Raw genomic sequence first — 144,179 nt, 5'->3', positions numbered from 1 at the left:
CCCAGCACTGTTGGGTACCTGCCAGCAGGCCCCCACCCATGTCCAACTCATGTCCCCACCACCCCCACCCCCTAGCACTGTGGGGCACCTGCCAGCAGGCCCCCACCCATGTCTCCCACCGCCCCCACCCCCCAGCAGTGCAGGGACACCCTCCACCAGGCCCCCACCCATGTCCAACTCATGTCCCCACCACCCCCACCCCCCAGCAGTGCAGGGGCAGCCTCCACCAGGCCCCCACCCATGTCCAACTCATGTCCCCATCACCCCCACCCCCCAGCAGTGCAGGGGCACCCTCCACCAGGCCCCCACCCATGTCCAACTCATGTCCCCACCACCCCGACCCCCCAGCAGTGCAGGGGCAGCCTCCACCAGGCCCCCACCCATGTCCAACTCATGTCCCCACCACCCCCACCCCCAAGCAGTGCAGGGGCACCCTCCACCAGGCCCCTACCCATGTCCAACTCATGTCCCCACCACCCCCACCCCCCAGCAGTGCAGGGGCAGCCTCCACCAGGCCCCCACCCATGTCCAACTCATGTCCCCACCACCCCCACCCCTCAGCACTGTGGGGCACCTGCCAACAGGCCCCCACCCATGTCCAACTCATGTCCCCACCACCCCCACCCCCAGCAGTGCAGGGGCAGCCTCCACCAGGCCTCCATCCATGTCTCCCACCACCCCCACCCCCCAGCAGTGCAGGGGCACCCTCCACCAGGCCCCCACCCATGTCTCCCACCACCCCCACCCCCCAGCAGTGCAGGTGCAGCCTCCACCAGGCCCCCACCCATGTCCAACTCATGTCCCCACCACCCGACCCCCCAGCAGTGCAGGGGCAGCCTCCACCAGGCCCCCACCCATGTCCAACTCATGTCCCCACCACCCCCACCCCCCAGCAGTGCAGGGGCACCCTCCACCAGGCCCCTACCCATGTCCAACTCATGTCCCCACCACTCCCAACCCCCAGCACTGTGGGGCACCTGCCAGCAGGCCCCCACCCATGTCCATCTCATGTCCCCACCACCCCCACCCCCCAGCAGGGCAGGGGCACCCTCCACCAGGCCCCCACCCATGTCTCCCACCACCCCCACCCCCCAGCACTGTTGGGTACCTGCCAGCAGGCCCCCACCCATGTCCAACTCATGTCCCCACCACCCCCACCCCCTAGCACTGTGGGGCACCTGCCAGCAGGCCCCCACCCATGTCTCCCACCACCCCCACCCCCCAGCAGTGCAGGGACACCCTCCACCAGGCCCCCACCCATGTCCAACTCATGTCCCCACCACCCCCACCCCCCAGCAGTGCAGGGGCAGCCTCCACCAGGCCCCCACCCATGTCCAACTCATGTCCCCATCACCCCACCCCCCAGCAGTGCAGGGGCACCCTCCACCAGGCCCCCACCCATGTCCAACTCATGTCCCCACCACCCCGACCCCCCAGCAGTGCAGGGGCAGCCTCCACCAGGCCCCCACCCATGTCCAACTCATGTCCCCACCACCCCCACCCCCCAGCAGTGCAGGGGCACCCTCCACCAGGCCCCTACCCATGTCCAACTCATGTCCCCACCACCCCCACCCCCCAGCAGTGCAGGGGCAGCCTCCACCAGGCCCCCACCCATGTCCAACTCATGTCCCCACCACCCCCACCCCTCAGCACTGTGGGGCACCTGCCAACAGGCCCCCACCCATGTCCAACTCATGTCCCCACCACCCCCACCCCCAGCAGTGCAGGGGCAGCCTCCACCAGGCCTCCACCCATGTCTCCCACCACCCCCACCCCCAGCAGTGCAGGGGCACCCTCCACCAGGCCCCCACCCATGTCTCCCACCACCCCCACCCCCCAGCAGTGCAGGTGCAGCCTCCACCAGGCCCCCACCCATGTCCAACTCATGTCACCACCACCCCCACGCCCCAGCAGTGCAGGGGCAGCCTCCACCAGGCCCCCACCCATGTCTCCCACCACCCCCACCCCCCAGCACTGTGGGGCACCTGCCAGCAGGCCCCCACACATGTCCAACTCATGTTCCCCACCACCCCCACCCCCCAGCACTGTGGGGCACCTGCCAGCAGGCCCCCACCCATGTCTCCCACTACCCCCACCCCCCAGCAGTGCAGGGGCACCCTCCACCAGGCACCTACCCATGTCCAACTCATGTCCCCACCACCCCCACCCCCCAGCAGTGCAGGGGCACCCTCCACCAGGCCCCCATCCATGTCCAACTCATGTCCCCACCACCCCCACCCCCCATCAGTGCAGGGGCAGCCTCCACCAGGCCCCCACCCATGTCTCCCACCACCCCCACCCCCCAGCACTGTGGGGCACCTGCCAGCAGGCCCCCACCTATGTCCAACTCATGTCCCCACCACCCCCACCCCCCAGCACTGTGGGGCACCTGCCAGCAGGCCCCCTCCCATGTCCAAATCATGTCCCCACCACCCCCACCCCCCAGCAGTGCAGGGGCAGCCTCCACCAGGCCCCCACCCATGTCCAACTCATGTCCCCATCACCCCCACCCCCCAGCACTGTGGGGCACCCTCCACCAGGCCCCCACCCATGTCTCCCATCACCCCCACCCCCCAGCAGTGCAGGGGCACCCTCCACCAGGCCCCCACCCATGTCCAACTCATGTCCCCACCACCCCCACGCCCCAGCAGTGCAGGGGCACCCTCCACCAGGCCCCCACCCATGTCCAACTCATGTCCCCACCACCCCCACCACCCAGCAGTGCAGGGGCAGCCTCCACCAGGCCCCCACCCATGTCTCCCACCACCCCCACCCCCCAGCACTGTTGGCCACCTGCCAGCAGGCCCCCACCCATGTCCAACTCATGTCCCCACCACCCCCACCCCCCAGCACTGTGGGGCACCTGCCAGCAGGCCCCCACCCATGTCCAACTCATGTCCCCACCACCCCCACCCCCCAGCAGTGCAGGGGCAGCCTCCACCAGGGCCCCACCCATGTCCAACTCATGTCCCCATCACCCCCACCCCTCAGCACTGTGGGGCACCCTCCACCAGGCCCCCACCCATGTCTCCCACCACCCCCACCCCCCAGCAGTGCAGGGGCAGCCTCCACCAGGCCCCCACCCATGTCCAACTCATGTCCCCACCACCCCCACCCCCCAGCACTGTGGGGCACCTGCCAGCAGGCCCCGACCTATGTCCAACACATGTCGTCACCCCCCCACCCCCCAGCAGTGCAGGGGCAGCCTCCACCAGGCCCCCACCCATGTCTCCCCCCACCCCCACCCCCCAGCAGTGCAGGGGCACCCTCCACCAGGCCCCCACCCATGTCTCCCACCACCCCCACCCCCCAGCAGTGCAGGGGCAGCCCCCACCAGGCCCCCACCCATGTCCAACTCATGTCCCCACCACCCCCACCCCCCAGCAGTGCAAGGGCAGCCTCCACCAGGCCCCCACCCATGTCTCCCACCACCCCCACCCCCCAGCACTGTGGGGCACCTGCCAGCAGGCCGCCACCCATGTCCAACTCATGTTCCCCACCACCCCCACCCCCCAGCACTGTGGGGCACCTGCCAGCAGGCCCCCACCCATGTCTCCCACCACCCCCACCCCCAGCAGTGCAGGGGCACCCTCACCAGGCCCCCACCCATGTCCAACTCATGTCCCCACCACCCCCACCCCCCAGCAGTGCAGGGTCACCCTCCACCAGGCCCCCACCCATGTCCAACTCATGTCCCCACCACCCCCACCCCCCAGCAGTGCAGGGGCAGCCTCCACCAGGCCCCTACCCATCTCTCCCACCACCCCCATGCCCCAGCACTGTGGGGCACCTGCCAGCAGGCCCCCACCCATGTCCAACTCATGTCTCCCACCACCCCCACCCCCCAGCAGTGCAGGGGCAACCTCCGCCAGGCCCCCACCCATGTCCAACTCATGTCCCCACCCCCCCACCCCCCAGCAGTGCAGGAGCAGCCTCCACCAGGCCCCCACCCATGTCTCCAACCACCCCCATGCCCCAGCACTGTGGGGCACCTGCCAGCAGGCCCCCACCCTTGTCCAACTCATGTCCCCACCACCCCCACGCCCCAGCAGTGCAGGGGCAGCCTCAACCAGGCCCCCACCCATGTACAACTCATGTCCCCATCACCCCCACCCCCCCAACACTGTGGGGCACCCTCCACCAGGCCCCCACCCATATCTCCCACCACCCCCACCCCCCAGCAGTGCAGGGGCACCCTCCACCAGGCCCCCACCCATGTCCAACTCATGTCCCCACCACCCCCACCCCCCAGCACTGTCTGGCACCTGCCAGCAGGCCCCTACCCATGTCTCCCACCACCCCCACCCCCCAGCAGTGCAGGTGCACCCTCCACCAGGCCCCGACCCATGACCAACTCATGTCCCCACCACCCCCACCCCCCAGCAGTGCAGGGGAACCCTCCACCAGGCCCCCACCCATGTCCAACTCATGTCCCCATCACCCCCACCCCCAGCAGTGCAGGGGCAGCCTCCACCAGGCCCCCACCCATGTCCAACTCATGTCCCCACCACCCCCACCCCCCAGCACTGTGGGGCACCTGCCAGCAGGCCCCCACCCATGTCCAACTCATGTCCCCACCACCCCCACCCCCCAGCACTGTGGGGCACATGCCAGCAGGCCCCCACCCATGTCCAACTCATGTCCCCACCACCCCACCCCCCAACAGTGCAGGGGCAGCCTCCACCAGGCCCACACCCATGTCCAACTCATGTCCCCACCACCCCCACCCCCCAGCAGTGCAGGGGCACCCTCCACCAGGCCCCCACCCATGTCCAACTCATGTCCCCACTACCCCCACCCCGCAGCACTGTGGGGCACCTGCCAGCAGGCCCCAACTCATGTTCCCCAGCCAACATGTCATCACAATCTAGATCCCTGGTCCCTATGGTCAGCCTCCAAATGCGAAACACCCACCCGAGTATTGCATCCACCCACTCAGAAATGGCAATTACATGACAGAACACCAATTGCAAGTTTTGAAAGAAACACATGTCCCTCACATACACCCAATGGGTGTCAGTGAATCTCAAAACCCATATCATGATATGCATGAAACCAATGAGATGATACTACACATTGAAGTTCGATAAAAAAATATGTATTAAAGGAAACATAAATAGATTCAAAAATAAAGAAACAGAAATGGGAATGTACAATAAAGAAAAGAAGCATGTCCGTGAAAAAATGCAAAACCAAAAATCATAATCCAAAGTAATGGTGTCCAAAGTCACTGTCCACAAAAGAAAATCCAATGGGAAATAATAATTGAAAGCCATTGCTCCATGGGTAAATTGTGAAAGAAAAATAAAATCCAACAGTGAACTATGTACAGACGAACAAGCCAGGGTCCATTATCCCAACAAAAGAAATGAAACCTATCTAACAACACTAACAAATAAAATAAACTATATACAAAAATGTGGCCAATGTCCAAAAGGTCCAAAATAAATAAAAAAACAAAGGAAACCTAACACTAACTACATAACTATGTACAAGGGCAGCGGGCTAGTCTGACGGCTCACTTTTGGATGTGCCGGGCCAGGGCATCATCGAACTCCTGCTCAATGTCCCGGAGGAGGTCCTCCTCCATGGCCCCGTGGGTCCGCAGGGCCGTTGACGTGTCCACCTCCAACCCCCTGCGAAATGCCTCGAGGCACTCGGCCCGCCTCAGTGCCCTCAGCATGGAGTTCTCCACCCTGACCATCGTGAGCCGTGCCTCTTCCGCCCGCTGCCGCTCCGCATCTATGGCGTGGCCCAACCGCTGCCACACGGAAGACACTCTCTGTCCTGGGTCCTCCTGCCCTCTGGACGATGCCTGCCCCTCCGATGTTGAAGGGCCCGAGCCTTCATGGCTCCCACCACGTTGCTGCTGCTGCTGTGCCTCTGCCCGTGCACTGCCTCCTGCTGCCTGCACATCCTCCGCCTGCTGGGGTGCAGTCGTTGATGTGGACACCCCTGCTGGACGTCCGACTCCGAACTGTGGCAGGGATGCCTCCTCCACCAGCCTGGCCGCACCGTCAGAGGCAGCTCCACAGGGCACCCAGGTGACTGATGGGTGGGAAGATGGCACGGAGGACGACTGGCGCGTAGGAGGTTCAGTTGAGGAGGGGATCTGAGCAAGCCCCATCAAACGGAGGAATCCGGCCTGGGTGACCTGTCCCAGTAGGCTGACGTGGTCAACGAGCCATTCGAGATGACGTGCAGTCTCCTCATGAAAAGACTGCAGGTCACCTCGCATGGCCCATTGACGCAACGCCACACCAGTCAGGACAGGCTCAACACGGACCCAGATAGCCACATCTGCAGGCAGAGGAAGGCCAGTTGTCCTTTGCTCATCCCCTGCCTGAAAACAGGTTTGGACGTAGGCATCCCTGCTAGTGCAAGATGATGCAGGGACAGGATCAGGGACAGGATTGCACACAGGCACCTCCGCGGCGGCCTGTGCTGCCTCCTGTCCCTGGTCCTGCACTGCACCACTAGTACCAGTGGGATCGCCAGTTCCAGAACCCCGTCTCTGTTGCTTGCACGGCCTCCTCCTCCACCAAACCCCCCACCAACCTGGATGACTCCGTGCCATCTTCCCCCGTTGGGCCCTGTGGGGTCCCAGCTGCCCCTTCTGCTGCTGAGGAGTCCAACTCCAACCTCCGCCTCTTGGACCTCCCCCTGGCAGCTGCGGCCTGGGACGCGGCACCGGACTCCTCATTCCCCGACGAGATCGCAACCTGGGAGGGGAGCCGGGCCTTGCGTCTCCGGCTGGCGGTGGGATCCCTGCCGCTGTGCTCCACAGCACCTTCTCCGCCCTCTTCATCAGTTGACGCTGCAGACAGGGAGAAATAAAACACAGGAATCAGGGCACTGTACAATGGACACATACACACATGACAGTTGTACATGAGTGGCATTGGCAAACCTCAGACATGCCATCACAATCCCCAACACACATGTCATTTCAACTCGCACACATGAGCCATACCACAGCCATATAGCAACTGCCAGCACCATCCATACACATACAACAGCATGAGCAGGCAAAGCTGAGCCAGACATCACATGCAACACAGAAAGTGCACCACACATGTACACACACCACCACACTTGCATGCATGTGTACACCTCTGCCAAGTGTCGCAGTGTTCAGATGGGCATCCATGTCACATCTGCCAATCAGGTTTCCACATCCCGCTGTCACATGCATCCATGTTGCATCACTGTTGCACCCTTGTCAAATACACACAAATGCACATGTACACAGTGCTGATACATGCAGCTGAGAACAACATACATGCGTGACATCACGGACATGTCTACTTACATACACATTTATCCAAACATGTGTGCCCACACAACTGCATTTGGCATGCAAGCCTACACACACAAGCACCATCCATGTCTCACACATTACAGCCCCCGCATGTGTTAGCCCCACGGCCCTGTACACCCCCACCTATACTCAACCCCATACAAACAGATGTGCAACCTGCACACTACTGAAACATCACCATACGCACAGCTCACAATCAGGATGCATGTACACTTACCGCTCGACTCCAGACGGGTCTGCCTCTCAAGGACCTGGACGTGAAGCGCTGAGGATATGCGTTCCAGGACCCTCATTTGATCTTCCGACAAGTGGCCCCGGCGCCCCTTGGCATCCGCTGCCTTCAAGAGGCGCCGGGCCTTGCTCAGGGTCCTGGACCTGAAGTCCTCCCAGCGCTTTTTGACATGTTGGAAGTCGCGGACTGCCACCCCCTCCCCGTTGATGGCAGTCACAATGTCAGTCCAGATCCGAGTCCGTCCTTCCTTGTCGGCGCGGGAACTTCCGAAGAGGGCATCATATTGCCCCAAGACTTGCTCCACCAGGACACCAACTTCCCTGGCACTGAAGCTGGTGCCCCTCTGCCTCTCCGGTCTGGGGTTGTCAGTGGTGTCAGATGTTGCAGTGCTCGACATGACAACCCGAGAGGCAGGAGTGGGTGGGCAAGTGGGTCCTGGGGCTGGGCTGTGGAGCGATGGAATCCCAGTCGGGAGTCTTCGGTTCCAGCAGGGGTGGTCACAGCAACAGCACCCCTGGCTGATGTGCAGGCAGCAAATGGCAGGGCACATGGGCAGCAGGCAGTCAGGCAGCAGCAGATGGCAGTTGGGAGCGTGCACGGGGCTCTGGGGGGCAGTAGTTCGGCCTTCTGGGCAGGAGCGTGGTCTTCCGTGTGCTTACGGGTGGCCAGCTTGATACGGAGTGATTTGGCACATGAAAATTTGGCACATCAGCGTGTAATTCGAGGAAAGGCCCTTAGTGCGTAAGCACGTCTGCACGCATACGCAATTTCATTGGACAGAAGGCCCCTCAAGCGCAAGCGCCCCTGTGACGTGACGCGCACCGGCATGCATGGCCATTTCAGCGCGCGTGAAAAACTGCACGTCCGCGTGTAATACGGGGAAAGGGCCCATGCGCGTAAGTGACATGACGCGCGCGTGCGTTTCCCTCAGCACGGGTTAAAGGTGAGCGGGCCCAGCAGTTCGCTGTACGTGCCTTTCGTGGAGACCGACGTGTGTTGCTGCTTCCTGTTGTTTCGCGCGCCATCACAACTTCACAGCTATCAAGGACGTATCTCTTCTTTTGGTGGGGGTATTGGCTACGCTTGTTTTTCTGCATCGCGCTAGTCAGACGGTGAGTCGCACACGCTCTTTTTCCCACTGCGGGTGCCCCTGTGTATCGCACCCATTTTCAATGTCAAAGTAGCCTGCGTGTCCCACGCGTACGCGTTATTCGTGTTACTGGGTGCCACCGGATACTGCGGGAGGTTGAATCCACGCACGTAGGCTGCAGGGTTGCGTGCACGGTTTTACTGCAGTTTTGGGGTGCCTGAGCATTGCGTGACCCATCGCTACATCACCGGGGTCACATACAGCCTTGCAGGTGCAGGGGGGCTGTTAACATCTTGCTTCCCACCCCCTTCACCCCAATTGCCTAGGTCAATTGTGGTGTACACCTCCCATTGGCACCACTCCATCTGTGCCATGTTTGGGAGGCCACCAAAGGTGAGGGGCACCTCAGCTGGGCGTCCTCCTCGTGGCGGGCGTGGTCGGGGACGTGGCTGTGGTGACCAGGGAGTAGGGGGACTCCAGGGTGTCCAGGGCGGCCACAGAGGGGGAAGAGGCAGGGGTGCGCCACTTGAGCACAATGTTGTACCATGTGTTGGTGCAGTCATGCCACCACCCCCTGTGGTTCCGGGGGATGCAGCTTCTGCATCTGGCACTGGCGCCCGTGTGACCCTGCAGTCCGTTCCATCAACTGCCACGGGCTGAAGGGTAGTGGTAGCTGCAGGTGCAGCTGAGGACACCGCCACCCAGGCTCGGGGTCTGCCAGCGCAGGCTGTGTTGGCACTTGAAGAGCCCTTGGTAGATCTCCAACAGACCAGGGGGGAAACCATAGGGGCAGGCCGGGCTGCTCAGACCAAGACACATGTCCCTGGGGCAGTCATGTCATCTGCTGCCCCAAACAGCCGGGTTTTGGCAAGTGCAGGGGCAGATGCACCCAACAGCACCCCGGTTGTGAGTCAGCCAACCAGGAACGTTGCGGTCAATGACCCTGCCACAGCTGGTGTTGCTGCGCAGGGTCCATTAGTGGGCACCCAGCTGCCACTGACACAAGTCAGGCCTTTGGTCATCCCTCCGCCTGCCACTCCCTTGGCTCAATCCACTGAACCCACTGGCCATACTGGTCAGGGCGGCATTAGCCAGCCAGGGTCTGCGCCACAGTCCAAGAGGAGGAAGGTTGCACCTGCAGCACAGGCTGGGACCCCACACACAGCCACGACCTCCTGCACGTTGAGGAAGAAGCCTTTCTGTAAGCAGGAACTGGACTTCCTCGTGGACTACGTGCGGTGCCACAGCCGTGACATGCTAGTGGGTGCCAATAGTCAGACTACGGCTGCCCAACGTGACACCCACTGGAAGCATGTTGCGGAACATGTCAGTTCATTCAGCCATGAGGTGCACACGGCGCAAGAGTGCAAAAAGCGTTGGAATGACATCAAACGCAGCACTAAGGCTAAGCGTGCCTCTAATTACAACTTGACTCTGGTGACTGGCGGTGGGCCTGCACCAGAGGAGGAAGAGCTCACTCCGCATGAGGCACTCGTTGCAGAGTTCATACCACCTGAATTGGTCGAAGGAGTGGGAGAGATGCTGGACTTTGATGCCCAGTCCAGTGAGTGTTGATGCGTGTTTGTTGAGGACGTGTGTGCTTCACTTGTGGGATGTGTTGTGCATGATTGCCGCTACATGTGACGTGTACATGGTTCTGATGTGTAAGTAATGCAATGCTTCCGTCATGCATGTCTCCTCTGCCTGCATGCGGGGACTCCATGTAGGCATGCTCCCTTGCCCCTCCTCCACCACTCTGCACCCCAGTTCCACCTTTGCACTGGTGTTCTTCAATCTTGCCAATGTGTACTTTCTTGTTCATGCGTCCTGTGTAGATGCTAACTTCCAGCGTAGAATCTGCCAAACATATGCCGTGTGGTACAGCCTTAGTACTTGATGCAGGGTATCTCACTTGTACTGTGCATAGGTCAGATCTCCCGCAGGGACATGAGTCCCCATTCATGCTCCATGTGCATTGCATGCATGCCCCTATGTGTCCTTGACTGGATGATCACTGTAATACAAGTCCTTGGTTACATACATTGCCTGCCATCTCATCAGCCTTCCCATGTCAACTGTGGCTCATTCCTGCGTTGCACACATGTTTAGGGTCTGACAATCTGTGTGGCTCACAGGCCTCAGCCTGTTCAATGGCCAATGACTCTGTCCAACTGTTGTTGTGTCTTCTTCACACATGGGCGGAATCCAGAGTTTTCATCATGTGTCCTGCTTACTGTCCCTGCATCATTTGCAGTGTTGTCACTTGAATCACATTCAGCTGTTGATGCAAGTCAACACTGCCTGTCAATACACAGGTGTATGGTCAGCCTTTTGATACCATGCTAGGCATCCCTGCTTTGGTACTGGGTGGAGGGGTGCTTGGCTTCTAGATATGGTACACATTGAATGCACAATGCACAATTCACGTGATGTCTGAATTTGACATTGCACTGCCTTCACATTTCCTGGCACATACCATGGAGTCCTTGTACATGTAGGTAGTGAGTGGCGCACACATTTTCTGCACTGCATAGACCCACTTCCATGGAAACTGCCACCTTTCAACAGGTCTGATCACAGAAGCAATTCAAAGTTGACCCAGCATGCAGGTTATATGTTGTGTGTCACATGTCTGCCTGATGCGTTTGCTGTTGGTGTGTGTGTGTGTTGTGTGCTTCTGACATGTGTAGTGACCTTTTTTCTCTCTATTTTTCAGGTGATGATGCAATGGAGGTGGAGGATGGTGTTGTCATGCCAGACACAGGGTTGTTACCACTACATCAACCCGGTACTAGTGGGGGTCGTGGGGTGGTAGGCCACGAAAACCCCCAAGTGCTGCAGTCCATCTTGTCTCTGGCTGCCTATGAGTCCAGCCTTGATGACGACTCTGACGTCCATGTTGAGTTGGATGAGCATCAAGTCCATGTGTCAGGGGTGAGTGATTCTGATGTGGACACTACTCTGTCTGCAACACCTGCACTGAGGGATCAGACAGTCTTGGTTCCTCCGCCCGTGGTGGATCGGGATGCAGGGTCACCCTCCACACCAGTCACTGATGCGCCTGGGACATCATGTCGACGGGGGCATGTAGTCGTGCAGCCGTGGGCGGTGCCAACACAGCGAGGACCCCCGGTCCTTGGGTCCCACAGGGGTCAAGCCCGGCAACGCGGTCACCGCGCGCAACCGCAGTATACTGAGTGGGAGCAAGACATGACTGCCAATTCAGAACGGCAGGGGGCAGCAATGGAGAACATCGCTGAGAGCATGGAGTGTGTGGCCCGATCTGTTCTCCCCCTGCTAGGCAGGTGCTTCTCCAGCAGCAGGCGGCACGGTCCACGGCCCGCTCGCTCAGGCTGGGCATGGCGGCCTCAGACAGGGCACGCCAGGCTGAAATGTTGTCTCTGCGTCAAGCAATTGCTGATCACGCAGAGACGCACCTGGATGCCCTGAGGGAGGAGTATGCTTCCCTCAGATCTACTCTGGGTGTCCTTATGATGTCCCAGAGGCAGCAGGCAGAGGAGAGGTTTGCACAGCTTGAGCGTACCATCTCGGCTGAGCTACAGGCTTGCTGGTAGGTGCAGAGGTTGTCCAGCCAGGCCTTGCAGGAGGAACTCTGTGTTACACGTGCTACCTTGCAAGAGGAAGCACGTGTATCACGTGAGGTTCTGCATGCAGACCTACATCACATCGCCACACAGAACCAGGCTCACCCGTCCGGCAGACTTGCTGCCGACGAGGGGCAAGCTGCGGCTAGGCGTGTCCAGGCTACTGTGCCACGTCCTCCTTTACAGGATGAGCCAGACTCGGACGACCATCTATCTCCCACATAGGTCGGGCTGTGCAGGCGTTGAGCCCATGGAGGGGTTTTTTTTGGCTCAGCATCATCGCATGTGGATGTTGAGCAGCACCCTGTACCTCCCCCCTCCTGGGTGCCTCCCCTCCCCCCCGGGTCATATGTGGCTATTTTTGATGTTTCTTTTAGTTTAGTTAGTTAAGTTTCTGTTTGATAGTTAGTTTAATTAGGTAATGTAGGTTTTCCATAGTTAGTGTAATTAGTTAATAGTTACTATAGTTTAAAATTCCCCGTCTATTGTGCTTTCATGTGACGGTGCAGTGCTTTGTGGCTTTTGAAGGCATCCACTGTCTGTTCCAGCTGGGCCCTTCAGGCTTGTCTTGTGTATGTGTTTGCTGCTTGGGGTCCTTGACTCACATATGCCACTCCTGCCTCCCTTGTCCATGGGCTCGCAAGGATGGTTCGATGTCACAAACTTTTACACAAGGGCCTTGCACTGTCATATCTGGTGCTGTGTGACTTGTGTTTACACTCCTAGTGGGGATGATTTTGGTGTTATTGTCCACTGTTCAGCTTTTGCTAGATGGGGTGTTTCATGATTAATGTGTACATTCATTGCTATGCATTATGTAGTGTGTTTCTTATCTTTACTGTACACGTGCTTGTTGCAATTCATACTGTAGATAGTGTTACACACTTTGGATGTGAAAGACGGACTGATGGTGTGATTTATGCTGTGACTCTCTGACATGGTCAAGTAATGAGATGCCTGATGAGACACACACAGATGACTTTGAAGCATTAATCATGTGTTCCATGCCCTTTCTGCAGGGGGATGAGCCTCCAGAGCACCTTAGCCAGCAGACATGGCCCATTGGATGACGGAATTCTGGACACGTTTGTTGGTGCCCACATGCACATGTGTGCACAAGCAGAGGCACAGGGATTGCAGACCTACATCCTAGAACTGCTGACGTGTTCCAAGGAACTCCAGGCAAGTTGAGCAGCACAGGGGGGCCACAACACAGCAAAGCTTGCACCAGGCGAGTTGCACATGCAGGCAGAGTCACAGCATTGAGGGTGAGCTTGGACGAATATTGGTGTTGAAGCACACAATGCAGCTCAGATGTGTTGGTGGACTGATGGCTGTTGATTGTAAGGTTGTCTGGGACACCTGCAGGGGCAGTGGCACATGCCCTCTGGTACACCAAGGTCCATTGAGGCACTTGTATCAACCATGTAGCCTTCCGAGACATGGAAAGGGGCAGCTCACAGGGACATACAGCAAGGGACATACTCGGGTGCAGTGCATTTCATTTCCATGTACTTTATGATGAATGCACTGCCAACTTTGTTTCGGTCATGGTGGTATGCAAATTGCTCTGAAGTCATGGCTTGCTATATGGGTCTGTCTGCTTACCCAGGGAACATTGCATGTTGTGTGAATTGTGACACATTGGTGTTCCATTTGCCACGCACCCACCGGCGGCTGACTTACTGCATTGACTGTGTATGACCCGTCACAGGGGTAATGTTATATATGGGTACGAAGCATCTTCACCAGATTGTCTGTTTGTAGAGTAGTTTGTTGCTATGAGCATGTTTGGTGGTGTGTTTTTGTGTAATTGGCACATACAGGTTGTTGACTGTGGCTCTCTTTGCAGCATTGCAGTGCTCCTGTAACCGGACCTGAGAGTGCGCAGGCAGGAGGCCAGCACTCAAAACCAGAGCTAAGTGTCTTGTTGTTTTTCTTTCAAACTGCTCTGCATAGGCTTGCTGGGGGGTGCACTAATGCATGGATGTATGTGTGATTCAATTTGGTATGTTTTTTTCCCCCTAATCACGCGGAATCCTATTCAATTTTGAACCCTGTACCCTCTACCCGGTGTTCCTGCTTCCCGTACCTATCCAAGCAAGGTTCCCTAACCCTCTTTCCCCGCTGGGGTTGTGGATGCCTGTATAAGCCCCGAACTTGCAGGGGCCAAAATCCTAGAGGGGGTGGTTGGTTCGTACCACTCCTAAGCCTGGACTACAGAAGGCAATGACAATGATGTCCAAGTTTGTTTGGATTGTGTATGTGTTCATGCAGGTAGTACATTTTCGTGCATTCCCTACTTTCATGTGTCATTCCTCCTCCCCTCTCCTGCCACTCATTCCAGTTATCCAGTGTGCCAACACCTGCCCCGACTGCATATCCCTGAACCTCCTTCCCCACCAGGGTCTCAGGGGCCTGTGTGAGTTTGACCTTGCAGGCACCCGGGACACGGTGGGGGTGGTTGTTTCGTGACACTCCCGCGCCTGTACACGGGACCTGTGACAGTACACATCCGTTCATGGTGCATCATCCTATGTTATGTACCACACATGGTTTACATCCTGTTGTGACATTGTTGTACTGTGCTACCTTGGTTGTTGCATCATTCTGGTAGTACTTGGCCTTTGTGAGGTACTGCTACGTCAAGTCATCTACTGGAGGGTGTTCGGGTTCGTTTTTATGCCTTGGATTTTGTGATTTTGAAAATGAGTGTGGATTCTGAGGGTGCAGGCACCTTTTTACACACAAGGTGGGAGATGATGACGAAGGGTAAAGGTGATCCTGTGGCAGGTGGAATTGAGGGTTGAAGGCTCCATGACCCAGGTGCAGTTGTTCAGTGGGTCATGGTCATTTGTGAGGGAGGGGGGGTTGTTGTTGATAGTTGCCTTGCCCTGCAGTGTGATGGGAACTCTGACATTGTAATGGTGGTATCCTATGTACATGTTGTGTTGTGCTGATCAATGCCTGTTCATGTGTTGTGTTTACCTTTCAGGAGAAAGGGGATAGTTGTGGTTTGACATTCTGGGGTGTACACATGGTGAATGTTCACATGTGATGTGTAGAGAACACTGATGGTCACTTGAGTGCACATCCATATGTTGAGTGCATGTCCTTGCAGACCCACACACTTGCACTCTGATGCACTACATGTACTCCCACCCTTGCATATCCACGTGTACACTCTTTGCCTTCTGGTGGCCACTGTGTCCCTGCAGCACATGTTCTGTGACCAATTATGGATCCTGTACATGCCTAATTTGCTTTTTTATGTGGTCTGTCGCTTAGATGTGATGCTCAGGGTGTGCATCACACACAATGGCTGGTCACTGTGATGTGCGCTGAGCAGTGTGTTGCAGGAGTAGGACACAGCACACAGAAGCTGCAGTGTTGATTTTGCAATGCACAATGTGCATGCAGACAGGCATTCATTCTTATGTTACGTCTACAACTCTTGTAATGCATTTGGAAATAACTTATTTTGGGTGGGAGGTTGTTGGTCAGTCATTTCATCTGATTCCAGGTCAGGCATCATTGTCTGATGCCACTGTACATTTTGGACATGGCAATGTGTACCTTATTGTTACTGTGTTGGTGTATGGGTATTGCTTGCCATGTCATGTTGTGGTTTGGGAGGGTTTGAGTGACATAACAGTGATGGCCATGGCCTGTTTTGCAGGTGTGTGTGATGCACACCTTGCATGTCAGGGTCATCCGCTTCTCAGAGCAAGTAGCTGGGGTAGATCTCCCTCTGCGGCAGGGCCCTCCCTCTGGAACAGCCTTCCTGCATCACTTGAACTTGAGGGGAACCATCTCCGGTTCGGGAAGCACCTCAGGACCTTCCTCTTTGCTTCTGCTTTCTCTCTGCCTCTCCCTTGCGGAATTCTTCACTGGAAATGCACTGGATCTGCAACTGGGCCACTCTCACCGACCTCGGTCCCTGGCCCAGCCACTCTCCACTTGCACTGCCTCCCTGGCAACCCCTGCACTGCAGTACTGTCTCTCTATCCCTACAGCCCCCCTTTCCCAGCACTTGTCTGCACATACCTTTGCAGTGTCCACCAGCTGACCTATATATTTGTTTTTTGGTCTACTTCCCCTGTACTGCACTCCCCCCCTCCCCTTCCCCTTGCACTTTTCCCTTCCCCCTACCCCTGCACTTGCACAATCTAAATGACACCTGGCCTAGTAGTACCGTTGTCTGTCTTCCCTTGTTCCCCCCTCCCTGCCTCATCGCACCTTGAAATACTTGTGCATAGGCCATATCATGTCATATGTCATATGTGTGCCTTTTGGTCACACAGGATAGATTGTGTTTAAGTAGCTAGGGATGCAGACAATGTGGTACTTCCATGGCAACTATCTCAGGGTGGTAGGGTTGTGACAGTTGACTGTCTCTTTGTCATCATCGATTGTCACCTGGTATGTGCCAGGCCTGTGTGCACTCTGCAGGGGTGGGAGTTTAGGTGAAAAATGTGGCCACAAGCTGGGTCTGGGCTTCCTCACCACGTGCCCTGTCCCCTACCATGGGCAACGCCTGTGCCTGTGGTTGGGGATGTGGGGGCACCACCATGTCCAACGGGACGCCCTGCCGTGTTGCAACATTGTGCAGGACACATGCTGCCACAATGATCCTGCACACTACTGGTGGTGCATAGAGTAGTTGCCCGCCAGAGCGGTCATGGGAGCGGAAACGTGACTTGAGCACTCCGAATGTGCGCTCCACTATGGCCCTGGTTGCAATATGGGCGGCGTTGTATCTTACCTGGGGTGGTGTGGTGGGGTTCCGGATTGGCGTCATCATGTGGTTGCTCAGAGGGTAGGCACTGTCCAGTGGGGAGGTGATAATAGTTGAAATTATTAGGGTTTGGGTATTTGTCTGTGTGTGACTTGCATGCATGTGCAAGGGCATTTGTACTCACCTAGGAGCCATGTGTCGCCATGCTGCCCAGCTTCCAGGGCCCGGCTCAGGGCGGACATTCTGTATATGAAACTGTCATGGGTGGAGCCAGGGTAGTTTGCATAGACAGAGGTGATGATTCCCTTTGCATCGCATACCACCTGTACATTGATGGAATGCCAGTGCTTGCGGTTTCGGTAGATGTGCTCAGTGGCCCTAGGTGGACGTAGGGCCACATGGGTGCAATCTATGGCACCGATCACTTTGGGGAAGTGTGCCACCCTGAAAAAATCCTGGACAACAGCCTGCCTTTCTGCAGGTGTTCTGGGCATGTATATGTGCCTGCGGACTGAGGGGCGCGCTGTCATGATTGCCAGTACCTGGTGTAGGCAGCGTGACTGCGTGGCCTGTGAGACCCCCCCCACTATGGCAGTAGTCCGCTGAAATGACCCAGTGGCCAAAAAATGCAGGACATTGAGCACCTTCTCCAAGGGGCTCAATGCTTGGGAGCAAAGGGTGGGGGATGTAAGGTCATCTTCCCACTCCCTGACCAGGTCTAGGATGATGTGGGGTGGAAACCTATACCTGCCATAGACCTGGTCGTCAGGCATCCCAAAAAGGCTTGTCCGTGGTGCGAAAATGTGTGCCCTGGCTATTCTCCTCCTCCTGCGGTGTCCCACGATCAGTGCTGCGACAAATGGGGCATTCATCGTAGCTGTATATACGTGTTTGTTGTTTGCGCGCACTTTTGTACTGTGCGCGGGGACGCTTCCGCCTGCCTTCGTATGGCGGACGCGCTGACGCCTGTGTGCGTCTTTTGCCGTGCGCGGGTTTCCCGTATTCGGATCCATGAATACGGGTTGTTCGCGTGCGTGTGGGCGTTCCGTGTAGTTCCCTGCAGTACTTCCCCAGTTACGCCTTCTTTTTCACGCGTTGTTCCCCGTTCGTGTTACGCCCACTGTTCCGCCCACTTTGGTTGTGTGCGCCGCACTATTTGCGCTTTTGCTGTGCGCGTAGCGCACGCCGTGTATGCCTGCATGCGCCATGGCTGGATTGGGCGCACAGACAGCGCGAAGCACGCGCAGCATCTTCCTTGAATCGCACGCGTGCGCATGCGCTGCATTTCTCACGCTCGCGCTCCCTTGCGCCTGCTTGCGCATGGATTTTCGGCACACGTTTGTTCCATGAATCGGCCCCCAAATGTATGTGTGCATGTATATAATTAGTGTAGATAGTTGAACAAAGATCGTTTTTTAAGGTTTGTAATGTTTAATTTATATCAGGATGAAGCAAAATGTTGCTTATAATAGCAAAGTGGTTTTGGACTGACATTGTCAGTAGAGACAGTATTAGAATGGTTTGATGACATATTTTGAAAACATGTATTATTATTAATTGAGGGTTTTAAATGAGCAGGGGCTCAGTACCACTCGCATCTAAATATTGCCCCAGAGCCAGGACTCATTGAACTGACTTCCTTTATTAAGGTTTTTTATTCGATATATGAGTAATAATGGTGTTTCTTTGTCAGGGGATGTCACTTTTAGGCTGGGGTAACAACACCAGTTGAAGGAATTTGAGATTGGATGGTTTTTAAAGAGGAAATTAATTTGAATGTTGTCATATGTTATGTTGAGGTGGTGCCCTTGGGGCACCTTTGATTTGGGATGTATGTGATTGTGGGGTGTATGAACCCCTGTTTTTTTTAATTGGAGGGTGTCTATGTTTTTGAATATTTTTGTTTTGGTTGAAATGTATGTATGGTTAACCATATTTTGAGCACATTTTTCACACTTGCATTTGTCCCCTTTCATTGCACATATATAGGTATGATTGGCCCCATTAGATATTTTTTTTTAAATTACACTGGCCACTCCCCTTTTTAAGGTTTTATTAGCTATTTTGGATCTTAGGGGTATGCCAGACACTTTTCAGGCTCTGGTAACACAAATTATATAAGCACACATTAGTGCCCAACCCCCCCTCTGATTTGTATCCCATTTAAACATTGTAGGTATCTTTATTAGTAATAGAGGAGCATTTTCTAAAGGTACCCTATAAGTGTGTACAGAGCAGTCATACAGAAACTGGAGAAAGGAACGTTAATCAATAAAAGGAGACCCTTTTTAAAAGTTTTGGTATATTGTTGAAAAGTAATTTGACAAAGGGAAGGTGCCCTGCCCAATGGTTTTCTAACACACAATGAATGAGCACAGGGAAGTTCCTCATACAAGGGTGTTAAATAGCACAGAAAGGACTGCAGCAACTGGAAGAGCTCTTGGGTGTGCCAGAACATTATTAAAAAAGAGAGCAGATGCATACAACTAATTTCTATAGAATTGTATCAATAAAAGACAAGAAAGTAAGATGAAGAGGGTAATTAGAATGAGATTGAAGAAGGAAAGAGAGATAGATGGTGGTGCGAAAGAAACAGGCATGGGAGGCAAGGAGATAGAAATGGAGGAAGAGAGTAAGGGTGAGATAGAGACTGCAATGAAGGCACATGAGAGTACTGCAGGTAAAAAGTCAATGAGAATACTGGTTAGAAAGGTAACTCACAGGGCAAGGCTGCAGTGTCGAGTGACACAGGTGTTTGGCGATGAAGGGGTCGGAACGTGTATTGGAATCAAAAAGTGCGAGCATGCAGCACAGCCTTCGACCAGCAGCAACCACAAGGTACGAAAGGTGTGGGTGGGGGGAAGCAGCCATTTCTGCGTTCTACTAAACTGCCCTTCCTCGTGTGTACTTTCCTTTCCAATATGTTTTTTTACCTTGCACTGTGTCCCATGCATCCGCTAGACTCCCCTGTCTCCAAGTTAGCCCTACTCTGTTTTTTCACTCCTAATACTGTTTTCTTGCACTTCTCTTGCACCCACTGCCTTTTCCTTGTAGTTGAACACTTGTGGACCCCTGCTACTACTTTACCTTTCAGTTTGTATTGGGCTACAGTTCTGTTCTCATGATTAGCTTTTCCTAGGGTGCGCTGAGCCGGCTCCAACTGTTGCTATTCATTGCATGTACTTTTCTGTTGTTGTCTATACTCTGTTCTAGTTTTGTTACCCTACTGTTACCCTACTATTCTTAGCCTGTTCCCTGTATTTGTATATCCCTTTGTATCCCTGCGTTCCCCTTTGTTCTCTCTCCCCCCTCCCATCATACCCATCCCTTGCACCTCAGTTGCTCAGCCTTGCAAAGTGCCTCTTCTACACTCTCCCCCACCAACTATGGTCCTCTCTTATTCCACATCTTCTCTAATTGCTTCTCTATCTCCTATCCTTCTCCTCTTACTAAGTCTGACAGGAAGAAGCTTAAGAAGGGCACACTGGTCTCCAACCCGGGCCTTCCCATCGCTGACACCTATGTCAGTGCTTACGCCAGCGAGACTCTCACTGACATACTCTTTGTCGTTCTTTCACCCTTCATATGGTTGCTCTGATGTCTCCTTACTCTTCCTCACCCATTAATGGTGGCACACACTGGGAGGTCATCTTAGCCTCCTTCCGTTCCTCCAGAGTCATCATTAATGTCTATCCTAATGGTACCATCCTGGTACCAGGGCCTCAGCCCAAACTTTTACATTTCAATAGGTGCCTCCATTGCCTCATGAACTTCCTTCCTTCTGCCACCCTTGCTACCTCTGCGCTGGCCCCTTGGCCACCTTCTTCCCTCACCCTGGCGTCCTTGCCATTGTCCTTCCTGACTCACTTGCCACCCCCTCCCTCTGCTACTCTTGTATCCTTGCCACTTCCTCCCTCTGCTTCTCTTGCTCCCTCGCCAAACACATCCATGCCTTCCTTGCCACCCCCTCCCTCCTCTACTCTGGCTACCTTTCCACCTCTACCTCCGCTACACTGGATCCATTGCATCTTCCTCCATGGTTCCCTTTCCACCCCAACCCTCCACTACTCTGGCTCCCTTGCCAGCCTAGACTCTCCTGGCTTCCTTGCCTCCCTTGTCCTCTGCCCCTCGGTACCCCTTGCCTGATGCCTATCTCCTGGCTACCCCACCTCCTTAGCCTTCACCTCTCCAGCCCCTCTGCTACCCACTTCTTCCTTGGATCCTCTGCCTCCTCCTCCCTTCACCTCCCAGGCTCCTCTGCCACTTCCAATGGGGAACCCTGTTCCCTGTACCCCTCCCCCAAAGTAGTTCAAAAGTGGCAATTTATCCACCACCTTACTCTTAACTGTCACTCTGCTGTCAAACACTCCTCCGGCATCTGCCACCTCCTTGAACCACTGTATCTCAATGTTCTTGCCCTTACTGAGACATGGTTTAAGGCCAGCTCCATCACATGTTTTGACACACTTCTCCCTGAGGGCTACAAGATCCTCTCCGAGCCCAGGCCCAACAGGCCTGGAGGCGTAGTGACCATTATCTTTTCTGAGTGAATTCCTGTCTCCATCATTCCCACTCAAGACTTCTCCTCCTTTGAATGCCTGGTCTTCAGACTCTCTGTTTCTCCGGGCTCCTCTCTGATGCTGGCCACCTTCCACCAGCCACCTGGCCATGCCACCCTCTTCCTCGTTGAATGGGCTGACCTCACTTCCCTCCTCTCCTCTACCTCCAACCTTCTTCTCCTTGGGGATCTCAACATCCACCTGGACTCTGCTGACTCATCAGGACTTTTCTGCAACCTTTGCAACTCTCTCACTCCTTCCATTCTACCCTCTGGTCCAACCTACTCTGCTGGTCACACCTTCTATGCTCTCATTACCTCTGACATCCCTCTCTCTAACCCTCTCACTACTCCTCCCTCCTGGACTGATCACTTTCTTCTCTCTTCTCACTTGAAGCTTTCTGTTCCCCTGGCTATGGCCCACCCAGGACTGGCAACCTCCTTCATGGTCATCCAACCCATGAAGCAAGCGTCAGTGGCAGCCTTTGCCTCTACCTACTATCCTCCACCTACTCCTGCGGCTGACTCCCATCCTGACACAGGCCTTTTGAACTTTCACGTTTCCATCTGTCACACTTTTGACTTCCTTGCCCCTGTCATGAGGATGCACCTGAAGTCTGACAAAAAGTGGAATTCTTGGTATGACTCCGACCTGGCTGCCCTGAAATGCAAGTGCAGAGCAGCTGAACGGTAATTGGGAGCTTCAGGTTCACCCTCTGACAAACTGGCCTGCTGCCTACTTCAAAGGAAATATAGATTCTCTATCCTCTCTAAAAAAGAGTCTACATTTAAACCTGCATCTACGCGGTATCTGACCACACAGCCAAACTTTTGAAAATATGCAAGGAACTGGCCAATCCTACTGCAGTATCCTCCTCTACCACACCCACCCAGGCCCTCTGTTTGGCCCTAGTCTCTCATTTCACCACAAAAACTCAGGACATCCTGTCCTCACTTTCATATGCTCTCCTCCCTCCCTCTACCTCTCTCAGGCCCTCCTTGGCCACCCCTTCTCCCCTACTCCTCGTCTCCCTCTCTGCTGTCCTATCTGATAAGGTATCCAGACAAGTCCGGGGTTATGAAAGTCTCATCCAAACAGGTGTCTCCCTGCCCCTCCAGAACCATTAAGGACATCATTGACTCTCTAGTTCCAGCCTTGGCTGATCTCTGCTGCCAGTCCTTCGCCAATGGAGTTTTCCCCCTCTCCTCTCAAGCACTCCTTTGTGCACCTCCTGCTCAAAAGCCTTCTGCCTACCCCTCCATCCCAGCCATCTATTGCCCAATTTCTATTACTCCTTTTCTGGGAAAGCTCAGTCAGAAATTGTGTCTCTCCCAACTAACCCTCCAAATTGAATCTGTTGGTTGTCTCCATGACCATCCGTCTGGCTTTAGAGCAGCCAGAAGCATGGAAACTGCTCTCCTGAACACCCGTGACAACCTGCTCTCTAACCTGGACTCTAGCTCTCCCTCTGTCCTCATCCTTCTTGAACTTTCTTCTGCCTTTGACACAGTGAACCACAACATCCTGATCACCCATCTCCAAGTTACCCTGGCCATCATGGACCAGGCTCTGGCGTGTATATCCTCTTTCTTCTTGGACCGACTTTCCCAGGTTGAACTTGGGTCCTTCCTCTCCTCCATCACACTCTCTACATGTGGTGTTTCCCAGGGATATATTGTCATGCCTGCGCCATGGGCGCATACATTGGCGATCAATATGGACTAATTGTTATTCATTTATCTACAGAAAACTCCTGGATCAACCGCTATTCACTATTTGGACTTTATTTCCCATTTGCAATACTTTGGTGCTTTTTTATTTTTCCCAGAAAACTACACTTACCATAATGCACTTGGCTATAACCATCTATTCCTGGCTATTCCTATTTTTCTTCATCAGAACTACAATCCCCAGAAGCCCTAGGGATTTGCTCTGCTTCCACCAGCTCAGGAACAGAGAGGGAGGTGGCCGATTGTCTGCAGGTGTGCTGAGCCAGGTGCAACCAATTAGCCTGCCTCTGTGCTGGTCTGGGCAGTTTAAAGGCTGCTGCCTGCGAGAGCTCAGTCTCTTGCATTGAGTGTCCTTCCGGCACCCTTTTTGCTTCGAGCTACAATCTTTGTATGCTGTTTCCTGCTTTCACCTGCTTTTTGTTCCAGTGCCCTGGAGGGCTCCTGCCTTGCAGTCTGCTACACCCTGCTGCCTATAGCCCTAGCCTTTTGGGCTCCCTGCCTCAGCCCTGCTCCTCTCGGCGTCCTGCCTTGCAGCCTGCTACACCCTGCTGCCTACAGCCCTAGCCTTTTGGGCTCTCTGCCTCAGCCCTGCTCTTCCAGGCTCCTGCCTTGCAGCTGATCACGCTCTGCTGCCTTCCAGCCTCCGCCCTTTCCCTGCCGGGCTCTCCACATTGCAGCCGATCACGCTCTGCTGCCTTCCAGCCTCCGCCCTTGCCCTGCCGGGCTCTCCACATTGCAGCCGATCACGCTCTGCTGCCTTCCAGCCTCCGCCCTTGCCCTGCCGGGCTCTCTACATTGCAACTGATCACGCTCTGCTGCTTTCCAGCCTCAGCCCTTGTCCTCTGGGCTCCCTGCTCTGCAGCCTGCCTCACTCCGGCTGCCTACAGCCCTTGTCCTCTGGGCTCCCTGCTTTGCAGCCTGCCTCACTCCGGCTGCCTACAGCCCTTGTCCTCTGGGCTCCCTGCTCTGCAGCCTGCCTCACTCCGGCTGCCTACAGCCCTTGTCCTCTGGGCTTCATACTTTGCAGCTTATCACGCTCCGCTGCCTACTACCTACCTTTTTCCGCTGGGTTCTCGGCCTAGCAGCCCTCTACAGTCCTCTGCAACCTTCTACGGTCAGCGGCCCTGCCCCTCAGGGCTCACTCCTTGCTGCCCGGCCCTTCTGGGTTTCTTGCCGTGCAGCTTGCTTTACTCTGCTGCCCAAAGCCCTTTCCCTCTGGGCTCTCTACCTTACAGCCCTGCTCCTGTGGGCTTGCTCATTGCTTTCCTGCTCCTCTGAGCTCTCAACCTTGTTCCTTACTGTCCTCTGTTATCCAATCCTGTTACACGACTTTCCCTTCATTTCCTTCTGCTAGTTTGCTATCAACCTCCTTTTCCTGGATTTGTCTGTATCTTCTCTTGTACTGTTTGTAGACCCTTTTGTACAGAGCTTGTCTGTTGGTTCCCATCAGTCAACCTCTGCCCCTTCCCTTGTCTCGTTTCTACATTACAGACACCCATAGCTGCTGTTCCAAGCCATGAGCAAACAGCGTGGGCCTCTGTTATAGCAAACTGTGCAGAAGGCTAGAGTATTTCCTAAGGTTCGTGGAATACTCTTTTCCTATATCTGCATACACCCCAAGAGGGAATTCATTCTGTACCTTTTTCCTTGCTACACTTGCCTACTCTTCGTTCTCTTTCCTTTCTGTTGTGTGTGTACTCATCTGTCCACTTTATTTTGGCACAACCACCCAAACCCTTTCTGGGTGTCCTGTGCCACTCTTAATAGAGTGCCATCCTTGACAGAATGCAAGAGCCAAAAATGTCTTGTTCCATAGGCAGGAAAGGCACACACAGACCAAGGATGCTTTCCTTTCGGGTTAAGAAACCTTTGCAAAAATCTATACTTTCCCTAAAGACAGCAAACAAGAACCTTAGTCTAAGGAACAGTCTTGCCTTAGTAAACAAAGATTTACAAGCACGGTACTACACTCACTGGCTTGCTGATCTTTCTTCCATGTATAACTATTATGACATTTGCGACTATGATCCGCAGTCCTTATCGGTTGAAGAGCTACAGCAAGATAATGAATTCTTACAGATCTTGTTAGCCCAAACAGTGAAAGACACTCCTGAGCCTGATAATTTTTCTAACACTGTTACAGCCAAGGATATTGCACTCATTGTGGGGGTCTCTAAACCAGAGTACGCTGTTGCTAGAGTGATATGTTCAAGATCTGCTTGGCAAGCTCCCCAGTCTACTGGTAACCCTCATTTGACAGGACACGGTATTATGTATCCTGAGGTTAGTTCACCTAGTCCTGGGTACAAAAGACCAATACTGACCATCGGTGGTCTTAATACTTGCCCAGTGTCTACCAACCACAATAACCTTAAGGTCAGTCTTCCCATTGCTACAACCGAATTTTCGGCCACACCAGATTCTGAAGCTTTAGATCAGGCTAATGATACATACCTGCTACAAGAAAAACTCCTACGCCTTAAAAGAAAGACCGAAGATCTCTATGATGACTTTGTTTATTTACATAGTAAAAATTATATGAAGGGACACAATATTCCAGACCTTTTGACACAATGTCCTACACCCGAAATACTGTCTTTAGAGATCGACATGGTAAGGCCTGGAATTGCCACGCAGAAAAGGATACAGATTTATACCAAGCAGATGGAAAACCTAAATTTAGCATATGCATCCCTTCTAAAGTCTGACACAGCTCTTTCACTTTCCAACCACAGTAACTCAGGTTCTGGTACTCTAGACCATGATTCCAATCCTGAACAATACCCGGTACCTGCCTGGAATCCAGCCTTTCCATCAGTCTATACCCCAGACCCACCAAGTAATTTGAGCACACCAGACTTTGAAGATCAGCCTTCAGGACGCCTACCCAATCATGACCCCACATCTGTCTTATTACCTGTTACTGCATCTGCTAGCCCAATCTCTGCTGCTCCTCCTGCTAATACTTCTAAATCTGCTACTGTTGCAGCATCTCACATCACTCTTTTCGCAGCAGAAGCACCCCCTTCCCCTCTGCCTGCAAGGACAGAACCTGTTGCTAAGTCAGATAACAACTTTTCTTTTGGGACTACAGCTCCGGTTGTTCTTGCTGGCGCCTCTGCAGCACTAAGACTACCAGACTCTACTCTATCAGTCTCAGGTGCGTCACTGTCCGCTGGTTCTTCTATGGCACCCACTCTCCCAGTTGCTACAGCATCGGAACTATCCACAGCTATTCATGATCTCTTTGCTGCGGTGGCTTCTGAAACTCCTACAACTCATGGAGAACCTGCCACTGTGACTCTTAGGGGCCAATTCATAGAATTCGGCGCACAAGTGGCGCACGCGGCTGGCGCACAGTGTGCGCGTGCGGTAGTCTGCGCCAGCCGCGTGCGCCGAAACACATTCAGGCGCACAGCGTATTCATGGATTCCAACATCCACAACCAGCCGTGGCGCAGAGTGGCGCAGCGACCCTGCAGCAGTGTCAGTTACGCCCCCAAGAACGCCCCTTGCGCAGGGAAAAGCCATCAAAATCCCCAATCCAGCGCAAAGGGCAGCAGCAAACGCAGAGCGGGGAGCGTGTATTTCAGGGGTGTGCGAGAAAATCTACACGCGATTGGCCTGGGTACGTGTATTACAGGGGTGCGCGAGAAAATCTACACGCGATTGGGCTGGGTACGTGGATTTCAGGGGTGCGCGAGAAATTCTACACGCGATTGGCCTGGGTACGTGTATTACAGGGGTGCGCGAGAAATCCTACACGCGATTGGGCTGGGTACGTGGATTTCAGGGGTGCGCGAGAAATTCTACACGCGATTGGCCTGGGTACGTGGATTTCAGGGGTGCGCGAGAAATACTACACGCGATTGGCCTGGGTACGTGGATTTCAGGGGTGCGCGAGAAATTCTACATGCGATTGGCCTGGGTACGTGGATTTCAGGGGTGCGCGAGAAATTCTACACGCGATTGGGCTGGTGTTACGTGGTACATTTCTGATTCTGCACTTTCTTTTGGTTCGAGATACATCACATCTGAAGCAGGAACACTGGCCTAATGATTTGACATAAGGACTGGCCTAAACATCTAACAGCCATGAAAGCAGATGTCGCAGAGAACCACCAGAGCACAACCAGCCCAGCTAGCTGTGGAATGCCGCAGGCCTCAGAGACGGGCATGAACAGCCCTCCCTTCGAGAATGTACACAGTTCGGATGCTGCTGGCTCAAGTCCCAAGGTTGATAAGAGCCTGACTTGCAAAGACAATCTGAAGTTACGAAATGTACTTGATTGCCTTTTCTTCGGCGAAATGAACTATTGTTATGAATACGTACGGCTAATGGGAGGAGATTAATATGTAGCTTTGCATTGTACATAAGTATGAGCCAGGCCTGGGAGGGGGCAGAGTCGATGCAGCCCTCCAGAGCCTGGTGTGTGTGTTAACATTACAGCACTTTTACAACCCCACTTCTGGCTTTGTGGGTTATTTGTGTCCGAGTGCCAAGTGCGTGGAATGCCTGAGACGGTGCGAGGGAGCTGGATTTGCACTAGTATCGGGGAGAGCAGGACGAACGATTGTAACATATGGTGCCGAAACCCGGGAGCTCTTCTGTTCATCAAGTGCACAGAGATAACAGCAATACAACGGGTAAGTGAAAACATTTTCGCGGACCCTGTTGCATGTTGCGGTAGTGGAATTTGGGGAATTTGGAGTTTTCAGGGACTCTAGGAATAATACAAAGATAGGGCAGAGCATTCTTAGGCACCTGTAATACAGTCAGAGCACCGGGGCGTGGAGAGTGGGTGTAGGGTCGATGCTGTAGAGGGCACAGAGTGGGAGGTCTGTCTGAAGGTTGAGTAAAAGAGGAATAAAAAGAGGAATAAAAGAGGAATAAAAGAGATTAAAGAATACAGATTACAGAATACAGTTTCAGTGGCAACATGGCAGATGCCGGTCCACTGACAAGGCAAGAGGCGGGTGAAGATCTGTCATATAAGTCGGGGGCAAGGGCTGTGCTGGAAAGGCTGAAGAGCATGTTGCACAATTGGGATGTGATCCCCCAGTCGGTACAAAGGAAGAAGGAGTTTGGGGCTGCCCACGAACATCAGTTACAAAGGGTGGTGAAGGGAATGGACAAGGGAGGAAGTGCTGAATCACAAGAAAAGGTACAGAGTGATCAGAGACGCTCAGATTTTGAAGTAATGCTTACACAAAAGTTCATGATCGGCACAAGATGGCAGCTGCTAGTAGAGATAAGGAGGGCGGTTGAAGGGAATGTGGAGGAAAGGTTAAGATCCGCCAAGGGGTGGGCAGACATTCTGAATGCAGCTGATGACGCATGGCTGAAAATGAAAAAAACAGTGTTAGTAAAGGAGGGGGAGGAGAGAGGACACAAAGAGGGGCAGGAATGTGAGGTGCCAGCACCAGTGCCTTTGGGGGTTGGGGTGGATGACGCACAACGCTGTGGGGATGGCTCTATGTATTTCCGAGAAAGGGAAGGAAGTGGGGGAAGATACCGGAGGGAGGACATTTTGGAAGAGAGAGATGCAATCACTTATTTGGCAAACGGGGTCCTGACAAAATGGGGGAAGGCATGTCCAGACAAAGGGGCAATAAATAAACTGAATTTCAGAAGGACAGGTGACTGTGCAGTGTGCACCTTAGACAAGGAATTGAACAAGATGATAGTGAAAGGTGTAGTGTCAAGCGAATACATGCCAGAGAATGTCAAATCACAACAAGAGGCTTTCAGGGCATGTGCACCAGAGAAGCACATTGACAGGCCCACATATGAAGTTGGTGGTCAGTGTCAGCGTCACTTAATAGTGTTTGGGGGGGAAAGAGCAAAGCATGGTGAAGCACAATCAGTGGTGCTGCATCTGGGAAGAAAGATGGTAACTGCATCTGAGCGAGAGTGGCCCGTGGCACCTGACAATGATCCACAGCCAGAGCTAATGGCATCCATAGAAGATAAGGAGTGTCATTTGATGGAGGGGCCACAGCTTGAAGTGGTGGAGATTATCTTACAGAAGAGCAAGAAGCAGGATCAAAGGAAATGTGAGCGCCTCCTGGGTATTTGGAAAGCAGAGGATGAACTAATGATTAAGCTTCTCAGTGCAGAGAAAGGGCAAGACAATGCATTTCAGTGCCCGACAGAGAGGGCCTGGGGGCCCACAGCAAAAGATGAGTGGCAGGAGCACATGGACATTTGTGTGGCTCAATGGAAGAACAAACAGAAAGAGGTGCCCAAGAAGGAGCAGTTCAAACAGATGGATGAGAAAGACACACAGTGGCAAGACTGGCTGTCATTTGTTCTCCATGGACTGCTGAGAGAGTTTTCAGCGACCAGGTATTCACCATGGAAGATGCTACTTGGGAAAAATATGACAAGCACTGACAAGTGGCTGCTGACACTGACTGCGGGTGCACCTAGGGAATGGGAGGTACTAGAGGGTTACTATCTATTGGAAAGTAAGGGAGAGTTTGACTTGGACAGTGCAAACAAACATGACAGGCACATGTATGTGGTGTTGCTGAATGTGAGAGTGACAGGGATGCTCAGAGCTAGAAAGGGCGGGACATGTAGTTATGTTTGTTTTAGATGCACTGTAGATTATGGCTGAGGTTAATAGGTGGCAGTGTTTATGCAATACAGTACAGTGAAGGGCTTTAGATGAGTAAAGACATAAATAAGCTGTCTTAGTTTGGTAATGTTTTTTGTTATTTTTCTGCTTCTTTATTGAGTAAGAATAGTTTTATTACAATGTGCTTATGTAGAAGTTGTGCAAGGGTTTTCGTTAGTGATTGATAGATAAAATAAGAAGAGATGAAAAAAAAGTGGGCACATGTTACGTGGTACATTTCTGATTCTGCACTTTCTTTTGGTTCGAGATACATCACATCTGAAGCAGGAACACTGGCCTAATGATTTGACATAAGGTCTGGCCTAAACATCTAACAGCCATGAAAGCAGATGCCGCAGAGAACCACCAGAGCACAACCAGCCCAGCTAGCTGTGGAATGCCGCAGGCCTCAGAGACGGGCATGAACAGCCCTCCCTTCGAGAATGTACACAGTTCGGATGCTGCTGGCTCAAGTCCCAAGGTTGATAAGAGCCTGACTTGCAAAGACAATCTGAAGTTACGAAATGTACTTGATTGCCTTTTCTTCGGCGAAATGAACTATTGTTATGAATACGTACGGCTAATGGGAGGAGATTAATATGTAGCTTTGCATTGTACATAAGTATGAGCCAGGCCTGGGAGGGGGCAGAGTCGATGCAGCCCTCCAGAGCCTGGTGTGTGTGTTAACATTACAGCACTTTTACAACCCCACTTCTGGCTTTGTGGGTTATTTGTGTCCGAGTGCCAAGTGCGTGGAATGCCTGAGACGGTGCGAGGGAGCTGGATTTGCACTAGTATCGGGGAGAGCAGGACGAACGATTGTAACAGCTGGGTACGCGTGGATTTCAGGGGTGCGCGAGAAATTCTACACGCGATTGGGCTGGGTACGTGGATTTCAGGGGTGCGCGAGAAAATCTACACGCGATTGGGCTGGGTACGTGGATTTCAGGGGTGCGCGAGAAATTCTACACGCGATTGGCCTGGGTACGTGGATTTCAGGGGTGCGCGAGAAATTCTACACGCGATTGGGCTGGGTACGTGGATTTCAGGGGTGCACGAGAAATTCTACACGCGATTGGGCTGGGTACGTGGATTTCAGGGGTGCGCGAGAAATTCTACACGCGATTGGGCTGGGTACGTGGATTTCAGGGGTGCGCGTGAAATACTACACGCGATTGGCCTGGGTACGTGGATTTCAGGGGTGCGCGAGAAAATCTACACGCGATTGGCCTGGGTACGTGGATTTCAGGGGTGCGCGAGAAATTCTACACGCGATTGGCCTGGGTACGTGGATTTCAGGGGTGCGCGAGAAATCCTACACGCGATTGGGCCTGTGCGAGTGGGGCAGTGTATTACGGAGGTGTGCGGGAAGTTGAAGAGGTGAATTGCCAGTGTGGGTCCTCCCAGGTCTCCCCTCTACCCCCTCCACGACCTCTGCAGGCAGCCCACACCACAGGGGACTACCCTGCACCCCTGGTCATGTCCCGCAGGCAGCCCATCCACCATGGGCATGCCCCCCAGCCAAGCCACATGTCCCCTTGCACCCCCACCCCCAGCAGGCCCCCACCCATGTCTCCCACCACCCCCACCCCTCCAGTCACCAGGGGCAGCCTCCACCAGGCCCCCACCCATGTCTCACACCACCCCCACCCCCCCCAGTCACCAGGGGCAGCCTCCACCAGGCCCCCACCCATGTCTCCCACCACCCCCACCCCTCCAGTCACCAGGGGCAGCCTCCACCAGGCCCCCACCCATGTCTCCCACCACCCCCACCCCTCCAGTCACCAGGGGCAGCCTCCACAAGGCCCCCACCCATGTCTCCCACCACCCCCACCCCTCCAGTCACCAGGGGCAGCCTCCACCAGGCCCCCAACCATGTCCCACTCATGTCCCCTTGCACCCCCACCCCCCAGCAGGCCCCCACTCATGTCCCCTTGCACCCCCACCCCCCAGCACTGTGGGGCACCTGCCACCAGGCCCCCAACCATGTCCCCTTGCACCCCCACCCCCCAGCAGGCCCCCACTCATGTCCCCTTGCACCCCCACCCCCCAGCACTGTGGGGCACCTGCCACCAGGCCCCCAACCATGTCCCACTCATGTCCCCTTGCACCCCCACCCCCCAGCAGGCCCCCACTCATGTCCCCCTGCACCCCCACCCCCCAGCACTGTGGGGCACCTGCCAGCAGGCCCCCAACCATGTCCCCTTGCACCCCCACCCCCCAGCAGGCCCCCACTCATGTCCCCCTGCACCCCCACCCCCCAGCACTGTGGGGCACCTGCCAGCAGGCCCCCAACCATGTCCCACTCATGTCCCCTTGCACCCCCACCCCCCAGCAGGCCCCCACTCATGTCCCCCTGCACCCCCACCCCCCTGCACTGTGGGGCACCTGCCAGCAGGCCCCCAACCATGTCCCACTCATGTCCCCTTGCACCCCCACCCCCCAGCAGGCCCCCACTCATGTCCCCCTGCACCCCCACCCCCCAGCACTGTGGGGCACCTGCCAGCAGGCCCCCAACCATGTCCCACTCATGTCCCCTTGCACCCCCACCCCCCAGCAGTGCAGGGGCAGCCTCCACCAGGCCCCCACCCATGTCCAACTCATGTTCCCCACCCAACATGTCATCACAATCCAGAATCCTGGTCTCTATGGTCAGCCCCCAAATGCAAAACACCCACCCGAGTATTGCATCCACCCACTCATAATTTGCAATCACATCACAGAACACCAATTGGAAGTTCCGAAACAAACACATGTCCCTCACATACACCCAATGGGTGTCAGTGAATCTCAAAACACATAACATGAAATGCATGAAAACAATGAGATACCACACATTGAAGTTCAACAAAAAAATAATGTATTAAAGGAAACATGAATAGAATCAAAAATGAAGAAACAGAAATGTGACTGTAAAAAAATGAAAAGAAGCATGTCCGTTCAAAATAAAAAAAATAAAAATATATTGAAATCCAAAGTAATGTTGTACAACGTCAATGTCCACAAAACAAAATCCAATGGGAAATAAAAATAAAAGCCATTGATCCATGGAGAATGTTAAAAAAGAAAGTATGTACAAGTCTACAACTATGTACAATGCAAGAAGCCAGGGTCCATTATCCCAACAAAATAAAGGAAACCTATCTAACTACACTAACTAATAAAAAAAATATATACAAAAATGTGGCCAATGTCCAAAAGGTCCAAATGAAACAAAAACAAAAATGAAACCTAACACTACCTACATAACTATGTACAAGGGCAGCGGGCTAGTTCCACGGCTCACTTCTGGATGTGCCGGGCCAGGGCATCATCGAACTCCTCCTCAATGTCCCGGAGGCGGTCCTCCTCCATGGCCCCGAGGGTCCGCAGGGCCGTCGACGTGTCCACCTCCAAACCCCTGCGGATTGCCTCGAGGCACTCGGCCCGCCTCAGGGCCCTCTGCATGGAGTTCTCCGCCCTGACCATTGAGAGCCGTGCCTCTTCCGCCCGCTGCCGCTCCGCATCTATGGCGTGGCCCAACCGCTGCCACACGGAAGACACTTTTTGTCCTGGGTCCTCCTGCCCTCCGGCCGATGCCTGCCCCTCCGATGTCGAAGGCCCCGAGCCTTCATGGCTCCCACCATGGTGCTGCTGCTGCTGTGCCTCTGCCCCTGCACTGCCTCCTGCTGCCTGCACATCCTCCGCCGGCTGGGGTGCAGTCGTTGACGTGGCCACCCCTGCTGGACGTCCGACTCCCGACTGTGGCAGGGATGCCTCCTCCACCAGCCTGGCCGCACCGTCAGAGGCAGCTCCACAGGGCACCCAGGTGACTGATGGGTGGGAAGATGGCACAGAGGACGACTGGCGCGTAGGGGGTCCAGCTGAGGAGGGGGTCGTGGCAAGCCCCATCAGACGGAGGAATCCGGCCTGGGTGACCTGTCCCAGCAGGCTGACGTGGTCAACGAGCCATTCGAGATGACGTGCAGTCTCTTCATGAAAAGACTGCAGGTCACCTCGCATGGCCCGTTGACGCAACGCCACACCATCCAGGACAGGCTCAACCCGGGCCTGGATAGCCACGTCCGCAGGCAGAGGAAGGCCAGTTGACGTCAGCTCATCCCCTGCCTGAAAACTGGTCTGGACATAGGCATCCCTGCTGGTGCAAGATGATGCAGGGACAGGATCAGGGACAGGATTGCACACAGGCACCTCCGCGGCGGCCTGTGCTGCCTCCTGTCCCTGGTCCTGCACTGCACCACTAGCACCAGTGGGATCCCCACCCCCAGACCCCGTCTCTGGTGCTTGCACGGCCTCCTCCTCCACCAAACCCCCCACCAACCTGGATGACTCTGTGCCATCTTCCCCCGTTGGGCCCTGTGGGGCCCCAGCTGCCCCTTCTGCTGCCGAGGAGTCCAACTGCAACCTCCGCCTCTTGGACCTCCCCCCGGCAGCTGCGGCCTGGGACGCGGCACCGGACTCCTCACTCCCCGACGAGATGACAACATGGGAGGGGAGCCGGGCCTTGCGTCTCCGGCTGGCGGTGGGATCCCCGCTGCTGTGCTCCACAGCACCTTCTCCGCCCTCTTCATCAGTTGACGCTGCAGACAGGGAGAAACAAAACACACGCATCAGGGCAATGTACAATGGACACATACACACATGACAGTTGTACATGAGTGGCATTGGCAAACCTCAGACATGTCATCACGATCCCCAACACACATGTCATTACAACTCGCACACACGAGCCATACCACAGCCACATCGCAACTGCCAACACCATCCATACACATACAACAGCATGAGCAGCCAAAGGTGAGCCAGACATCACATGTAACACAGGAAGTGCACCACACATGTACACACACCACCACACTTGCATGCATGTGTACACCTCTGCCAAGTGTCGCAGTGTTCAGACGGGCATCCATGTCACATCTGCCCATCAGGCTTCCACATACCGCTGTCACATGCATCCATGTTGCATCACTGTTGCACCCTTGTCAAATACACACACATGCACATGTACACAGCGCTGATACATGCAGCTGAAAAAAACATACATGCGTGACATCACGGACATGTCTACTCACATACACATTCATACAAACTTGTGTGCCCACACAACTGCATTTGGCATGCAAGCCCACACACACAGGCACCATCCATGTCTCACACATTACAGCCCTCGCATGTGTCAGCCCCACGGACCTGTACACCCGCACCCATACTCGACCCCATACAAACAGATGTGCAACCTGCACACTACTGAACAATCACCACACGCACTGCTCACAATCAGGATGCATGTACACTCACCGCTCGACTCCAGACGGGTCTGCCTCTCAAGGACCTGGACGTGGAGCGCTGGGGATATGTGTTCCAGGACCCCCATCTGTTCTTCCGACAAGTGGCCCCGGCGCCCCTTGGCATCCGCTGCCTTCAAGAGGCGCCGGGCCTTGTTCAGGGTCCTGTACCTGAAGTCCTCCCAGCGCTTCTTGACATGTTGGAAGTCGCGGACTGCCACCCCCTCCGCGTTGATGGCAGTCACGATGTCAGTCCAGATCCGAGTCCGTCCTTCCTTGTCGGCGCGGGAACTTCCGAAGAGGGCATCATACTGCCCCAGGACTTGCTCCACCAGGACACCAACTTCGGTGGCACTGAAGCTGGTGCCCCTCTGCCTCTCTGGCCGGGGGTTGTCAGAGGTCACAGATGGAGTTTGCCCCGACATGACAACCCCAGAGGCAGGAGTGGGTGGGCAACTGGGTCCTGGGGCTGGGCTGTGGAGCGATGGAATCCCAGTCGGGAGTCTTTGGTTCCAGCAGGGGTGGTCACACCAACAGCACCCCTGGCTGATGTGCAGGCAGCAAATGGCAGGGCACGTGGGCAGCAGGCAGTCAGGCAGCAGCAGATGGCAGGTGGGAGCGTGCTCGGGGCTCTGGGGGGCAGTAGTTCGGCCTTCTGGGCAGGAGCGTGGTCTTCCGTGTGCTTACGCGTGGCCAGCTTGATACGGAGTGATTTGGCACGTGAAAATTCTGCACGTCAGCGTGTAATTCGAGCAAAGGCCCTTAGCGCGTAAGCGCGTCTGCACGCATACGCATTTTCATTGGACCAAAGGCCCTCAGCGCGTGAGCGCGTCTGTGACGTGACGTGCGAGGGAGTATCCCTCATTGCACGTGATGACAGAACACACGTGGATTTCAGCCAATCGCGTGTGAAAGTTCACGGCACCCCGGAACACACGTACCCAGGCCAATGGCGTCACGTACCCAGGCCAATGGCGTGTGGAACTACCCGCGCACCCCGAAACACACGTACCCAGGCCAATGGCATGTGGAACTACCCGCGCACCCCGAAACACACGTACCCAGGCCAATGGCGTGTGGAACTACCCGCGCACCCCGAAACACACGTACCCAGGCCAATGGCGTGTGGAACTACCCGCGCACCCTGAAACACACGTACCCAGGCCAATGGCGTGTGGAACTACCCGCGCACCCCGAAACACACGTACCCAGGCCAATGGCGTGTGGAACTACCCGCGCACCCCGAAACACACGTACCCAGGCCAATGGCATGTGGAACTACCCGCGCACCCCGAAACACACGTACCAGGCCAATCGCGTGTAGCATTTCTCGTGCACCCCTGAAATCCACGTACCCAGGCCAATCGCGTGTAGAATTTCTCGCGCACCCCTGAAATCCACGTACCCGCTCAATCGCGTATTTAACTTCCCGCGCGCCACTTTTTGGATGCGCTGGGACTCTACCGCCTGCCTTCGTGTGGCGGCCGTGTTTCAGCTTGTGCGTGTCTTTGGCTGTGCGTGGCTTTGCCCTATTCGATTCCATGAATACGTGTGGTTCGAGTGCGTGTGGGCGTTCCGTCTGCTTCCCTGCAGTACATCCCCAGTTACGCCCTTATTTTCGCGTGTTGTTCCCCATTCCGCGCGTTACGCCCCATGTCCCGCCCACTTTCTGGTGTGTGCACTGCGGTTGTGCGCTTTCACTGTGCGCGTCGCGCACGCCTTTCGCGATGTTGCAGTGATGTGTGCGCCATGCACGGGTTTGGCGCACATCCCGAGGAAGACACGCGCAGGGACTTGCGCCTGCTTGCGCCTGCTCGCGCGTAGATTTTCGGCGCACGTTTGTTCCATGAATCGGCCCCTTGATGTTTCTGCGGCTAATCTTGACTCTGCCATTGCTGTGTCTGATGCCTTGGAAAACCTTCCTGAAGCAACCAACTCTGCTGTGCCTCTGGCTCCACCTTTCACCACCTTACTGTTGCCTTTCAAAGCAAGCTTTGCCATGGAACCTGCAACAGACATTCACAGTTCCTCTATTCATGAACACTCTGTTGGGTTTTGTGCTCCAAAGACTTTGTCTTTTCTGATTTCTACCGCAAAGGTTCAGCACATTGATACCGTCTCCACCTTTCAAGACTCCCACCTTACAACCTTAAACAGTTTTTGGTGCTTCATGATGTGCCTTTTCGGAATAAGACTCTTTCACAGTGTGACAGACCTTCTTCCTGTTGGTCAGTCTTCAGGGAGCCTGGAGAGGGGCCTGGAGAGGGGCATACTGTCATGCCTGCGCCATGGGCGCATACATTGGCGATCAATATGGACTAATTGTTATTCATTTATCTACAGAAAACTCCTGGATCAACCGCTATTCACTATTTGGACTTTATTTCCCATTTGCAATACTTTGGTGCTTTTTTATTTTTCCCAGAAAACTACACTTACCATAATGCACTTGGCTATAACCATCCATTCCTGGCTATTCCTATTTTTCTTCATCAGAACTACAATCCCCAGAAGCCCTAGGGATTTGCTCTGCTTCCACCAGCTCAGGAACAGAGAGGGAGGTGGCCGATTGTCTGCAGGTGTGCTGAGCCAGGTGCAACCAATTAGCCTGCCTCTGTGCTGGTCTGGGCAGTTTAAAGGCTGCTGCCTGCGAGAGCTCAGTCTCTTGCATTGGGTGTCCTTCCGGCACCCTTTTTGCTTCGAGCTACAATCTTTGTATGCTGTTTCCTGCTTTCACCTGCTTTTTGTTCCAGTGCCCTGGTGGGCTCCTGCCTTGCAGTCTGCTACACCCTGCTGCCTACAGCCCTAGCCTTTTGGGCTCCCTGCCTCAGCCCTGCTCCTCTGGGCATCCTGCCTTGCAGCCTGCTACATCCTGCTGCCTACAGCCCTAGCCTTTTAGGCTCCCTGCCTCAGCCCTGCTCTTCCAGGCTCCTGCCTTGCAGCTGATCACGCGCTGCTGCCTTCCAGCCTCCGCCCTTGCCCTGCCGGGCTCTCCACATTGCAGCCGATCATGCTCTGCTGCCTTCCAGCCTCCGCCCTTGCCCTGCCGGGCTCTCCACATTGCAGCCGATCACGCTCTGCTGCCTTCCAGCCTCCGCCCTTGCCCTGCCGGGCTCTCTACATTGCAGCTGATCACGCTCTGCTGCTTTCCAGCCTCAGCCCTTGTCCTCTGGGCTCCCTGCTCTGCAGCCTGCCTCACTCCGGCGGCCTACAGCCCTTGTCCTCTGGGCTCCCTGCTTTGCAGCCTGCCTCACTCCGGCTGCCTACAGCCCTTGTCCTCTGGGCTCCCTGCTCTGCAGCCTGCCTCACTCCGGCTGCCTACAGCCCTTGTCCTCTGGGCTTCCTACTTTGCATCTTATCACGCTCCGCTGCCTACTGCCTACCTTTTTCCGCTGGGTTCTTGGCCTAGCAGCCCTCTACAGTCCTCTGCAACCTTCTACGGTCAGCGGCCCTGCCCCTCAGGGCTCACTCCTTGCTGCCCGGCCCTTCTGGGTTTCTTGCCATGCAGCTTGCTTTACTCTGCTGCCCAAAGCCCTTTCCCTCTAGGCTCTCTACCTTACAGCCCTGCTCCTGTGGGCTTGCTCATTGCTTTCCTGCTCCTCTGAGCTCTCAACCTTGTTCCTTACTGTCCTCTGTTATCCAATCCTGTTACACGACTTTCCCTTCATTTCCTTCTGCTAGTTTGCTATCAACCTCCTTTTCCTGGATTTGTCTGTAAGTATCTTCTCTTGTACTGTTTGTAGACCCTTTTGTACAGAGCTTGTCTGTTGGTTCCCATCAGTCAACCTCTGCCCCTTCCCTTGTCTTGTTTCTACATTACAGACACCCATAGCTGCTGTTCCAAGCCATGAGCAAACAGCGTGGGCCTCTGTTATAGCAAACTGTGCAGAAGGCTAGAGTATTTCCTAACGTTCGTGGAATACTCTTTTCCTATATCTGCATACACCCCAAGAGGGAATTCATTCTGTACCTTTTTCCTTGCTACACTTGCTTACTCTTCGTTCTCTTTCCTTTCTGCTGTGTGTGTACTTATCTGTCCACTTTATTTTGGCACAACCACCCAAACCCATTCTGGGTGTCCTGTGACACTCTTAATAGAGTGCCATCCTTGACATCTATCCTCTCGTCCTGGTTCTTGAAAGTCTATCTGGCTCTCTTGGCCCGACTATTCTCTACCTTTTCCTCTAACTTTCAGTGTTATGCGGATGACACACAGCTCTTTCAGGCTACCCTTGTCCTCCTCCACGCTCATCTCCTGACTGTCTTTCCGCTATTCAGGCATGGTGAACTTCTAATGATCTCTGCCTCAATTCTAAAATCATTCTCATTGGGACCCCTTCTCCCAGCTTTCCCCTTTCACTCTGGGCGGCCTGCCTTGGCCCTGTGCCCTCAGCCTCTTGTGAGACAAAAAACCTCAGAGTCATCTTCGACACACATTATGGATGTCTCTAAAAAGTCCCATTTGCAACTGCACCTCCTCAGCGGTATTCTACCTTTTCTCACCTTTCCTCAGAAGCTCACTGTCTCCAGAGCCCTAGTTCTCTCAAGACTTGACTATTGCAACAGCCTCTTTCTAATTCTACCTAACGTTACCCTACACTCTCTTATTCTACCTAACGTTACCCTACACTCTCTGCAACTCAAGTCCAGGGACTGCATCTCTCCAGCTCTGAAGCCCCTACACTGTCTCCCAGTGGCTGCAAGGGTTAAGTTCAAGACCCTCTGCATTTTCCACAAGGAATTATTGGGCCGGGGGGCCGCACTATCTCCAATGCTCTCTTCCTAAGTACCTTCTTTACAGAGCTGTCTGCTCCTCTACCTCCAATTCTCTACTGGTGAGTCGCTTCTCCAAGCAGAGAGGGTGGTAGATCTCTTTCTTCTGCAGGTGCTTCCCTCTGGAATGGTCACCCCACCACTCTCTGTCTTGAGCCGGGCCTAATTAAGTATGAAAGTTCCACAAGACCTTCCTTTTCTCCTCTTCCTTTTTGCTGCCTCTCCCTTGGTAACCTTGCCCCACCTTCCTTTTCTCTATGCATTCCCTCTGCTATCCCTCCCTTCCTCCTGCTGTTACCTTGACTGGCTGCCTCATGCTCCTCTGAGCCAAATAGGACTCCTGCACCCCCTGACAGTTCCTTGCACTTGCCTGCAGGCCCTCCTGCTCTGCTAACTGGCCTTCCTTGTACTTACTGGGCATGTTCCCCTTGGATGCCCTGCCTTCTTGCACTTATTATTATTATTATTATTATTATTATTATTATTATTATTATTATTATTATTATTATTATTATTATTATTTAACCGAGGGCACCGTTCCACTGGGCGCATTTCCCCCCCTTCCCCTCCCTTGCACTTCTTGTCTGTGCACTTGCATGATCTAAATGATACTAGGCCTAGGAAGATAGTTTGTCTTGTTCTAGCCTGTTTTCCCCCTCCCTGCCTGGTTGTGCCTTGAAACACTTTTGTATAGGCGCACTATAAATAACCTATCATTCAACCAACTGAGGACAGGAAGAGGGGGGCGCAGCATATTCCCCATTGCATAGCGCAGAAACATTGGAAAATGATGCTCAAGGTCACACACGGTGTCAGACATTCACAGTGAATACAACTATAACTACAAATGCAACTTACTCAACAGAGAAGGCTAATCACTTGGCACTAGATCAAGCACAACAAGCCCCTACACGAGTACAGCAAGTACTAGCACAATCCTAAGCACCTTTGCAGCAAAACACAGTAGCATCATGGAAATGCATATGCACTGACACATGCACCTATTCCCAGAATAGGGGGAGCAATAGAAATGGGAGGGAACATTTTTACCAGCACAGGACTGAACATACACACACCATAGGATAGGGGAGCATGATCTTTGTATACCATCACTGCATTTTTTTATTTTTTTTACAAGATGTCATCAGACATATCGGGGAATGTGAGTAACTGACCAGGGGATAATATGTACTACCCCAAGGATTAATTATGTAAATACACAAGAAATCATATTAGCATTTTAAGGCCAGAAAACATAATGGGGAATGCCATTTGATTACGAAGTATTACTTATGGAGGGCAGACACTGATTGGCATAGCTTTCAAGAATAAAGGATAGATTGTTAAGATCACCCTCAGTGTTTTTAATCAGATAAGAAGTACCATGGATGAAAAAGAGGGACCAATGAGTATAAACAAGCTAGGAACTGCAAACGTGAGGGAATAAACTGAAGGGCACTGATAGCTCTTGGTGAGGAATACAGATGGATTAATTTGGCAAAGTCTTGTTTAATGTAAGTTTATTTAGCAGTTAATGATTCCATACAGAAAGGAGGATTTGGCACATGTATTGAGCATGTTGTGGACCAGTAGTACCTATGATGATTGGTTTATTAGAAGGTATGAAGAAAAGGAAACTTGGAGATGTGGAAAGAGAAGGCATCATGCATAAGATATGGAAAAGAATAGGGATATCACGTTGTTATTTTGTCACATTATGACCACAAAGAGGGGGGAGCAACACACATACTGAATATATATAGTCACCCGCCACATTAGTAGACACTATTTCGGCAATGCAAGCATAGCACCAATTTAAGCAACAGTAACCCCATGTCCTGCTAGCACAAGATAAGAGAACATAGAGTGCATGCCATACATGTAATATATTTGGAGAATTTTGAAAATTACAGGGGAGTGTGAGACAGACATGGTATCAAGAGAGAGAACCAGGCTCAAAAGTATTCATTTTAAAACCTTTATTTAGTAAGGTTCATGGGGTGGTGGAATGCCTGAGTGGCCCTAACTCTAAAAGGATGATTTCCTTAACTGATTTTTCTAATGGCCATCGTCGTTTAGTAGTCCAAAATAAAATTCTGTCTGTGTCTAAACCTATGCTTACCCTCCTGCTGTACACAAATGTGATATGAAGTCTTTTGGAAAGAAAAACAGTGGTTCAACAAAATGACGAATCCAAAGTTGGTTTCAGATGGTCTTCCCACCAGGTGCAATTTGGTCAATGCCACAAAAATGGGTTCACTCAACAGGGCTGTTCGTACGACCTTCGCCACATGCCCTTACAGTGAATTCAAACTCTCCCAATGTCCTTGAGCTCCTTGGGGTTCCCTTCCACACTTTCAGCTTTCAATGCAAAACACAAAGTCAGTTTCTTCAATATGCCCTCAGGGTTCCCTTCCCCAAGCTTAGACCTCTTCCAGATTTCAAAACACAAAACACAAAGTCAGTTTCTTCAATAGGCCACTCAGGGCTTCCTTTCCCAAACTGAGACCTCAAACAGCTTTCAAAATGCAAACACAAAATCAGCTGGTCAGGATGTGCCTGTTCTCATCTACAATCTTTCCTGCAAATGATCATTTTATGGGGTAGAATCAGAGGCTTTCGAAAATGCTAGGCTTTTTACTTTTCCTCAGCATGACCACTCTGACCCTTTGCTCTTCTCTTGGTTAGTTACTTTCACTTCCTTTTGCACTTTATAGCTACAGGCGCTTCCTGCATCACCCATGCTCCTTCACCTTTTCGTGCACAGTTGCAATGACTTTTATTCTTTATCTTGATTGTGCCTATTGCATGCTTCTTTTGTGCTTTTGCACACTCTTGCACCTGCTTCTTTCTTTTTGGGTCAGTCGCACCCTCGTCATACTGTGCTTTCATTTGTGCCTCTTGCACCTTTCACATGGGTTTCTGGCCCTCTTTCATTCTTATCATTTCATTGTCCAATACACATGCGCAACTTGTGCTTACACTGTTACACGGTTACTTGTATCTTTGTTGAAGACTTTCGGTCAGCTTCAAATAAACACCCATTCAAACACTGTCCTCTTTCTTATGCTTTTCTGGCATTACCTTGTATCGTGCTCTTCACAACCCAGCTCTACAAAGCTTTCAGACTCACTGGGCTGACTTCAGGACCGTCGCTTCACTCTGGGTCTTCGTTCCAAGGTCACAGTCTCACCACCTGCTCCCCAGACATTCCTTGGCTGTCTCGCCAACCCAGGGGAACAAGCATTCACGTACACAGGTTCTGTGGGGCACCAGCACGCCTCTCGGCTCTTGTACATGGACCCTTCTTGGCTGCCTGGAGATACGGCTCCCTCTCCATGCTTCTACCCTTTTGCATGGCAGTTCCTCAGAGTCTCGGCATCCCGGTCTCTGGCCTCTGGTCTTGGACAGCTCTGGTGTCTCAGCTCTCCTCCCAACTCATTCTCCTGCTTGCTCTCCTACTCAATCACACACTTGTCAGATCACACCTTTAATAGTGAAAAGACCAGTCAAGTGGAATCAGGTGTGAATGGTTACTACTGAATGCCTGACCTTGCCTTACTCTAAACGTGAGTTTATTCCATAGTAGGTTTCCCTTAATTTCCCCATGTTACTCCTATGGGTAATCGTTAGTAATCTTAGTCGATTCTTCCTCATCTCAGTATTTAGTGGAAATGGGCAGGGGAAGATGTTGTCAAGGAGTTCCCACCTTCTCACCTGGGTCCGGAGTTTGCCGGTGTCTTCGAACGATGCCTTCTTGCGAACGCTCCTGGTCTTGAACAGCGCTGCTCGAGTCTCGTCTGGTTCCAGGTTGCGTTTAGTTCCGGGAGTGCGGAGTCCAGGAATCCGGGAGTCTGGGAAAGGCTAGAAATGCTCAGAACCAGGAAGGAGGAAAGGGTCAGGAGCGGGTAATAGCACTGGACAATGGAAACAATACCGCGAGCTACGAACACACGTCTGGGCTACTCTGCAATAGCATTGAGACGCGCAGAGCCGCGGAAGGCGTGGTCTATAAATAGATCACGCCTCGTTCAGCGCATGGAGCGAGCAAGGGCTTCAGCTCTGGATGGCCATGTTGGAAGTAGTACGGAATGTAAGCCCTGTTGAGACAAGGACCAGGAGGTCCAAAAGGGGCTTGATCTGAAGTTCATGACAGATGTGCTCAGACTGGAGATGCCCCAAAAATGCTGCGGATGAGTAGGTCGGGGTGTTTTTGGTACTGGGGAAATACTATGTCTTGCCCTTGGGTATCCTCCTCCCAATCCCCCATGACCCTCCACTCAGTTGATCTTCCTTTGCTTTTCCACCACCAAGGTCGGCACCCAAAAGCAAAACCCTACCCGGGCCACCTGAATGGAAGGTCCAGTGGGAGTGGGTGGCAGAATACAATCAGGTTTCCCACAGAGGAGACTACAAGAAATAAAATGACACACAGTACCATGGAATTGTCAGGGCCAGGAATGCGGGGCTGTGAGGAAAAACACAATGCGAGTACTCCTGCTAGAGCATGGAACAACATATGAGATAGAGCAACAAGAACAACATTTTGTATATATGTGTGAGTAAAAATATTGATATATGTTATAGAAGAAAAAATTGTCATTTTTTGGATCGCAAGAGGAATTTCTACATGGCCTTAGTGGAACAGAGTAGAGTGATACAGTTGGAAGGATCATCATGAAGAAAGCTAAAAGCAGACCTGCCATCACGTTTACACAAAAAAAGATAAAGAACAGTGCACCACAGCCACCACTCTGAGAAGATGAGGTCACACTCTACCTGGCCCTGGAAAAACAGAGATGACACCAGCACTGTCACATCAAGCTAATACACAGCGACAAGGCCAATGCCCTACATGCAAAGCAGGAAGAGAAAGTCTTACTAAAACGAGAGTCTGATTACATTTGTTAGTATATCGTGACTTTTGCCTCTATTTGGTCTCTACAGGAAGTGAATAACATGTATCCATGGATGCGCCAGGAAGAAAGAAAAAGAGCAGCGGAAGAAAAAAAAGGAAATTGTTTATTTTTTCTTGTTGTTTTTGTGTTGTCTGTTTTTATTTTTATTTTATGGTTAGAAAAGAAAGGGGATAGTTTATCCTGAGTAGTATTAATGATGTAACAATTCACAATGAATTTTATTAAAAGATAAAGAGAGATTTTTCCTTTTCCAATTAAAAGAAGTGCTTGGAGATGACATTTGAGGTCACCACAACACCAAGTAGGACATTGTGTGGCATGAACATGTGAAAGGGGTGAGGCAAAGGAGTTTAGTGTGCTCTCTTGTCTCACGTTACAGGCACACCCAGGAACAGCATACATTGAAAATGTTGATACTAAACTAGGCACAACAGGAGGGAGGAGAAGCTATTTGATTAAATTAAAAAATAAGAAATTTTAGTAGTTTGTGTTTAGGAGGTATTAATATTTCCAAGAAACAAAATCATTGAAGCATTAATGTTCCAGTTTTAAGAGGGAGCGTTGATTATAAATGCACTTATATTTCAAGAAACTCACCCAGTTTTTTATGTTACAGATGGACAGGGAATACCTGCACTTCAAGTGACCTATGCACCTGAGCATACCAGCAGGGATGAAGGCTCTAACTTTCATAAAAACTTTTTATGAGCCCCAGCCAGATGGGCATGTTGCTAACGAACTAAAAGAAATAAACAACAATAATCCTCTTTATGAACTCCCCCACCCTTGTGCCCTCAACTATAACAATTTCCCCTTGCCTGACTATCCTACTTAAGAAGAGAAAGTGTTCTGAAGCATGGCCTTTTATATAAACTAAGGATCCCTGAACTTGCTGCAAACCAGTGGAAAAGATAATCGGCTGATGAAAGGTCCTTAGACTTGATATGGAGAAGAACAAAAAAACAGATGGAAGATGTGTCGATGGAAGTTGAGTCAATTGAAGAAAATCAGCTGGCGAACAGGACAGGGACAAGGAAATGTTGTGGGGTTGAGAGAGAAAAAATATCTGTGTATGCATTTTTGATGAACTGCCATTTACAGGAAGAGAAGAAAAAATAGGAGTGAAAGTAAAAATGGGCTGTTGGGTCAAGGAGTATTTAAATGTCTTCTAACAATATATCCCGATTCTCGTCATGGCAGGGTCACGCGTTGTGCATGTTAATTAATGTTTAATTGGGTAAGAAAGGTGGAACAAGATAGAAGTAAACAATGTCACTTTCTGGGGATAAATATGTACACATAAACAATAAAAGAGGACAAAGTATGCCACACCTCTGACAAAAAAGGTACATATACTATGAAGAATACAACATGCTTGGAAACACTATTGGTCCTCTATGAGTCTTTTACAGGACACATCCCATATTGAGAAGAGCACTGAGTTGAGGGTGTGTGACTGAAATAGTGATACATAAACATACCTCATGTGGCGGAGGGTAAACAATGAGGGTATGATCGATATCTCGACCAGAGGGGGAATGAAGAGGAGTAGACCAAAAATGACTACCTCTCCCCCTCTGGTGATCAGCAAGTGAACATGTCACTCAGAGCCCATGCCCTGCCTCCTGTCCAACATTATAAAAGTGAGAAGCGTTATACATTGCGGCAGCCATACTCCAGGCAGGTGAATTATGTTATGGATACAATGCCAGTTGAAAGTGTATAGGGGTTTCTGTACATATTCAATAGACATGAAGTAAATTACATTCACCATGAAGCTACATGAACAATGAGTTAAAAGAATGCATTTAGACATAACAAATATGACACTGCACACATTCATATAGGAAAACACATATATAAAGAAATGCATACATTTACACACAACATGAATAACATACGGATATATTTCATTAACATAGAAATGCTACAAAATGGACGTCATAGCATGCATTACAAATGAATCATGCATGGTTGAGAAAATAGAAAAGGGAGGGTCTGCTCAAGCAGAGCCAGGCACGCAAATTTGGCAGTTTTAAATAGTAGAATGGGCAGTTTTTTGCAGTGTTGCTCAAGCAGTTTTTATCAATTAAATTGGCAGTCAAGTGGGAAATAGATAAGCGAAATAAATGGGCCAATGAAAATGCAAGAGCAAGCCTTATGTCCTTGGAAGAATCAGCTAGAGGCTACATCATCTCAAAACCGCTTCATCCAGTCTCTAAGTTGCAAAACATGTCCTCTGTTCATAAAATTGGGAATATGTTTTATGCTCGGCAGCACAGTATGAGGTCATTGGAATTTGAAATAATTATGCATTTCAGGAAGCATTTGCACCCAATAAGAAAGGGCAATGCATTTTACTCATAGAAACCTGACTAAATACATTGTAGGATTTATATTCGAACAGCACTGATGTGTGATGCTTTTTTGGTATACATATATGTTAGATATAGGAGGACTTTGAGACTTTCTTCTTTTCAGCTTGTACCATGGTTGACTGAACAAATGCTCCCGGCTGGCTGTGAGTAATATGCAAATACATGTCTCTCTTTTTGTACAGTTTGTGTTTACTTCCAAAGCTGGATGCATTGGGTTAAGTCTGAGGAATGGCCCTAACCCGACAAGAGCCTAAACAAAGAAGTGTTCAAGCAACTTTAAGTTCACACTGAATCAAATATGTTCCTCCATGACCTACAGCCTGGCTTTTGACAAGGCACACACAAGAACATGTAATGAAAGCCATAGATGCCAAAGTTCCATCAAACATTGATATATGTGAACTGTTCTCTGCCAGTGATATCATTTATCATTGATTAATTGATCATTCAATACTCTTCAAAGGTCTCAGTAACTCCATGTATTTCATGGAGAGCTTTTAAACTGGTTAACATCCTTCCATGAATGCAGAACAGCTCAGTTGTGGTGCTTTACTTGCCTTAAGCCACACCATTAACGGTGCAGTTCCCGAAGGAGCTTCTTTGACACCAGGCGCATCAACGCATATATGAAACTGATAGCTTTTATGTTCAAATTCAAATCATCTACTCTTACCAATGACCAAGTGCTAACAATAGAACTACCTGATTTTGAGACTGCTTGAATCAAAAGAGCCATCAACATGCGATGCTCGCAGACCTGAACAATTAACGTCAGCAGCCATTGAGAAATAAGCATCGAGTAATTGGAAAACTGAATGAAATGTGATGCAAGGATTGTAATTCAAAGTACAGTATTTTAAATGTTTTAAAGGAAATGTTGTGTACCCTGATGATGTATATGATTCTGGCAGTCCACACAAGTGTTAGCTCACCACGTTCAAAGAAATATGAATACTTGTGGCTCAAATTCTGTCAAGATGATTTCACAGAATTGCTGTAAAACCAGCTTTTGTTTGTTGATGGCTAAACAACACCAAGTATATTGAGCATATAATTAGGCTAAGTAGTTAATACAAAGAAATGCTTCAAATCATACAACTGTAGAATGCCAAAAAACTTCACAGCAACCATCTGACACAATTACAGGTCAAGCTCATACTAGATGTTGGCAGGCCCTTATTCCACAGGATGAACAAAAGAAATATGTGACAAACTAAGGAATTACTTCATATTTTAAAAACAAATGTAGGAATGTTTTTACTATGCCTAGAAGTATCTCATCCAATACTTTCAACTATATCCTAACTATTCCAAAAGTTGTATTCACGGACATTATCATAAAATAATCATGAACCTGCTACCAACTGTCCAGAAAATGCATATCTACAGCTGGGAAGTAACTTGTAATTATCAGCAATATTAATAGATCAATATTTGATCAAGTAGAGTCAGATAGAAATTGATATTGCCACCTTTAGGATGTTGTGTAACCTGTTTTATCACTAACAATACCTAATTGTCACTGTGAATCAATTTTCTACAATGTTGTACAACTTGTTCATTTTCATCCATGTTAAAAATACATAACCTTTGCTCAGAAACCCTATGTTTTATTTGTTTAGTTGGTCCACGTGTGCATTTCATAGCATAGATTACATTTGCACTTAAACAATTAGTGAAACAGTTAATGATCAAATTGGACTTTATTGAACATGATTATGTTCAATATATTTTGTCATTTGAGTGAACAGACAGGTCACACAGTGGCAGCACTTACACTGTCGCTTTATGGTTGAATAAAAATAGAGGTGCTATATTTTTATGACCGACTGAGTAGCTAGCATTTCTCCTCATACAGCGCAATCATAGAACATATGTACTATAGAACAGGTCCTATTGATCCCTTGAAATATTCAAAAGGTGGTATGCATACAAATAATTGGTATTGTATAGAATTTGATCTCAATAAGCACAGTAATTAGTTAGGTTTCACTTCTCTTGGTTTGAAAAAAACAATGTATTGTTAGGTTGCTATTTCACATTCAAGATGCCACCTGAATGAGTCAATGCTAGGGTTTAACAATGAGCAGTCAAGCTATATTAATGAGTTTGCACATAAGATACTCGTTGCAGTTGCTTATGATCATCTGGAAGACCATCAGACAACGGTATGCTTGAGTATGGATGTCCCCAACTAATTCTCTACTAGGATTTAATATGGTTAAAACATTGTACACTTCACACATTTATAAAATGATCCATTAGGTCAGCATCTGATAGCCTTGCCAAGTTGTACATTTATGTAATAGACCAGAAAAAAGTACTGGTTCTCTGAACGTGTTCTGTGGACAGTCATGACAATACTCTCATCAATTGTATAAATCAATGATCCTGTAGGTCGCTGCCCGATTCACTTCTCGCTTGATGTCCCTTTCCCTCTGAAGTAAACTGCACTGAGAAGGTGCACATGTGGCTGGCTGACATACCCCAGATCAGACATTGGGGGGAGGCGAGAGTTGATGTGCTGATGCATACTGGGACCTACTGTGCACTTGCCACATCTGCTGCGCTCCGTGGCATAATGCAGTTTGTTGCAGTGCATTGCGGTGCAAATGTAGCAGAAACTGTGCATTGTAGGGTTGAGGACCAGGTCCTTCTCCGACCACATTGATGTTTCGCCGTTTTCAGTCAACCATCTCATGTGTGTAGGTGCTGAAATCCAGAGGAAGGGGTAGGGTGTTCAAATGTTATGTATCCAGACATGGCTGGAGGATCCTAATAGGTAACTATTCAAAATGTGGTGCAGATTGGTGAAACGGTGTGGAATTGTAAAAGGAGCAACTCTTCACCAAGCCACACACCCACAAACCAATTTAAAGTTTTGACGAAATGGGGAAAAGGAGTGGGGTGTCCAAATGTCATGTAGTCAGTAATGTGTTGTGGTTTCTAACGGGTAACTATGCAAAATGTTGTGCATCTTGGTGAAACGGTGTGAAATTGTATAAGGAACAATGCATCACCAAGCCACAAAGCCCACAAAGAAATGTTACCTTTTGCTGAAATCCAGGCAAAAGGGTGCAGTGTCCACACAGCATGTAGCTAGTAACGTCTGGAGTGTCATAACAGGTAACTATGCAAACTTTGGTGCAAATTGGTGAAACGGTGTGGATTTGTATAAGGGATAACACTTTGCCAAGCCACAAACCCACAAATTCAGATTTTTGCTGGAATCTGGGGTTAGGAGTGTGGTGTCCAAATGCCATGTAGCCAGTAATGTCCAGAGGTTCCTGACAGGTAACTATACTACATATTGTGCAGATTGGTGAAACAGCGTGGAATTGCATAAAGAACAACACGTTGTCAAGCCAAAAACCCACAAACACATGTTTACTTGTTCTGAAATCTGGGGAACGGGGTGGCATGTCCAAATGACATGTAGCCAGTATTGTCCAGAGGGTCCTAGCAGGCAACTATGCAAACTTTAGTGCAGATTGGTGAAACAGTATGGAATTGTATAAGGAACAGTACTTTGCCACAAACCCACACATTTTCACATTTATAAATATAGATAAGCTTTTGGAGTGTTTCTTAAAATCTAAAATATTGCTTTCAATCCAGGCCACATTTGTCTATATTGTATTCACTATGAAAATCTTGAGATTGGGAGTGTAGTCCAGAGTATGTACTATCTGTAAAGAAGAGTTAGTGAATAACCATTGCACAGGATACAGACTAAACCTGAAGTGCAGTAAACAAATAAGAAAGTTATACTATGACAAGTTTAAACACACAAAGGTAATACCATTTGTGGATATTGTTATATGTTAAAGATGTTTTGCAGAATTAACTCTAATGGGAAATCACTAGATGAGATACAATTGAAATCCTGATGATCTGTGGAGCAGTTTGTTGTCTAGTTGCATCTGTGGCCAAAAAGCAGATTGTCTACTCTCATGTTTTCTTCTTTATGTTGTGATTTTTTGTTTCATACATTCATTTGGTTCTAATGGATTAGGTGCGTTGATAGATCACATCTTAGTCCGTATGCGTATTGAACAAATGTTTGAACAAATGTTTCAGCCAACACTCTTGCCTCCTGAAACATAAAGTAATATTGTCAAAGGTACCCACACATGTTTAAATGTAATTATATGAAATTTGTTTATCGAAATGTTTTCATTCCATGCATATGTTTTGGGATTATGTTGTTGTACAATGTTCTATACATTAAATAAAAGTCAATATTTTAAGTGTATAGAATTAATTACGTTTAGCATGATAACATCTTTATGTGTGAATAGCACTATTCAATATGATTTAATGATGTTGAGAATTATTTTTACATTAATAAGTGTTTCTTTATATTGCATAAGACTAAAATAAACATATTAATATTAAGATATGGTCAATGAAGTTCCTGGTACATGTTCTAACTGTTTTCTTTCTCTAAGCTACAAGAGGCATATTATTAGAATAAAGAGTATTTCGCAAATCAGTACATGCATTTCACTTACAACTAGAGTCACTCACAATTGCATTTCCCACCAACATTCTTTGAGAAATTAATTTGCATATGTATGCTTTTTCTTCCACATATTCCCTCCTTTGAGGCTGATTATCACTAGCCTCATATCTGTGAACACTTTAAATAATACACTTGTGGCAGAAAAAGATATGCTGAACTACATCAGGACTTTTGTGAAGCAAAAAAGAAAGTGGGCCAATCGGAAAAGCTGAGAAGTCCATCTGTGAGAAATGACTAGAGCAAGGCTTAGGTCCTTTAGAGCTGGTAATCAATCTCATATCACTGTAGATATTGCTTCAATTAAAACGAACGATGTCATAGGAAAGCTGGGGTCTATATCATGTGAAAGCTTACCGCAAATCCAGTAGTTGGACACATTCTTCATGCAGGTACATTGCAATATGGAATATAGAAAAGTATTTTGCTTTCACTCCAAGGATGAGCGTTGGAGCCCTATTATTTAAGATGAATGGTATTGTATGTTTAGCAGGTTAGACAATTTTCAGCATCAGAAGTTTCATCTTGATAAATCAGTTAATAATTCACTTTCATCAGAAATGACCTCATTGCAGGAAAATAGTTACAGTTCAGATATGTGTTCTATCTTCACATTCATTCGAAAGGTTGATATGCATCATACAAGCCTAGAAGCAAAAAGAACAGCAATGCAGACCAAAAAAAGAGTTTGTCATCTGGATGGGCTAATGGATGTGTGGGAAAATAAGCAGTGGCATGTATTGTTAAATAAAGCAACACATCCGGATCTGGATTAGGATGGCAATTATGAACATGAAGAACCCAGGGTCAAAATTGCAGAGAAGAAAGAAAGCCAGAAAAGCCTTTTCTATGTAACCTTCTCAGTCGTTCATCTGGTGATCACTCTGTATTTATTACAACAAATCTTCTTCTTCTTTAAAACTTTATTTCGGCTTGGACCATAAAGCATCAAGATACAAAATACAAAATACAGAATACAGATAATCATAAAAACAAATCATTGAATTCTTGTTGAATGTGACCACATAAATGTACAACACATATTAAACTATAAAATCTGCTACTTCCACAGCTAATACAGTTCTACAATTTGGGACACAGTATTTCCGTACAAATTAATAATCTGTGAATAAAATCTTACTTAAAGTTGATGCAATAGGAATGGATATCTTAGATACTCAGAGCTTGTTGGTTGAGTTCTCCAATGTGACTCAGGACTTTGCCGGTGGTGTAACACAAGCTCTGGGGGCCACCCTGCAAGCCATGCTGAGGCCCCCCCCAACTCGGCAACAAATCACGAGTCGTGCCACACTCTGGGCCGCCCTAGATTACCACGCTTGCGCAATACGCACAAACGTGTTGCTGAACCAGTATGCCACACACTGCACTAGGAGGAAGATATAAATATGAGTTTTTATGCAATATACAGTACACTTTCTGAGAAAAATTGACTAAAAAGCCCCAGTGTTTGCTATTGTTGTGTAGGGTAACAGCAATCTAAAACATGCAAGTCACCAACAGGGCACATGTACATTAATGCATTAATGCTTTACTATTAAAAATGCCATGTCACAATGAAAACATGTCCAACTGGCTGCAAAATGCAGACCAGTGTAGACACATAATAACATTACAGTAAAGCATGCCAGGCCACATTAAGACATACCTAGACTGGTTGCACCAAAATGCCAGTCAAAGCAATAAGGCTCATGAAGAAGAGAGCACACATTCAATCCTGTGTCTCTGCGGCCTCTAACAACACAGCCAAACTATTTCAAATCTGCAAGGAAAAGGCCAATCCTGTTGTGGTTTCTACCTCTCCTGTTCCCTCAACAGGCCCTCTGTACGGCTTTGGCCTCTTGCTTCTCCGTTAAAACTCAGGACATCCTATCCACTATCTCCTCTTCCTCTCCCTCTTCCTCTCTCGGCCCCCTTTGGCCATCTCTCCCTCTCCTCCTCCTTTCTCCTCTTTCTCTCTAACACCTGACGAGGTTTCTAGACATGTCCCATCTATGGAGTGTCATCGAAACAGGTGCTCACCTGCTCCTCCAGAACCATCAAGGACCACATTGACACCTTTGATCCAGCTTTGGGCGATTTCTGTAATCATTCTTTTGCCACTGGAACTTTCCCCTCTCCCAAACTCTTGGACAAGCTGGCCAACTGCCAGGATACTCTCCACACTGAATCTGTTGGTTGTCTCCATGACCATCAGTCTGGCTTAGGAGCTGCCAGAGGCATGGAAAGTGCTCTCCTGAACACCTGTGAAGATCTGATCTCTAACCTTGATTCCAGCATTCCTTCTGTCCTCATAATCCTGGAACTTTCCTCTGCTTTTGGCATGGTCAACCACGCCATCCTGATCAATTGACTCTGTGAGAAACTGGGCATCATGGATCAGGCCTTGGAGTGGCTGACCTCCTTCCTCTTGGACCACCCCTCCATGTACAACTTTGTCCCTTGCACTCCACCACCATTCTCTAAAAGTGGGGTTCTCCAGGGCTCTATCATCTCATCCTTGTTTTTCAACCTCTACTTTGCCCCTTTGACCCACCTGATCTCTACCTTCTCCTCAAACTTACAGTGTTATGCGGATGGCACTCAGATTTCCTTCAGGCTCCCCTCAGTCTGCTCTCCTCTCTCGCTCATTCCTGGTGTCATCTTCAACACCACCCTCTCTTTCTCTCCTCACATCTCGGACGTCGCCAAGAAGTCCCTCTACCAGTTGCACCTCCTCAAAGGGACTCTTCCATTTCTCACTTTCCCCCAGAAGCTCACTGTCTCCAGAGCTCTGGTTCTCTCAAGGCTGGAATACTGCAACAGCCAATTTCTCAATCTGCCTTCCTCTGCTCTCCTCCCTCTGCAACTAATCCAGAACAGGACTGTGAGACTTATCCTTGGCCTCAAACCCAGGGACTGTATCCCTGCAGCCATGAAATATCTCCACTGGCTCTCCGTGGCTGCAAGGATCAAGTTCAAGACCCTTTTCATTGTCCACAAGGCTTTCTGGGTCTGGGATCCACACTACATCCAAAGCTATCTTCTAAAATACCTTCCTTCTCGAGCCCTAAGTGTTAGATGCTTCTCCAGGCAGAGAGTGGGGGGTAGATGCTTCTCCCCTGCAGGTGCCTACCTCTGAAATGGCCTCCCTGACCCTCCCAAACTTGAGCCGGACCATCTGAAGTTCTGGAAGCAGCTCAAAAGGTTCCTCTTCTCCTCTGCTTTCTCTCTATCCCTCCCCTGCTGACCTACCTGCCCTACCTGTCTGCTGTACCAACTGGTTGATTGGCTACCCTCTGTCTCACTGAGTCCAGGCTCTTTCTTCATCAGTCACCCTTGCACTGCCTCCAGGCCTGCCACGCAGTTAAGGGCTGTAACTGTAACCCTACAGTCCCTTGTTCTCCTTGCACTACCCAGAGCCGCGCTGCCCTGGCGGCACTTACTCAGAGCAGTGCTGCCCTGTTTTCCCCTCCCCTCTCCCTTGCACTTCCCCCTCCCTTTCCCTTGGCACTTGTCGTTCTCGCATTTGCACGATCTGAATGACACAAGGCTTAGGGCCTCATTCCGTGTTTGGTGGTAGTCATTGCGCTATTTGTGCCATGACTGCCACCAATAACGGGTCCGTCACCTGTGCAGTTCAATGGGGACTTATCAGTGTAGTCCGACCTTTGCGGGACTGGTAAGCCCCATTAAAAATGCCATTCCCCATTCCCATTTGAGCCCCCATAGGGCTCAATGGGAATGGGGAGGGCGCAAATAACGGGCTCGCGAATGGCAAGCCTGTTATTAGCGCCCTGGTCCCCTAACAGGACCCATAAGGGACGTGTGGTCTGACCAAACGTACCTCACGGGTCCCATTGGGGGACCTCGGAATCGGGCGGTAGGGGATTACCAGCACCGGTCTCCTTACCGGTGGCTGGTATCCCCTACCGCCAGACTCAGAATGAGGGCCTTAATAAGATCATTTGGCTTGTCCTCCCTCAGTTTCCATTTTCTTGTTTTGTCGTGCATAAAAACACTTGTGTACAGGTGCGTTATATATGACTTATTATATCATAACATATCATTTTATCACAGATTCCCAGAAAAATAAACAGTGCCGCAGTAAGAAACTGCTAGACTGGCAGAACCCAAATGCCAGTCTAGCCAGGTAATTGCACTTAGCAGGACTGCTTTATCAAAAAGGTCCAGTTAAAAAAAAGTCATACCAAACTGAGGAATGACTAGACTGGCTGCACCAAAATGCCTCTCTAGCCACTAATACCATATATTATGCCTGCTTAGCTTGGACATGGACGACCATTATGATTTATTGCACAACCCCACCCCCCCACACATCCCTTCTCCCTCCCATCCCCTACCCCAACCTCCAAAATCAGCTCATTGGCCCAGAATTACCTCCACGTCCCTCTTCCTTGTTCCAGTGCTTACGTATGAGGCTCCTTGCCTCACTGGTAAGTACTGGGATGAGGAATGGTGGGACTAGGAGTAATGAAGATTACAGGTAGCTAAGTTAAGCAGTATTTTCACGTACCTCTACCTTATCCCAGTACTTGTCTATGAGGCATAGTGCCTCATACACAAGTACTGCCTCATACACAAGTACTGGGATGAGGAAGAATAGGGTTAGGTGTAAAGAAGAGTACCAATAATAAATCAAGGCATTAAACACAAGTAGTGGTGCAACACCATTGAGCTGACTGGGCTTCAGCACTCCACCCCCACTGAAATTGTGGGCTATGTTGACTTGACCTGGCTGACCTACAGAGCAGTTGCCGGACAGAAAAGGGCACATATGTCAAAGGGCACCTGGGATTTGCCGTTAACAAGGGCCCGGCCCAGCAATTACTAATGTACAGCATTTTATTGTTAGTACCTGCATTCAAATGCCAATTTTTTTAAGCAATTGAAATTGTGATGTGGGTTTAGTACTTGCATGCCAGGGGTGTGATTGGAAGGGTAGAGCGGAAACAGGAGACCAGTCATTCTCACAGCAGCCCATAAGTGGGTGCTTTCAGACCTAATGGAGAGAGTTAACTGCTTGTAACATTGAAGCTGCACTAGAATAGTCTCATTAAAATGCGTAAAGAAGTTACATGCCCCCACACAAATAAGTTTGCTCCTCCCCACCACACGTGAAGGTAGCACCTCTTCCAACATTTTAAGGGTTAGCCCCCCTGAAATGTAGGTTTTGTTGCACCCCTGAACACAAGCACACACACCATTCACCATATATACACACACGCACACCCAGCCATCCATATATTTAAGAGTGCACTCTTTCACCATACAGGCACACCCAGGCAGCCACCCATACATTTAAGTGTGCACCCTTTCACCATACATGCACACCCAGGCAGCCACCCATACATTTAAGTGTGCATCCTTTCACCATACACGCACACCCAGTGACCCATACATTTGTATGCACCCTTTCACCATACCCCCACAAAGACAGTCACCTATACATTAAAGTGTGGACATTTTCACCATACAGGCACACCCAGGCAGCCACCCATACATTTAAGTGTGCATCCTTTCACCGTGCACGCACACACGCATACCTAGCCACCCATACATTTGTGTGCACTCTTTCACCATACACTCACAAATAAAAAAATACATTGGGCCTCATTAGGACCCTGGCGGTGACTGTATGAACGGTGCCGGTAAGGCACCGGCACTGTTCATACCGTCCCGACGCATTACGAGTTCTGCTCGTAGGTTCCTGGCAGCCCGCCAGGTCTTACCTGGTGGGCTGTGCGGCACCCGCGAGCATAACACGTAATTGCGTTGGCACCTTTATCACCGGGGCTGGCGCAACCATGCTCCCCAACCCCATTCTGCCCTATGCGGCAGAATGGGGATCGGGAACCGGTCAATACCAACACCCGCGAATGGGCAATTACCGGCCCATTCATCTTGTAATGTCCGGTTATTGCCCAATCGCGGGAGGTGGTACTGGTAGCAAGCATGGCAGTAGCTGTGCCTGCCATACAGGCACGGCTACCGCCATGCTCGTAATGAGGCCCATAGTTCTTTTTGAAGTCACTCTGACTTCATAAAGAAATTATTTCCGTTAAGGACTGAACCATAACGGAAATAATTTCTTTATGAAGGCAGAGTGACTTCAAAAATAAACTATTTATTTTTGAAGTCATAGGGCTTCCTCCACCCCATGACATGGAGCCCTCCAGCCTAGGGTCTTCATGTCATGGGGTGGGGGTAGCCACCAGACTTTTTGCATTCACTTTGCCTTCATAAAGAAATAATTTCTGTTACAGAAATCATTTCTTTAGAAATGCAGAGTGAATTAAAAAAGAAAATGTAAAAAAAAAAAAGAATTTGCAATTTTTTTTAATTTTTTTTAACTCCAAGTGGGGCTCCCTTCCAGAACATGTGGTCGCGGGCCCCCCCGCACCGTGGGAGGTGCGGGGTCCCTGTTACGCCAGTGGACTTTGCCTCTTCTCAACGGCGCCCCGAGAATGAATTTAGCGTTAAATATAGAATATTGACATCATCACAACTTTTGCAGTATTCCAATGCCTCTACCACCCTTAGAGTAATAAACACATTACTCTAAGGTCGTTGTGTCTGGGGCAAAATATAACAAAGTGGAGAACGTACTCATTCAGTGCGGCACAGCACAAACAGACTGGACAATTTAAATCGCTCCATTTCCTCGTGAAGGAGGCTACCTGCAAAGTTCTGGCTCTCAAAGCATATACTAATGAGTGAGAAAGGTTAGGTGTAATAGCGTCTAATTAGTATCCATAGCCGAAAGTACCTTTAATCTGCAAATAATACTGGGCACAAGAAAAACATTCACAGGCTACCTCCAAGGCCCTTTTGTAATAAACCCTGCTGGCCGCATTGAGCACTTCCTTGCACCCAGAGTTCATAGTTGAAGGCCGCTCCCAGTGATCAAGACCCAAGGTTGCACACCAATATTTCATGTGCCTCAGCCATGCTGTTGTACGGCTACCTTCCTGTGCTAGGAAGTTTACCAATAACTCTTTAAGCATGCGGAGCCTGGGTCTGTTCAGATACAGAATCATAGAAACAAAAGTTTGATGGCCGCTGAATATACAATAGGGCACACTTCACATTCTAAATGTAGTATGGCATTCAGGGCACTATTTGGTTGTATCATTATTGATTTTTAGAATGTGTTCTCTGCTACTCCTAAGTTCAACAGCTTTTCAGGACCCCAAATCTCTGCACTGTATGTTGATGCTGGCATAGCTGTTACATTACATAGTTTCAGGGCAGACAGTGCTCCCTTTCCATGCATAAAATGAAATCTCCAATACTCGACTATACTTAGTCAGAGTCGTAGTGGCTTTTTAAACGTGATCATGAGATGTGCCATTTTCATTCAAACTCTAGCCCAAGTAATTATACATGGTAACCTGCTCCCAGCACAACCCCTTCGATTTCTAAATGCACTTTCACGTGCCTGGTTGTTTTACTTCTAAAGACAAGAGATTTAGTCTTACTGTTGTTCATTTTAGAACAAGATGTATGCAGCTCTTGGCAAATGTTGACACAGTGGGCCTCATTACGACCCTAGCAGTCCCGTAATGAATGGTGCCAGTACGGGACTGACACCGCTCATTACGGGATGCCCTATTATGAGTTTCCCTTGCGGGACCCGCACAGAATTTCTGGTCAGACCAGACATCATTAGCGGGTCCCACAAGGGGACCAAGGAGCTAATAACGGGGCTGTTCTTAGCACCATCCCCATTCCCATTGAGCTCTATGGGGGCTCAAATGGGAATGGGGATTGGTTTCGTGGATGAGGAATTACCTGGTCCTCCAAGGTTGGAATGATCCGGTAATTCCTCATTCACAGAACCCGGTACTGGAACCCGGTATGGAGGCAGCCATGCCCTTATTAAGGGCATGGCTGCCTCCATACTCGTAATGAGTCCCAGTGTGCCTTGTACCCATTGAAGTGGTAGACAGTAACATCAGGTAATGCGCAAAAACAAATCACTTAATCACTGCTCCTTTGTTTACCTGGATGGAAAGGGTACTTGCAGTGATAAAAATGGAATCAGAACCTTCGAAAGCAGAATCAGATTATTGCTGGTCCTCTTCTGAAACTCTGTCAGCACTCACTGATTATGACAGTGCTGGATAAACTTAAGCTCCCTCTGACACCTGCCCTAAAGCAGCTTCAGTCTCTGAACAGGCATTAAAGATGTGCCACTCGTCACAATAGAGTCCCATACAGAATTCAGTTTGCATATGTATGATCCTAATGATGCAATCTCTCCAGAGGTGTGCAAAGCAGCGGTCTGCAGAGATGTTGTAGTCAACACTGATGATTCAGATGGAGGCAGCACCTTCAGCATTTGGAGGAATAGACCAAAATCAGAGGCCCCTTAATTTTAACAGCAAACTGAGTTGTGAGCACGATCTGGAATGGCCCCCACCAACAAAGTGGCAGCACCTTTTCTCTGATGTACTGGTAGGTAGATCCAGTCCTAAGGTTTAAGAAAAAATCAAATTCCATCAGTGTGTTCTGTCAATCGATTTTTGACCTGCAAATTGAGAGATCTGACATTCTTCTCAAGGGGCTTACACCCATTACTGTATCATCTTCCAAAGTTCTTCCGCGATTAAACAAAACCTATAATCAAACAGAATCAACATGGAGTTCAGCATATGTATGTTTTTTAAATCAGTTCTGGGAGTTGAGAGGTTTTCCTTTTTCAAGATGCAATTATATTGCTCCCCAAAAGGGTGGATTAGAAATATGCTGGGTATTCCCTTTTGAAATACATGCTAGGATACCACGAAGAACTGTTAATGTAATATTTGCCCAGATTGCTGTATTTTTCTATAATGGGCTTACTGCCACTGTGCATAAACCAGATGGAAAACATACAGCCAAATTATCTAATGTAGCACTATAATTGGCAATTGTAAGGATATTTGGCGTGTACAGCACAGAGTACAGCACTACTGCACAGGTAGCAATTTTTTTTTGATGCAGCACCAAATGCCTATGGTGCATTGCTATATGTGTTACCAGATTAACAAGAAAAGACAGGTCATTCAGTCAAAAACGATTTTAACATATAAGATGCAAATCTATTTTTACAGTTAAAAGCACACGTGCACATTCAAAAATGCACACTATTTTTCACCTGAAATGCCTATGGTGCGAGAGACACATTTGAAAATAATAACTAACATTACTTATAACTAACCTGACTAATGAAACATAATCCACTAATAAAAATGTGTCTCCACTGCAGAATTAGGCCTATTCTGAAAGTGAACTTTTAAACGCACATCCATTTTCTTTTCTCTGCTGCCCTGTCCACATAATTACAGGAAGCAAAAGAGCTCGAAAGAACAGGAAATCAGTTGGTTACACAGTATTACTATAAAAATGAGCCATTGTGTAGAGAAGGAGGAGATGGCATGATTGATTCTGATTGGAGCAGCGTCATAGCAAGTATCATGTTAGAGGGAGTGATCAGAGTTTTGCTGGGGGGAGTTTGAGGAGAGAGAAGGGCAGTCAAGATTTGGCAGAGCTGGGAGAAAGACCTTTTCCTGGTTGGAGCATTCCTATCTGCAAAAGCTGAGAATTCCAGGCAATGACCCCGGTTTGAGAAGGAAAGGCGATCCTTTTTACTGGGGTTAATCTTCAAGGGAGCCACATTCAGAAAGAGAACAGCTGAAGAAAACTCTGAACAGATAAGGTAATTACATAAGTGTGGGAGCTGAGTGTGTACGAGACGAGAATGTTCAGTCAGAGTAGGAAAGGAGATTCCGGTGCCTTAATCACACGTTAATGTTGCAAATTGTGTTCTGTTCTCCGCCATTTTTTTTCAGTGTATTACAGACAATGCTGTTAATGTGCTGTTTTATTTATTTCTGTAAAGAATGAGATCGTGTTTAAATGCAACTTTTATAATACAGAAAAATATTTGAAAGCAGACGGGTGGTGTGTTTAATATTTACCAATACAGTGCTGATGATGTGGGGAGATTTTTAAACAGTGCAATTGTCATTTTGCATGATCAGATTCAGTATGAACAGCTGTGAGTGATTGTAGCATAGCTCGTTGAAGGTACATGAGCCAACGGGAAGAGAGACTCTCTGGACATAGTTCCCTACCGTATATAAGGTAGTGGAAATTACCACATATAGCTCTCTGTCGTAAATAAGTCAGTGAGATTGCCCATGGTGGCACACTAACACTAACACTGAAAATGTGGTATTCCTGAAATGTAGGCCTGAGGTCTCTCTAGTGATTACACGAAAAATCTAAGCAAAGATAAGGGATTCTGGACATTGGGGCCACCAATAAAACAAGGGAATAATGCTCACCAAAATACCACCAAATACGCATACCAACCACGCACACCAAATATGCATGTCTGGGTGCTGAAATAATGCATGTCCACTGTATTAGTGTTGTACATGGCCCAATCTGAATACAAGGAGTGATTGTTGCTAAGTTATTTTTCGACGGTAAGAAAATACCGTCAGGCCCCAAATATCCACAAAATACCCTACATATTTATGGTGCATTGCAGGCCGGGAAAGTGATCATAGAGTACCTACTGGGCGTGGCAAGTGTGTCTCACACTGCCATTTGCACATTAAAGGGAACCCATTTTATAATAGCAGTGTGCCACTAAAAACGAATTTCAGAATGTCACAAAGGGAAACCACATTCTCAGATCTAGTGCAATATTTAGAGGCAAAGTTGTTTGCACATGGGAATTGGTCGTCAAATAGCACGTTGGAATGGAGTAACCGCATTCAGGGTGAGGTGCAGAAAGAAAAACTAGACAATATTTTTGCAGAAGGCAGCATAATTCAGGTCTGCCTTACAAGATTATTGAATGCAGCCGATAAAAGTGGAGAGAAAGACTGTTTAATACGGCTATGCGGCAAAATATGGTTTATTTTAAACAAGTCCCTGAGAATGCAAGAGAATGATACTCAGCTAATTAACAGGTTAAAGACTGAATTAGAGGGGGCAAGTAAAAATCAGGAAATGTTGAGAGCAGAATTGGATGTATGCCAAAAAGACATGCAATTAAAATGCAGAGACTTTGATACTCAGTTATCCAAAAGCAAGAAACAATTTGAAGATAGTGAGCAAGAATTGGCACACTTAAAAGCCTTAGTGGATCACATTAGGCGGGATAAAGATGAGGTTGTTTCAGAGATGCAGATTTTACAAAAAGAACATTGTGAAAAAGAAGGTGATCTCCAGAGTGCAGAACAAGAAATGATTAAAATGATTCAAGAAAGAGACAAGAGAAATAAAGAGTTCAATGAATGCCAAATGCAAATGTGCGACATGCAGGAGGTGATTAATAAAATGAATGGTGAAAACAACTATTTGCAAGATGAAGCCAACAGACTCCTTAAAAAGTGTAAGGACTTAGAACAGCAAATGTGCATTCCCAGGTCCCAGGAGAGGCGGCAGGGTACCACATTCAATGGAGTGGAGGTGAATTCTAGCTCTGCCCAAAGAGCTAGTGCTCCAGTGACTGGGTCGGTGACTGAACTTGGTTGCAGCGTCCTTGGGGGATTTGATACTCCCATTGGGGGCGGCCACCAATCTCATACACCTGAAAACAGGAGTGAATCACAAAATAGTGCAATTCCATGCATTGCAACAAGTAGCCCCATAAAAATAATGAAATCCATTAAAGCCCTGATCAAACCATTTAAAAAGGGAGGTGAATGCTGCATTGAGGATCACTTAGAAGCGGTGCATGACATTTTTAAAGCACTCCATATACCTAAGGAACAGTACAGACAATACTTTCATTTAACTTTAGATGCCCCGACGGCCAGCATCATAAGCGGGTTAAATGAACAGCAGAATATGACATGGCTGGAGTTTGAAAAAGAAATTAGGCGTCATTTTTCTCCTTTTCAGTCATTGCAGGAGGCAAAGAAAGTCGCGTACACAATTACTGCTGGACCTAATATATCCCCTCGCCAATTTTTACAAGACTTAAAAAGAGCATTTTCTCGCTTTGATGTATCTTTTGACTCAAATTCCAATGAGTTTAAAACTGCATACTTCTATGGGCTACAGAAAGACATCATATCCCAATTGGTCCGTGTTAAGCAGAAACCTGTGCAGTTCCCTTGGGGAACACTGCAAAAGATTTAAGACTACAGGTATAGCAGTAAACCCACTTGGTAGCAGTCTGTACCACCCAGATTTACCTGGTAGCTGTGGCTGAGCAGTCAGACTTCCCTCAAGAAGAGTTAGGCAGTATGCAAAGTATACACAATATGTACCCGGACACAATAGCACAAGCAAACACTGACCAGAGCTTGGTTTCAAAAGTATATAGTTATTGATTTATTAAATACACATAAGTGGAAATCACTCTAGCAAAATATAGTAAAAAAAACACTTCAAACACAGTTATGATGAAAGCAGTTTCAACCCTTACTCCTATCTAGACAACTCTAAGTTAATACCACATAATTAAAACAGAGGTGAGCGCTTAACGTTAGATGACACTCTAGTAGGTTAGGGAAAGGGGTAAAGAGAAACAGAAATGGGTTAAACACACCACTCTAAGATCCAGAACACTTGCAATAGGCTCAAAGAAGCACAAAGTCACAGGTGAGCAAAAGTCACTAGGCAGGGCCCACTCTTAGAGTAGCCGGAGCAAAAATGTGCCCAAGATCACACTGTTATTAGGGATTCAAAGTCTTGCACAGAGTTAGAAAGAGTTTAGTGTGGCTTAGAAAGTTTAGCCAAGGTGCTCCAGGCACTCCCAGGTTCGAAAGCCGGGGGCTAAATCTACCCCGTACAGTCGGTAGCAAGGGAAGCCAGGCGGAACACGGTACCTTAAGCGGAAAGGATCCTCCAGCGGTGGCAGTTGTTCCAGGCAGTGGCAGCAGGGCTCGACGTCGGTCAGGGGAGAAGAAGTTCTCGCTGAAGAGCAGAAGAAGAGGGTCCTTGCACTGCCCGGGAAGAAACCAGCCGCAGAGTCCTCCGGTTAAAGGGTTGTACCGACTTTCGTGGTTGGGGTAAAAGTGGTGGGGTTCCGGTTGACGGGGTGCTTGGCACTGGCAAGGCGGCCACGAGATACCTCGAGAAGCGAAAAGAAGGCGAAAACTGGTTGTCCCCACCAGTCAAGGGAAGGAGCCACTCCGCTAAGAGTTCTCCTCGGTCGTCGGGAAAAGTGGTGAGACGGTTCAGCAGGGCTCCACCGGGTGGTGTCGTCGAAGCAGGTCGGCTCAGCTCTTCCCTCGTCGGATTCTTGGTCCTGTGGCGACTTCTGAAGTTCCAGTCCCCAAAGCCCTGCTTTTATGCAGCAAACCCCCATTCACCCAGCCTAGCTGTCACTCAAACATGCTAAGTGGTGAGCCGGCCGGCTCACCACTTGGGCCAATCAGGACGGAGTGCGACTTGAGTTACCAAGGTAACTCAGTCCAGGGTGCCTAAATCCCCCTCCACCCCTCCTAAGTACCCCAGACAGAGTGGCACCACTTTGGAGGGCTTCTGTGGAGAAGCCCGCCAAAAGTGGAACAAAGGGCTCCACTTTGGGTCAGAGTTACAGAGGCGAACACCAACGCCATTTTAGAATCAAGTTTTGGCAAAAAGTCCCAACCGGAGTTATAAAAATAAATATATAAACCGGCGGTATGTTTAAGGCTACCGTAAATAAATAATTAAATGTGTTAGCCTAAAACAATGGGAAATCCCATAGGAAAATATTCGCGGTCGAATATAAAACGTAGTTTCCACTGCCACCAGCCAAAACTCGATCAGGGGGGACGGAGACGTGCCCCCTCGACTAACAGACCCTGGGGCAATCGAATTGCCCCAGCCAGTACGTCCACAATATGATGGTTTGTACTGGTTCTGTTCAGGATTCAAGACTAGCAAAGTCTTTGGTGACTTTACATGCCCTGGGAGACAGTAGTCAGTCCCAGGGTATGGAGTCTAGGTTGGGGAGTCCCTAGGACACCCCTGGGTCACGGCACAGAGGGTGCTGTGTAACCCACATCACAAAAAATACATGAGGCCCTATGGAGTAAAAGACCCCATAGCCCATTCAACACAAGGTTTAACCAAGAAAACACACTTCACCATGTCCAAGAGTGAGGGTAAAAGAGTCTCACTCTTGGCAGGAGAAAAAAAGAAACCCCAGAAATCCAGCAAAGCTGCTGGGGGACTCACTAGGTAGGGAAATTCAGCCTAAACAGAGAATTCTCCCTAACACTCGCCCCCCCCAGACTAAGGGACAGGAGGATTTAATCCACTCCTGGATGAACCTCATACCTCTAGTCGATGATATACATCCTAGAGAGTCCATCAGCATTTTGATGGTGACACCTTGACCTTTGCTTAAGGGAGAACTCAAAGGTTTTCTTTTGCAAGCTAAAGGACCTATAAACCCTTTGAGGAACATCAGTCTTTTTGTTATAGGGGATCTGGTTGACCAGTCCCTCGGAAGTTGGTACAACTTCTGAACCTATGTTAGGCTTTTTGAAGGGGTCCTTATAAAGGATTCCCTTAGATCTAGAGGGGCCTCCAAGGTTCCTCACCACCTCTCTTGTGGGAGCAGGTTGGGTCTTAGGCCTCTTAGTTGGAGGGGTTGGGGTTAGGCAATGTACCTGCTTCCCCTTCCTCTTAGATCTACCCTTACCTATTTTAGGAGTTTCCCCCCTAATATTAGGATTTGAGTTGGGGTCTTCAGTAGAAGGTCCAACAGTCTGAAGGTTTTTGGCCTTAGACTTTTCTTTCCTGGTTTTCCACCAGCACTGAGAATTACCAGTTCTCTCAGGTCCAGATAGGGGCCTAGTTGGTCTATCCACCTCTTCCTCAGAAGTAGGGGGAGTCAGAGACTCTGAGACTAGGGGAACAATGATGGAGCTTGGTTGGGGCGCCCATGTTCCTAGCATACTATCCTGAAATGTGCCTGGGTTAGAGGTCAACTTACTAACACCAGGGCTTGTAGTGGGGTTCTCAGTAGAGGGTCCCACAGGCTTAGAAGGGTCCTTCAAGGTAGCCTTTCTAGCCAATTTGGTTAAGTTCTGCTTCTCCAAACTGGGAGGCCTGGGGGTATGTGACACTACTCCTAGAGTTCTTAGGTCATTCCCTAACAGGACCTTCCCAGGTACCTCAGCCTGAACACTGACAGGGATCCTTACTGTCATGTTGTTACATTGAATGAGGGCTGGTAGAATAGGAACCATTTGGACAGGGCCTCCAGACATCTTAGTGGGACCTTTGGGTGCTTTGGCCACATCCTCAGGTTGAAAGAAGCTTTCATCCACTACTGTTCTGCTGGCCCCAGTGTCTCTCCTGGCAGGAGTATCCTGGCCATTGACAAGAACACTGTCCACATAATACACCTTAGAGTTAACAGGTAGGGAGTTATACACAACCCTATTCTGGGGACTAACCAGACCCATAGGCTCTAAGTTTACAGTTGCTTGAAGACCCAAGGGTTCTTCAGCAAAGAGTTCAAAGTGGGCACTAGCCATCTGTACTTCATCCTCAGGAGTGAAGGCTAAGGAGACTGTGCTGATCCCTGCAGGTTTACCCTTGCACTTGGGATCTCCTTTGATATGGTCAGTACCCTGACAGACATAGCATTGTCCAAATGCTCTCTGGAAGGGTGGCTTGTTCTGACCTCCTTCTGGCTTGTGGCCAGAAGGTACACTAGCCTGATTCGGTTTACCCTGGGGCTTACCCTGGTTATTTGGTTGTTTGTGGCCCTCTTTGGTATGGGAGGTATTAGAATTCTCTGGATTCACTTTGGGTGGCTGCTTTCCCTCCTCCTTCTTCTGAGTTACCCCAGAATCCTTGTGAGTAGCCCTGTTGGCAACCCACAAGTCAGCAGCCTTAGCTAGCTTCCTAGGATCTAATTCCTGTGAATCAGCCAAGTGCTGTCTGAGCTCAGGAGAGCAGGCATCATAAATTGACTCCAACATAAAGAGATTTCTCATTCCCTCATAAGTGTTCACCTTGTAACCCTTAATCCATCCCTCTAAGTTTTTCAAACATTCACTCACCCAGGTAGCCCAAGGGGTACCATCATGCTTTTTGAGGCTCCTAAACCTCTTAAGATACTGGGAAGGGGTCTTCCCAAACCTAGCTATCAAAGCTAGTTTCACACATTCATAGTCCTTCCTATCCTCCTCCCCCATCTCCATTACCACATCAGTTGCAACAGGGGGAAGCCTAGAGAACAACCAGGTGAGTAAGTCATTTCCTGTGATGTTCTGGAGCCCATGATTATATTCAAACAGAGACAACCAATCCAACACATCCAACTTAGGCTCATACATACCAATCAATTCTTTAGGCATCCGGGGTCTTTTAGGACTGGAACTTCTAGAGGAGCCAGAGAGAGAAACATTCTCAACAGATAATTTCTTCATTTCTAAGTCATACTTGAGCTCCATTTCCCTTAGCCTTAGTTCTTTGTCAGTTTGAGCATTAAGTTTCTTATACTCCAATTCTAGCTTCATTTTCTCCAGTTCATAGTACTGAGGACTAAATGTGGGACCTGGTAAAGGTCCAGTAGGTACAGCAGGTAGAGCAGGCAGAGGCCTAGGGGGGGCAGTTACAACAGCCTCACCCTCCTCTTCTGACTCTTCCTCAGAATCATCAACATTTTGCTCCATGTTAACTTCAATACTGTCATCTACAGTGGCTGGAGTGGTAGGTTCCTCTGAACCATCACCCAGACTTTGGTTAGCTAACAATCTTTCAATCAGCTCCATTTTCTTGCCCTTAGTCAGGAGATCCTTAGGTTTACAGAGCACTCTTAAACAATCAGCAGTTTTGGCTGCAAGGGACTCTTGACTATAGCTTTCTATAACTGACATGTTAGAGGATTACTTTTACAGTGCTAAGCTTTGTGGTTAGTTGCACTAAGGTATCTAAAGCACAATAAAATGTATACTCAATACAAATCCCACCGCTGTACACCAGTGTTAAGCAGAAACCTGTGCAGTTCCCTTGGGGAACACTGCAAAAGATTTAAGACTACAGGTATAGCAGTAAACCCACTTGGTAGCAGTCTGTACCACCCAGATTTACCTGGTAGCTGTGGCTGAGCAGTCAGACTTCCCTCAAGAAGAGTTAGGCAGTATGCAAAGTATACACAATATGTACCCGGACACAATAGCACAAGCAAACACTGACCAGAGCTTGGTTTCAAAAGTATATAGTTATTGATTTATTAAATACACATAAGTGGAAATCACTCTAGCAAAATATAGTAAAAAAAACACTTCAAACACAGTTATGATGAAAGCAGTTTCAACCCTTACTCCTATCTAGACAACTCTAAGTTAATACCACATAATTAAAACAGAGGTGAGCGCTTAACGTTAGATGACACTCTAGTAGGTTAGGGAAAGGGGTAAAGAGAAACAGAAATGGGTTAAACACACCACTCTAAGATCCAGAACACTTGCAATAGGCTCAAAGAAGCACAAAGTCACAGGTGAGCAAAAGTCACTAGGCAGGGCCCACTCTTAGAGTAGCCGGAGCAAAAATGTGCCCAAGATCACACTGTTATTAGGGATTCAAAGTCTTGCACAGAGTTAGAAAGAGTTTAGTGTGGCTTAGAAAGTTTAGCCAAGGTGCTCCAGGCACTCCCAGGTTCGAAAGCCGGGGGCTAAATCTACCCCGTACAGTCGGTAGCAAGGGAAGCCAGGCGGAACACGGTACCTTAAGCGGAAAGGATCCTCCAGCGGTGGCAGTTGTTCCAGGCAGTGGCAGCAGGGCTCGACGTCGGTCAGGGGAGAAGAAGTTCTCGCTGAAGAGCAGAAGAAGAGGGTCGTTGCACTGCCCGGGAAGAAACCAGCCGCGGAGTCCTCCGGTTAAAGGGTTGTACCGACTTTCGTGGTTGGGGTAAAAGTGGTGGGGTTCCGGTTGACGGGGTGCTTGGCACTGGCAAGGCGGCCACGAGATACCTCGAGAAGCGAAAAGAAGGCGAAAACTGGTTGTCCCCACCAGTCAAGGGAAGGAGCCACTCCGCTAAGAGTTCTCCTCGGTCGTCGGGAAAAGTGGTGAGACGGTTCAGCAGGGCTCCACCGGGTGGTGTCGTCGAAGCAGGTCGGCTCAGCTCTTCCCTCGTCGGATTCTTGGTCCTGTGGCGACTTCTGAAGTTCCAGTCCCCAAAGCCCTGCTTTTATGCAGCAAACCCCCATTCACCCAGCCTAGCTGTCACTCAAACATGCTAAGTGGTGAGCCGGCCGGCTCACCACTTGGGCCAATCAGGACGGAGTGCGACTTGAGTTACCAAGGTAACTCAGTCCAGGGTGCCTAAATCCCCCTCCACCCCTCCTAAGTACCCCAGACAGAGTGGCACCACTTTGGAGGGCTTCTGTGGAGAAGCCCGCCAAAAGTGGAACAAAGGGCTCCACTTTGGGTCAGAGTTACAGAGGCGAACACCAACGCCATTTTAGAATCAAGTTTTGGCAAAAAGTCCCAACCGGAGTTATAAAAATAAATATATAAACCGGCGGTATGTTTAAGGCTACCGTAAATAAATAATTAAATGTGTTAGCCTAAAACAATGGGAAATCCCATAGGAAAATATTCGCGGTCGAATATAAAACGTAGTTTCCACTGCCACCAGCCAAAACTCGATCAGGGGGGACGGAGACGTGCCCCCTCGACTAACAGACCCTGGGGCAATCGAATTGCCCCAGCCAGTACGTCCACAATATGATGGTTTGTACTGGTTCTGTTCAGGATTCAAGACTAGCAAAGTCTTTGGTGACTTTACATGCCCTGGGAGACAGTAGTCAGTCCCAGGGTATGGAGTCTAGGTTGGGGAGTCCCTAGGACACCCCTGGGTCACGGCACAGAGGGTGCTGTGTAACCCACATCACAAAAAATACATGAGGCCCTATGGAGTAAAAGACCCCATAGCCCATTCAACACAAGGTTTAACCAAGAAAACACACTTCAACATGTCCAAGAGTGAGGGTAAAAGAGTCTCACTCTTGGCAGGAGAAAAAAAGAAACCCCAGAAATCCAGCAAAGCTGCTGGGGGACTCACTAGGTAGGGAAATTCAGCCTAAACAGAGAATTCTCCCTAACACTCCGTGAATTTGACCGTGAATGGATTGTACATCAAAGCACAAAACTATATGAGGTACTCTATTGTCAGGGTAGAGAAAGTGATAAAATGAAAGATGCTAGACCCAAATCTAAAGAACCCTCAGCCACAGTAATGGAAATCAGGTCAGCCAAAATGTCCCTTGAGTCTGCTCAAAGCCAAGGTAAAAATAATGTGACACCTGAACAAAGGGGTAATCAACAAAGATCGCCATTTCCTGTACCAATGTTCCAATCACATGATCCTAGTAATAGAGAGAGCTACATCAGCCCTAGGTATTTAGGGGACAGACCCCGGGTAGGATACCGGTCTGATATGGCAGGTATGAACAATAACCAGAGACAAAATCAAGATCAAAGAAATGATGGTCCCTACCAGTCATTGGGGACACAGAGCAGATTTGATCCCAGCACCATGATATATGGTAATCAGGATAGGCCCCGATATGTGGATTGATTTACTGATAATGGAAATCAACATAGGGGCCAGTACCTACAATCTGAGAGACAGGACATGAGGCAAAACGTGAACTACAGTCCACGCCAGTACAATGATTCCCCACCAGGGGACTATAATCAAAGGATGGGTGCAACCCGCTCCCCTCCACAAATGAATCAAGAGTTCAGAAACCATCCCAACCGACATCAATCACCTGAGAGGTATCAGAATAGATCCAATCAGGGGGAAAACAACCAATATCGACCTATGCCACAGAAAGAGGATCCTAGAGAGATGGAAAGGTTCCAGTGCCTTGAGGCCCAAGTGAAAATGTTAGCTGAGCAAATAGGAAAGCTCTATACAGCGCAAAAACAACCTTCCAAAGAAGGGGCTGGTTGCCATAGCAATGACCGGGGGGCTTCCGAAAAGTGACTAAGTACTCATGATAACTGCAGTGCCAAAATGACAGATTGCTCTGATATAATTTTGCATAACGACTCTGAGATGCCTAATGGATTAAAAATGAAAGTACTAGTAAATGAAATTGTGACAGAAAGTGCAAATACTTCTAAAAAAGAGGTACGGTTTAACTTAGAGCTAAATAAAACAGTAAAGATTTGCACAAATGAAAAAGAAACATTAGGAATTCCAAAAGAACAAAGGAACAGATTTAAGAAAAATGACTCATGCATGGAGAATACCAGTGAACAGGGAGTAAGTGGGGATGCTATAGCTCCTTCCCTGGGCAAGCAAAACAATGACCAAACACAGACAGAAAAAGGAAATACTCACAAGGAGGGTACAAGTCAATCACCTGAAGAATTCTTTGAGCCACATATTTTTGAAGAGGCTGAAAGGGCTGGTATCACACTAAATGATCACAAATGCACAGAATTAAAAAATGACAAATTGCTGAATGATGTTGTTACACATGTTCAGTTGGAGGATTGTAATGTGGTCTCTGATGTTACCCAGATGGATGGGCGAACAGTGGCCACACTCCAAAAAACCTCTGAACATGGAGAAATGAATAAAATCTCTCGCGCAGAAATGGGTAAAAAGGAGGGAAAAATGTCTTTCCATTTACCAATATGCTTAGCCAAAAGTGAAAAAGACCTGAGAAAGGTGAGCCCTGAAATCAGTAAGAATTCACATTTCTTATGTGTATTAGAGGAAGTTGAGGACAGATATTATGCACCCATCACTGTAGAAGAAAAATGCCACACCTTTGCTATGATTGACACTGGCGCACAGGCCACAATTAGGTCCAAGGAGCTGGTAAAGAGTATCAATGAAGGAAGGCCTCCACAGAGTCAAATCACAGTGAAGGAAAATCAAGGCCCAGTGCATAACTTTAATGGGGAGGAGGTGCCCATCATAGGTGTAACTGAGGTTGACATAAAAATAGGAAAGCACAGAATGAAACAAGAGGTATTGATCACATCTATTTGTGAAATTCCATTTCTGATGGGGACAGATTGCCTGAAAAGATTGTCTCCTCTCATAGATGGGGTGAATGGAGTGCTGTGGTCCTTAACCAAAAAACCATTGAGGCCTAAGAAACTAAAATCACAAAACAGCAATATAAATGAATGTCACACCGTTACCAAAACAAATGATGCTGTGGAGGTATATCTCCAGAATAGCTGCATACCTAGTGTCAGTGTCATATTAATGTGTCAAGACAAAATGCAGAGCGACAATGAAAAACTACCTGTACAAATATACTTGGACCCAAGGAAAGATTGGCAGACTGCCATAGATGAGCACACATTACGTTTCTATTTAAAAGAGAAAACATGCAAACAGAATATTGCTCCTAAAACAGATTCAGAAAAACACATTACCACTCTGGCAGAAATACACATGGAAGATGAGCAACCATGGGTTCATGTTGGTATAAATGACTATTTTAAAACAATAAAAGCCACTTTAGCGCTTGGCCATGAAAGGAGCTTCATTAATGAGAAATTGTTGCAAAAAATTATGGAGAGGGAAGAAATCCCGAAATTTAGGATTAAAAACCAATATGTTTCTGGGTTGGACAGTCCAGACTTTGAAAACCGAATTGCAGGCAGATGCATGCTTAAAATTAGCATTGGGCAGAAAACAATTTACCATAATGTCTGGATAGTGAGTGGAGCACAAAATGAATTTTACATGGGAAATGACATCATGCACAGAATGTGTATGGTGTTAGATTTCCTTAATCAAAAAATATGGTCACGCCTAGGTGGTCCGGCACCTGAATTTGAAGACAAAAGAAGGGCTTGTCATTGTGCACAACTGGTTCCTTATGCAGTCGAATTACAAATGAGGAAAGATACTATTATTCCTGCATTTACAAAACAGTTTGCAATAACACTGAAATGCAAAAATGGACAGCAGATGAAAGGCTCTGATGCATTTGTATGCCTGAATGAATCCATAAAACAGCAAGGCCTGGATTATGAATACATTCCATTGGTAGACATTGGTGAGGGATCTGTAAAAATCATGGTAAATAATAAAGGTTGTCAGGATATTCATTTAGAGGAAAACTCCCCATTAGGAATGGCCATACAAAAATCGCATTATACGGCAGATTTAAATAACATGGTGATTGGGAATATTCCTGAAAAATATGTAGATGCCAAGGGCGAGTTGCCAGAACACCTGGACTCTCAGCCCAAAGGAATATTTAAAATTCATTCTGTGTATCCTTATGATTCAAATGAGACAGTATGCTGCCATCAAGAGGATTGCATAATATTTAATTTAAATGAAAATGAAACAGAAAATCAGCCCATTGAAGTGGAAGCTGATATGCCAAAATATTTAAAAGTGGCAGCTTTACAAAAAGACACAGCCACACAGTTAGAAGAAAGCGCCGAGATTCCCTTACCAGAAGATTTTCCAGAATTTTCCAAAATGGTAGAAGAGCAGATCTCCTTAGCGGATGCATGTGAAAGCAATGAAGAGAGGGACAATCTGAGGGAGATATTTATGGAGTTTAAGGATGTATTTGCAAAAGATGCTTATGATTGTGGTTTAACTGATTTACATGTGGCCACACTACCAGAAGGGTGTAGCAGAAACCCAGTGTTTGTACGCCAGTATAGACTACCGCTGGCATGTTTAGAATCATTGGCAGAGATTATTAAAAATTTGGAATCACGGGGAATCATCAGGCCCATTCATAGCACATCCAATACACCTATTTTAGGTGTATTGAAGCCAAATGGTCAATGGCGGCTATGTGCAGACTTGAGAGAGTTAAATAAAAGAGTACCAATATCTAGATGGCCACTGCCATTCATTGATCAGGGCCTAGCTCAGATACATGGTTCAAATGTATTTACCACATTAGATCTCACCTCTGGATATTGGTGCGTGCCATTGGCAGAGGAGATACAGAATTTATTTTCCTTTACATTTGACAGGACTCAATATGCCTGGCTTAGAGCTCCGTTCGGGTACATCAATAGTGGGAGTGAATTTGGCATATTTTTGAGAAAGGACATGCCGGATGCAGCGGAAAGAGGAACAATAGTTTATGTGGACGATGTCCTGATAAAAAATGAAAGCCTGAAAAGCCATTTTGATGAAATAAGACATGTACTTGGCCAATTGCAGAAAGCAGGCGCCAAAGTATCTTTGCAAAAAGCACAATGGTGCAAGAAAAAAGGGAACTTTCTAGGGCATGAAGTGACTGAACATGGGCTAAATCCACAAAAGAAGAAAATAGAGGCCATACAAAGATTAAAAGATCCTAAAAATGTGAAAGGAGTAAAAAGTTTATTAGGGATGACAGGCTATAACAGAAAGTTCATTGAAAATTATGCAGAAATCACTCAACCATTGACTAAACTGCTTAAACTGAAACTCCCTGGAAATGGGAAAAAGGGCAGTCTGATGCAGTGGCTAAATTAAAGGAATGTCTTGTAAAGGCACCATGTTTAGCATACCCCATAAAGGACAGGGATTTCTTTATAGAAATAGGTTTTTCTGAACATTGTATGTCAGCAGTGTTATCACAAAAACACGATTTGAATCACAAAACCATTGCATATGCAAGTAAGGCATTTTCCCAAGTTGAAATGAAATTTAATGAATGTGAAAAGGCCCTATTAACCACTGTGTGGGCGCTACAACATTTCCGCCCCATTGTTCAGGGAGAAAAGCTGATTATTGAAACAAATCATCAACCTTTGCAATTTTTAGAGAGTAAAAGAATTAGATCAGGCAATCTAGCGCAATCCAGAATCACTTCATGGACGCTGGCATTACAAGGTTTTCCCGTAGAAGTGAGATATGGACAAAATAAAAAGAGCCCAATTGCTCAAGGGTTAGCTGACTTACATGACTGTGCAGCTGAACAAATACCAAATGAAATGGAAGTGGAAACTAGTTTGCAGGAATTTGAACAATCACCACACAAAGCTTTTGATGAAAAAACATGCAAGGATTTGCCAACTGTATATGTGGATGGCTGTGCTTTTCACATTGAAAATGACAATAATAAACAATTAGTGGCAGGAATAGGAAATGTCTGGTTGAAATGTGAAGGCGTTCCCAGTATAGGGATGAGGATTGGAGATAGGAGCAGTCAGGTGGCGGAATTGGCAGCCATTTATAAAGCAATTGCTACTGCAGTTGATAAAAAGTTCAGTGAAATTGTCCTGGTGACTGATTCTGACTATGCACGGAATAGCTTTGTGGAGTATTTGCCTGGTTGGAAAGCAAGAGGCATGGTTACATACAACAAAAAGCCACTTAAACATGGAAAAATGATACAAGCCATAGACAAATTGGTGTCAGAAAATAATTTAACAATATACTGGAGAACAATTTGTGGGCATTTAAAAACACCAGGAGAGGATAAGGAGGGAAATGATAAGGCAGACCACCAGGCTAAGATTGGGGCTGTGATGGGAGAATTGCTACCTATTGATTATTTAATGGGTGAAATACAAATTGATGCAGTCACACGTTCTAAAGCACCAAAGGAGGTAGATCAACCGGTGGTGCAGTGGAGTCATGACACGCCAGACCAAGATTTGATTGAGGCACAAAAGAATGATAAAAATTTGGGAATCTATTATAATCATTTGATAGATCCTGAACAAAATCCTTTAACAGAAAATGATTGTATGGGAAAAGAAGAGTTGAGGGTGCTATTAAAGAACAAAACACGAATTAGATTACAGGATGGACTCATGATTAGAGAGTCCATAACAGGGCAAATACAGTGGGTAGTACCCCTTTCATTCAGAGGACTAATGCTACACCATGCACATGATGCCATAACTGCAGGCCATAGAGGTTCACAAAAAAACATTAGAAATACTAAAAGATTATGCTTACTGGCTACATATGTCCCAAGATGTGGAATTATATACTAGAGGATGTCTAGTATGCGCCCAATTTAAACCTGCTTCACCAATGCATAGAGCACCATTGATGAAAAGAGGCCTAACTCTCCCATGGTCAGATTTGCAAATAGACTATGTAGGTCCTTTAAAAAGGTCGAGCAGGGGACACCGTTATATTTTGAGTGTGGTATGTTTGATGTCGAAGTGGATTGAATGCATTCCTGCAACAGATTGTAGTGCGCAAACAGCAGCCACATTGCTGGTGAACCATGTGTTCTCAAGGTTTGGGTTGCCACAAAGAATTGAGTCAGACAGCGGAAGTCATTTCACAAGTACTCTAATGAGTAAGGTATGGCAAATACTAGGTGTGAAAAGGAAACTACATATCGCATATCGGGCGGCGTCTTCAGGTACAGTTGAAAGAAGCAATAGGTCTGTTGTGGATATTTTAAAGAAATTTGTGGCAGAAGCGGGTTCCAGCTGGGATTTGCGTTTACCATTGGTTTTGATGGCAATCAGGTCGACTCCTGCCAAAGCAACAGGTGTTAGCCCCCATGAGGTCTTAACAGGTAGGAAAATGGTGTTACCACAACACCTACTATACAGAACACATGAGCAAACCCTTGTGAGTGCATCCACAGTTCATGAATATATTGATGAACTGAGGAGGCATTTGCAACATGCATTTGCTTTTGTGCAGAGAAATCTGGAAAGAGCTGCTGACAGTGAAAAATCGTATTATGATAAAAAGACATCAGTAAAGGAATACAGTGTAGGGGATCAGGTATACAAGTTTCATTTTGGAAAAAGTAAACAGAAAAATTCTAAATTTCTAGCAGCCTGGCAGGGGCCATTTCGAATTATAGATAAGGTCTCTCCTGTAGTGTATAACATTTTGAAAAATGAAGGTGAAACAGCAATAGAGCAGTTTGTCCATGTAAATCAAATCAAACCATGCCATCCCAGACATGAGATCAGGCAGCTTGAGCATGTAGAAACAGATAAAGTCCCTTGAACACAAAAAGAGAAAATAAATGGGTGTAATCAGGAGGCAGTGACAAAGAAGTTAAAAAAAGTTGATTGTTATGAAGGCACATAAACACTGTAGTATATGTAAAATATATAATATAAAATAAATACATAAATAAATAAATAAATGCACATATAACGGAAGCGAGGGTGTGCAGAGAGAAAATGTATTAAATATTGAATGCTGTTTATGTGTGCTTGTTTTCTTTTAACTTGTGTTTAATTTCAGAAAAAAAAAAAAACGAAATATTTTTACCAAGCATGTTTTATTTTTGGCAAAAGGGTGAAGTTAGTATTGTGCTATGTACTTAATTTGTTTATTTTCTATTTGATTTAGAAAATTAACATTATTTGGTCAGAGGTTCCGGGATCAGAGGCCACGGGAGACGATGGAGTCCTGGAGTCCCCTGGATGAAGACCAAAAGATGCCTGCCTCCAGGTGGAGGTGAAGACAAGATAACCAGAATGCTGAAAAAGATGACTCCTATGGATCTAAGATTGCCAAGATGAAAGTGTACTCGAATGAACCAAATAACATCGCTGGTCGGGACATATCAGAGACAGACAAGAGTGCTGACATATGGAGTTCCATGTATTTATTATTTTAATTATTTATTTTAATTTGTTATATTAATTATTTGTTTTGGTTAGTTATTTTATTTCATTGTTTTTAATTGACTTGAAAAATCTAAACTTAGAGTAATGCCACTTCCACTGAGAAGGCAAATGTAGAACATTTTGTAAACTAATGAACTCAGATGAATACTGTATTGATTGCAACTTTTTCATTGATGCACATGAATATTCATTTTATTGGATTGCTATATTGCGAAAAGAAGAAAAAGAACAAATTGTTTTTAGGAATTGGATTGGATCGTAGCCAGATTCTAAAAACAAAAGGAGGGTATGTAAGGATATTTGGCGTGTACAGCACAGAGTACAGCACTACTGCACAGGTAGCAATTTTTTTTTTGATGCAGCACCAAATGCCTATGGTGCATTGCTATATGTGTTACCAGATTAACAAGAAAAGACAGGCCATTCAGTCAAAAACGATTTTAACATATAAGATGCAAATCTATTTTTACAGTTAAAAGCACACGTGCACATTCAAAAATGCACACTATTTTTCACCTGAAATGCCTATGGTGCGAGAGACACATTTGAAAATAATAACTAACATTACTTATAACTAACCTGACTAATGAAACATAATCCACTAATAAAAATGTGTCTCCACTGCAGAATTAGGCCTATTCTGAAAGTGAACTTTTAAACGCACATCCATTTTTTTTCTCTGCTGCCCTGTCCACATAATTACAGGAAGCAAAAGAGCTCGAAAGAACAGGAAATCAGTTGGTTACAAAGTATTACTATAAAAATGAGCCATTGTGTAGAGAAGGAGGAGATGGCATGATTGATTCTGATTGGAGCAGCGTCATAGCAAGTATCATGCTAGAGGGAGTGATCAGAGTTTTGCTGGGGGGAGTTTGAGGAGAGAGAAGGGCAGTCAAGATTTGGCAGAGCTGGGAGAAAGACCTTTTCCTGGTTGGAGCATTCCTATCTGCAAAAGCTGAGAATTCCAGGCAATGACCCCGGTTTGAGAAGGAAAGGCGATCCTTTTTACTGGGGTTAATCTTCAAGGGAGCCACATTCAGAAAGAGAACAGCTGAAGAAAACTCTGAACAGATAAGGTAATTACATAAGTGTGGGAGCTGAGTGTGTACGAGACGAGAATGTTCAGTCAGAGTAGGAAAGGAGATTCCGGTGCCTTAGTCACACGTTAATGTTGCAAATTGTGTTCTGTTCTCCGCCATTTTTTTTCAGTGTATTACAGACAATGCTGTTAATGTGCTGTTTTATTTATTTCTGTAAAGAATGAGATCGTGTTTAAATGCAACTTTTATAATACAGAAAAATATTTGAAAGCAGACGGGTGGTGTGTTTAATATTTACCAATACAGTGCTGATGATGTGGGGAGATTTTTAAACAGTGCAATTGTCATTTTGCATGATCAGATTCAGTATGAACAGTTGTGAGTGATTGTAGCATAGCTCGTTGGAGGTACATGAGCCAACTGGAAGAGAGACTCTCTGGACATAGTTCCCTACCGTATATAAGGTAGTGGAAATTACCACATATAGCTCTCTGTCGTAAATAAGTCAGTGAGATTGCCCATGGTGGCACACTAACACTAACACTGAAAATGTGGTATTCCTGAAATGTAGGCCCGAGGTCTCTCTAGTGATTACACGAAAAATCTAAGCAAAGATAAGGGATTCTGGACATTGGGGCCACCAATAAAACAAGGGAATAATGCTCACCAAAATACCACCAAATACGCATACCAACCACGCACACCAAATATGCATGTCTGGGTGCTGAAATAATGCATGTCCACTGTATTAGTGTTGTACATGGCCCAATCTGAATACAAGGAGTGATTGTTGCTAAGTTATTTTTCGACGGTAAGAAAATACCGTCAGGCCCCAAATCTCCACAAAATACCCTACACAATACAGTGTTGCTTGTCACCATGAATTTGTGTCAACGCTCCTAGATCAAACTTTGTTGTTCATCACAGTATAGGGTAAAAGTTTACTGATAATTTGGTAAGCCTAATACGGGAGCGTGGAAACAAGGGTGCTGGTAAGCTCACCAGCACCCTTTTTTCCAGAATGGACAAACTACGAGTTTGCCTGGCGGGGCCGCTGCGCCCGAGAGGGCTGACCCGTGATGGTAGGCAGACCGTTCATGGAAGAACCGTTGCTTCCAAGTCCCCACTCCAATAGAGTCCTATGGGACTCTATGGGAATGGGGACTTACATTTAACCGGCTCCTGACTTCCCGGGCTACCGGACTTGTAATCTCCTTGTGGTACAGGGAACTCAGGTGCCGTTAAAATGTTACAAGTCTGGTGCCAACACACTGGTAGCACTGCCAGATTGGTAATGAAGCCCAAAGTCTTCCCAGTAATGGCACAGTTTAATCAAGGAGCAGACTCAGTGGTCCACTAATATTACTGATCCCTTGGATGTTTTCTTGTTTATTAAAAATCAAAGGCTTTGGAGGTGGTCAAAATAACTCTGTAACAGAATGAGGACGCTTTTTGGTTCGGTTGACTGTTGAGCTGGTTGATTTGGGCATTACATCTTCCAGTGTGCAAATTCCTTAGAATAATAACACAGATCATTGTACACATTTGACATTAGTTTAGCCGGAGCTCTTCCTCATCCAACATTACCAGGGACTCTGCTTTCCCAGTAGTTAGGTCTTGCTCAGTGATCGCCCTTCCTTGTGAAAGCTCCAGTTGCTAGATTTGTAACTCTATTAATCTTGCCTTAGTAGATTCCTTATGTCACTGTGCCTTTTCATGGAAATGCTGTACAGCTAATGACACCCCTTAGTCCAATCTGATGTCTTGGGGACAATCTCTAAAATGTTGTGGAGTAAACTATCATTACATTATTTTAAAGAATCCATACAGGGTTCTTCCAATGGCCAGTTACTTCTTTGTTTTAATAAATTGTACATTTCAGGAGGCATGGCAGCTATCAACAACTGAGTGAGGTCGGGACAGGTAGGGTTGTAACAGCCACTAATTACTTGTACTTCTTCTTGAAACTTAACAGGATCTTTATGGATTTTAGGAAATCATTGCACGATATTAAATAGATCAGTGGAGCTCCATAGTGCAGCCATCATATAACATGCCCAAGGAAGCTGTCTTATGGGTTGCACTGCTATGCCAGCTTAAAGGGGTGTGTTAGGGACCAATCCAAATGTTCCAGATGCACTAGATGCATGCGGCATTCAACAATATCAGATATCTTCCATCTATTACTGAGACCACCAAAGTTTGTAAGCACTTGTGAAGTTGAGCCTCCCAATGATGGAATATGATTGTATTGACTATATGCTGGCGGTTAACCAAGGAATGCATCTGGGATTTGAAATTGAACCAGCACACTTGGTGGAGATAACAGAGCATATGCACCTACTGTGAGGTTATATGGTGCCTAATCTGATGTAGGGTTTATAATACAAGAATGATACAGCTCTATGAAATCTTCTGAGTTTTTTTTTTTTTTCGATGGGGGTACCCCTTGACAAGCTGGATAGTGTACTGTAAACATTTCTGTTTATTAGGGCTGGACATATTTGCTCACTCTACTCTTAGTTGATTTAACTGCTCTCTAAGTTTCCCTTGGGCATCTTTCTGAGCTCCGGTCTTAGATTCAGAGCACCTTTTAGTGTCTTCTGCATAGAAGCCAAAAAAAGAATTACTCTACTTTTGGTGAACCCACAATCCCAAGGTCCCTAGAACTCCTCTTTGTTTAGCAGTCTTAATAAGATCAAATCTACTTTGCTCTAGAAATTTGTTTATGATGCCACTTTGAGTAAAATCGTGGAATATATCCAGAATAGTACAAATCTTGGTCAAATAATGTTTGCACATAAAGTAAGCTGGAATTCCATTAAGGCTAAGTGGCTCTTGCTTTGTCTGGTGTGAAACAGGCATGGTATCAAGAGAGGCAGAGACCCAAAGATGATTGATTCGAAAACCACTAATTACTAAAGTCCCTGTGTTGGTGGAATGTCCAACTGGCCCTATCACTGAAGCGATGGTTCCCTTAACTGATGTTTCTAAGGACCACCGAAACCTAAAAGCCCAAAATAAAAATCTGTGTCATTCCAAACCTATGTTTGCCCTCACTCTTTGACAAAAATGTGTTAGGAAGTCTTTCAAAAGCAAACAAATGGTGGTTCAAGAAAACTAGGAAAACCAGGGTTGGTCTCATGTGGTCTTCTTACCAGATGTAGGTGGACCAGCTTCAAAAAGATATGTTCAATCAAAAAGTACTGTTCATAGGACCTTCTTCACAGTTCAAACAATGTCATGTCTTTAATGCCTTGGGGTTCCCTTCCCCAAGCTTCAGTTCCTTCAGTAACACACAAGAATCAAGATTCCACTTTGATAGGCCTCTTAGGGTCCATTCCCCAAGTGTAAGCCTCTTTCAAGTTCAAACACAAATACAGTTCTTGGGCCTCTCAGGGTTCCCTTCCCCAAGTATAGGCCACTCTTGAGCTAAAACGAAAACACAAGTTCAGTTTATCAGGATGTACTGTACCTTTTTCATCATATATAGTTCTTTCAAAGTGTTAACATCAGAGGCTTTTGAGAACACCAGGTTATTTGACACCCTATCCCCTTTTTTCCCTCTCTCTCTCTCTCTCTCTCTCTCTCTCTCTCTCTCTCCCTCTCTCTCTCTCTCTCTCTCTCTCTCTCTCTCTCTTTCTCCCCCTAGTAACCCATCTTAGTTTTCTTCACCCCCCTTCTTTCCTATGACCTCTCTTCCTACTATCTACTTTACTCCCTAATCTCTCTCCCTCATCCTTCCTTCCCCATACCCCTCTTCTTCCCCTCCTTCTCATATGCGAATTATTCTACATACAGTTTTTTGTTTTGATTCATGTATATTGTTGCTTCTACTGTTCCATGTTTGATGTATCCTTGTTGTTAAACTGTAAAGCGCCTTGGATTAAGGCACTACATAAATACAATAAATACAATACAATAAAATGTGCTCCTCCTAAACATGAACACTCCGAGCTTTAACCCCTCTCTTTCATTTCCTGCTCTTAATGTTTTCCTTCATGGGCTTTCTGCACCCCTTCTTGTTCCATTCTGTTTTCTTGGCTTTCTTTCTTGTGCCCACTGGCACTTTCCTTCTTTCTCCTGCACACTTGCACTTTCTTACCTTTCCGTGCCCACTGGCACCTTCCTCCTTGGTTTGCCGTGCACACTTGCCCTTACTTTACATTTCCGTGCCTACCAGCACCTTCCTTCTTGCTTTGCCGTGCACAGCACACCTGAACTTTCTTTACCTTTCCATGCCCACAGGCACCTTTTCCACTCTGCTTGCTTGTTTACTTTCACCCTTCTCTCTCATTCCCTGACCCTTGCGCCCTCTTTAACAGTCATTTTCCTTTGCGTCCCTTGTGCACTCTGATTTCTGACTTTTTCTAACTTTCTCTCGTCAGTCTTCTTTAAATCTACTTACTTCACTGGTTTCCTTTTCTTTCCTCTTTTTCGCTACATGCCGCTTTATGCATTTCCTTTTTCCTGCTCCGCTTCAGTCAGCCGCAAGCTCCTGAGTCTCTCTCGCTCTCTCTTAGTTTCACGAGACTCACCCGGAACAGCAGTGCAGTGACAAGCGGTCCCTACTGGTTGTGTGGGCCTGAGGTCAGTGTCTCACCACCTGCCCCTCAGAAAACCGTGGGGCCGGCACAGGTCCAAAGGGAATGAGCAATGTTCCAACCGGCAACAGCAGCAGGTTATTTTCTCCGGCTCTCCGGAGACACAGCTACCTAGCCACACTGCAGCCACCCAGAAACACTGGGACCTGTGCCGGCCCCCCCTCAGAAACCCGTGGGGCCGGCACAGATCCCAAGGGAATGAGCAATGTTCCAACCACCAACAGCAGCACGTTATTTGCTCCGGCTCTCCGGAGACACAGCTCCCTAGCCACACTGCAGCCTTCCAGAAACACTGGGCCAGTGTCTCGTCCTGCCATTCACTTCTGAGCCATCAATTCTGCTGTTCTCTGCTGCATGCCTTCTCTTATCCAAACAATGTCCCCAGCTCGTTTATTCTGCTGCGCAGAGCCACACCTTTTATAGTTGAAAAACAGCCAAGTGGATTTAGGTGTGAGTGAAAATGGGACAACCTAAGTTCTTTCTAAAGCAGTTTTCCCTTTCATTGCCCATGTTATTCCTATGGGAAATCTTCACTACTCCCAGTTGTCTCTTCCTCGTCCCAGTATTTGTTGGAAATGGGTAAACGTATGGGTTTGGAAATACCCCATGAAAGCTGAGGGGAAGGATTTTGAGATGGAATGAGAAATGGGGGAATACCATGTCTCTCTCTTGGATGTTCACCTTCCAATCTCCCATGATCCTCCACTCAGGTGATCCTTCCTAGGTTGTCCACCCTCAGGGTCGGGATCCAAACAGGAAGGCCCTTCCCTGGCCATCTGACTCAAGGATCCCAGGGGAGTAGGAGGAAGAACATGATCAGGTTCCTCACACTAGCCTGTTCCATTTCTCACAGAGGTTGGACAATTATTGACTTATGTCAAGTCTGTGCTGCTCCATGCTATGCCCCACAATATCAAGCTGAGATTTCGCAAGACCGGACTGCAAGCATGATTGCTGCTCATTTACCATGCTCCAGGTTACAGCGTTGAGAGTCAGTCTATTTTCAGATAGTTGTTCAGGGACTTCAATTGATGTCCTGTCACTGCTGCTTCCAGCATAGAACATGAGACCTGACATTATTTGATAGGAAGAAATTGATTCTTCACCAAAAACACTCATGCCAAAGCATCGGGTCTATAACTGCACTAATGAATCATGTTTTCAATGGGTGAATGGACAGACAACAAACTCTTTCTCACAATCACTTTTTGACACGGGTACAGCATTCTCTGTCACCAGCCCAGTACAACAACCTTTTTCCAGTTATAATGTCTAGTTGGCTTGCAGGAGAGGTAAAGCTGGTGTATGCTGATTTAGAATTGTGCACAGGCCTTTTCTTTTTTGTCCTTATTCATTCAATAGGCGTTCATACAAGAATACTGACTGCCCACATTCATGATAACCCTTTCTTAAATGTAGTGGATGGATGCTAGTGCTTTTACTAGTGATGACTGGCTGACTGCAGACAAGATGTGGTTTTCAGGAGTGCTATTTCTGACAGACCAAGAGTAACAATTACCAGAGACAAACACAACAAATCAAATACAAACACAATTATAATCTTGTATTTTTACTGAACCATCCCCCTTTCAGTTGGCCAAGGTTTCCCCCACCTACGGGGGCTCTCCTCAGAGAGATCCCATTCAGACAAAGCATCTTACCTTCATCGGTGAGCATGTGGTATTGCTGAAAGGCTCACTGAGGACTGCTCTGGGGTGCCCTTTATCCAATGAGTCAGATGCTAAAGACAGCAAAACTCTCATGAAAATGAAATGGGGGACTCAAATCTCAGGTGAGGTTATTTCAGTAAATCTATAACAGCAGCATTTTGAGGATGAACACAGCATCCCCAATCAAGCCAAGACTTTTCCTTCACCACTTTATAAGCAAGTGTTCAGTACAATAACTTCAATACTAGTGGAAGATTCCATAGGGGCTCATTATAAGTTCACCGGTATCCAAAATGGATGGCCGTTCCCTGGCCATCTGACTAAACGATCCAAAGGGAGTAGGAGCGAGAACACTGTCAGGTTTACCACACTGGCCTATTCTAATTCTCACAGAGGTTGGACAATAATTGGTTTATGAGGAAATCTGTGCTGTTCCATGCTATCTAATTCCAGTGGGATACTTGGGAACTACCGTGCCATCTTTGCTGCCTGATATCCTGGTGTTTCCAGCATATTAAGGGTGACAGAGATGCTGGTAACTCACAAATACCAGTGCCTGTGATTGCGGCAATTGTCTGCTGGTAGGGGCCTGAACTGCCGGCAGGTTAGGCCTGCCAGTAGCTCACAGCCCCTACCGGCAGACTTGGAGTTTGCCAGTCCGAAAAGTTGGTAGTACACGTTGTTACCGACACCTTATTTCTGCACCAGCAAACTCCTAATGAGCCTGTATGACTTAGCCCTCCCAATAAGCACAATGGTCTTCTATGTGGAGGCATGCAAGCCTAACCTCCAAAGATCACTTCCCCCGTCTACAAGAGATAAACAGCAAAGATATGCACCCTTGATAGCATTAAGACTCACACACTTTATAATCATTTGTTTGAAGGTTCTTCTGTCAATTGTACATTGTATACCTTTGTCAGTTTAGGCATATTTCTAAAATAACTTGCAGATCTGTCAGAATACAAAAATTGTGACTAACCACAGCATTAGCTGCCAAGTGTCAAATCTCCATTAAGACTGCAAGCATTTCATTCAAAATAAAGTCTTACCCTAAGCTACATGATGCCTAGTACTGAATATGGAGAACTAGTCTTTCTCAAATGAGTATTCTTCTCCCACCTACATCTAGAATAAATTACAGTGGCATTTCCCATCAACATTCTTCACGACATTACTTTGCACATATTTGCATTTTTTCTCCACACACAAAAAAACCATAACTTTGTGGTATAATCACCTGCAGTCTCACATCCATCTTGAGCATAAGATGTAACATCACTAAGGCCTGCGTAGCCTCAACATGAGTGAAACTCAGCAGCAACGCATGAGAAGCTATGGTCACTTGCATTGTCCTCCTTGTAGAAATGGTGACAGTCCCATAAATATCCAACACTGCCTATACATTATTTGAAAGGGAACTGGAACATCCAATGACAGTTAACTAATTGTCCTGGATCTAAGGAACTTTTCTGACATGAAGAACAAAAGCGGTTTACTTAAATAGTGCTGGGTTATAAATGTGATGTCTCCATTCTAGAAGCAACCATTCTGCAACATTCATGACAATGCATGGAGTGGTCCGGAAACCATGCAGTGGCATGTGGGTGGCACAGAAAAAAAGAGAAATGAAGTAAGCATTCACCCATAAACATTGAATAAACGGGTGTCCTGGGGGAGAATAATTAAAACGAAAACATGGGGGTCACAGAGTTGTCCCCTGCGATAGTGATCGAGTCATAAAGCAAAGACAGCCTGGGCTGAACAGACAATGGCTTGGCTGCTGAAGTGCAGAATGCGATATAGACAGAATCAGAAACAGAGAGGGTGTGGGGCCTGGGAAACTTCCCTGAGGAAGAGGCGCTAAGGAAGAAGATGGCTGCATGCTAATGTTGAAGGGTTGATTGGCGACCCTTGTGGGAAAAAGGCATACTAAATAGTTTTCCACACGAAGAATCCCTATGAAAAAAATACCCTGATCCTATTCAGCTAATGCACATTGCATAGATTTGAAGACGACTCATCCTAACAAACACTTCTACAGTTGAATGAAGATTAGTCTTGGTGAAACCTCGTGGAAAAATATGTACGTTTTATCTTAGAGTAATGTTGGCAAGTTGAACAACATGAAGTCGTCTTTCCCCTTCCAGGAGAGAACATTTAGTTATTTTACAATGACTCAGCCGGCATTCCCTTCTAAAGGAGACCTACTAACACTTCCCAAATCTACTTTGGCTGCTCACAAAGGAGACATCAGGGGAAGGGATCCACATCACAGATCTCTGATTTAATATCATTGGTGACCAACAAGAGTGATGCTGTCATGTGAATCATAAGATTAGCTTCAAGACCTAGATTCAAATAACAGCTGACCAGTGATAGCATCTCTGATTGGAGTAACCTGTTCATCATTTTCACTTTATTCCCAAGTAGGTCCCTTTTCTCTTTGTACTTTCAAATATTTACTGGGGTGTGTTGGTGTTGCACCATGTATTATATACGATGCATGCATGAATGAAGACTCACATCTGGCGTTCATTGAATTGCTCTGACAAACCATGAACATCGTATTTCATGTTGTGATTGAGAACAGTTGAAGCTGTGACTTACTTAAGAAGGATCAGATGTCAGACTATCCAACATTTCCACCAGTGCTAATTATAGGGTAAATGGTTAAATAATACGTGATGGGGCAAACCGGTTTTCTTACAATCTGTATTATCTAAAAACATGCGCTACTGGGAAAACATGTATCTGACTGTTTTGTGTACTGTATTTCCTGCTTAACATAAAAGAAGTTTGTTGATCACATTTCGTTTCTTGTTAAGTAATAAACACAATAAATAAAACTGCTTAATTTTCGCCTTGTTGAACACATTTTAGATAATAAGGATTGGAGCTAAACCTATGTGCACCAGTCTGAAATTGGTGCGAAATTCATTTGCTCAATTTTTTGGTACAAGAGCAAACATTTCATGATCCAGCAGCTGGTGTCATTGTTATGTAGAATTAATCCTGGAAAAAGGCAACTCTGTGTGTTCTGCCAACGTGTCTGATCATTTCAGGGATTTTGCACATCATTAACAATATAAGGTTGCATCTTTCCAAACAACTTCTTAATCAGTGCACACTTTGTGCTTTATGTTGCAACACCCTGAGTCAAAGCTTGCATTTTGAATGAAACAAATCACCAAACACAAGAACACTTACTGTAACTGCAATAACTGTTGGGTTGATTGAAACACCCCTCCAGCAATGGAATACTCTTCAAGTTAGACTCATGTGTATTGGTTTCTAAATTACAGTTGACGTGTCTCATGTAGCAAACATAACAAACTACAATTGTTACAATACTTAACAAATAGTGTTTCTCTTGAATTTCAAATACAATTTCAGGGCGTACTGGCTGTATAACTAAACTATGACTGGCCCAGGTGTTAGCAGTGGTAAATTATACATGAGTGCATTATAAGAGATTCATTTGTCTTTGAAAGGTTGGCATTATAAGAAATGACTATGTGCAAATGCACGTGAGAATGCTATATATATTAATTGCAAAGGTTAGAGTGATGCTTACAAGAATAGCAAAATAATGTGTCTATACTATTGTTATAATACAGATCATAATGTTAGAAGAATTGAAATTCGAAAAAATGAAATGGTTATATTCATCACATATTATGCTACCAAGACTATTCAAACAGTTCAGCAATTGATGAAATGCCAAGCGGGGATACTTCATGTCATTGGGCCTCATTACGACCCAGGCGGTAAGTTACCGCCTGGGTTGTACCTTTACCACCATGGCGTAAACTACGTTTACGCCATGGTGGTTGGCGGACTTACCGCCCCATTCCGAGGTTGGCGGGGCGGTAAGTCCCCAATCCCCATTTACCCTTCCCCATTCCCATTTTTGCCCCATAGGGCATAATGCGAGTGGGGAAGGCGTTAATTACGCCACCGTAAATTACGGTGGTGTAATTAACAACAAGGTCCCTTAGCGCCATGGATTTTAACACCTGCTAAAAGCAGGTGTTAAATCCGCCATGGCGCTAAGGGACCTCGGAATCAGGCGGTAAGGGTCGGCGCTGTTTACGCCGCCGTAAACCCCTTACCGCCTGGGTCGTAATGAGGCCCATTATGTCTGATACTTCCAGTGAATTGGCCAAAATTCCAAACAAGTGCACAAGTTTTATAAATCCTAGCACCACCGCTAAACTATTGAAGGGCGAACTGATTCCCAAAATAAATTCAGTGCAAAATCCAACTGTGCAAAGGAAAATCTGTAGCGCAATACACTCCCACAACATGACCCGAGGCCAGGCCAACATTGCACTGTGGACTCACATTGCTCCACAATATGATGCACTAAACAGGTGATTGCAGCCAGTGAGTGGTGCAATTATATAGAATGCCTCAACAAATAGCTTTCACCCCAAATAATAGGCAAAAACAGTCTGTGAGTGGCCACATCTTGCAAGTATTCACCATAGGAACAACAGGTACACCAGAAGGAGGGACTGATAAGTGCATACCATGATGTGAAAGTTAATTAGATCACAAACAGGCCAAACAACAGCACGGATGGAAGCAGTATCTGTACATGCAGCATGTGGCTTTGAGGCAATATTGCTTAAACTGAAAGATGAAGCTGGCTTACATCTGTTGGAGCACATGTAGCCACTGGATCCTCAAGGACGAAACCATGAAAGACAAACTGATGATGGGACAGTACTTGATGTGTCACTTGAGGTTCATTCTTGGTTACTTGACAATTGCAAACACTTCCCAGAGGTGATGGTGCTGTGACTGATGGAGCTATGGATGATGGCTTGCCAAGAGGTGACTGCTGCAGGTGGAATTTTCAGGGGTACGGATGCTGGGAAGATGGTCGCCATCGACAATGTTCGCGTTGTTAAACATAGGCAGTAAATTGTGGTGTTGCTGACTCGCGCGCATATGGGCCCGAATAGACATGCTGTTGGTCTCGTGCAAAAGGGATGTGACCAAGTAGTTCAGACTAGACTGCCCCTTTTGGGGTGCGACCAAGACTGATTTGCATATGGTCTTACCCCTTGTGTAATGGCTTGGCAGGTGAAGAATGATGGTTTAGAACCCTCCAGATCAATGCCATAGGTTCAGATTAATTCGAAACCTTCCAGCTATCCCCTCTTTTGTTTTGCCCTAGAACAGACACAACATGTTGATACATCTCATGGCGTTTGTATACTTGGTGGACCACTGTAAATGTGTGTTGTGGAGACTCTCAATGCTACGCATCATGGCCACTGTATTGCTCTGTTTGCCTATGGTGTTAATATATAATGTGCCCTTTACACTGGATGTCAGTAACCTGTTTATGGTGCATACTTACCTGAGGTGGCCATGGATGGAGGCAGTGCAAGAAACTGACTAAGACACTCCTTCTCTACTGAAAATTCTAGAGTTTGAAGTGTTCATTGTACCATTCTGTGGAAGTTCAAGGCTATATGATGTGTTAACACACAGGTGGAACATGGTCAACCTTGGCTGCAACCTCATTGAATACTTTCACTCACCTCGCCCCATGAGAGGAGGATGTTGCTGAGGTCTACCCTGACAGCCAACACTAGTTATCAGTGAATGATTTGGGGCCTTTTTCTTGCTTAACCGGTGAATGTAGTTGAATGAGAGGTGTGACTCATGTGAAAGTCATTTGTCACATTCACCAATACGTACATTGTTATTTGAAACCCATGACAGAGCAGAGAGTGTGTCAGGTGTTCATGATGATGAATAAAGGAGATGGGAACTTATATGTGTATTGTTTTCCTTGTCTACTGTGTCTGGTTCAGACTGTTCAGAATGCACTGGACACATTCTTTCAGAAAACTGTTACAGTATTGCCATGAGCACGGAAATCAGTGAGGAGGAAGGTGCTAGGATGAATAAGATACATTATGATGAGCAAGTCTGAGAAGTCTGTAAATTAAGAAATTGACTGCCCTTGGGTGGGATTGACATGAAGTTGATGCTGTCCGTGCCTGTTTTGGAAGCAGGAAACCACCAAAAGGTGTAAACAATGAGCCAGTGCTGAAGAGGTACATTAGGATGTATATGAACCATAGTTTTTGATGGGGACTCCTCTGGCAATCTTCCATGGATGGACTTATTATAGTAAGCAGTATGTAATGTGAATGGCTACCTCTGGTATGTTGATTTCGGTCGGTGACATACAAGTTTCAGTCATGAAGGAGTAAATGGTCTGTGTGGGGATCAGCTTGCTAACATATTATGCATGTCATGTCATGTATTTTTGTGCATGTAGGGGAACATCAAACCTCATGCAGTGGGGACAGCTGTAGTGCATATAACTTTCAGCAACAGCTGACCAAGGACTAATCCCAATGGGTGCACAGACTGCAACTGACAGTGCTACACTATTTTTAAAGATTCCATACCAAGCACTGGCTACCCACACCCTGCACAGCACCCACTGGTCTCAAGCTAGGCCCACAAGTTAAACAATGAAATAAAAATATGTGTCCTATGCCAGCATGTGTGAAGTAGCTGTGATGCTATATCCATGACTTGTCTGTGAGCAGAAGCATCAACAATGAGTGGAGATGGCATAGCTGGGCTGCTGCAGGATGATGGAGGAGCTTGAATTAAGTGGCAGTAACACACCTGATGTGTGCAAAGCCAGTCATCTAGTTGTGCTAGCTCATGGCACAAGTCTTTCACACAAAAAGTATAATGCAGTATATCAGTACTACCCTTAGGATGTCTAGCAGAGGGATGGCTGGGGACTTGACAGTGAAAAAAAGGAAAGCAAAAGGCATGGAAGAAGAGTTGGGTCAGGCAGATTTGACAACACCTACCACCACTTCCACAAGCTTTCCTTCTGTGCAATGGCACTCGTCTCCCACAATGGTAGACACCTCTATATCAATAGGCAGCATAATTAAACAACATTCCCTCATCCTAGCAAAATAAATCACACCTGCCATCCAAACCTTGGTCCCCTACCACCTTGATGGCCGTCATGTACTTCATAAGGAAGGACATGTACAGAATGCACCTGTGCTCAGGCTGAAAGGAAGGAGAGGAACACATGCCTTCCATCTCCACTGGTTCCTACAACACCCTCTCCATCAACATCTGAGTTGCCACCATGCTTATACCTCGCATGAATGAGCCCAATGCCATCATCACCATGAAATGGCTCAATCAGATTACCTACCTCCAAGCACCCGCCACTCCCCACCGAGACTGACAATGGACCTTCTCAACCCACTGATACATCAACTGATCACATGAATATTTCTTGCTGAGCATTAGCCTGGTCTTCCCACACCATTGTAGTGACCCCCTGCCAAATGCTCCATCAATGGTCACATCTCATATGGCCAAGTAAGCAGAATGTAGCTTCCTGAATCAATCAAGCTCCACCATAAGGAGACACACAAGTTAAATAAATCAGAAGAAAAGTGAAAAGCTTCTCCTAGCCCACAATACCTCCTCAAACAACCAACCAACCAACACTTAGAGCAATTATCTGACTGTATGTCTAGCTAGTATTGGAAGGTTCACAGCTAGATATGGATTGGTAAAAGACTAAAATCTGAACTTGTCAGGTGCTAACACTACTAAGTGACCATCTAGATGCAGTGGACATGATACACAAATTCTTACCTAGAAGGTGCCACGGACCACGGAGTGATGTCCTGCAGAAACTTGTAAACTGACAGAATGACTGGCAGAGAATTGCATCTAATCTTGGGACACTCCTGCTACAGTCCCTGGAACATGGACATTATGCGTCAAACAGATAGGAAAATGCACACTAACGAACTCAGACACACATATGTCAGCAATCAAAAACATTCACCACATGCTCCAAAAACAATGCAACACCAGGGACTGCCTTAGCAAAGTAAGGAATGTAATGAAAATGCACATAACATATGAAAAATAGGAACATATGTACACAAATATGCCAAATATGTCAAAGGAAACCTAACTCTACCCATCCTAAATAATGAATAAACTAAACATAACTATGTTCAAAAATCAAAGATCCATGTCCTCCACTGTAGCCATGCCTGGGCCAAGGCCAACAGGCCAACACTGTTTCCACACAGGCCTCCCAGAGTTGAGCTTTCCTCTCCACGTGGAGGGTGTCCAGTGCCTGCCTCATCCTCAATTCAATATCTTAGGCAACCCTCTAAGACTCCTCCACAACTGAAGCCCAAGCACAGGCCATGTTGTCCTCTGCTTCAGTCGTAGCACTGGCAATGGCATCCACAATTTCTGCAGACCGGGCTGCCCAGCTCTCCTCCTCCTCCTGTGGCCTATTTTTTTCCAACACAGCTTCTACCTGTATGTTCACCCTTACCCTGGCCTCCTGCCTTGCATAGGCAATGATGTGGATCTGTAGTGCCCTCCCATCCACCATAATGTCAATATTGCTCCTTCACTGAAGCAACAACTCCTGCTGTCTAGCAATCCATTTCACTCACTAGTTCTCCCTCTGCAAATATGATTGGCTGCAGGGAGGGGAACCTATGTTGGTTCTGATACTGCAACCTATCCTGGAATGACTGTTGGCCCACCACAGCCTGTTCTTCACCCTTCACCGCTCACTACAGTCTAATCATGGATGCCATATTTTCTGCCTCAGTAACAAACTCCACCTCCACCGGGGACAAAGGCACTTCCATAGAGGCTGATGGCAGGACAGCAACAGAGGAGCCAGACCAGTTGTCCATCATGGATGCCCTACTTGAGTTTGTCTGGGGGACATATGTGGAGGAGTAGGAGGGGGCCATTGAAGGAGCCTGTCTGAATTAGCCGCCCCTGCCTGGTCCTCTGCTAGGTAAAATAAGATCATGACCACCGCTCTGTGATGCTGTTCAGTCTGCTTTTGAGTGGTAAGATAAGCATCATGGAGAGCAGTTGGCCAATGCAATCTACATACCAGCCGTGACAACATTGTCTCCTGGATGTTCTCTTCGTCTGAAGAAATGGCTATTGTCTGGGTGGAGGCATGGGAGAATGTACATAGTGCTGAAACTGATGTGCCTGGGACAGGAGGATGTGCTAACACACCCAGAGTGTCCAGCAAAGCCACCTGTCTCATGACCAGGTCTGCAGCATGTGCATCTCCCTCAGATCATCCACCTGACACCAAGAGCAGGCCCTCAATGTCTTACTCTCCCCTCTCAGCACCCAACCTTGACACCACAACCAAGGTGTCCATGATCCATGGCACCTCTGTCTCCTGGGAAACACTTCCCATCCTTCTGCTGCTGATGTGTCCACAAGAATAACCTCAACTATGTCCTCTTCATTGTCAGGAATGGCTCCTCCCTTACCACCCCTCTCCTTCTTGAGGCTAGTTATGTGATTAATAAACACCCAAATGATTAAAGTAATAATAATCGGCAGTGCCATTTGAGGACATCACCACCCCAGACACATGACCCTCTGTGGTGTTCAATGTAATAGAGAGTGCCTGAGGTCTACAGTATCATCTGGGGGGCATTTTCCATGGCATGCAGCTACTCCTTAGGTGTGGTTCCCTCTTCAGTTGATTGAGATGATGGAAAAGAAGGACAGGAGGAAAACATCACTGTCAAAATTACATACATACACACTTCAAACCATTACTTACTCAGCAAGAGTCAATTATCAAGCAAGGTCTATTGCACATTTTGAGACCTGCACATATCTCCAGGAGACCGTAATATTATTTATTTTTTTATTTTTTTATTTGTATAGCGCCGACCGCTCGCAAGCATCGGGGCGCATATGTAGAGACAAAGACAGACGAAAAATGACGAAACAAGCGACAGGAAGTGACAATTGCAGAGGGATTGGGGACAAGCGGTGGTCAGGAATATTACCAGTGCTTATTTAAAGAGCATAGTTTTAAGTTTTTTGTGAAAAGAGTAGAGGTTTGTTTCCAGCCTGAGACAGGTTGGTAGTTTGTTCCAGCTAGCTGCCGCGCAGTTTGGGAAGGCTCTCCCCTGACCGAGTTCTTTTTTATATATATGGGCATACAGCCATTACACCAACGCATTTAGCATTCTATGGGCACAGATGCATTTCTCAAATGGCTGTCTGCAGCGACAATATAAGGGAAAGGACGTCTGGGCACACTTGACCACCAATTAACCGAGTAATGCCTGTCCATATTAAGCATCCTGGGCAGCCTTGGGGGAATAGTGTGAAAAACAAATGTATTTGGCAAGAGTCAGCGGTGGATCGCAGACGTTTGGACCCTTCATGAGACATATCCTAAAGGTTGCCATTTTCCCTGACAGCCTGCAAATGTGTCCTACTACTACTCCTTGTTGGAAAAAGCAGGGTCACAGCAATAGAGAATGAAAAGTCTACCTGCCATGGAATGCAAAACAAAAGAAGACCATCAATGCATAGTTTTTCTTGTGAGTCAATCTGCACTCCTGTCAGATTTATCCCTCAAAGCCTTCCATGACCACATCCCACATATGCACTGTGAGAAGATGACAAGAGAATATTTCCTTCAAGACTACACTTGTGAAAGCATCAATCCACCTCATGTGAAATTCACGGAGGGACAGCACATGACACAGCAGCTAGAGCTTGCTTCCACTACTTGACCAATTGTACCTAAGCCCATCGTGTACCCACTAAGCCTATGTGCCTATTATTTGTGTAGTGTACAAATGCACCACAAAGCAACAAACATGATGGACAAACCCCAATTAGTGGTCTAAATACCCTTTCCCTTATTTCATGCCATCTCATCCATGGCATTACAAAAATGCAGGAGTTTGATCAATATTACCAAGAATTGAAACTCTCCTGATAATCCCTTTTGATTCTCAAAAAGGGTGAAACACGTGTAGAGAGAACTTGAAAACCTTCTGTGTAATAAAAACACATTCAACTATCTTCATCCATAAGTGTGGAAATTATTATTATGGCTCTCACCAACTAAAGCTGAATACATATCTATTGGAGTGGCGCAATAGGGATTGTACAAGTTAACTGAATCTATACATTCTTATCTCTGGTAATCAAGATAATATTACAATCCTAATAGCTGACAACCAAACCTTTAATCCTCTGAATAAATAGAGACTGAATTTGCCCAAAGAACAAAGTCCTCATCAACTGATTGCCATTCACGATTTTCAATGTGTTCTATGGACATCTTAGGCTGTATTCTAATACTGATACTCATAGCGAACTGACACCACTCTCTCAATAACTGAGCAGAACGTGATTTCCTTTGTGGTATGACGCCGTTTTTTCAACTGGTGTTTTTATGAAAACACTTTGCAGAAAAAACTCATCTAAATGTTTTGATGGTGTGGGAAAGTGCAGATAGAGGGTTAGGGGGGACGGGAACAATACAATATAGGCTTGGGAGGCTTTACTTTGTGGGACCGCCCACAAATTAAAAAAAACAAATGTCAATTACTTTTTTCGGCAAAATGTTTTCGTAAAAACACCCATCAAGAAACGACGATCGATGATATGACATAGAACCCCCTTTCTGTAGCTACTAACAGCTTGGATCCGGGCCTGCAGGCCAAGGACCTGGATATGAAGAACTGGGTTCATCTTCTCCAGGATCTAGACCTGTAGTGGTGTTACATGAAGGTGCCATGAGAATGGACCTTGACACTGTGTCCTGCCTAAATTGCCACCCTTACCTTCTTCTAGCTTCGTATCCTCGTGTCATTCAAGCGTTTCTTCAATTTCTCCACAGTCTAGACTACAACCCCCTCCATGTTTATGGCAGTCACGATGTACTTCTAATCATTTGAGGGCTGCCTGCCTTTTCCCATATTAATGGCAGGTCCATGAACTCACCTACTGAAATAAAAGGTTAAAGTGTGCATAATGAACAATGTATGATGATACAGTACTTAATGCACAAGGTTTATTAACAATGTATAAGCATACACCATATATTGCAAAAAATTCATATTTATTCACTTAAAGTTGCATTTTGCAATAATCCTCCTACAGACCAACAATCACATTTGTTGCCATATATTTAAATCAAGTACTAGACAGATAAAGTGCCTACGTAATCCAAATTATGGTACATAAACTAGGATACATGATTGTAAAACCAATAAACTTTGGTAAACACAAATAAAAAAATAAATAAATAAAATAAAATACTTCTTCATCTATCAAACCTAAATGCACAGCATTACAATCAGTCATCAGTACAAATCAGTAATACATGGTTTATAAAGAGCTACAAGCTAATCCAACATCCTCTGTATTTCTAGCCTGTTCAAAGAGGTAGGTGTCTTCGTATTCTGGGTGCCCTACATGTACATGTTTTTGTCTGGATTGCACTTCACATGCTCAGACATTCATCTGGAATCTCTTTATTTTCTTTGCGGTCTGCTCAGGAGACAGTGTTGAAGTATTACTGTCTAATTTGTAGTATTACGGTATCATCACTTTTCTCCTTTTCATCTGTGTAGATTAACATTGCTGCACCATTACCTGCGTGTGGTGCATCATTTACATAGACCATTACATCTTTAATGTTTGAAATTGAGGAACTTATTTATTTACAATTGATATTTATTTAGCGCCTTTATCAAAGGTGCTGTACAGCTACAACAGTACATGTATATATGAAAAATTACAATGCATTAGGAAGAATGACAAAAAACCACAAGCCAGCAATAAATCAGAAAAACACACGACTAGTAAAGGAAGAATGCACAAAATGCAATTTTAGACATTTTATTGAAAAGAGCAAGTTTAGAGCAAGATCTAACCTCAAGAGGAAGAGAATTCCAAAATTTAGGAGCAAGTAATTGAAAGAAATGGAAGCGGGAAGAGGGACAGTGAGGGCGAGGCACTGTAAGAAGAAACTGGGATGAGGAGCAAAGAGCCCTAAGGGAGTGAGAGGGAGAAATTAAGAAAGCCAGATAATCTGGAGCCAAAGCGTGAACACATTTAAAGACAAAGTGAACGAAATTCAAACCTGAATTTAATAAGGAACCAACAAAATTGAATTAGAAAAGGGGATTTGTTAGAAAAATACTGCAGACCAAACGAGAGTCCGACCACTGGATGGAAAAATAGAACAAAGTGGCAAAAGAGCATACTGTGGTAACTGAAGTACAAGGAGGTTGGTTAGAGAAGTCTAGTAGAAGAAAAACTTAGGAGATGACAGATTTTCCTGATATTATGAAGATAGACATGGCAAGATTAAGAAATATTAGAGATTTGGATTTGAAGGGAAAATGCAGAATCAAAGATAAATCCCAAAAAACTGACGTGAAAAGCAATAGAAAGATCATGAGGAGGACAATGAATAGAAGAAGGTGAAATAACAGAAGCGGAAGCAGAAAAGAAAATAACTCCCATTTTATTTTGGGTTGGACATACAAACTGAGATGCAATAGAGTTTTGACTGCCAGAAGGAAGTCAGAAAGGTGCTGATGGATGGAATTGTCAAACGAAGGAAAGGAAAGAAAGATTTGGGTGTCATCAGCTTAAGGTTGCTCTTGAAACCCATCAGAAGAAATCAAAGAAGCCACAGGGGAGGTGTAAATAGAAGCCACAGGGGAGGTGTAAAGAGTAAAAAAGGAGATCCCAAGGACAGATCATTGCGGAACACCGGAAGAGAGAGGGCAAAATTGTGAAGAAGTATTTTTCCAGTACACTTTGAAGGAACAACAGGAAACATAAGAAGAAAACCACTGAAGGACCCAACCCAAGATGCCCAATGAAAACAAAGTAGAAGGCAGCATAGAATGATCTACTGTATGAAATACAGCATTGAGGTCTAATACAACTAGAATGGAAGAAAGCTTAAGATGTTGTGCATAAAGAATAGAATTAGAAATAGGCAAAAGGGCAGTTTCCATGGAATGCTCCTTATGAAAACCAGATTGATGCGAGTTAAAAAGAGGATGGTAGCTCAAATAAGAAATATGTTGGAGATGAACGATGTGCTCTAGAACTTTCAGCAGACAAGGCAAGAGAAAAGAAAGGGCAAACAATATGCAAGATCAGAAGTAGGATGGAATGAGAAATAATGGCTAACACGTTACTATCTAGGCCAGGACGATAGGAAGAACATGAACTTGCTGGGTCAACTACCCCACAATGACAGAATTATGATGAGGAGCCCGAATGATCAAGAGGAGAATGAATGTTATGAATCGTTGCTAAGAAAGAATTTGCAAAATAAACACAATCATGGCTAGAATTGTATGAAGGGTTACACTTAGGAGGAGGTAAAAGTTGATTGAGAGTGGATAATAAGAATCTGTGAGAGGATGTCTGGGACTGAATAGAGAATGGAAATATTCAGACTTAGCCTGGGCCAAAGAGATAGAGATGGACTGATGGAGGGAAGACAACAAATTTAAAGTTAACTTTGCCGCAATGCTTCAGCCATCTCCACTAACGCCTAAGTAGACTAATCACTTGATGTTACTATGTAAAATTTCAATAACAGGGTGACACAAATTGATGTTAGTTTCCTAGTTTTGTCCCTCGAAAATAGAAAATTGCAGACAATAACAAACATGAAAAGCAGAAACAATCGGGATAGTACATCAGACAAAATATATCAAGTTGAGTAGTTTATTTCAGATCACTGCGATCCATAAAAGCAGTAAAAATCACACATGAAGCACAATCAAATACAATGTTAAAAGCACAGCCTAAAACACAATTATAGTCACAATTTAAAATACAATCAAAGTTCAGTGTTTACAGCGCCACCACTTTCAAACAACATGGCATAGCTACATATATCTATAAGTAAATCATGACATAGAACCTTAACATGTAATTTACCACCCCCAGCTCCCACACAATTAAACCTCTCCTCTAGGTGACTTTTTGTAATAAAAATGCAAGGAAATAATATCCACTATCTTCAAGTGCTGGGCGATGAGCCCTTAACCCTCTTTCTCAAAGTAATTAATCAGTAATGTGACACATAGATCATGAAATAGTAGGCAAAATGAAAGAAAATTAGATAATATTTCTGTACTCCCGCCCATACAATTAACATATATGCCCCCGTCATTACCTTTAGACCAAGATTGCATAACAGCTTCAAAAGGGAGAATATTAAATCCAGCAATCGTAAAATGTGCTCTCTGCAGTTGGACAGTCACCAATTGGAGATATGCTACGGGCCAGAGGCAGGCGCTAGTGGTAAATAAGCTCTGTGCCATATTGTCTACTCTCCAAGAGGCCAGGTATTGCATGTCCTTAATTTGAGCGGCATTTGGGGTTTTTAAAACATGTCGGCCAAGCAGGTTCTTATAACACAGATTTAATTTGAGCTGGCCGACCTATTTTTTCGTACCCATCCATCATTAGTATATTCTCAATCGTATCATTTGTAAGACAGGTATATTCACCAGCCCATAAAAAAGCCCAAGTTAACAGTGCGTTCACATATATTGCATCCGCCATGTATGAGATATCAGCATCCAAATGCAACAAGTACTCCAGAGTAGAAGGGGCAACCATTAGCACTCTTCTGAGGATGCAATTGTCAATCTTTTGGGAATGTGTTTGCATTCCCATATATCTTGGACCCTAAAGTACCAGTTGGAATGGCCTTACCCAGATAGAGCGAAATCATATGAGGGACAAATTAATGTTGATGGGCTTTTTCCAACTCTAAAAATGCCCCTGATTGTTTGGCTCATTTTCAGACCTAGCTTAGACAAACAGTCATTCTACTTTTATCTATTTATTAAATCTAATGCCTAAATAGTCAAAAGAAGTGCAGCGTTCCAATTGTTCCCATGCTAGGAAGTTCAGTGGGCAGTGCTTCAACGTCTGAGAGACAAACATTGTAAAGCATTTGAGACTGTCAACCTTTAATCCCCTGTCTCTCATGTAATTGGCATATCTATAATCACTGCATTCAGTGATCTAAGGGTCTTCACTAGGAGAATAGTGTCATCCGCATAGCTGAGCACAGGCAGTCTCCTGGCACCACACAGAGGAATATCAATATTGACAAGCAACTCTTCATAGGTAGCAAGTGAGGTGATATATGCAATACAAAAATAGAGGGGCAGGACACATCCTTGTCGTAGACCTTTCATCACTGTTATACCCTCATCAGCTCTCCTTTCTGATGATTCACAGGATCTGGTTACTTCTCCTCAGGGGGGAGACCTTCCCTTTTAGGCCAGAGAGGTGAGGCCGCTACCCGATAGTCCCCCTAGGGGTGATAGAAAGCAGGAGAATCTCACACAGAGAGACTTGCCCTCTGGGGACAAGGACTCCCATTCCATGAAGGAACTCCCTAACCCTCCTGCCCAAGAAAATATGACACCCTTAAGATCTGTCAAGGTTCAGGCTGACAGTACTGCTGTGTGCTATTGCACTCTTTCTCTTCTTCCTGTGAGAATAGATACCATCAATATGATCATTCAGTATAAACAGGATGTAAACTATGAAGGTACTGAGAAGAAGAAGAAAATTCATGGAGTCATGCTGAACACTCATGTGAAAGATACTGGGACAAGATGGTCCAAGGAGGCAAGAGAAGTACAACACTGAGCTCGATAACTGACTGTGGCACTCTGCTGGGGAGGTCCTAGCTCAACAAGAAAAAAAGCACAGAAAGGCCCAGTAAAGAGAGCCAGGAAAATTCAAACCAGGAGATAAGAAGGGATGTTGAAGGAGCAACCCAAAAACTGGGAGGATGCTGGCCACAGACCAGAAGATTCCATCCATGGTCGAGCGAGAGCAAGCCAAACTAGAAGCTGGAATCAGGGAGACGGTGGTGTGATCTTGAGGAGGTGGATAAAGTGGTCCCACAACTATGCCAATACTGCCTGTCCGGAACGCCAGCAGAAACACAGCAGGGCCGGGGAGAGGGAAGAGCGAAGCAGAACAAGCGTTTACTGGTACTGCAGAAGCCTGACACACTAGGAAGAACCAGTGACGTGCTCCGAGCAAAGCAAATGTTACGGAAGCTATGGGAGACCCGTTAGGGAAGTGGGGACATGTAAAGAAAGCCTTTGTAGTGATGTATCTGGAAGCAGGGCAACACATAGCAACACAGGTATGAATCCTTGTCTCGTGCTTAGAAACTGGTCTTCGGTATTAAGCGTGTTATAAAAGAACAAATATAATTATAATGTCAGTAAACACATTGATAATAAGAATTGAGAAGACAGTCTCAGGAGTGATCCGCCTCGTCTAAGTAAACCCATTGATAATACAAATTGTGAAGCAAGCCTCAGGAGTGATCTACCCATTTTAGTAATTGCATCGAGAAAAAGAATTGTGAAGAAAGCCTCAGGAGTGATCTCCCTCACCCTAGTAGTTGTACTAAGGATATGAACAGTTGAGAAGAATGGCTGGTAAAGCATCTCCTTCATCTCAATAACTGTTTCACCAATAATCAAAGTTAACTGAGCCTCGGAAGCAGTGTCCCTCATCTCAGTAAGTGGGACAACATTGTTTAAATCAGAGATAAAGAGTGTGATACATTCAAGAGAGCCCTCAGAGAACCATGGAGGGGACGAGAAGGGCTCAAAATAACTATTTTGGAACTCAGATAGAAGAATAATGTGAGACACAAAACCAGTTCAGTGTTTACAGTGCCGCCGCCTTCATACAACATGGTATAGCTCCATCTATCTATTAGGAAATGATGACATAGAGCCTTAAAATTTAATTTACCACCCCCAGCTCCCACATAATCATAATTCTCTTCCAGGTGACATTTTGTAATATAAATGCAAGGAAAAAATATCCACTATCTTCAAGTGCTGGGCTATGAGCCCTTAACCCACTTTCTCAAAGTAATTCATCAGTAATGTGACCCATAGATCATGAAATAGTAGGCAAAATGAAAGAAAATTAGATAATATTTCTGTACTCCCACCCTTACAATTGACATCTATGCCCCCGTCGTTACCATTAGACCAAGACTGCATAAAAGCTCCAAAAGGGAGAATATTAAATATTAAAAGGAGTAGTGAGTCATTCTCCTGGCATTTTCTATCCAAGAAGAAAAACTGAACTGAAATAAACACTTGTGGGCATTGGCCCTAGGGCTGATCCCTGTAGCACCAGAAGAAGCAAGTCATTCTCCTGGTACTATATAGGTGTCTTTCTGTTGTTTAGTGGTAGGGTTAGAGTAGAGGAGATTCTTGGGCAGAGGACAGATATTCATTTGGACTACCACCCTGACGAACGATTGCCCAGTTATTCCTTTGTTAGGTAGGGACTTCCCTCTAGAAGTAGGATGCAAATGGAGGGGATGCACCTAGCTTGCATAGTGTTTTCCAGAGGAGTCCCCTATCCACTTGGTCCAAGGATCAGCTAAGAAGACTACGTATATAGGTTAGTCAAGAACCTCTACATGTTTTGACAAAATATATAAAAATTGACACAAAGGGTCATTCATAATAGGGTTAACCCACCGAATTTGATCATTAATGACATCATGGACTATGTAAAAGTTGCATTAAGCACAGGTAATGATGTAGCATTGTTAATCTTCACAGATGAAAAAGAGAAAGGTGATGGTTGATTAATGCTACTCATTAGACAGTCATCCTTCAATGGAGACCTTCTGAACAAAATGCAAAGAAAATACAGAGACCCCCATGAATGTGTGAGCATGCGAATCACAATGCAGACAGTAACAGTTACAAGAGGGCACCCAGAATAGGAAGACACCTATCTGTACGAACAAGCTAGAAATACAGAGGATGTTGGAATATCATGTATTTATGTACAAACAATGTATTTTTCATTCATACTGAGGGTTGCATTTAATGCTATGCATTTAGCGCTGATCGATGAGGAGGTGTTTGATCTATATTAGTTAATTAGTAGCACTTTTAGGCTTCTTAGACTGATGTGTTAGTCATGTATTTTTAATCAATCAATTGTTCTATTTCGTGTATTGTAAATTGGATTATGTAGCACTCTATCACTTTATCTATCTTGCACTCTATTTGAAAGCATGGCAGGGTAGGAAATTAAGATTTGATGTGTAGGAGCTAAAACCACTTCCTCTGTGTTGGGCATCACCCAGTAGACCAGAGATACCACTGGAAAAGCAGGAACGGGTGCAACATGTACAACACATCTAACTTCCATAGGATAGGCATATTTTAACTTTTTGACTTTTTGTAGGATCCATTAAGCTTAAATTTCTCCACATATTTATTTATTAACATTCTCAAATACTCAATATTCTCAAATACTTTGTCTGGGGAGGATAGCTCAGGGGCAATGAGTTTGCCTTGGAAACAAGATGACAGGAGCAACACAGGTTCAATCCCCGGGGTCTGCGCTTACAAACCTCTGGGTATTAAGTACATTATAAATATCCTACCATATCAAAGTTAATCTGGCATATGCATGTTGTTTGTTAAGTATCATTTGGTCAATGAAGTTAAATGTGGCTACTCTTGGTATCTGCTAGTTTCAAGCTAACCAGGCCCTCCAAGACTTGGAGCATGAGCTACATAGTGCCGAGCAGTTTCAAACTCACTATGGCAATACATATGATTGTTGTTCTGTAGGAGGGTTAATGTAAAATGCAACTTTAAATGAATAATAGTTTTGCAATATATGGTTAATGCCTATACAATGCTAGTAAAACTTGTGAATTAAGTGCTGCATCATCACACACTGCTCATTTAGATCACATTAACATTTTATATCAGCGATGATGTTGTCTCAGATCCTTCGATGAGCAGTGGCCCAAAGCTGCTTTTCAGCATTGAAGAGGGACTTGTAATGGCTCACGATCTGGTCAGCAAGGATGCCAACTTCTTTGGAAAAGAAGTTGACAGTCCTCAGCCTATTCACATTGTCGGTATCGGATGATGGAGCAGCCAAGGCAGAGTTGAGGCTGATATGGTGACGGTGGATTATGAGAGTACCTGAACAGAAGGGCTGTCATGGTACAAAGTAGGTGTTGGTGTCCAGTTGAGGCAAATTAGGTTGTTGGGAGGAGTAGATGGTGCAATGGCGCACAGTGCTCCAGCAGGAGTTGACAGGCTGTGGTGGTCAAACAATAATTCTAGCATAGCGCACTTGGCTAGCCACCAATGATAGACTACCAGGCAGCAGGAAGTGCCATGCAGAGAAGGGAGAGAAAGTAGGAAGAGAAACAAGTCAGGCAAGGCAGGAGGACAAGCAAGGCACAGGTGGCATTAGGAGCACTATGAGGCAGTAGCTGGCGAAAAGTGGATGAGATGTTGTCAGTGCCTAGGACCTGGATGGACACTATGCATTCTATGCATGTACTGTGTAGGTGCTTTCAGATTTTATAAGGGGGCGCATGCAAAGGCTGCAATTACATCGCGCTATCACAGTGGGTGCATATGTGGATTACATTAGCTAGAATTCCCACAGGCTGCTGGAATTCCCACAGGCTGCTTGAATCCATTGCATGCAATTCTAAGTGTAGCACCTACAGTCAGAGGGAACAGCCATGGAGAGGGAAGGAGCCACAGAAAGATAAGGGCCCAACAAAAGAAAAGTGGCTAACGAAAAGAAGAAGCCAACAATTGTGAAAAGCCACAAAGGAAAACAAGCTGCACAGATGAGGAGCTGCTCATCCTCACCGACTTTGTGGATAAGCATCAGGGGACCTCTATACCTGGGCATGCAGTATCCAATAACTTACAGAATGCGACCACCTGTGAAATGAGGTTACAGAGAAAATACAATCCTGTGGGGCAAAACATTGCAATGCCACAGAGGAAGAACATTGGAGATCTAAGTAGGAGAACAAAGGAAATGTTGAGTAGGAATGTGAGTTCACCCCAGTCAACAGGTGGAGGATGCCCCGAGATGGAGGAGATGACCGAAATCAAAGAGCTGTCCATTACTCTAACATCAAATGAGCAGGTTGTGGGAGTTGGAGGTACATACATATATATGGTCAAATCAGACAAGTGACATATGTGCATGATATATTTGTTTTTGGCTGTATATTCAATGTGAGCTCAAGTACGTAGGACATTATTCAGGGTCCTCTCTTCCTCCCCTCACTCCTCACAACATGTGAGCACAGCCTAGCCCATGTTATAGTGTGCTGCAAACCAGATGATGGCATCATCCGAGGGACAGTGTAATATTGATGTCCTATCACTCATGACTGAAATTCACACGAGAGAGAAGAGTACTTTGTAATGTGCCTTTTGAATGTAACTCAAACGTCACAGCAGACAATCCCAGTGTCAGGTCAAGGGATGGACATGTGGCCCCAATATAATTACCTTTTCCTGCATTACACTTTACTGTTGTCCATGTAGGAGCCATGTCTTTAGTGTCCATAGCACCCAATGGGCAAGAATGGGGTACAATGAATAGTTCACCTACCATTTATTGTCCTGTGGTCAACCACAAGCCTGCGGTGAAAGTTATGGAATGTCAGTCATCATGCCCTGGCCAGACTGTGAGTAGCAAACATGGCAAAGTATACCAGTGTACTTATGTTACGCATGAAGGAGAAGGTGGTGATGATGATGTAAATCCCACATGTCCTAGCTTGAATATTGTTGTTGTAAGGCATGATGGCTGACCCTCAGGGAAGCATTGTTGGTAGAAGTAGAAGACCTATGCATATATGACACAACACTGAAGTCGGATACTGGAAAAAGCCATTTGTATGACTTACATACACATATATGCATATATGGTGATAGCCACATGCTCTAAGGCCATGAATCGAGCCCCCCAGAGCGTGCAACTGAGGTTGTCCAGTGTACTCTTCAATGTGTGGGTGTGTTGCACAGTTGCCCCATTCATTTGCGAGTATAACACATATTGGCCAGCACATGCAGCCATATGACTTACCTGTTAGTGTAGATCTTCATGTGTCATGGCAGGAACTAGCTGTACACACTACATGTCCAGTAATGAATGTTGCACATCTGGCTCCATGACATGTTTCTTGCATGGTGTACACTGTGATAAGAGGGCTTATATTTTCACATGCTTTGCATGTGTTTTGTGTGATGAACGTGTAATATGCATTGCCCGCATTTCCAAGGCCGAGACCAAGATGTCATGGTGTGCATGACATTGGTGTTGAGGGAAAATGTCATATAACATGTTTGTTTGCTTTTCCAGCATGTGATGTGTTCTGTGTTGAAGTCATATTGGATGGGTCTGGGGGCACCAGGTTGTTAGAATGCATTTTATGCTGGGATATTGTGGGACAATGTAAGAACATTGTAGCCTATGTGTGTAAATGTTGAGGTGTATGAGGTGTATGTAAGAACATTGTAGCCTATGTGTGTAAATGTTGAGGTTGTTGTCTTTTATTATTTAGGGGAGGGTTCCCTAGAGGAAGGTCAGGCTGGCTCATCTACTAGCCCAGGCAACTTAGCTGTGTCTGGCGAACAACCCCGATGCTGGCAGACAATAGTGAGCAGTTCTGATGACTAGTCCTCCTTAGAGAATTGGGGTACAAATGTGGATGAAATAATGAATTAACTTATGAGTGGGCCCAGGTTCACAAGCCAGGATGAGGAAGAGTTTCACCTGTTAATGCCAGAGGCTGGGTAAGAGGGAAAGAACCAGACCACCTTGCCCTCGTCTGGTGTGACCATAGCAAAACAGCCAACATCTGCTAGAGGTGCCAGGAACACTCAGGCACATGTGGATCAAGATTCAAATGTGGCTTGCCATGGTGTGTCCACAGATGTAAGGCCTGCATCAGGGTCTGTACCATTGAAAAAACATCAGTAGAGTTTGCAGTGATGGGTGGGCCTGGTACATCTGGTATAGGACATCATCCACAGGCAATTTGTGGGTATGAAGCACAATTGCTCCATTCGTTTTCAAGTGTAACCCATAATGGCCAATACATGCACCCACAGGCCCTATGACTTACCTTCAATTGTAGATCTCTGTATAATCACATTGGGTAAATGAACACTAGTGGTTCTGTACTCCATCCTCAGTGCAGCTTTTGCTCTACTTCCTTTTGGCCTGCACATTAGACATGGGTCACGGTATCCACAGTCCAGAATCGGTACTCAGAAGCTGTGAATCTGACATGTGTGTGTGGAGCGCATGTGCCCTTTCACATGAGCAAGAGGGGGTCGATTGGAGGCACATTGCCTTACAGGGCAACCAGCATACACTACTTGTCATGGTATTGTCTTCTAAAGCACCAATCAGGCGGTGTCAACGAAAAGACAGGAGACTGTTGTTGTTGACTCTTTGAGCCTCTGTGTGAGTGATTGGCACAATGTGGCATTTGTAAGGGGGCAACATTATTGGGCTGTGTAATGGGAGCTTGGTCTCTACTGAGGCTTGGCCAGGTATTGCAAGTTAACCTGCGAGTACATGGAGTGATAAGGGGGAAATGAGAGGTCATGGTTTATCAGTGGTATGTGTCCATTGTCAGTGGATTCGTCATGTCAGGTGTGGGGTACATTTATCTGCCCAGCAGAACTTCCCTCATCACCAAACCGCATCTCAGCAGTCCCCAGCAGAATGGCTGCGGTGGCTCTGTTGAGCACTATCGCCTTGCACCAAAACTGCGTTTTGCAGTCACTGAAAAAATGGCTGTGCTGTCTTTACCAAGAACATATGGGGAGAGATGGAACATGGAACACCCTGAGAAAGGCTGCCAGTGTTTCCCTTATGTGCACCAAAGAAAAGAATTGAAAAACAGTGCTGCTATGCTGCTAGTTAAAAATTTCCCATTGAAAAAGGAAATATTTTGCATTTAAAATGACTGCGCCCTGATGCTCTTTTCCACAGTTTCAACAGTACACAGTTCTGTTCCAGTGAGACCCAGCTATGTCCATACATATTCAGGCTGTGCTCCAACACAAGGGGGCATTTCTCACTGAATGACAGCCTGTGTCAGGCAAGATCTGTGAAATAACAAAGAACTTCACTCCATGCCATAAGGAAAAATGCTTGACCTTCTGCAACAAAATATCACGGCTAAACTCTTCACAAGAAGCCCTATCTCTCTATGTTTATGTCAGTTCAGTGCACTCTTCCCTTGAGCAGATTTCTGTGAATGAGAAATTGACTAGGGCTACAAATGTTTAGAATCTAGATGTAAGAGAAACCGCATTGTGAAGTAACAGCAAAGGAAAACAGACCACGTGTAAAATGGTGCTTTTTACAAACAAGGAAATGTCTGTTTAAAAGTAAATTGTTGAATTAAAGCCTTGTCCTTGCATAGAAAGATGAAGAGGTTTGGTTTAAAACATATGTAGGATATTTAATTCCAACAGTTTTGCTTTCTGTTTCAGGAAAGAAGAAAGAAAATGGCGGAAGCCACAGAACAGGTTTTTTCCTGGCCTGGCTTCAAAGGACTTTGCTTCCTGGGAAAAGAATGCCTCCCTTCAAGTGGACCAGCCCCCAGGGCATATGAATAAGCAAGGGTGGTGGATCTCGCACCCTCCTCAGACTCTGTGGCAGTGCTCCAGCCTGGTACAATGGATTTCTGGGACGCATAAGTGTGACTTTATAGTAGCACCTCCCGTCAACTCAAACTGGGTAGCTTCAAAGGCAACTCCAGAGCAACATTGGATTCAGGCTGGCTAAAGCCTGACATTTAGGTGGGGGTTGGGAAGTATGCCCTTATTTGCAAGACAATGTTGGCCCATTTGGGGAAAAAGACTGTTCTGAATTAATAAACGTTTAGACTTTTATTTCTGCAACCAGAAAACACAGTAATACGACAGTTTAACAGTTTAAATGTAATTTTAGTGGCATTAAAACAAGACATTGTAGCTTTCTCTAGTATGTGGGGACGCAAATGGCAGAAAAACCATAAATCATGGGAAAAGTATACATGGTATAACTTGGAAATGTAATGCAAACATGCTTTGTGATAATAGGTACACATATCTAAAATTGCAGAATTTTAGGTGAAGCGGTTCCCACAAGAAATGGTGCAAAATTATTAGAACGGCAAATCAACATCGTACAAATGTGGGAATTGGAATGACATGTTCAGTGTAAAATATGGAATCTGCCTATGCGATTTTCAAAAGTGTTATAACTGTAAAAATGTGCAATTTATGTCATAACTGATTTTGGCTAAAAGAACTGTGGGAAGGCCATGGGCCTTGTAAGCACACCCTATAAAACGGATTTCATGTCCCTGAATACCAACCGGCTGACAGGAAGGCGGTAACTGCCCCCATAGTAAATCCTGGGATGTCATCCGCCTTATAAAAGGTGGAAGCTCACAGAGACCAAGGACACTCTCTTCTGAATTTTCCAGATCCTGCGCATCCAGATATTCCATATTCATGCTACAAGATTCCAGATTCCACTGCCAGAGCATAGCTGACCCTATCCAGGCAGGACCATTGATCCAGAAAAACCCCACTAAAAATCCCAATAACTCAGGGAGAAAGGCTGAATCCTCAACAGGATTATCCAGTACTACCTGCTTGGCCTGCTACCCGCTTTATCCAGTTGAGGTGCCGCTGTGCTGTGACCAGAACCCTGCCCAGCTGTTTTTGTTGAGGAGAGCCCGCCCCTGTGACCAGTGACCAGATATTGCCTTTCTGTCCAGAAACTCGGTCTGCTGTCCAAAATACCCCATTCAAGTGCTTGTTGTGAGTATTTCCCTTCCCCAACAACCACATACTGCATCCCTTGCTTTGATACATTGGATTAGGTCAAATCCCATAGCTGCCTTAGCAGGAATCCTTAAAACTATCAGAACCCTCTGTGTATCCTTTTCATTGATTTCCAAGTGTTAGTGCTGTTCTTCCACTCATTTGTGTCCTGGTGTAAGTCCTTAGTACTATTTTGATTAAATACATTAATTCTCCCTAAAAGAGGGACAGAGCGTGAAGGCGTTAAAACTGCAGCTTAACCTTTCTATTCACGGGTGCCGTTTCTCTTTTCTAGCCACTAAAATCTAGTTTAAGTGAAAATTGTCCTTTCCTTTCCAAACCGTTTTCTCTGTCATCTGCTGTTATTTTTAAAATCGAATTTCCTTACCCATTGACAATCTCATCCTGTCAATTTAGAGTCACTCTCATATTATCCCTGTGATGTGCATCTGTCACTCAGCATAAAAACCGCATTCCGATTTTGTCTATTCAACCAGTTTTTCAAACCGTTTTGACATTTAAGCCTGTGTTAATTAGCAAATGCAATTTCTAAGCATGTGATTTGACGGCATTGTGTTTTCACTTTCAAGTCGATTTTCTAATCTGTATGCCCGTTGTTGGTACGTTGCCTTGTAGTTTGCTAGTGTTCTTACATCCCTGATACTGCTATTATTCATTTTTACCTCATTAATTCAACTGCACACGTAAAACAAATCTTTACTAATTCTGAGTTCTATTTTGTTCAATTGCAAAGGGCTTTGAATCCAATTTTGCCTCTCATTTCGTGGGGGAAGGTCAGATTTGTATAATGTTTGTTGCCTGGGATACCTGACTCCTTGCTACTCCTTGCTACCAACACAAACTTCGGTTAATAGGGGTTTGAGGGAGTATTGCAGGGGGAAATCTTAACTGGGGTGCTATCTACCCAGAAGAAAATATTGCTCTCATTCATTTGTGCTTGGTGTATGTTATATTAGAAGGTCAAACTAAGTGTATTCTAGCATTTTACATTGTAATTCTCACCACACTGGTGATTGCTGCTCAATATTAAATTTGTGTGATTTCATTTGAATTTAAAATAAAATAAAAAAATGGTGTGCTGCAACCTAGGCCAGTGGCAAGAGTCCTGGGCTGGTGTGTGACGCCCGATTAGAATCCTTAACACAGGAACTGGCTGCACAAACCACATGCCCATTGAATGTTGCAGGTCTGACTCCATATTATGTTCCTTGCATGGTGTACACAATGAGAGGAGGGTTTGAATGTTCAAATGCATTGCGTGTGTTTGGTGTGATGAAAGAGAAATATGCATTTCAGGCATTTTCAAAGGCAATACAAAGATCTGATAGTTCGAATAACATTGGCATTGATGGAACATCACATGTAGCATGTGTGTTTGCTTTTTCAACTTGCAATGTTCTCTTTGTGGTGGTCATATGATATGATAAGGTATGATATGATGTGGCATTTATAACGCGCCTGTACATATGTGATGGGTCTAGGGGCAATAAGCTTGTTAGAATGCATGTTATGCTGGGTTATTGTGAGACATTGTAAGAACATTGTATCCTATGTGTGTAAATGTTGAGGTGTATGATAGCTGTTGTCTGTTCTTATTTAGATGACAGTTCCCTAGAGGAAGGTCAGGCTGGCTCATCTTCTAGCTCAAGACAGTTAACGGCGCCTGGTGAACAGCCCCAGTGCATGCAGGCAGTAGTGAGCAGGCCTGATGCCTATTCCTCCTCAGAGAATTTGGGTAGGGATATGGATGACATAATTGATGAACGTATGCACAGACCCAAGTTCACAAGCAAGGATGAGGAGGAGTTCCTCCTGTTCATATCAGAGACTGGGTCAGAGAGTAGACCAGGCGACCTTGTCCTCATATGGTGTCAGCATAGCACAAAAGCAGGCATTTGCTTTTAGTGCCAGGAACATTAGGGAACATGGGGATCAAGATTCAAACGTGCCTTGCTCTGGTGTGTCCACAGATATAAGGCCTGCATTGGGGTCTGCACCATTGCCAACAACATCAGTGCAGTCTACAATGATGGGTGGGCCAGGTGCATCTAGTATAGGACATCATTGGGACAGCACACACCATTTACATCATGCCAGCTGAGGCCACAAACACGGTACCTATTTGACTGCCAGCCAATCTGAGTGGGAGAAGGAATGGCTTCATGAGAGCAGCAGACAGAGACAATTCCTACGGGTGTAGTCTGAAAATGTGACTCAGATGGGCAATGCAGTGGTAATAACAGGCATTGGGGATCTTATCCAGGAGATGTGTTTATTCAGGGAGAACATGCACCAGGGCATGGTCGCCAGAAGGGAGGACGTGCACCAGGGCATAGTGGCATTCAGGAAAAGCAGAACTCAGGACATGGTGGCATTTGGGGAAAGCATGCATCAGGATTTGGCTGCATTGACGGTTTGCTGCATGCGTCTCTGTCATATATGGCTGTGGCAACAGAGAATCAGACTCTGAAAATGTGTGGTTTTAGTGGTCTCCTAGTCCAGCATGCACGAATGAATGCTGGATGCCAGTACCTGTGGAAATGCTGCCTCTACTGGATTGGCTTACGTGTGATACGTATGCTGTTTGTTTGACCATGCCCTGTTGGTGTGTTGACATTGAATGTGTTTGTCATGCCTGCTCGTGTGATCTGTTATGTTAGGGGTGCCGTTCTTTTTTAGAAGTAGTAAAGGTGTAGTAAAAGGTATATCCCATGGCACAGATTTGACTGTGATCTTTTACGTGCATACATAGGTGCTGACATCCTGTCACAGACAGTGCACTGCTATGCAACTCATCGGGGTGTAGGTAGTGCACTTTTGCTACATCTCTGTGGTTTATGGGCTCTTAAAATCATAAATAAAGTCTTCTGCCAGTGTGATGAGTGGTTATGTGTATTATTTTCCATATTCATGGCCTGTGTGTCCTGGGGATTTGGTTGGTGAGTCCTTAACTTTTTGGCTAAATCATGTCATCTCATGATGCATATGTGTTTCTGAGGTCCCTGCAGTGTGATTGTACTGGTATTGTTGTGGATATGGATTATATACAGCCAAACAATCCCTCACACCCACGAGCTGCCTAACCATTGCCCGGGCAATCATCATGGGCAAGACTTGATTACTACAACGCCCTCGTTGCTGGTACCACCAAAAAGAAAATCCAAAAATGCAAGTAATCCAGAACAATGCCCTTTGATCGGCGCTCAACAATTCTAAAAGAGGTCACATCTCAGAAGCAAGAAAGGAAGTTCACTGGCTCACAATTCAGGAAAGGATTATCTCCAAGAAACGCATAAATGCCTAGCTAAGACTGCCCCTGAATACCTTTCTCAAAAGATGGTGAGATGCCAATCCTACAGACCCATAAGAAAAATCCATGTGCATCATCTTGCCTTACCGAAATTCAAAAGAGCCAGAGGAGGAAGATCCAGCTACCTGACTGTGTCAGCGAAACAATAGAACGTCCTCCCTAATGCACTAATAGCTGAGGAAGGATACTGGCCAGTCCAGAAGGCCCTAAGGCTAAGCCCTGACTTTCTCTCTCCGCACTCCTACCCTCCTTTACCACCTTAAGCACTGGTATGTGTCTGAGGGCATTGTCTTGCCCCATTCATATACTGCAATAGACCCCATTTTGTGCTTCTACTGTCTATTCTTTCCTCCGTGTTTTGTGTGTAACTGGTTCCATAACAGCCCCCAGATGCCTTCAGGCTTGGGCGTTTTATAAATGTAAAAATAAATAATTAATTAAATAAATATGCCGATAGAATTGCATGTAGTCCATATGTTGTTACCAGGTACTGATTTTGTGAGTCATGTGTTAGGGGTGTCCTGTGTATGATTATTTATGTTCGAAGCTTGTGAAGGGAGATGAGTTTACATCATGTGTTTTCTGTGGATTTGCATACACGCTCATTGCTGCTCCGAGATAGGCATTCTCAGGGTATTATGTTGGGCAGACAGGACTTGCCATCTTTCATCATTGAAACCCATTGCAGATGGGTTTTGTAGTATATTGACAACACAGGGTGCATTTTAAGGTTTGCACCAGATGGTTTCAGGTGACTTGGCCCTGCACCCTTTGCCCCACTCGAGGTATGGGTAGAGCCTGTGGATTTAGGTGCAAATGGTCAAATATCTCCCCAGGTATGCCATGGTGTATTGCAATGTTTTGTAGAACACAACATGTCAGTATGAGTTTTCATAACACTGGCGAGGTGCATAGCAATACACCACTCAAGTGGTCAAGGGAGTGGAACCGTGATTTGAGCAGTACAAATGTGCTCTCCACTATGCCCCTACTGGCAATGTGAGCTGAATTTTTCTTGCAGATCTCATATGCATTTCCAGGATTCCTGATGGTTGTCAAGAGTAATGGTGAGAGTGTGAAGGAATTGTCTCATGCAGGTGGCTAAACAGTACATATTGGTTAGTTTGAGTCCTGCTTTAGGCAGACATTTTTAGTGTGGTTGTTTGTGTGTGTGTGTGGTTAGATATGTGTGATGGGTCTCATGCACCAAGGAGCAACATTTTGCCAAATGTTCCAGATGCCAGGGCCTCATGAATGCGTGAATATTGTGAGATGTAGATGTCATGAGTGCATCCTGGTAAACTGGCATTCACATTATGCATTATGTGGCCATTTTCATTGCATATGAGCTGCACATTGATGGAATGCCAATTTCTATTCAGGTATAAGTGCTCTGTTTCTCTAGGGAAATGCAGTGACGCATGCATGCAATCAATACCTCAGAGAATCCAGTAGAACTGTGGTAGTATGCAGAACACCTGGGCCGCTCTTTGCCTTTCCTGCAGAGTGTCGGTCATGTCTATATGGCATGGGTGCACAACATACGGCCCGCGGGCCAGTTGCGGCCCACCATGCCGTTTTGTCTGGCCCGCCAGCAACAACGAATTTCCTATTGGAGGGCGGCCCGCAAGCAGCATCGGCCAACAAAAAGTCTTTGTTGTCTTCCGGGCCGGGCAAAACACTGGCCCTCATTGGCTCAGAGCACAAGAACCACATAGCTCCGACGAGCCACGTAGTGCGTGTGTGCTGCATCAATGGAGGGCCAGCACTATGACTGGCGTGGCCAGTAAGGCTTGATGCCTGAAGGCATTTCAGCCTTGCCCAGCCCACGCCAGCCGTAGTACCAGACCTCGCCAGCATTCCAGTTCGCCTGCCTTCCAGCACGTCGTCCCGTAAGTACAGATTTTTTTGGGAGGGGTATGTGTGTGTGTGTGTGTGTGTCTGATCTTTGTGCTGCTTGTATGTTGAGATGCGGGTGTGGGGTGTGTCTCGGGGGTCTGCCTAAATGTTTGTTTTTGTGTGCAAGTGCAGTGTGTGTTGAGATGCAGGTGTGGGGTGTGTCTCGGGGGTCTGCCTGAATGTTTGTTTTTGTGTGCAAGTGCAGTGTGTGTTGAGATGCAGGTGTGGGGTGTGTGTTGGGTCTGCCTGAATGTGTTTGTGTGCAAGTGCAGTGTATGTTGAGATGCCGGTGTGGGGTGTGTCTCGGGTCTGCGTGAATGTTTGTTTTTGTGTGCAAGTGCAGTGTGTGTTGAGATGCGGGTGTGGGGTGTGTGTCGGGTCCTCCTGAATGTGTTTGTGTGCAAGTGCAGTGTATGTTGGGATGTGGGCGTGGGGTGTGTCTCGAGTCTGCCTGAATGTTTGATTTTGTGTGCAAGTGCAGTGTGTGTTGAGATGCAGGTGTGGGGCGTGTGTCGGGTCTGCCTGAATGTGTTTGTGTGCAAGTGCAGTGTATGTTGAGATGCGGGTGTGGGGTGTGTGTCGGGTCTGCCTGAATGTGTTTGTGTGCAAGTGCAGTGTGTGTTGAGATGCGGGTGTGGCATGTGTCTCGGGTCTGCCTGAATGTATGTTTTTGTGTGCAAGTGCAGTGTGTGTTGAGATGCGGGGGTGGGGTGTGTGTCGGGTCTGCCTGAATGTTTGTTTTGTGTGCAAGTGCAGTGTGTGTTGAGATGCGGGTGTGGGGTGTGTCTCGGGTCTGCCTGAATGTGTTTGTGTGCAAGTGCAGTCTATGTTGAGATGCCGGTGTGGGGTGTGTCTCGGGTCTGCGTGAATGTTTGTTTTTGTGTGCAAGTGCAGTGTGTGTTGAGATGCGGGTGTGGGGTGTGTGTCGGGTCCTCCTGAATGTGTTTGTGTGCAAGTGCAGTGTATGTTGGGATGTGGGCGTGGGGTGTGTCTCGGGTCTGCCTGAATGTTTGATTTTGTGTGCAAGTGCAGTGTGTGTTGAGATGCAGGTGTGGGGCGTGTGTCGGGTCTGCCTGTATGTGTTTGTGTGCAAGTGCAATGTGTGTTCAGATGCATGGGTGAGGTGTGTGTCGGGTCTGCCTGAATGTGTTTGTGTGCCAGTGCAGTGTGTGTTGAGATGCAGGGTGGGGTGTGTGTCAGGTCTGCCTGAATGTTTGTTTTTGTGTGCAAGTGCAGTGTGTGTTGAGATGCCGGGGTGGGGTGTGTGTCTGCCTGAATGTGTTTGTGTGCAAGTGCAGTGTATGTTGAGATGCTGGGGGGATGGGGAGGGTCGGGTCTGCCTGAATGTGTTTGTGTGCAAGTGCAGTGTATGTTGAGATGCTGGGGGGATGGGGAGGGTCGGGTCTGCCTGAATGTTTGTTGTTGTTGTGTGCATGTTCAGTGTATGTTGAGATGCAGAGGTGGGGGGGTCCGGGTCTGTATGGTGCATGCTTGTGAGTTTGTTTGGTGAGTTGGAGGGGGTGGGGGTTTCAGGTCTGTATGGATGCATGGTGTATGCTTGTGAGTTTGTATGGTGAGTTGGGGGTGGGGGTCTGTATGGGTGCATGGTTTATGCTTGTGAGTTTGTTTGCTGAGTTGGGGGGTTTTGGTCTGTAAGGGTGCATAGTGTATTGGTTTATGCTTGTGAGATTGAGTGCTGAGTTGGGGGGTGGGGGTTCGGGTCTGTATGGGTGCATACTGTATTGTTGTATGCTTGTGGGTTTGTGTGCTGAGTTGGGGATGGGGGGTTCGGGTCTGTATGGGTGCATGGTGTATGCTTGTGAGTTTGTGTGCTGAGTTGGGGGGGTGGGGGTTCGGGTCTGTATGGATACATAGTGTATTGGTTTATGCTTGTGGGTTTGTGTGCTGAGTTGGGGGGTGGGAGTTTGGGTCTGTATGGGTGCATAGTGTATTGCTGTATGCTTGTGGGTTTGTGTGCTGAGTTGGGTTGGGGGGTTCGGGTCTGTATGGGTGCATGGTGTATGCTTGTGAGTTTGTGTGCTGAGTTTGGGGGTGGGGGTTCGGGTCTGTATGGGTGCATAGTGTATTGCTGTATGCTTGTGGGTTTGTGTGCTGAGTTGGGTTGGGGGGTTCGGGTCTGTATGGGTGCCTGGTGTATGCTTGTGAGTTTGTGTGCTGAGTTGGGGGGTGGGGGTTCGGGTCTGTATGGGTGCATAGTGCATTGGTGTATGCTTGTGAGTTTGAGTGCTGAGTTGGGGGGTGGGAGTTTGGGTCTGTGTGAGTATGTATGCATGGTGCATGCTTGGTGGCATGGGGCATAGTTTTTGGTTGGGGGGTGGGGGCCATGGTGTTTGGTTGAGATGCTGGGGGGATGGGGAGGGTCGGGTCTGCCTGAATGTGTTTGTGTGCAAGTGCAGTGTATGTTGAGATGCTGGGGGGATGGGGAGGGTCGGGTCTGCCTGAATGTTTGTTGTTGTTGTGTGCATGTTCAGTGTATGTTGAGATGCAGAGGTGGGGGGGTCCGGGTCTGTATGGTGCATGCTTGTGAGTTTGTTTGGTGAGTTGGAGGGGGTGGGGGGTTCAGGTCTGTATGGATGCATGGTGTATGCTTGTGAGTTTGTATGGTGAGTTGGGGGTGGGGGTCTGTATGGGTGCATGGTTTATGCTTGTGAGTTTGTTTGCTGAGTTGGGGGGTTTGGGTCTGTAAGGGTGCATAGTGTATTGGTTTATGCTTGTGAGTTTGAGTGCTGAGTTGGGGGGTGGGGGTTCGGGTCTGGATGGGTGCATACTGTATTGTTGTATGCTTGTGGGTTTGTGTGCTGAGTTGGGGATGGGGGGTTCGGGTCTGTATGGGTGCATGGTGTATGCTTGTGAGTTTGTGTGCTGAGTTGGGGGGGTGGGGGTTCGGGTCTGTATGGATACATAGTGTATTGGTTTATACTTGTGGGTTTGTGTGCTGAGTTGGGGGGTGGGAGTTTGGGTCTGTATGGGTGCATAGTGTATTGCTGTATGCTTGTGGGTTTGTGTGCTGAGTTGGGTTGGGGGGTTCGGGTCTGTATGGGTGCATGGTGTATGCTTGTGAGTTTGTGTGCTGAGTTGGGGGGTGGGGGTTCGGGTCTGTATGGGTGCATAGTGTATTGCTGTATGCTTGTGGGTTTGTGTGCTGAGTTGGGTTGGGGGGTTCGGGTCTGTATGGGTGCATGGTGTATGCTTGTGAGTTTGTGTGCTGAGTTGGGGGGTGGGGGTTCGGGTCTGTATGGGTGCATAGTGCATTGGTGTATGCTTGTGAGTTTGAGTGCTGAGTTGGGGGTTGGGAGTTTGGGTCTGTGTGAGTATGTATGCATGGTGCATGCTTGGTGGCATGGGGCATAGTTTTTGGTTGGGGGTGGGGGCCATGGTGTTTGGTTGAGGGGTGGGGGCCTTGGGGCATAGTGTTTGCATGAGCGGTGGTTGTCATGGGGCATAGTGTTTGGTTGAGGGGTGTGGGCCATGGGGCATAGTGTTTGGTTGGGGGTGGGGGCCATGGGGCATAGTGTTTGGTTGGGGGGTGGGGGCCATGGGGCATAGTGTTTGCATGAGGGGTGGGTGTCATGCCCTATGCGCGGTACAAATATCCTTTAACATTAACATTAACATTAACATTAACATTAACATGCAGTTATGCAGTGAAAAGAGCTATAGCGCATAGCCATGTGTGTGAACCACACTTCCTAATTGGGTATCCTATTGACGTGGGTACAAGTCATGTATAGTCGCATAAGCGCAGCATGCAATGTGGTTGGTTGATGGTTTAGGTGTGGATATGTCATTGCCCCTGGGCATACCCATCATATGAAAGTCATATAATGATTGCCTTTTCCATGTAGCCGTGTCTAGTCCCCACAACCATAGAAAACTCTCTTTTTTTCTCATTGCTTTTTGTCTCTTGGTGACCTTGAAGTATGCTCATTTATCCATTTCTTTTTTACCTTTCTTGTTTCTATACCCTTGTTCTTTGCCCAGTTATTTATAGATTGTGATTTGTTTTGTTGTTGAACTTTTTCCACTTTAAGTGGCAGAGTCCATTTTGTGTTGTTTTATTTTACAGTTTTGTTTTTTCTCCATGGTTCCACGTTTACGTATGTCTGGGACCAGCAGTGATGTAGAGGTGGTGTGGGTGTTTTCTGCTTTACCTCCAAGGAAGAAGACTGTTGCTGATAGTTTGCAGTATTTTCGTGTGAAAGAGCAATGGAGTAAGAAGGAGATTGAGGAAGTGCAGTGTATTTTTAGTGAGTATGTGTTGCGCAGGGGACCTTCTCATAAGCCATCTCAAAGTTTGGGAACCTTGACTTTGATGCAGCACCTTATCTGGGTCATGTGGAGGAACCCTACAGGGATGCTCATTTTCAACACAAGGTGGGAGCGCAAGGCCACTGCCTTGCACTTACCTTGCTTCTTATTTTCCACCAACCACCACCCAACCTCATCTCATCGTGCCTGCACCTGACCTAGAGGACTACTTGGTAATGTGTAAAAAATGTCACAATTGGATCATGGTGCGAGGTGTCACCCTAGATGGTTGTGGAAGGGCTGTTTTAGAGCACAATATGTGTACCCCTTTTAAAAAATAAGACACACATAATTGCAAAACATAAAATACAAAGAAAAATAGTATTTTTAGCCCTTTGTTATATGGATGAATCCTAATGTTTTTTCCCTTACCAGTTCCCTCCTTTTTCTTTCCTATACCCCAAAATGGTCATTTTCGGGGCCAACCTTTTAGTTATAAACGCTGACCAAAACAAACATAGACTGTATAAATGGATCAATAATCCTTAATTGATCCTTTTAATAGAATGTGTGTCGAAAAAGAAGCACATTTGGCAATGTATTTTATTAATGCCCTGGCTCTCCTTCATTGTAGCCATGGGTGCAACGGGTGCCTACACCTCTTTGTGTTTGATAATCATTGAAAACTAGGGTTTTTTCTCCCCTCGCAGGTTTTTCAAACTTAGGTGGCCTCTCCACTGTGTTCACTTGTGTTCTGAACTTGTGGTATACTATGGTTTTTCTCCCCTCGCAGGATTTTCAAACTTAGGTGGCCTCTCCACTGTGTTCACTTGTATTCAGAACTTGTGATAAACTAGGGCTTGCCACTTTCTTCCTGTCCGCTTGCGCTTGTCCTGTCTCCCCTCCCCCCCCACTCCCTTCTTTTCCATGGTGCTCTCTATCTCACCTATCTTTTCAAACTGCTACTCCATTGACTATCCTGCTCTCCTCACTAAATCTGGTAGGAAAAAGTTTAAAAAGGACATCCCGGTCTCCAACCCAGGCCTCCCTATCGCTGACACCTACACCAGTGCCTCCTCCAAGGAAACTCTCACTGACATCCTCTTTTTCGTGCCTTCACCTGACGTATGGACCCTTCATATGGTCTCTGTGCTCTCTCCTTTCTCCTCTTCTCCCATTAATAGTGGCACCCGATGGGATGTCCTCTTGGCCTCCTTCCACTCCTCCAAGGCCATCATTAATGTCTATGCTAATGGAACCGTCTTGGTCCAAGGCCCTCAGGCCAACCTTCACCTCTTTGATAGTCGCTTCCCGCGCCTCATCAACTTCCTTTCCTCTCCTGCTGTCCCCACTCCTCTATCCTCAGCTACCTTGCCTCCACCCTCCCTCCCTGCCCCCTCTCTCTTTCCCTCCTCACCTCCGCAGGGCGTACCTCTGATCTGTACCCCTCCCCGGAAGTCCTTCAAAGATGGCAACCTTCTCCACATTGCCACACTTAACTCTCGCTCTGCTGTCAAACATTCCTCTGATATCTGCCGTCTTCTAGAGGAACTGGACCTTGACGTGCTCGGTCTCACTGATACATGGTTCACGGCCAGCTCTGTCACCAGCTTTGACACACTCTTACCTGACGGCTACAAGATCCACTCCGTGGCCAGGCCCAACCGTGCTGGGGGGGGTGGCCCTTATCTTCCCTGAGTGGATTCCTGCCACTGTTACTCCCACGCAGATCTACTCCTCTTTTGAATGTCTTGTCTGCCGACTCTCTCTCTCTCCTAGCCATTCCCTTACCGTTGCTACTATCTATCGGCCACCTGGTCAAATCTCCTCCTTCCACTCTGAGTGGGTGGACCTCTCCTCCTCACTCTTATCCTCAACCACTCAACTCCTCCTTCTTGGAGACTTCAACATCCACCTGGATGCCTCCTGTCCCCCCTCTGGACTCTTTCGCGACCTCTGCGACTCTCTCTCACTCTCTATCCTCCAGTCTGGGCTGACCCATTCTGCAGGGCACACTCTTGATGCTCTGATCTCCTCTGACCTTCCCCTCTCTGTCCCTCTCTCCACTCATCTCTCTTGGAGTGATCACTTTCTCCTATCCTCCCACCTCACCCTCTCTACCCCACAGGCAAAGCCACCCTCACCACTGCCACCTTCCTTCTTGGTCATCCGACCTATGAAGCGTGTGTCAGTTGAGGCTTTTGCTGCCACCTTCTCGCCCCCTCCTCTCCCTTCGGCTAATTCCCACCCTGACACAGCCCTCTCCACTCTCCACTCTGCTATATATGCTACTCTTGATATCCTTGCCCCTGTCATGAGAATCCGCCTGAAGCCCAAAGCCAAATGTAACTCCTGGTATTACTCGGATCTCGTCACCCTTAAACGCAAGTGCAGGGTGGCAGAGAGGAAATGGCGTGCCTCATGTGCATCCTCTGACAAACTGGCCTGTCGCCTGCCCCAAAGGCAATACCGGCTCTCCGTTCTCTCCAAGAAAAGAGCCCTCATCCAAGCCTGAATCTCTGCGGCATCTAACAATTCGGCCGAACTCTTTAAATTCTGCAAGGAAGTGGCCAACACTGTTGCAGTCTCTGCCTCTACTGTCCCCTCCCAGGCCATCTGCACAGCACTGGCCTCTCACTTCATTTCAAAAACTCAGGACATTGTGTCCTCACTCTCCTCCTATCACATCCCCCCCTCTATTCCCTGCTCTCCCTCTGGCCCTTCTGCAGCCACCCCTAGTCTCCCCTTCTCTGCCTTTCCCCTTTTTTCTGCTGACGAGGTTTCGGGACAAGTCCGATCTATGAAAGTCTCGTCAAAACAGGTCCACCTCTGTTCCTCCAAAACTATCAAGGACCACATTGTCTCCTTGGCCCCTGCCCTTGCTCACTTCTGCAATCACTCTTTCGCCTCTGGAGTCTTCCCATCCCCCCTCAAACACTCCCTTGTGCACCCCCTTCTTAAGAAGCCCTCTTCCGACCCCTCCTGCCCAGCTAACTACCGCCCAATCTCTATCACTCCCTTCCTGGGCAAGCTCCTGGAGAAACTGGCCATCTCCCAGCTTAATCTCCATGCTGAATCTGTTGACAGTCTTCATGACCATCAGTCTGGCTTCAGAGCTGCCAGAAGCACGGAAACTGCTCTCCTGAACATCCATGAGGACCTGCTCTCGAACTTTGATTCTAACATTCCTTGTGTCCTCATTTTGCTTGATCTCTCTTCTGCCTTTGATACTGTCAACCATACCATCCTGCTCAACCGTCTCCGTAATAACCTGGGTATCACTGGTCAGGCTCTGGCATGGCTGACCTCTTTCCTCTCCAATCGACCCTCCCAGGTCCAACTGGGGTCTTTCCTTTCTGACATCTTTTTCTCTACCTGTGGTGTACCCCAGGGTTCTAACCTCTCCCCCTGGCTCTTCAACCAGTATCTGGCCCTTCTCGCCCATTGCATCGCCGCTCTCTGCCCCTACTTTCAGTGCTATGCGGATGATACCCAGCTCATTTTCAGGCTACCCTCGGTCTCCTCTTCTCCTTCCCTCATCTCTGACTGTCTTTCTGCTATCCAGGACTGGTGTGCCGCCAATGACCTCTGCCTTAGTGCCAGTAAGACTGAGATTCTACTCATCGGCACACCCACTCCCTCCTTCCCTGCCCCTCTCTGGCCGGCCTCTCTTGACCCTCTTCCTGCTCCTACCTGCAAGGCAAAAAACCTCGGGGTCATCTTCGACTCCACACTCTTCTTCTCTCCTCACATATCTGACGTCTCTAAGAAGTCACACTACCAGCTACACCTCCTCAGAGGTATCCTTCCTTTCCTCTCCTTCCCCCAGAAGCTCACTGTCTCTAGACCCCTGGTTCTCTCGAAGCTGGACTACTGTAACAGTCCCTATCTAAATCTGCCTGCCTCTACTCTCCGCCCTTTGCAACTCATCCAAAACAGGACTGCGAGACTTGTCCTTGGCCTCAAGCCCAGGGACCGTATCTCTCCAGGACTGAAATCACTACACTGGCTCCCAGTGACTGCAAGGATCAAGTTCAAAACCCTCTGCATTGTCCACAAGGCCTTCTGGGGTATTGGGCCAAAATACCTTCAACTCTCTCTTCCTAAATATCCTCCTTCTCGAGCTCTTCGCTCATCCGCCTCCAACTCCCTCAGGGTCAGCCGCTTCTCCAAATAACGAGTTGGTGGAAGATCTCTCTCCGCTGCAGGGGCCTCCCTCTGGAACACCCTTCCTGCCTCCCTGAAACTTGAGGAGAACCATCTCCGGTTCCGGAAGCACCTCAAAACCTTCCTCTTCGCCTCCACTTTCTCTCCCCCTCTCCCCTGCTAAAGTTACTGAAACTGCACTGAATCTGCAACTGGGCCACTCGCCGTTCTCGGTCCTTGGCCCGGCCACTCTCCCCTGGCACCCCCTGCACTACGGGACTGTGTCTGTATCCCACAGCCCCCCCTTCCCAGCACTTATCTGCACTTACTCGCACTGCCACTAGTTGGCCCTTGTTATTTCCTGTATGCTATTGACCCTGTAATGCACTTTCCCCTTCTCCCTTTTCCCCTTGCACTTCTCCCTGTCCCCTCTACCCTTGCACTTGCGCGATCTGAATGACACCTGCCCTAGTAGGATCGTTGTCTGTCTCCCTTTGTTTCCCTCCCTTGCCTCGTCGCGCCTTGAAACACTTGTGTATAGGCGCGTTCCAAATGCCATATCATATCATATCATAACCTTCAGTCATTTCCGCGGTTAACCGTGTCTGCAGTTTAACCAGTCACCTCCTTTATGGTAGCCATTGGAACAACCTCCAGTCGTTGCTGCAATTAACCGCACCTGCATTTCAACCAATCGCATTGTTCATGGTTGCCGTGGGTACAATGACAGTGCAGACAGCAGCCGTTGCTACAATGATTGTCTATGGGCCGTGGGACCTTATTCCATACCATCTTTTGTAGCCACGGCTATATATATACATATGTAGATGTAGGTGTGGTAGGTAGTCATGTAAAGTTCTATTTTAAGTTGTAATTAGTGTAGTCTTTGTGCAAAGTTACTGTAACACTTTCATGACTTTTCAGTCCATCAATAATAAATATAACTGTAAATATTTTTTACAGTTAAATAAGTGTGCAAACAAAGATTTTTCTTAAATATTTATTTCGGGGGGGATGTGGTTGTGGGATATCTTTTTCTTTTAGTATTTGGACATGAAACATCTTTATCAGCCCAATTGTCATGCATTTTTACTATATATTATTCGTCTCAGGTGTTTCATGTCCTTTTTCATTGATTCCATACCATTTTGATGATTCATTAACATTTGTGTCATTTCTTTTAAAGTATCAATAATTGTTATGTGTGGGGAATTCCTGAGGTTGCTGTTGCTCAATTCTTCTAGATACCTGAATCACTTCTTCATCTGTTTGAACATCTTTGAAATATTTGTAAACAATTGAGAACAAAATAGACTTTAAAATACTTTTGGTGGTTGCACAGACATTTAAAATCAGTAATCTAAAGTACATCTATATGCTGAATGATATTTGTTACTTATAAATATTATTTTAATGACATTTTACATAAATATAGATAATAAACTCACAAAATCCTGAATGTTACGTACTTACTTGTGGCTGCTTCTCGTCGGCATCTTGCTTTAGTATTTCCTCCTCTCTGGGATAATCTTTTTCTAGGTAGTCCATGTAGTTGTCCATTGTAATGAGAGAGTAAAAAACACTGGGCCTCATTACACGGAATGCGGTAAGGGTTTACCGGTACCGGTAAGGGGACCGGTACCAGTAAACCCTTACTACGAGGTCCCTTTGCGGGACCCGACCTCAACGGCTGGTTTTACCAGCCGTTAAGGAACGGGCCCGCAAAGGGACCTTGGTGCTAATCACGGTACCGCAATTTGCGGTACCGTAATTAGCTCCTTCCCCATTCCCATTGAGCCCTATGGGGGCAATAATGGGAATGGGGAAGTGCCTTGGTGAATGGGGAATTACCGCCCCCGCTCACCTTGGAGTAGGGCGATAATTCCGCCATCCACCAAGGCGGACATGGTAAAATACCGGCGGAAACCATTGGCACTAATAGCGCCATGGTTACCGCATACCGTGTAATGAGGCCCACTGTCACCTCACTTGTTAGAATAAACAATGGAAGAAGATTATTTCTGATTGGGTCTTTGTTTCTTTTGTGGGCAGCTGCCAATAGGAAGTCAAGCACCTCAGGTGCTCTTCAGCTATTGAACATATAAAACAATGGGCCTCATTACGACCCTGCCGGTCCGGAAAGAACGGTGGCGGTAAAACCACCGCCAATGTTGTTTCCGGACCGGCTGATTCAGAGTCCTGGAGGTGTCACTCCTGCCACGTCTGACCTGGCGGGTTGAACACCACCAGCCTGCAGGCGGACATGGAAACACTGGCTCTGTTATAGGCTGAACCAGTGTTTCCATGGTCCCCATCCCCATGGAGTCCAATAGGACTCCATGGGAATGTGGACTTACAGAATTCCGCCTCTGGAATTTCCGGGTCACCGGGGTCGGAATGCCCCGGTGATTCTGGGAATCATGGAGGAGGCATGGTAATACGGGTCCGGCAGTAGCCTGCCAGTTTTTCTGTCACAGTTACCGCCGGACTCGTAATGAGGCCCAATGTCATTTTTTGAGTGATGTTTATATGTACAAATTAAACTGGACATTATATTGCCACATACTCTTAAGAGTTGTTCTATATAGTAGGTTGGTATTGCATGAGAGGGAGGTATGTTTTCAGGAGATTGTGCAGTTAAAGACGCTATACATATTGTTTTTGTTGGATATTTCAGAAATGGAGGCAATTACAGCAGGAAAGGAATCACATTGCTCAAAAGATTGTTGAGGAATAGAGCATTTTGAAAATAGGACTAATAGTTATGTTGAGGACACAGGTGATGTCTTTTCAAAGCATTGGCTTAGAATGTTTTTCTGATTCTATAATATTACTTTAGATGGAGTATTTGAAATGAGAGGTATGTGTTCAAGTTGTAGACAAACATTTCTGACTGCAAGCACATGATTGTTTCTCTTTGGGAAAAGAAAATGAGTTAGTCATCTAAGGAAAGAGCAGAGAGAAATCTTGCAATATTTTTGGAATTTTAATAGATGAGAGCAGTGTTTGTCTGAATGAAAATATATTTTCGGGTTATACATTGCCACAAAAACAAAGGATCTTTTAAGAGCCACCCATAGAAGTTTTGAAATATTACGGAAAATGAAAATGTTTTTTGATGCCCTTTTTGTGTGTAGCCATGGCTATGGACAAGCCAATGAAACGTTGTGCGCTGTCAGGGACTTTATAGATACAGTATCAGCAAACCAATGAGATATAATGTATGTTGGCAGGCTTGTGTAGCCACGGCTATAACTTCCTCCAGAGCCGTGGCAAGAACAATCCAAATTTCTCTGCAGTAATCATATTATTTTATAGATTTTACAGTTCAAAATTTTACATGTCTTTCTGATTCCATGCCCTGCACTGTAACTTTGTGTCATTTGAACATTGTTAATATGAATTTTTGAGTATGTAAATAAATCTACATGTACCGGTGGCTATGAGCGAGCATTCCTACCAACGGCTACCAGCACTCCAATTAGACCTTGTGCATTTTGGTGCGTTCATATTGCCGTGGGTATAAAAGCTCTGTATTAGCCACAGCTATACGTTTACCTATTTCTGAGCAGTAATCGTATTATGTTATGGATGTGACACCACATAATTGTACATGTCTTTCTGATTTCATATGACCTCAAGCCATTTGTAATTTTACTTTGACACCTTTGAAATATGTTTTTTTGAATATATGAAATAAATGTATGCATACCCAGAGCTATAATGGGTCTGTTTATAGACAGGGTAGCATAGCCATGGCTATGAAAAATTATTTATAAAACAATACATTTTCTGTTGTTATTGTATTATTTTTCTGCATATATATATGTAATAAGTAGTCCTTAAAAGGACTATTCTGGGGTACACTGAGTGCAGTATGTTAGCACAAATGGAGTACTGCTTTGATGTTATCAAGGAACACTGAATTTCCTTAACCAGTCAGGTGTACTCAGTCATGTATATAGAAATTAGTCATGTAAACCTGTATGTTGTTGTTTGATATACATCATTATTTTTGGTCTCTCATTAAAGTTGAAACTACCTTATTATGTGAGGAATAAGTTCCATTACTTTTTGCAAGTCTTGTTTCATCATTAAAGCAGGGGCCATACCTCATAAATTACCACCATACATTACCCAAATCATTGCCTCCACCATGAATCAGTATGACATCTGGTTGCCCTGTATTTCACAGACTGAACAACTTAGGAAATATTTGGGAACACTGAATTCCCCGCAATCCAAACCATTTAATTCCAAAATCAGTCAAACCCAGATCTTTGTTAATAGTCCCATTTTCACAAAAGGTTAGTAATGAAAATAACCACCATCTCCAATAAACCACACAGTTTTACAAACAGTCATGACATGTGTTCTCCTCAGTGTGTAGTAAAATGATTTTCAGTTAGAATTTTTAGGACTAGTAAATGTGGGGCATGCATGATGTGAGCGGTTTGGTGTTTGCAATTGGTTGGTACTAATGTTTAGTTCTTGTGAGTTCTTGGCTGTGGTAGGTTGCAGTAAAAATGGGTCTGCCATTTTAGAAGTTTGCTTTCTATCTTTTGTGCTATTTGATTTCGAAAAGTAGGATAGGCACCATTTTGTAGACTTGTATCATTCTGATTGCAGAACCCACACTCTGGATGTGTTGACTCTTTGGCACTTGTGAAGATCTGTGCATTCATTGCAATAGTTCAGGGTGAGTGATAGTGTATTTGTATCTATTTGATGCTTCTTATGAACTGGGGTTTATATGAGAGTTGCCTATCATAGCATCAGTGAAAAAGCCAGCACTACACAACTCTTTTTGTGGAAGTGTCTGGAAACGATATTGCTTTCTCAAACTCAACATTTCCTCAAAGTGCTCTCTCGGAGTGAACAGGGTGTTTACGAGGAAAGGTAATTACTGACGGGCCCATTGGTCAGCACTCACCCTCGAAAACGTGTAATTCAAGATAGCTGCACCATGCGAGGACAGAGTGCAGGATTCACATACTCCGGCAAGTATCAATAATCAGGACTCAGTAAATTGGCAAAGGGAAGTCCGTTTAATGATACATACATCAGCTTATGGAAATCAGCAGCATCACAAACACCTGCCTCACCCCGACTTCCCCGACCATTAGTCCAACAGACTCTTTTATGGGCAAAATCTGTCATCATTGATGTCTAATTCTACAAAAAATCATCATGCAATACAATTGGTTGGGAAAGGTAACTTAAGTATAGGTGCTATAACTGTATATGGAAATAATGCAAGTGGATTGGATAACTCTTATCGGGTTGGTGTCAACGCCCTTCCCTCTACACCACACGTGATTGACGTCACTACAAGTACGACGTCTCATTGGTTACAATGTCTATAGGACCCTAGATTACATGGTCCCTTGTGATTGGGCAAGTTACACCCCTAAACATAAAACTCCATTTTAAGTAGCAACATGCAGAATAGACACCCAGGTGCCTAGTGTCCCAAGATTCACCCTGCCTCCCTTCCATCAATCAGTGGTTTAGGGCTATGTGTCAATTAGTTGGCTGGGTATGGCCTCGGATCTGTAGTCTCTTATCAGGAAAAGTTATGGCACCCTCTGGTTCTGGATGACATCAGGCAGTGGTACATCTTCACGCCTGTCTGGTCCACCGTGAATCTGCTTCAGTTTCCAACCTTTTGTGCATTTAATTCTGTATGCACTTAGCCACCTGCATGGGCCTCTCTTATCTTGACCTTCACGGGTGGGCTGGCATGCTCTGAAGTTGGAGCCTCGTGAGCTCATGCTCACCTCCCCTTCTCTAGTGGACCTTGATTTCCCTGGCATGAGCCATCCTTTGTTAAGTTTCGATCCCGCTGCTTTCCTCAGCTTGGCCCTGGATATGAAACTTGGCCAGTCAGGCCTTGGCCGCCTGGGAGTACTTCTGTTTATACAAAATGTAGTTGCACGTGTACATTGTGCTGTATTGGAGTAGATGTATACAGTCAGCGCTTGCCGCTCTAACTTCTACTAAGCATTGTAAGCAGAATCGATTACTTAGCACCTTGCGTTTCAAGCTTATTTACACACGTTCAATAAGGCGGTTGCTTCCATCTTGTCTCATGGCACCATTCTCATACGTTTTTCACAGTGTCTCTCCCCTTTGTCCTTTACAATTATCCTCACAGTTGTCAGTACTGGCATGCATGCTTTCCGTACTCCTTCAGTTCGTTGTTGGAGCTGCTCTGGTCCTTGTTCCATCTCCACTGGCCTTCCATTATGGCTTTTGGAGTCTCTTCATGGACCGCGTGTAGGCATTCCTCCTCGTTCCCTATCAACGGCTGGTATGGTTGTCTGATCGGGTACCGTGCTGCCCAGGGTTGCCTGGTATTTCAACAGGTATTGATCTTCTAATGTACACAGGGCAGTGGCCCATTGCAGCCCTTTGTTGGTTCAGCTGCTCCTCGTACGTCACATACCTTGGTGAGTACTTTACTGGCACCTCGAAGCGAGGGGCAGGGGTGCAGGCCACGTCTGGGGTCTCCTCTACACTGCCCCCTCTGGTCGGTTCATCGACCACTCCTGCTTCCTCCTTTACATTCAGTTTCTTTGATTCCTCAGCTTCTTGCTCATCGTCTCCTAGGTTTACACAAGATGGCGTGAATGTATGCAATTTGGGTGTCCATATCTTTATCACTCCTTTCAAACTTCCTGCTGTGATCACTTGCTCATCTTTGTTCCAGGTCATCAATTGGCATTGTCCATTTGGACTGCAGTAAATCCATTTGCCTTCATACCTTCTTCGTTTCTTGGGATAAGTGAATTTTGTTCCCTATGGTGCAAATTCACTGGCTTTCACGAAGTCCTTTATCTCCTCATCTGTCAGGTATCTGGGCTTCCAGCCTGGTTCGACACCGACCATAATTTTCATCCCGATGGCCTTCTTTACAGTTTTTTGGCACTGCGTGATGATTATCTTGATAACACAGAATCCTAGCAGCACCATTGCTGGCAAGGCTCACAGAAACTTGAATATATCGGCCATCCATTGTGGGACCCATGAGAATAAGTTCCCAAACCAACTGTCACCATCCACTTCGTCCGTTTCATCAGTCATCTGGTTTTTTAAAGTTGTCAACATGCTTATGGCCTTTGTGAGGGTTCCATTTTCCTCATCATGCGATGGTATAAATGTGCAACATGATTCTCCGATTTTTGCACAAACACCTCCATCCATTGCTGTATTCATGTCGAGCACATATCTGTTCTGGAGGGTCATCAGTCTAACCGCTCTCAGCTCTTCTTTGATCGCATTGAATCCTTTTATTGTGGTGTTGATGGTCTGCAGTAACTCCCATCTTGTTATCTGCAACCATTTAGCATTCACTCCAATTTGGATGTGTGGCAGGAGCATTGTGGTGAATACTGTTGAAGTGAGGCTGAACAGCCTGTGTTCGTATGGAATCACATAGAATGCTTCTTCTGATTTGGCAGAAAAGTAGTTTTCTCTCTTCATTCTGGATATCAGCTCTGTTGATCTCCTCCTTCTCAGATGCGCATCTGCTTTCGGGAAGCTGTCCAGATTCAGATCGTTTTTTGGAATCACCAGTGCGGAAACATGGACATTGACCAATGTACATATGCCCCCCTAATTTTTTGGCAGTCTTATGTATGCTTTGGATCCACACTCACAATAGAGGTCCATCAGGCCTGCGGTTCCTTGTGCCATTCCTGGTGCCTCATATATACATCCACAGTTTTGATTCTCCCCCATTTCCCTTGTGTCATTAGTTCTGAAGCACAGTTTCGGGTTCTCCAACGGTACTATTTGCAGGGGCCCTCCCCTGTCTTCGACCCATGTTAACAGCTTCACCAACTTTGGCCATAGAGGTTTACATAACCTCTGTGAGTTTTCCATTGCTTCCTTGCAGGCTCCAAGGACCATCCAAGCTCGGCAGATTACGACTCCTTCCTCCCATCCATTAGGGGAAACTACTGATCCCCAGATCTGCATTTGTCCCCGGTTCCTCCATATTTGAGCTTCTTCTGCCGTTTTTCCTTGGACGTTCAGTCTTGAGTTTATTTCCCACCTTATTCCTGATCCTTTGACGTCAGGGTTTTCATATCTAATAACGTGATTATTGGTGTGCGCCCTGTTTCTTGTTTTGATGTCCTGGACAAACCCGTCTTCATCAGGGTAGTACTTTTCGTTGGCCCATATCAATGAGGCATCTCTTCCCATGAATTGTCCTCTGGTGTTGCACATAGCTACATGTGACATACAGTGTGCTGTGGGGACATCTATTTCTACAGCCACGAAGATCTTGGACTTTCCCATGCTGTATGGCAGGAGTGCACAGACGAAACATTCTCCTTCCGATTGACTTCATCCAACTTCCTTCATGTGCTGGTACCATATGTTGTTTCCAAGATGGGCTGTGCAGTCCAAGTAGTCGTTTAGTTCATTGTCCGTTTCATGTGGGCTTCTCTTGATTCTTAACGTTTTTCTGTAGTTGGCCATCACTATGCCTCTGAATGCGTCAGTACTGGTCTTTCGTTCAGGTAGTTTCTTGGGTATTATCCTTGGAGAGGCAGGTTTCATTTCCTGCCCTGCAGTAACAGGGGGAGGTTTTGTGTTTCTTTTCCTTCCCTCGTGCATTCTTTTGTAGATTTCCTCCCACCACATCTGGCTTACCATTCTTCTGACACGCGGCAGTGTCGTAGGCTCGGTAGTTGCTTCTAACATTGGAGCTGGTGTGCTCGCTATCATAGTTGTGGTAGTTGTCTTGCTCAGCTCCTCATGTAGCTCCTTTGCTCTATGTATGAGTGGTAACACATGCTAAGCTATCGCATTTGTTTTCTCAGTGAGTTCTTTCGTTGCTTCCTTTGTTCTATCGAGTGATTTTGCTATTTCACTTTGGTTTGGTTTCTCGCGTTGCTCCCTGCCTTCTGGAGCTGCTTGTTCCACAGGTGATTTTTCTCTTTCAGTGGGTTGAGCCTGCAGGTTCGTAGCCATTGACACTTGCCCTTGTTCATGTGCACTCAGTGTATGGGTGCGTGCCGTGGACTGTGCTATATTATTATTCATTCCGTGCTGACCCTGTCTCCAGCTTTTCTCGTCATTCATAATTTCAGGTGCATCCATATCACTGCTAATTAAATTCAACTGTAAATCATTTGCTTTATCATCAATTTTTCTTGGAACAGGGATGACGATATAAGGTCTGGGTACCATTGTGGGGCCCAGACACTCATTACCTGGTGGATGCACAGACATTGGGATGCTTCATGTACCAATAAAAAATGCAGTTCTGCTCGTTAACGACAAAAATACTACAACAATCACTATACATATGATTGCCTTGAAGGACAGTTTGCAGCACCTCCTTCCAGGAAAGCGGGGGCGCCCATCCACTGGTGGCACAACTAAATTACTGTTTTGGGCCACCATCTCGAACAAGTCCATAGTCAATAGTGTATTTCTTTTCTTATCTTGATTTCGTTACTTAAAAAGTTCAGCAAACACTCAAGTGACGGGTGCAGTTAAATGTCCCCCCTCTTGCGAGTGATGACGAAAGTCTCTAGTTATGGAGTACAGATCCTTTTGCTAGACTATGGAAAAAGGTTAGACTACCGTTTTTAGCACATCACATTCTTCCTGCATTTGTGTATACAACGCATTCCCAGGGCACCTTCCCAATTCGTCTTGGCCCTGAAGACATGCAGGAATTTGCTCGCAGTGACACCATAAAAATGGATTTGTTACACATCAAGCATAGATAAACCATTGAAAAAATAAAAACAAAAATAAAAATAAAAGTGAACATATGAGGAGGTAGGAAAAAATAAGAAAAAGGTTGAAAACGGTAAACACGGAAGTGAAGTTTGTGTCGCTGTTCCTTTCACTTGGTCGTTCGAGGTCGAGTTGAGGAACAGTCTCTCTCTCTTCCCCATTTACTCCACTGCGGAATGATAATGCACAAAATAGGGAAAAATAAGAAAAATAGGAAAAGAAGTTCAAGATGTAGTTATCCCCTTTTGATTCGTTCTACGTTGGCAGCATAAAGAACTGTGTCTTTGTTTCCTTGCTCTGCCCCCGGCTGGGGACTCTAAAGGATTTTATCTTGGATCTCTCCTTTCAAAGGCTCGCCTCAGCAGCGGATGTCCATAATTGCTTCTCAATTATGATGCAATAGCTCTTAGGAGCCTGTTTAGTTGGGCATTCTTTGCTGGATCATTAAGAAAAGTGGGCACATCAATGTTGTGGGGTCTGCCCACTAGTTCTGGAAAGTTTTCAATGAGATTAAAGAAAACACGAAAAGCATACCGACTGTCTTCCGGTGTTAATGACATTTGTCTGGTTCTTTGGCTGTAGAGTCACAGGCCTTCTCTCGCAGTGTGCTTTCAGTTGTTTTTTTTTTTTCCTCTTCGATCTGTCCCTCGTCGGCTAGTCTCATTGAAATCTCCTCAGGAATTCTCACTGGAAATTGGACAGTTCCACCTGGAGCATGATGCCTTGGAGGAGTGCGCCCATGTGTGGGGCGTTGGCCGGATTCCTAAGAAAGGTGATGACGTCAACATTTGCAGGTCTCCCCACCATTTCCGGATAGTCTGTGACTAATTGAAATAAAACGTTGTGTGCCAGCCGTGTATCCTCAGGTGATAGGGACATTTTCCTCGTTTGCTGGGTCCTAATCACAGTCCCTTCTTCTGATGCAAACATGTTTTGCACTTTCCTGCTGCGTGAGTTGCAACCACGTGGTTCAGCTTGTACCACACTTGGTTGAGGAAGTAATTGTTTTTTGGATCTCTAATGAATGTCAATGTATCTGTAGTTCTCCCGATAAGTCCTGGACATTCTTCGATGATGCGGAAGAACAAAGTATATGTGATCTCGTCAATGATTACTTGAGGTGGGAGCGTTGGTCTTTGAGTCACTGTGCTCGGGAAACTCGGCGAAGACCTCTGCGATGACAGTCAATAGTTGCCAGATTACCTTCTTGTTTGCAGGGTCTTGAATGAATTCAGTAACGCTGGCTTCTCTGCCTATAAGTGACGGATAGGACAATACAACTAGTTGAAAATAGGAGAGCACATCCCACTTGAGGCTTCTGCTGGGACGAACCATGTGATCATGATCAATGTCTTATGCTGGATCCTTCAGGATAACAGTTTCAGTTCTCAGGAATGTCCGGTTCTGTTGCTTACCAGAGTCTTAGGCTTATGAATGCTTCGTGCGGTTTTAAATGTCCATGAGATTAACGCTTTTCCTGATATGAGTATGTGATTTTCTTCCTTTACCCTGCACCTTTGGCTGCACAGAGTGTTTACTTGCTTACTATTGTCTCTTTTAGTGTATACAAAAAAGTTCAGTCGCAGGCACAATTTTCACAATAGTTCTTTTGTTGGCTATACTGACTTGTTCGTGTAATTGTTCTTTTGACACATTTCACTTGGCTCGAGGAAATGTCTTGTTTTACGAGTCTAACTTTCCTAGCGTTCTCGTTACTTGTCTGCTCATGCATCCTTCTTCCTCACCATATATCTTGTCTGCCCGTGCTGATGTTCTTCCTCCTTATCTGTAGGTTCTTCGTCGCTGCGTGCAGTAGGAATGCCCTCTCCTGAAAGGGGCCCCTAGTGGTCCCTAACGTCTATGGAAACAAGGCGAGTCACCACACACGATAGATACGCCAGACACAAGGTTGTATTCCCAAAGCTAGGGTTTATTGCAAAGCAAAAGTCTCAGTTGGCCAACTCGGTCTCACGCCCCGCGACGTGTATCTCTAGACCTCGAGGGACACAAGAGAGTGAATTACATACATCAGTTACATATATACAAAATGCATATCAAACAATCAGCTATGACATGTTTAACACCCCCCTTTATTGGGTTTCTTTGAACTTGGTGTGATGATGGACATTTTCGACAACTATGACACCTTCAAACATCTATTCTAATAACAATTTGCAATTTGTGAGTGCGGAGGCATCTTTCAGTTGTTGAACAGAACACAGCGCTTCTGTTCTTGGAAGCGAGCTACATACGGGGGGGGAGTTGCATTCCAGACCTTGCTATCTATGAGGTGCTATTCGTGTCCTGGGAGCCGACACGCTCCAACGGGGCTCAGCAAAGGGGGGCCATAAAAAGAGCATAATTCAAGCCTTTAGCTGCTTTATTCTAACATATTCTACCATATAAGGAGACTGGCTGGCAGCTGCGAAATGATTAAATGCCCTCCAGCTCTGCTTCAAGGCTACATTCGGGACTGAGCCGGGCATTCTTCCTGGCGCTGCCTACGTTGTGTTTCAACAAACTCTTGTTATCCTCGCGGCCCTGCGGCCTTGTCCTTTTACGTGCAGACAACAATGTTTTACAGTCGAGCAGTGTAAGCGGAAAATGTGCTGCGAAGCAATGAGAACAGAAAGCAATGAGCAATGGTTAGAAAACAAAATGGCGATTCTTGTTACATCAAAATGGCCGTTCATTGGCAAACTCGAAAACCTATATTCTGTCATATCGTGCATGAGACGGTTGGCCCACGGCCACCAAAATACGTTTGCTGTCAGAAGAGTAGAGGTATCCATTTTTCTAGACTGACAAACCCTCCTTTGGCCGTACGCCAAATGTCTCATCTATTTATTGAAACCTCCTCTAGTGATGATGAGTCTGAAGTACTTATGTCTGAATTTTTCATGCTATCGTAAACATCATCGTCTTCATCAATATCTATAGCCATCAATTCTTTTAATGTTTTCGTCTCATTTGTGTCTTGGTCAGCTCGACCATGAGGTTGTTTTTTCTATGTCATCATATGCATACATCCCTCCGTACATCCCTCAGTTACCTCAGCGCAAACTATTGGAAGGCAATGTATGCAACAACAGCACGTTAGGAATATTCCAAACACCACTACTAATATCGAAATCAACTTCCATCCCCAAGAACGCAGTATTCCCCAAAACCAAGACCCTATTCCCCAGCTTCCTTCTTCAGTAGGGAGTTCGGAGCTTAGGACATGCATTTTCTTTATCGCTTCAAAGATCGTAGGGGAATAGTCATCGACATATACACAACACGCTGATCCCACTATTTTGAAAATTCCCCCACGATCAACCAGGATTACATCGAGAGCCATTCTATTTTGCAGGGTCATTAACCTGATTCCTCTTTCTTCCAACGTCATGTTAAATAGTATATCTGTCGTTGTATTTATGGTATTTTTTAGTATTCTGGACAGCTGCCTTATATTATAGGAGTTCACTATCTGCCCTAAGAATGGAATGAATGATTTTGCTACATCAGTTGCTATCAAAACACCCTTGTCAGTCCTTTTGACTCTAGTTCTGGATAGTCTGGCCATGTCTGCTGTTTCTAAGAGGAATACTCCTGGGAACAGTAGACCTAGGTAACATGTACCTCCCCAGTTTCTGAGCAACCAAGGATATGCTTTCTCTCCACATATAAAATAAACTGGATCTCCCACATATACTGGTTCTATTTCCCATTTCAATACCACTGTATTCATGCACCCAGTATATGTTCCGACTGAAAAAGAGCCTTTCTTTTTTAGACAAAAAGGGACAGTTCTTGGGCTATAATTCACCGTGTAAGATGGGGGAATTGCATTTTTGTCCCCTTCAGTTCTTACATGAAACGTCATTACAGATGTTTTTTTCTGGTGGGGACAATCTATCCCGTCTATTTTGTCGTGTTATCTTTCGTGTACTTTTCCTCGTGGGCTCTGGGGCCATTACTTGTGCTTTATGGAATATGGAACAACCCACAGGCTTCATTATTATTTCCTCAAACTCATTCATGTTGGTTCTGTCTAATTGACCCGTACTACTCTCATTCCATGTCCCATAGAACATTGCACCTAAAGATGCACTACATGTAGAACTTAATGGTAATGGCTGTACATACCACCCTATTCCTTTCCCAGCATGCTGTGGTAAATGGGCACATACCCAGCAAATTGTTTTCTTCAGAACCGCATGTGTCATGTTCATTATTAATAACAACGTGTTGTTCCCAAACCCTTCCCTGTGTCTTTCTTCCATTGGGGGCAGAGTATAAGTTATCACCTGAACCGGGCTTTCAGTAGTGGATATATTAACTATTGGTAAAAACATTTCTAATGGGTGTATCGATTCCACATACCATAATATTAGGGCTGTCGTTATTGGTGCTACCATGCTCATAAAGCACATAATTATTGTCAGTGCCAGCATACAATTCGTTTTACCATGCGTTTTTCTTAAGCTTACAGTCTTTATAATTGACTCATTCTCAGCAGTGGTGCAGGAGGAGGCTGGAGCCGGTCCCGACATGTTTCTCCTCGTTCTTCTTCTTCCTTATTAGAGTTTGTCGTGGATATCTATCTTCGTCGCGCTTGCTCTGATGTCAATAAGTTCAACGGAATTGTCACAGTTCAGTTCTGCCAGTCCTTTATAGCCTGGATTTGCTTATTTATTTTTAGGCAAGATCACTTGTCCTTTCTCATACTGCTCAGATGACTCTTGATCAGTTACCTTTTGCCATAGTACCATATGCGCCCAGCTTGTCCGCTCTGGTTCCTGACACATGTACTTTTTATGATCGCACCGAGGAGCCGTGGGTCTTGAATTGTCCGACTTGCACAATTCTCACACTTCTCTCCTCTACACTTCTAGTTCCTTCTCCGTCCATGAGCAGAACCAGAGGTTGACATAAACACCAAAGAACTGTGGATCACTTTGTCTTTCGAGGCCGCAAGTTGTATCGCCTCACTCCTGGTATCGTGTGATCCGTGAACAATGCCGGTTCACTTCCAGATTCAGGCTCAAAGTCAGCCTGTGGCGCTACTGCAGGTGCTGGTGTGCGCCACGCCAGTGATGCAGATTCGGTCTTTGGCGTGCTGGCAAGTGCTGGTGGGCGCCAAAGGGTTCACGGTTTGTTTCTGCTGGTATTTGCAAGGCAGATTTCGTGTCGGCCAACAGTGATGTCGATTCTGCTGGGCAACGTTGGGGCACTCTTTGCCATTCCCCCTTTTTGGCAGTCGTCTCAGGCTTTGTTTCGAGTTTCACTTCTCGTTTTGGCAGATTTGGTGGCAGCTTACTGGCAACAGTTTCTTTTGTTTCTGGGACCGCTGTCTCCTTCCGGTCATCTGGGTCAGGCAAGCCTTTCAGTGAAGTTGGAATCCTTTTGGGATGGGTGGCATAGATCCACGACTTCCGTCCATCCACCCGTATCGCCGTCTGCGTTGCCAAGAGTACTTGATAGGGCTCGCGCCACCTGGGTGCTAACGATGACTTTCTTTCAAAATTCTTTAGCAGCACCCAGTCTCCTGGCTCCAGCGCATGCCCCGGACAGGTGTATCTCACTGGTAATGCCTCCTGCACCTGCTGATGAATCAAACGCAATTTCTGCATTAAAAGGCCACAATAAGTACTATGCAGAGGATGTTCTACCTCACTAAGTCATTTTGGCTGTGGTGCGCACCATACATTTGCCGGCCTCCCCATTACGATCTCGTACGGGGAGAGCCCAGTTTTAGCCTGTACAGACGTACGCATGCATATTAGTGCTATTGGTAATGCTTCCACCCAACTCAACTTGCTTCCCACACATATTTTACTAATTTTTGATTTGAGAATCCCGTTGTGCCTCTTCACAAGACCGGCTGAACTTGGATGCCTTGTACTGAAGCTCTTATCGATCTGAAGACCTGCACATATCTGTAATACCACTGCACCCACAAAATGTGGTCCATTATCGGACCATAAGACACGGGGCAAGCCAAATCTGGAAAAGTATTCCTTAAGCATTACTTTTGCCGTACTCATTGCTGTGCAGTCCTTCAAGGGATATGCCTCCACCCACTTACTGAATGCACAGATCACCACTAAGACGTATTTTAAGTTTTGGCATCTCTCCATCTCTATGAAATCAAAATGGATCACCTCAAATGGCACAGAGGGCGGGCCAAAACTGCCTATTGGAGTCACTGTTCCCTTTCCTACATTGTGTTGCAAACACGTGATACAGTTCTGCACCAACCTCTCTGCATTCTTTTTTATGTTTACATTCTGCCATACTGTAGATAGGTGCTGTATTATCTTTTTCGCACAGATGTGGGTACGGCTGTGGGCCATTGTGACCATTGCAGTCACATATGAATTTGGCAACATCCAGTTTTTAGTTCCCTTGTCCACCCAACAACCTTCCAGATCTAACTCAGCAGAGCCCTCTGCCCACCCTTGTATTTCATCGGCCGTAGCTTCGGCCTGCATTTCTTTGACAGTGGCAACTGCATTTCCTATCATACAGGGTACTTCCTCAGTCATCATTTTGGCATTTAAATCAGTGGCAGTTTGTTTCGCAATTCTGTCTGCAAACACGTTTCCCTCTCCTACTTTGCATGTTACCTTTTTATGTGCCTCGCATTTCACTATTGCCAGGCGTTTTGGAAGCGTGAGTGCAGACAGTAATCGTACAATCAAAGGGCCATGTTGAATTCTGGCACCATGTGATGTCAAGAAACCTCTCTCAGCCCAGAGTCGACCAAAGTTATGAACCACCCCAAAAGCATACTGGCTATCAGTATATATATTCACATTCAAATTTTCAGAAATCTCACAGGCTCTGGTTAATCCTATTATCTCTGCGGCTTGTGCCGAATTGTAGGGGATTCTTTTGCTTTCTACAACGCTCTCTAGGGTAGTGATAGCATATGCAGCAGTTATCGTGCCATCTGGTAATTTAAAACATGAGCCGTCACAAAATAACTCTCCATCTGGCTCTTTCTGTGGGTATCACTTAAATCAACTCTCCCGTTGGTTTCTTCCTCAGTGACCATTAAGCAATCGTGGAGGGGGTGATTCATCCTCCCCAATTTCTTTTATGGTTAGTGGCATTAATTCTGCAGGATTCAAAGCGCTACACCTCATAATTTGGATATGGGCCACGAACAAGATAATTTCATATCTTGTCAATCTAGCAGAGGTGAGGTGTTGTGTCTGTGTCCTATTTAATAGAACGTCTATGGCATGTGGCACCATCAGAATTAAAGCGTGCCCCAATACCATCCCTTCCGTTTGTTTCTCTGACGCAGCAGCCGCCGCGACAGATCGCAAACATCGTGGTAGTGCGCGCGCTACAGGGTCCAGCGCAGAAGAAAAATAGACGCATGGCCTATTTCTTCCACCTTGTTCCTGTGTCAAAACCGCCAATGCACATCCTTCACTTTCACACACAAAAAGTCTAAAAACCTTCTCATAATTCGGCGTGCCCAAAACTGGAGCCGAGCATAATGCAGTTTTCAATTGATCAAATGCTTTCTGACATTCCTCACCCCACTCTAATGGCATAACCGCATCTTTTTTAGTCAAATTCACCATCGGTTTCACAATTAATGCAAAATTACCAATCCATTGTCGGCAATATGAAGCCATGCCTATTATGGCTCTGACTCCTTTTTGTGTCTTTGGAACAGGCATTCAAGAAATACTTTCTATGCGTTCTGGCGTTAGCCTTCTCCCTTCTTTCGAAAGTAGGTAGCCCAAATAGGCCACCTCCTTTCGATTATATTAACATTTCTTCAAACTAGCTTTATGGCCATGTGCCACTAGGTGTGACAGTAGTAATACAGTGCTTTCTTTACAAATCTCCTCTGTGTCTGCAGCTAACAATAGATTGTCTATGTATTGCAAGAGTACACAACCCACTGGTAATTCTAGCATGTCTAGCTGCTCTTTTAATGCTCTACTGTAAATACTTGGACTTTCCGTGTAACCTTGCGGAATCCGCGTGAATGTAAATGATCGTCCTCCTAATGTGAACGCGAACAAATATCTGCTGTCCTTGTCCACTGGAATGCTGAAGAACGCGTTTTTCAAATCCACTACACTAAAATATTCTGCTGAAACAGGTATCATTGTCAATATTGTAGTGGCATCTGGCATTAAAGTAAATTGTGGATCTACTACCTTGTTTAATGAGCACAAATCAATTATAAAACGGTATGGTACTTCATTGCCTCCTTTTTTATAAACTGGAAGAATCGGGCTGTTGCATTTACTGCCTGTAATTTCTTCAATTAGCCCTAATTTCACCAAATCTGTAACAATACTGTTCAATCCTTTCTCACCTTCAGCTAAATTTCTGTATTGGGGAATTCGCGGTAGGGTAACACCTTCTTTCAAAATTATCTTTACTGGCTCTATTTTCAAGCACCTTACATCATTGTCATGCATTGCCCATATACAGGTTGGCACTTTACTTAGTTCTCCTGGTAAAGTTTCGGACATGAATTCTGACACAGGGGCATCGTGTGGCCAAATCGTTAGGAACACCCCGTCTGCCGTACAATGCATAACGGAACCTAATTTTTTCAACAAATTTAATCCCAACAGGTTTTCCCCACAATTTTCTGTTAAAAGAAAAGGACAATGTTCAGTAAATGGTCCTATAGTAACTGGGACTGGTTTGGACACTGGGTTTATGACTGGTGTACTTGCGAACCCTACGGAAACATTCTTTTGCCCTGACAGTGGTATATCCGGAACCAAGTGGTGGTCTATTGAACACTTCTGCGCTCCTGTGTCTACAAGAAAGCGGTGCTCCTCATTTCCGACTCTCATTTCTACGTAGGGTCCTCTTTGATTCACGGGAATAGACACTGGTTCCGACCCCTGTCCTGGGCTGTCCTATTGGGGAAATAACACATTGTCCGATGTGAAATCATTGCTGTTACTGTAATACGTGTTTGGCTGTGTATCGAAAACATTCCCACTCTTTCCTCTATTTCCCCCACTCTGGTTTCCATACTGTTGGTTTTGCTGTCCCTGGCTCTGGTTAGGGGCATTTTGGTTTTGGCTTTGGTTTTGATTACCTCCGTTATTGTGGTGCTGCTGCATTCTATTCCTATTTGGTCCATTCGCTCCTTGGTGCCCTCTATGCTGTCTCCTCTGACCAAACCCATTTCTATTCTGCAGATGGGAGACATTGCGCTCACCAATGTCCTTCCTCCTTACAATACGCACAATGATTTGGTCCCACTGTTCCCCCATGCATATGTGTCCAACTACTTGCTGCAGTAGTACCTTCATTTTCAATAGGCATACTTTCAAGTCTGCCCCCATCTGTTTTAGCAACGATAATTCGTCCACCATTTCCTTCTGCCCCGGTGATGGTAACTGCTGCCGTTTATTATGTGACCCCTTTTTTCCCTTCCGATGTCTCCCGATATCCTTACTCCTGTAGCCAGGTGTAGTAAACATTTTGGCGTAATCATTATCTAATTCATCTTTAAGTTCAAAAAGTCCATATACATGTTCTCTACAGCGTGCTAATGCATTCAAATCTAACAA

This window comes from Ambystoma mexicanum, chromosome 8 (genome assembly GCF_040938575.1).
Source record: "Ambystoma mexicanum isolate Mex_15411 chromosome 8, UKY_AmexF1_1, whole genome shotgun sequence".
NCBI lineage: Eukaryota > Metazoa > Chordata > Amphibia > Caudata > Ambystomatidae > Ambystoma > Ambystoma mexicanum.
This window is presented reverse-complemented; position numbering follows the sequence as displayed.